This window comes from Melanotaenia boesemani, chromosome 18, assembly GCF_017639745.1.
Source record: "Melanotaenia boesemani isolate fMelBoe1 chromosome 18, fMelBoe1.pri, whole genome shotgun sequence".
NCBI lineage: Eukaryota > Metazoa > Chordata > Actinopteri > Atheriniformes > Melanotaeniidae > Melanotaenia > Melanotaenia boesemani.
Genome location: NC_055699.1, coordinates 33,086,291 through 33,230,469, shown reverse-complemented (window position 1 = coordinate 33,230,469; position 144,179 = coordinate 33,086,291). Strand labels below are relative to the sequence as shown.

General features: G+C 45.3%; 2 protein-coding genes and 1 long non-coding RNA gene across 4 annotated transcripts in view; 1 reads left to right on the top strand and 2 right to left on the bottom strand.

Annotated features, from left to right (window-relative positions):
• Positions 1 to 25,886: 25,886 nt before the first annotated feature.
• On the bottom strand, positions 25,887 to 91,672 carry tgfbr1b (transforming growth factor, beta receptor 1 b). The gene is made up of 9 exons (XM_041968381.1): positions 91,534 to 91,672; positions 69,817 to 70,068; positions 68,125 to 68,385; positions 67,066 to 67,296; positions 45,426 to 45,593; positions 37,448 to 37,604; positions 34,464 to 34,588; positions 34,194 to 34,324; positions 25,887 to 26,612 (listed from the first exon to the last, which is right to left on the bottom strand). The coding sequence occupies exons 1-9, from the start codon at positions 91,595 to 91,597 to the stop codon at positions 26,487 to 26,489; spliced, it is 1,515 nt and encodes a 504-aa protein (XP_041824315.1). The 5' UTR covers positions 91,598 to 91,672; the 3' UTR covers positions 25,887 to 26,486.
• An 8,754-nt stretch (positions 91,673 to 100,426) lies between these two features.
• reck (reversion-inducing-cysteine-rich protein with kazal motifs) overlaps positions 100,427 to 144,179 on the bottom strand; it is a 149,606-nt gene continuing 105,853 nt past the window's right edge. Inside the window, exons 11-21 of one of the 2 annotated variants that reach the window (XM_041967822.1) lie at positions 139,636 to 139,848; positions 136,569 to 136,705; positions 134,596 to 134,739; positions 134,331 to 134,519; positions 130,937 to 131,044; positions 129,424 to 129,595; positions 124,533 to 124,722; positions 115,395 to 115,605; positions 115,243 to 115,316; positions 110,115 to 110,270; positions 100,427 to 102,241 (exon numbers count right to left, since the gene is read on the bottom strand). In XM_041967822.1, coding sequence (XP_041823756.1) covers positions 102,020 to 102,241; positions 110,115 to 110,270; positions 115,243 to 115,316; positions 115,395 to 115,605; positions 124,533 to 124,722; positions 129,424 to 129,595; positions 130,937 to 131,044; positions 134,331 to 134,519; positions 134,596 to 134,739; positions 136,569 to 136,705; positions 139,636 to 139,848 — 1,816 coding nt within the window. In that variant the 3' untranslated portion in view covers positions 100,427 to 102,019. The remainder of the gene's footprint in view (positions 102,242 to 110,114; positions 110,271 to 115,242; positions 115,317 to 115,394; positions 115,606 to 124,532; positions 124,723 to 129,423; positions 129,596 to 130,936; positions 131,045 to 134,330; positions 134,520 to 134,595; positions 134,740 to 136,568; positions 136,706 to 139,635; positions 139,849 to 144,179) is intronic. The other variant, XM_041967823.1, reaches the window with a different exon arrangement.
• Positions 138,128 to 144,179, top strand: part of LOC121628660 — a 19,265-nt gene continuing 13,213 nt past the window's right edge. Inside the window, exon 1 of the long non-coding RNA XR_006008213.1 lies at positions 138,128 to 138,196. This is a non-coding gene — a long non-coding RNA (uncharacterized LOC121628660). The remainder of the gene's footprint in view (positions 138,197 to 144,179) is intronic.

Sequence of the window (144,179 nt, the reverse complement as noted above, 5' to 3'; positions counted from 1 at the left end):
AGAGCAAGCATTATGTGAGGATCTGTTTATCTCTGACCTGCCATTCATCAGCTCAACCATCAAAACACATAAGTGTTTTAAAAGCATTAATATCAGTTCCTCTTTAGTGGCTTGGTGGGATTTTCTAAAAATAACCAAATCCTCACTTTTCCATGTAAGTTTACATCCCTCTGGAACAACCCTGACATCCTGCAAAACAAAAAGCTTATCAATTTTACTCAATGGAAAAATAAAGGAATAAAACAGTTAGAACATATAATAGAAAATGGAAACTTCTTTTCATTTAATATTCTCACTTCACAATATGGAATCAGTAGCAATTTGTTTTTAGAATAATAAATAATGGATAATAGATAAGGTGTGCTCCAACTACAGGGGGATCACACTCCTCAGCCTCCCCGGTAAGGTCTATTCAGGGGTGCTGGAGAGGAGGGTCCGTCGGATAGTCGAACCTTGGATTGAGGAGGAGCAGTGTGGTTTTCGTTCCAGTCGTGGAACAGTGGACCAGCTCTACACCCTCTTCAGGGTCTTTGAGGAGACATGGGAGTTTGCCCAACCAATCTACATGTGCTTTGTGAGCTTGGAGAAGGCATTCGACTGCATCCCCTGGGGACTCCTGTAAGGGGTATTCTGGGAGTATGGAGTGCCAGACTCACTTGTACGAGCTGTCCAGTCCCTGTATGACCGGTGTCAGAATTGTTTCTGGTGAGGGTTTGGACTCCGCCAAGGCTGCCCTTTGTCACCGATTCTGTTCATAACTTTTATGGACAGAATTTCTAGGTGCAGCCGAGGTGTTGAGGGGATCCGGTTTGGTGGCCTCAGGATTGGGTCTCTGCTCTTTGCGGATGATGTGGTTCTGTTGGCATCATCGGGCCGTGACCTCGTCGTTTTGGGGGTTGATAAATGGCCGTGAGGCCACTGGTGATGCCTGGGGCGGGCTGGGTGGGGGGTTCTGGGCTCTGGTGCCTGGGGTGGTCCCCCCTCCCTCCGAGGTGGTGGGGTCCGTATGTGCCAGGGGTCTGGGCCTGCTTGGATGTGCTGCCATGGTGTGGGTTGGTGCATGCTCTGGTATCTGGTTGCCGCCCTGGGACCCAGGGTATGGCAAGGCGGGAAGGAGGGGTGTATGGGTTTGAAGGGGAGCTGAGTGGGGTTCGGGGGATTATAGGAGGAGGTGCTGGGGTGTGAGACAGGAATGTTTGTATGTTGTGTGTTTGTCTATGCTGTGGATGATGTGTGTAGGGGGGTATGTTTGTGTGTGTACATATGCATGTGCTAGGAAGAGTGGGAGTGTGCAAGATCATAGGTGAGTAGGTGGGGTGGGGTGGGGAGGGATGACATGACCCTGTGGGGGGGCCTGGGGGTGGTGCGCCATGGATCTGGGCTCTCCCGCTATTCTCGTTCCGCTCCTTTCCTTCCCCCCCGGGTGTCTGTTGGGTGGGTGTCTTCTGGGGTTGGTGGCAGCTCGTTGGCTGCAGTCGCTGCGTGGCCTATTTGTGGGGGGCGGCTGCTTCTGGCCTATCTTGCCCTGGGGGGCCTCCTGGGGAACGGGGGTGCCTAGTGCTGCTGGCAGCTCACCATCCGGAGTGAGGTTCTCTTCCCTTTGGACTTACATCCCTGGACCCCTCTTCTTCCTCACTCTTTATCTCTCTTACATACACACATAGACACACACACACACGCAGGGATTTGGGAGGGTGCACATCATGCGGGGTGTAGCCGAGGGGGCCACCCAAGTGGCTTCCTTAGCTGCACCCTGGCGCCACGATGGCGCCCTGGTTTCCGGGGTGTGCGGCTGGAACATCGGAGTGTTTGCTGGCCTACGCCGGGTGGTTGTCTGGGGGGCCTGGTCCTCCTAGGCATGGTGCCGGCCCTCTGCCTTTGGGGGGGTCGCCTCTGGGCTCCTGGGGCCCTGGGCCCTTCGCTCGGGCTGCCCTGGGTGGCCAGTCCCTGGCAGGGCCGGCGGCTGCCGATCTTGGCCCACTGGGACCTGTGCCCCAAGACCGTGGGGGGCTGTTGTTGGGGCTCTCCTCTGCTGCCCTTCGGGTGGGGCTGGAGTCGTCTTTGTGGTGGGGTAGCTTGGGTTGGTGCTCCGAGGCTGCTGCTGGGGGCTCGGGTCTCTGGGCTGTCCTGGTCTGACTCTGACCTCCGTAGAGGCGTGGTCGCATTTGATCTCACTCACCACTCTTCATCACTGATCACTCCTCTTCCTCAAGCTCTGCATGCTGACACAGTCACTGAGGTGTCCAGTGGGTTTTTGTACTAAGAGATAATTCTTCTTTTTGTTTTTCCTGTGAGTTAGTATCTGGTCGCTGTTATGTCTTTATGATTTGGTTATTATTTAAAAACTCTTAATGACTAGCAGCTCTGTTTTTTCTGTGTGTGTGTTTCTGTTTTTGTATTTGTAAAAGTTGTAGGAAACTTTCTGGTGTGTTCATGTACAGGTGTAACAGTTTGTTGTCTGGTGATGGTGTGGATTGAAGGGTCGTTTCCTTCTGTTTGTGATGTTTTTGTCTCCTTTCTTCTTTCCCTTTTGCTTCTTTTTGCTATTTTCCATCTTTTTTTGTCCCCTCGGTCAGGTCCAGCAAGATTACATAGATTCCGTGATTCAAAGTAAATAAATAAATAAATTAATCACATTATCAAGAGGAGCCTTACCCATAAGCCTCCCCTTGGCAGAGCAAATTTGTTCAGCATGATACAGCAACCAGATTATCATTTTGCTGCTATGATGCTGGACAGGACAGGTTAAAAAAAAAAAAAAAAGGAAAGGAAGAGCTGGGTGTCATCAGCATAAGTGTAAAGGTCATATTAAATTTACGGAAGATATTGCTGAGGGGAAGAAGGTAGATGATGAAGAGGAGGGGCCCCAGGACAGAGCCCTGGGGGAAACCTGAAATGACGGGGAAGGGATGGATTTGAAGGACTTGAGTTGAATGAACTGAGTTGAGTGCCCCCCAGAGACGTAAGATGGGAACCAGTCTAGAGGAGTATTGGTGATGCCAATGGAGGATACCATGTTGAGAAGGGTGGAGTGGCAGATGGTATCAAAGGCTGCACTCAGGTCAAGGAGGATGAGGATGGTGAGGAGTTCAGAATCAGCTGCCATGAGGAGGTCATTGGTGATTTTGTTGAGTGCGGTTTCAGTGCTATGGAGTGGGCGGAAACCGGACTGGAACTGTTCATACAGATTATTGTGGGATAGGTGAGAATGGAGTTAGGAGGCAATTGTTTTTTCAAAGATTTTACAGATGAAAGATAGATTGGAGGAAGATAGGTAGATTTTAAAGATTATTAATGAACTTTGATACAGCAGATCACCAGATCTACTAGACAGACTCAGAAGTCTGGTGGGCCTCTTAGGTAATGCTTTTAAATGGTTTTACTCCTATCTCACAGACTGATCATTTTTAGTAAATATGGATGCCTGCTCCTCAGCAATCTATTAAATAAAATGTGGGGTTCCCCAAGGATCAGTTCTAGGCTCATTTATTTTTAATTTGTCCATGGTGCCTCTTGGGGACGTCATCAGGAGACACAGCATTGATTCCACAGCCATGCTGATGATACGCAGCTTTACATCACCGTGTCTCCTGATGACCTGGAGCCAGTTAACAATCTTTTAAACTGGATTTTAGATATTAAATCATGCTTGGTAGAAAACTTCTTACAGGTCAATCAGGACAAAACTGAAGTTTTAATTATCGGTCCTGAAGGCAAGAGAGATCGTTTTATCAAAATTACAACATTTTAATCCTTTTTAGTGTGGGAGAAACCTGGGTGTTCTTTTCCACTCTGATCTGGATTTTATTCCACACATTAGAAACGTCTCATTAACAGGATTTTATCATCTTAAAAACATTGCAGAGTTGTCCGTTCCTCTCTTCCAGCACAGAGGTGCTGATGCTTTTATTTCTAGTGGAATAGATTACTGGGTAACACTTTATAATACGTACACACTATGAAGCATTTGTTAAGCATGAATAAATACTGAATTTATCATTTACAAAGCATATTTCTGACAAGAATACTCATTAGTATGTGATTTATAAGCACAGTTGTAGATGTTTTACTCATCATTGATAAGCACATTATGAGTTAGCAATTCCTGAATTCATCATTTAAACAGCTTGTTTATGGCTTTAACACTCATTAATAAATACTTTATAAATGTATAAATTTTTACTCTTCATTAATAAGCTCATCTACAGGGTGTTTAATGATTGTATTTTCAGGCTGTAATTTATGAATTCAGCATTTAAAAATGTAGTATTGGATCGCTTTCAAACCATTTTTTTTTATGCTTGCACTTAGTGTTTAGACATGTACTAATGGTAATTCTTTATACAAACTCAAAAATTTCTTTTCCAATTGATGTCTTAGGAGGAGTTATTAATACAGGAATTCATTATAGCAGGTAGTTACGAAACGCTTCCTACTCATTAATAAAGTATATAGTGTGAACTCATCTAAAGTGTGCACTATATGCCTTATAAAGCATTTACAAAAGAGATTTAAAGGTTGGCAATGCCTAAAAATTCAGGAAAGAGTCAGTTATTCTAACAAAGGAAAGACGCAGCACATGGGAATATCAAACAAACTTAATATTTATTGCAATTTCTCACAATGAAGAACACAGCTCAAAAAAAAAAAAAAAAACTTGCCAACACCAACAACAGATCAGAAGTACTAAATACAAAAAACTATGAAGTACAAATACAATGCTCGAGTAAAAAATATTTTTTTGTATCAAAAAGTAAAAAAAATGTCATTGTCATAATTCAAAATTCATGTTTTGAAATGATAAAACAAATAAAATAACTCAACACAATAAAAAATGAACTAAAAAAATGTATGTTCATGACACTACTAAAACAATGCCCAGTCATTACTTGCAATGTAGGTTTGGGAGTCACACACAATCAGTTTCAATCTACAATATAAAAATTTTATCAGAGTAATTATATATAGATGGTTCACTAGGCTAATCCCAGTTACCTAACGCCAACAACAATCGCACACACTACGTCACTACACACAAAGGACCAAACCAAAAGCCCTGTATTATTAATTATTGTAATTATTAAAAATCACCATCAAATAAACGTTTTCTAAAGATTTCTAAGTATAAATGCTTTTAACAACCATATTTATATGAACAAATGCATTGTCTTAAAATTTACTGGACTAATGGCCTTGTACCATACATTTTCTCCTGTTAAGCCTGCCGCACACGAGAGCTATCTACTGAGCTAAAAGTCATTTGAGACTGTTTTCTCAGCAGAGAGCTCGCCGTGTGCGCCTTATTTTCGCCGAACTTTCTACCTTGCGAGGCCTTGAGGTGAAAACCAAACACATTTGATATTTTTTGCCTCGCGAGGCAAAAAACTCACCGTCTGCGTGCTACGAAAGTTACGTGCTGAGGACAGAAATTCAAGTGACCAATCAAGACGCGCCCTCCACTCACATGATTCCAAGATGGCAGCCCCCTCTTGTCAGAAATGAATGAAACGGAGACAGAGGTGGATATGGAGGAAATATTGTTACTCCTTCTGTTGATGAGGAGCCGCTGTCGCCGGCATTCTAAAGTTAGGAGAACATGGGTGAGGTCATGGCTGCAAAGCAGGACAGGGCAAGGAGTTTATGCTAATCTTCTCCAAGAGATGCGACTCAAAGACCCAGAATCCTTCCGGCAATACCACCGCCTGAACAGAGGGTGTTGGAAATGGTGGGTCCATCGATCCGCAAAGTTGATACCACGATGCGACAGAGTATCAATCCCGGAGAGAGGCTTGCCATCACGCTCAGATTCCTGGCTACAGGTATGTTTTTTACAATGTAAATTACATTGCATGCAGAATGACTGTGGCTGGCCCTAGTTTACTATGTTTATATGTAGCTAGCTCTACCAAAAAGAATTATGTCAATTTTGTTAGAAAAAGCAAGGCCATCACAACTATAGTATGCTTGCCTCCCTTGGTATGACAATTGTGGTTTATATTGTAAAAGGTGATCTTGATTCATTGTAATTTCTGGTTAAGATTTTGATCCTGTGTCTTTGTAAAGCTCATAAGATTTTAATGTTTCTATATTTTAAGGTGAAACATTTGGAAGTCTGGCATTTCAATTCAGGATTGGAGAAAGGACAGTCTCAAATATTGTTGATGAGACATGCCAGGTGTTGTACAGCACAATGAGGGAGCAGTATATGAAGGTAATGAATTGCATTTTATTCAAACACAACAGTATGCACTACAGATGCAACAAGTTATTAAATAATGCAGTTTACAAAAATAAATGCTCTATTAGCCTAATATGTTCCAAAAATAGAACAGTAGAATCACACATAAGACATCTATGAATGAAAGAAAAATGTTTGTAAACATTCATTTCAAACAATGAACAGAATTGTGAACAATAACATGGACCTAGTCTTAATTTCTTTAGAGGTCTCAACTGTGTCACACTGTTTAGGGAGGTTGACAAAAATCAAAAGACAAACATAAAAGCTGAGATGAGGAAAATAATACATTCACACTGACTCACACACTGACACTCACTGGTGAGGAGGCTGTGAAGTGGCACTGACACACACACACACAAAAACTCAAAGTAAAAAATATAAACTTTGTATGTATACACAATATTTGCAATGAAAATATTACCATGTTTCATACACTCGGTCGTTGTCACCTGAGACATGATTTTGGTAAACAGGGTTGTGTGCTTGTTTGGGACCCACCCACTCATGTCGGGGATGAAATGGTTGTGGCTGGTGGTTAAACATTGGTGGTGGTCTTGGGCGGATGGGGTGTGTAATTTGGCCAAGTGTTCCCATTTGTGCCTAAAATAAAATATTATTAATATGGAATTGCGCCATGTTTCTAGTGTATGGATCAAACTCAGACAACGTTTGTGTGACATACTGACCAAATGCACAAACTGCATCATCTTCCACTGAATTTTTTTGTGCCTTGTTTCTCTGAGAAATTGACTTAGCCAACCCTTTTATCAACTGATAGTCTTCAGCATCTCGTTGCTGTTTCAGATGGTTTGTTCGTATGATGGGTTGTTTTGTGAATTTGGGGGTAGATGTGCTTGTACTGCTTTCTCCTTCATCAGCTTCACTTTCAAAGACAGAAGATGTATCATTGGGGTCTTCGCTTTGGCCATCATCTAGCAAGTCAATGGTGTCCTCACTGCCAGCTGTATCAGATGGTGATGGCTGAAATTATTAAATTAAAAGCAAACATTAAATATCTCTTTTTTTCAGGTCCGGACAACAACAGGTGAACAGGCCAAGGAATTCAAGGAGAGGTGGAACTATCCTTGTTGCGTCGGAGCAATTGATGGCAAACACATTGCCATCCAACAGCCTGAAAACAGTGGTTCAGAGTACTTCAGCTACAAACATTTCTTCAGTGTTGTACTCTTAGCTCTTGTAAATGCAAATTACAAGTCCACATATGTAGATGTGGGGGCAACTGGTCGTGCAGGAGATGCTGGCATTTTTGCAAACTCAGCATTAAAGAAAGCACTGAGTGAAAACTCCCTGAATTTGCCACCAGCTGAAGAGATAAATGGAATATCCAGCAGCAAAATTAACTACCACATAGTTGGTGATGACGCATTCCCACTGTCACTAACACTGATGAAACCGTACCCACACAGAAACCTGGACCAGCCAAAACAAATTTTTAATTATCGGTTATCCAGGGCTAGACGGGTGGTCGAGAATGCATGTGGCATTCTCTCCAACAGGTTCAGGGTGTTTTTGACAACAATCAATCTCAGGCCTGATAAAGTGCAACAAGTCATTTTGGCTGCCTGTTGTCTACATAACTATATGGTGGAAAACAACAAGCTTTCCTTCATCAGCATTTGTGATAGTGAAGACACTGCTAACCACATACCCTGACTGCTGGAGCATGGAGGAATGATCCCCCCTGACAGGACAGCAGCCAACTACTGATCGAAACCCCAAAGCTGATGCAAAGTTACAAAGGCAGCTCCTTCCTGACTATTTCAATTCTGACTATGGAGCTGTGCCGTGGCAGCATGACATGGTCAGTCAGTGATGGTATAAAGTAGACAGGAAATCAAAACTAAGGTAGTGTGAATTCAGTAGGATGAATCTAATGTCATTTGTCTCCAAAGAGTCCCCTATGTTTCTAGTTGGCAAAAATCAGTTCAGGCCTTTTCTCCTCCAACAAGTCCAAAAGCTGATTAGACAGACACTGTACATTTCTTATGGTGAATCTTTCCAACTGTATTTTTTATGTACACATATGTTGCAATTTTGTGATTAACAAATAATTATTGAGGAAATACTTACCGTATCCAAGTTTGTTATTGTTGGCCGAGCAGCGATGTAGGGAGCAAGAAATTGCAGTTTTTCCAAAAGCCATTTGGAACGTTTGGTCAGGTGTTTCCTGGCACTTCCACTTGTTTGAGGTTTTCTGGCCTTGGTATAGCTGTTCCGCAGCAATCTTATTTTTAGTTTCACCCACTCCAGTGAAAGAAAGTTTTTTTTTAAATGCGCTGTATTTGTTATGAATACATCTCGTATTCGAATATCTAACAGGATTAATTACATCAGGTAAAGTACATTATGCACTGGACATCTTAATTGCAAGCCACAATGGAATTGTGGTTAAAAAGTAAATTGTATACCATCCAAGACTTAACTATCAATTTACCCATCCTATCTATGCAGAATTACAATCATCACAGGAAATACAGACCATTCTATATACAAGTATAGCCTTTTTCCACAAGCAAGTATGAGTGGTCTGGATCGGATTATTGATACTTATATCATGGTCAGTGTTAATTGTAATGCCAACTGGCATGTATTTTTCGTATATATGCATGTGTAGTTCGGCAAGTCAAATTACAGTTATATAACACCGTTTACAGGATGTTTCAAGCTTCCGGCTAATACGGGGCAGTTGGAAAACCTAGCTGGTACCCATGATGTTGCACAGTTCGTACCTGTCTGGTGCAATCTTGCTGCCCTCTCCTTGAATGCCTGCTCGCGCTTGTCCCCGTTTTTAAAGTCCGACAAGGTGACGACATGTAAACAGGGATAGTCTGGCCACATTTCGACCAATTTATCTTCCAAAATGTAGTCATTAACAACTTCACTGTGGGTCGCCATCTTGGAACCATGTGAGCGAATCATGTGAGCGGAGGGCGCGTCTTGATTGGTCACTTGAATTTCTGCCCTCAGCACGTAACTTTCGTAGCACGCAGACGGTGAGTTTTTTGCCTCGCGAGGCAAAAAATATCAAACGTGTTTGGTTTTCACCTCAAGGCCTCACGAGGTAGAAAGTTCTGCGAAAATAAGGCGCACACGGCGAGCTCTCTGCTGAGAAAACAGTCTCGAATGACTTTTAGCTCAGCAGATAGTTCTCATGTGCGGCAGCATCAGGGTTCATTCAAAGTTTTGCCAGTTAGCCAGGCTTTGATGGTTATTAGCATGTTACGTTAGAGTGGCTAAGCCTTCAGCTAATAGCATGCTAGCCATCATCCAAACTGTGTTAGCAAAGAAACATATGTCCCACTGACTACAACGTATCGACCTCCATGCCGGCATTCTTTTTGCCACCTCCGCCTAAAAACTCTTGAAACTTGTTTGTACTTCTCCATAAACTCCATAAACTCCTCGTTGTACGTTGCCGCCTCCCGCTCGTAAACCGGAAGCGGATATTCGTGTGCCCCACCTTGATGACGTTTTGAAAGCGGGACTTTGGCAAGCAGCTCAAGCGGGAGTTTGTTGTGTGCAATGATGGCCAGATTCCTCCGATTGAAGAATTTTTTAATGAGGAAAACTCGACAAAGGATGTCTTGAAGCTGATAAAGTGGCTTCAGAAGAGGAAACTACCAAAAAGAAAAGTTGTTTGCGCAAAATGCCACCAGGAGATAAAACCGAAAAAGAGAATGAACAGTGCAGATATATATGCTTGGTAAGAAAAGGTGAATTTAATTAAATTTGCAATTATGTGTTAATTTGTGTGCAGGTTTAGGTTGGGTTACTTTGAGATGAAATCAGACTACAGAATACACATTAAATGTAATTAATGTACATGAAAATCTAATCTAAAATTGTCTGTATTAATTATATTATATTATATTATATTATATTATATTATCATTTACCTACAGCTGTACCATAGGCTACAGTTTTGTCATTTTAAAATTGCAATTGCAATGCCAGATTGCTTTCTAGCCGCCTTTTTGTGGTAGACTGGAATGAATGGCTTGCAAAGGAATACCGTGATGATGCATTAAGAGACTGATTCATGGCAAAAAGTATAAGTTAGTCAGTTACTGTAGCCATTGTTATAAAGTTTGTCCGTAGGAAATGGCTTTGACAAATTCCAAGTAATGACTGGGCATTGTTTTAGTAGTGTCATGAACATACATTTTTTTAGTTAATTTTTTATTGTGTTGAGTTTTTCCCTTTTTTGATACAAAAAAATATTTTTTACTCGAGCATTGTATTTGTACTTCATAGTTTTTTGTATTTAGTACTTGAAACTTCTGATCTGTTGTTGGTGTTTTTTTTTTGAGCTGTGTTCTTCATTGTGAGAAATTGCAATAAATATTAAGTTTGTTTGATATTCCCATGTGCTGCGTCTTTCCTTTGTTAGAATAACTGACACTTTCCTGAATTTTTAGGCATTGGCAACCTTTAAATCTCTTTTGTAAATGCTTTATAAGGCATATAGTGCACACTTTAAATGAGTTCACACTATATACTTTATTAATGAGTAGGACGCGTTGATGCTTTTAAAAAGAGTGCTATATAAATAAAGGTTGATTAATTGAAGAGGCTCAAGACTTTTTTTTAGCTATTAACTGAATTTTGTCTGATCTTAATTTACTTGATATAATTAGACTTTATTTTATTCTATTTTTTCCTTTTATTACATTATTTTATGAAGTCCTTTATGTGTATTAATTTATTCATTAATGTATTTATTTATTTAACTCCAGTGTTTTCCTCATGGGGATCCTTTGTGTTGGGAGCTTTGCCCGCCCAGTCTGGGGGTTGTTGTCATGGTGATCACCTTGACCGGGTGGCCTGGGGTCCTGCACTGTAGCCCTACGGCTGTGGTGTGGACTCTGGCCTGCCCTGATCTGGGTGTTTGCAATGACAGGCGTCTGTGAACATGGTTGGCTAGCTCCTGGTGTGATCGGATCCCCAAGACATCGTTTCCTCACAGCTACGTGAAGCCAGATATTTATTATCTTTCATTTTTATTATTTTTAATTTTTATTATGTTTACTATTTTTTACTTTTAACTTTAACTTTTATTATATTTATTTATTTATTTTCTAAGAGATAACTTATGTTCATGTTTGTGTAGAATGGGGAGTTAACTGCTCTGTGCATATGTGTGGTGGATGTCTGTGTGACTGCGTGTGAGAAAGATATTAAATTTGTGTAAGTGTGTGTGTGCATACGTGTGAAGGCTTGTTTTATTTAATATGCATAAATAGTTTTTATCATGTAAAGCACTTTGTGTTGCCTTTGGTAGGAAAAGTGCTTCATAAATAAAACTGATTTGATTTGGGCCAGTGCCCTGGTGGAACAAACAAACAAATAAATAAATAAGTGGGAACGGGCCAATGATATGATTTAAGTAATTATCTGAGAAGAATAGATAGCTGTGATGTTCTATTCTATTCTATTCTATTCTACAGTCATTTAGCAGACGCTTTTATCCAAAGCGACTTACATTTGAGAGAAAGAACAACACAAGCAAGAATTCAAACAAGATGGGCGTCATCATTAAGTGATAGTCAGACTGCTTTGAGTCCAGTTGGACCAGGTGCTGTCATGTAGTGCTAGAGGCAGTGCATATAAATTATAAGTCATTTTATTTAAATACAAGATCACGATTTCATCACACAATATCAACTTGGGCATAAGTGCATGATTTCATGTGTAGATCAATAGTAAATATCTATTCCTCCTATACCAACATTTATATAACTAAACTTTCCTGTAGGTAGGAACTACTTCTTCTGCCTGCCATAGGCATATGTGAAACAGGCGCAGTGCAGCTTCGCTCAGTGATCAGTCCAACACGCACTGATAAGTGGAGATATTTCAGCTCCACAAACAGCAATGATGTGCAGTTTAATGTGTGTGTGAAGCAAACAAACTTCATTATAAATCAGATAATCTACCATAACACAGAAGCAGAGGTAATGAGAAGAAAGAGGAGAGGAGGAGGACAGGTGCTGCTAGGGCAGAGACAGACGTTACTCTGAGTCGGTTGGTGCTGCAAGCAGGTTCTATCAGGTACCATCAGGTACAGTCAGAGGGATAAAATGTGGAGCTGGTGGATCCTGTATGTGTAGAAATGTCACTAGTTTTTGTCAGTGATTTGTGTCTACCTGCTGCTAGATTTAGGTTTTTGTGTTGATGTTTAAACAGGAGTCCCTGCCATCCTAAAACTAAGGCTTCCTGTGTAGTTAAGATGTGCAGTAATAAATATCTGCCACATTTCTGACAGCTGAGTTTATTTGGGATCTATCTGTTGAACCTGAAAAAAGACTTTAGTGATCAATAAATTATGCCTACAGAGACTGAGTGAAGGCTCGTTGCTAGACATAGGACTCTACAGGCCCAGGCCCCCTTTACTCAGATTATAGTTTTTATTATAAAGACCTGCTATGTTTATGAAATGAACAGTGTTATATTCCATCTGCTTCCCTTTGCTAACCTGACTGTCACTGCTGCTTCCACACAACTGCTACTGAAACTATAAATAATAATAATAATAACAATGATAATAATAATAATAATAATAATAATAATAATAATAATATGGTTGTAATAGACTTTCTGAAATAAAATCATCTTTTTTGTGAGTTGTCAAACAAAAGTGAAACATACAAATAGAAAATTTATAATCTAATCAAATGTATAAATTCATATGAATTTAAGTTGAAAAGAAACATCCAACTAAATATCAGGTTATTGTATTAAAAGCAGTCAGATGACGTAATTTTGGTCTCACATGAATTTGGAGGTTTGGTTTAAAAATCCAGCATAATAAAAGTCATATAGTCAGACTTTACTCATATTTATTTATATTTACAAACAGACATTATTATAAGTGATTGTTGGAAGCAAATATGTTTAAAAAATGTCGAAATTTATTCTCTAGTAAATGTCACTGACTAAGGTTTTGTTTTAAAGCTGCTGTCTGACTGGGAACTGTCTGGCTTGAAACTGTCTCACTGGGAACTGTCTGACTGAGAAATGCCTGACTGGGAACCGTCTCACTGAGAACTGCCTGGCTGGGAACTGCCTGACAGGGAACTTTCTGACTGGGAATTGCCTGGCTAGGAACTTTCTCACTAGAAACTGCCTGACTGGGAACTGTTTGGCTTGGAACTGTCTGACTGAGAACTGTCTGACTAGGAACTGCCTGGCTGGAAACTTTCTCACTGGAAACTGCCTGACTGGCACCTGTCTAACTAGGATCTGCCTGATTGGGAACTGTTTGGCTTGGAACTGTCTGACTTGGAACTGTCTGACTAGGAACTGTCTGGCTGGAAACTTTCTCACTGGAAACTGCCTGACTGGTAACCGTCTAACTGAGAACTGCCTGGCTGGGAACTGCCTGACTGGGAATTGTCTAACTGGGAACTGCCTGACTGGGAACTGTCTGGCTGGGAACTGTCTGGCTTGAAACTGTCTGACTGGGAACTGCCTGACTGGGAACCGTCTCACAGAGAATTGCCTGGCTGGGAACTGCCTGACTGGGAACTGTCTCACTGGTAACTGCCTGACTGGGAACTGTCTCACTGGTAACTGTCTGAATGGGAATTGTTTGACTGGGAACTGTCGGACTGGGAACTGCTTGACTGGGAACTGTCTGGCTGGGATCTACCTGACTGGGAACTGTTTGGCTTGGAACAGTCTGACTAGGAACTTTCTGACTGAGACCTGCCTAGCTGGGAATTGTCTCACTGGTAACTGCCTGACTGGGAACTGCCTGACTGGGAACTGTCGGACTGGGAATTGTTTGACTGGGAACTGTCGGACTGGGAACTGCTTGACTGGGAACTGTCTGGCTGGGATCTACCTGACTGGGAACTGTTTGGCTTGGAAATGTCTGACTAGGAATTTTCTGACTGAGACCTGCCTACCTGGGAATTGTCTCACTGGGAACTGTCTCACTGGGAACTGCCTGACTGGGAACTGTCGTACCGGGTACTGCTTGACTGGGAACTGTCTGGCTGGGATTTGCCTGACTGGGAACTGTTTGGCTGGGAACTGCCTGACTGGGAACTGTCGGACTGGGAACTGCTTGACTGGAAACCGCCTGACTGGGAACCGTCTCACAGAGAATTGCCTGGCTGGGAACTGTCTCACTGGGAACTGCCTGACTGGGAACTGTCTGACTGGGAACTGTCTGAATGGCAATTGTTTGACTGGGAACTGTCGGACTGGGAACTGCTTGACTGGGAACTGTCTAGCTGGGATCTGCCTGACTGGGAACTGTTTGGCTGGGAACTGTCGGACTGGGAACTTCTTGACTGGGAACTTTTTGGCTGGGATCTGCCTGACTGGGAACTTCCTGGCTGGGAACTTTCTCACTGGAAACTGCCTGACTGGGAACCGTCTCACTGAGAACTGTCTGGCTGGGAACTGCCTGACTGGGATCTTCTTGACTGGGAACTGTCTTACTGCGAACATTTTGGCTTGGAACTGCCTGACTGGGAACTTTATGGATAGGAACTGTTTGACTGGGAACTGTCTGTCTGTGAACTGCATGACTGGGAAAGAGATAAAATATGTACACAAAGCTGAACTGCCTTTACAGCGACGTCTCAGCATTAAGTCATTAGTTGGAACAGCTTTGATGAATTTCTGATTGTAATTATCTGTGTTGTTCTCAATACAGTGGAGTGGGATGGGTGGGGGCTGAATGGTACCATTTACCCAGGGCCACTGGAGGGTGGGGGCCTTGAAAATTTTTTTCTGTGTTCCATTTTAAAATGTGAAATTATGATAATAAAAGCCAGTTTGCCCAAATGGAGGTGCAGACAGACTGAATTTTACATTATAATAATGATGGATGTTCTTAGAGGCCCTATCACCCCTCTAGAATTGTGCCAAATGGTTCAGTCCACACCAGCAACGGTCAGTTTAGTGCAGCCAGACGCCCAGAGGAGAAAGTCACGTAACTACCAAAGAAAGTGAAGTCTGGATGCCAGAAAAGAGAGAGGAAATTAAAACATAGGTTCAGAAAATGAAGTTAATTTCTTAGAGAAGCGAGGTGTGCAGCACCTGAACTAAAACAGAGTTAGGATTCATGTGGGGACACAGAATGATTATTATAAGAAATTCATCCAAGTTGTTTCCACCTCGCAATAAAACAGTTCCACCTTATATCCATATTTTAGTCCTTTCCCTCTGATCTGTGGACCTGTCCAGGTGTACTTGCCTCTTGCCTGCTAATTGCTGGGATAGGCTCCAGCTTCCCCTCAACCCAGAACCGGACAAAGCGGTGTAGAAAATAGATGCATGGATCAGAAAGCTGTCCAGCCTGCATCTTCTAAAATCCAGAGTACAATAAGTTAACAGTCAGACAGGAGGTACGATACAAAACATGGCTCGTGTGTTTGTTGGTGTGTCCTAGCAACTGGCTTATTGCTATGGGCATTAATGTGCACACATAACAGTCTTATTCTGTGTTCCAGCAACGTATTGGATGTACTTGTACCCAGGGACAAAGTTTTGAATTCAAAGGCGGGGGGACAGAAGTATTGTTTTTAAAACTAATCTTTCAGCTCACCGTGTTTTCTAGTAGTTCTTCTAGTTTTCTGTTGCTTCTTTTAAGCTTAATGTTCCTTATTTTTGGTTTGACTGGTTGTAAAGCGTGTAGTAAAACATTATCACTCAGTTCTATATTTAACCTTGTTAGTCAACTTCACACCAACTCAGTACCACCAATCTTACCTATTTATGGAATATCATCATTTACAGAGCTCCACCCGATGGTGGGCGGGTCAAAATGACATCACAGGAGGGACGAAACAGAACAAAATGTCCATTATTCAGTGTAAATATTCAAGTATTACATTTTATTTTAAATGAGTGAAACACAGAACCATTGAAATTTTTTTCTTTTGTAAATGGAAAGTCAACAGCAAACCACAGAAGGGTCAACATGATGACCTCAATCAAGTTTCCAAACACATGTTGTCTGTGATCTTTGGCCGAAATAAATTCCTGGCAGGTTCTTCGTGTTCAAGGCGTCAACTCTTCATGTTGGTAACCAACGGCCACATTAAGGTGTTTCTGAACCATGCAGGTGTGAAGCAGGTCTTTAACCTCCTCAGTGCTGGAGCTCCTCTCAGCTTTAACAACAGCCTCACAAGGACCTCCACCCGATCAACAAGAACCTCCACCTGGTCAACAAGAACCTCCACCTGATTAACAAGGACCTCCACCTGGTCAACAAGGACCTCCACCTGGTCAACAAGAACCTCCACCTGTACAACAAGGACCTCCACCTGGTCAACAAGGACCTCCACTTGGTCAACAAGAACCTCCACCTGGTCAACAAGAACCTCCACCTGTACAACAAGGACATCCACCTGGTCAACAAGGACCTCCACCTGGTCAACAAGAACCTCCACCTGATTAACAAGGACCTCCACCTGGTCAACAAGAACCTCCACCTGGTCAACAAGAACCTCCACCTGTACAACAAGGACCTCCACCTGGTCAACAAGGACCTCCACCTGGTCAACAAGAACCTCCACCTGTACAACAAGGACATCCACCTGGTCAACAAGGACCTCCACCTGGTCAACAAGAACCTCCACCTGTACAACAAGGACCTCCACCTGGTCAACAAGAACCTCCACCTGGTCAACAAGGACCTCCACCTGGTCAACAAGAACCTCCACCTGTTCAACAAGAACCTCCACCTGGTCAACAAGGACCTCCACCTGATTAACAAGGACCTCCACCTGGTCAACAAGAACCTCCATCTGATTAACAAGGACCTCCACCTGGTCAACAAGGACCTCCACCTGGTCAACAAGAACCTCCACCTGTTCAACAAGAACCTCCACCTGGTCAACAAGGACTTCCACCTGATTAACAAGGACCTCCACCTGGTCAACAAGAACCTCCACCTGATTAACAAGGACCTCCACCTGGTCAACAAGGACCTCCACCTGGTCAACAAGAACCTCCACCTGATTAACAAGGACCTCCACCTGGTCAACAAGAACCTCCACCTGGTCAACAAGAACCTCCACCTATACAACAAGGACCTCCACCTGGTCAACAAGGACCTCCACCTGGTCAACAAGAACCTCCACCTGTACAACAAGGACATCCACCTGGTCAACAAGGACCTCCACCTGGTCAACAAGGACCTCCACCTGGTCAACAAGAACCTCCACCTGATTAACAAGGACCTCCACCTGTACAACAAGAACCTCCACCTGGTCAACAAGGACCTCCACCTGGTCAACAAGAACCTCCACCTGGTCAACAAGAACCTCCACCTGGTTAACAAGGACCTCCACCTGTACAACAAGGACCTCCACCTGGTCAACAAGGACCTCCACCTGGTCAACATAGACTTCCACCCGATCAACAAGGACCTCCACCTGGTCAACAAGGACCTCCACCTGGTTAAAAATACCTCCACCTGGTCAACAAGGACCTCCACCTGGTCAACAAGAACCTCCACCTGTACAACAAGGACCTGCACCTGGTTAAAAATACCTCCACCTGGTCAACAAGGACCTTCACCTGGTCAACATAGACCTCCACCTGTTCAACAAGGACCTCCACCTTGTTAAAAACACCTCCACCTGGTCAACAAGGATCTTCACCTGGTTAAAAATACCTCCACCTGGTCAACATAGACCTCCACCTGTTCAACAAGAACCTCCACCTTGTTAAAAACACCTCCACCTTGTTAAAAACACCTCCACCTGGTTAAAATACCTCCACCTGGTCAACAAGGACCTCCACTTGGTCAACAAGGACCTCCACCTGTTCAACAAGAATCTCCACCTGGTTAAAAACACCTCCACCTGGTCAACAAGGACCTCCACCTGATCAAAAAGACCTATGACTTCAGGCGGCATGCCTCAGGATTTCTGGTCTTTGAACATTGGAAGCTCTGATCTGGGTTATCATCACTCTAACATTTGTCACAATGCTTCATGTCATGACTAACATGTTTATTCTTTCATCCTTACCTCTGAGCCTCCAGCTTCTCCTACTCTCCCTCTTCCAGCGTTTCCTCCTGCATCTCTACTATCCGTCTCCTGACAAAAATATGTTGTTGCCGACATGAACAGTGGGACAATTTGGGGTGCAACAATCATCAACTTTGATGATACAATTATAGAGGAAAATTTTCACAATTATCATTAGTTTGGATGTATAAAAATCACATTTGTATATATTGTATTTTTCCCTTTTAAATAATAATAATAATAATACATTTTATTTATCAGCACTTTGAATAAAAGAATACACTTTGTCTTCGCAGTATGGTCACCTAGATGGCATCCAGTTCTGTGACGACGGTGTTGCTCCATGAGCACGGTGAAATCTATCTGTAACTCCTGAAAACATCGAAACCAGTTATGACGATGCTGAGGCTTCTGTTTAGGCCTTCAGGCTACAGATTCATGAGAACTTAACGTAATGATTCGTACGTAGAAAATCGAAAGATTTTAAGAAAAATAAAAATAGATATGTTATCAGCTGACTAATGATGATAAACAGGAGGGAAATGTAGGTTATCCTTATGATTTTATGTGATTTGGAAAACATTTTTGTATGTACCAAACAGAAGGAGCATGGCAGGAATCTGCCAGACCTGCTCCACAGCAGCAGTCGATGCATCACTGTCAATCTGCACAGAGCCTGTTGAGCTATTCTTACATATAAAGACACCTCAGAGACTAAAACAGCAGCACTCCCTGCAGCTCAGGACACCCAGCAACTCGGACCCCTCCCCCGGGTGTGCTCAGTGTTGCAGTGCCATGCAAACCAAATGTGAGTGAAAGCCAAAAGCAGGGAAGGCAGAGGAGCTGCTGGAGGAGAGTCAGAGCTGGGAGGGATTTACTGCTGCTGCAGTAGCACAGACTGAAAAGGGAAGCCCTCACATGTATGAAAACACCTGACCAAGCTGCAGTTTCCAGCCTCCTGGCAAATTATTCTGCCTCAGCAACACAACACACAGATCCCCCCCAGCTCCTGAGGAGTTTAGAGATGTATCGCTGCTGTGGTATTCGACTCAATTGGTCCTCAGTAGCGTTTGCACTGCAGCTTAATGATTCGCTGCATTGATTCCCTTATTTTGCAGCTCACCTTTTATCCTAGTTTAACCCCCGACATTCCTGACAACTGCCGACCTGCATACCACTCATCATATTTAGTAAAATTACTGAAAAACATTTTATGCAATTAAGGAAATTTTTGCATAAACACAATATTTTAGAAAAATATCAATCTGGTTGTAGGGCAAACTACTGCACCGAGACGTTCTTTTAAAGATTAATGACCTTAGGTGTAACTCAGACTCACAGAAACTTTCAGTCGTTGTTCTGCTGGACCTTAGTGCTGCCTTTGAAACAGTAGAGCACCAGATTTATTAAACTGACTGAGAAGTCTGGTGTGGTACTGTTTTAAAAAGGTTTTACTCCTATCTCACATCCATGAAATAAAATGTGGGGTTCCCCAAGGATCAATTTTAGGCCCATTTCTTTTTAATCTGTCCATGTTGCCTCTTGGGGATGTCATCAGGAGACACAGCATTGATAACCACAGCTATGCTGATGACACACAGCTTTATATCGCCGTGCCTCCTGATGACCTGGAGCCAGTTAACGTCCTTTTAAACTGGATTTTGCATATAAAGTCATGGATGGTAGAGAACTTCTTACAGCTCAATCAGGACAAAACTAAAGTTTTAATTATCAGTTTCTGAAGAAAAGAGAGACATCATTTTATCAAAATACAACATTTTAATCCTTTTTAGCGTGGAAGAAACCTGGGTGTTCTTTTCCACTCTGATCTGGATTTAATTCCACAAATTAGAAACGTCTCATTAACAGGATTTTATCATCTTAAAAACATTGCAGAGTTGTCCGTTCCTCTCTTCCAGCACAGAGGTGCTGATGCTTTTATTTCTAGTAGAATAGATTACTGTAACGCCCTGCTCTCTGGTCTTTCCAAAAAGTCTAGGTCCTCGTCAGAACTCTGCAGCACGAGTTCTGACGAGGACCAGAGGGCGGGAACACATTACTCCAGGTTTAAAATCACTGCATTGGCTCCCTGTGTGTTTCAGGATTGATTTTAAGCTTCTTTTACTGGTTTATAAATGTCTTAATGGTTTTGGACCTTCTTATTTAAGCTTTTAGCCCTTTAGCTTTTATTTAGCTGCTGAGGCCCTCTGGTACTGGTCTCATAGTTGTTCCCAAAGTAAGAACCAAAACCTATGACAAGACCTCTTCCACCACTACGGTCCTTGTCTGTGGACCAGCCTGCCAGGGCCGCAGAAACCGCTGATGCTTTAAAAAGAGACTCAAGACTTTTTTTTTAAACTTTTAAATTACTTCTATTTGATCTTTATCATATTTTATTTTATTCTGTTTTATTACTTTATTAGCACATTATTTTATGAGGTTCTTTATGTGTATTTATTTAACTCCAGTGTTTTCGTCATGGGGATCTTTTGCAGCATGGAGCTAGCTAGTGTTCTGCTGGGTGTCGGTCTCACAGAGCCGAGAATATAAGAGATGCCATGGACTCACAGTTGACTGCATGGTGATTGAGACATAAGTCCACTGTCCCATCACGGACAATGCCTCGAAGTTGATGGCAAAACTCATGGGACTGAGGAATGTGCCATACTTTGAGTATAGCCTAGTCAAAAAGGCACTGGAGCAAACAAAGGTTTTGATAGATATCAGGACCAAGGCCAGAAGGATAGTAACATATTTTAGATCCAGCATCAAAGACGAGCATCTGATTGAAATACAGCAACTCCAGAGGCCAACACACAAACTCATTCAAGAGGTTGACAGCCGGTGGAACTCCACCTTTTCCTGCAGCATCTTCCCGAGCAGCGTGAACTGTTGGAGCTGCGGTCTCTGGTCGCTGATGTCGCTCCCCCCCTCATCTCGAATATGAAACCATTGGTGTGAGCCTGAAGGTTCTTGGTCCTTCCAACCTGGCAACAACAGACCTTTCTTCTCCGAATGGTGCAGCATTAGCTTGATACAACATCAAGAGTACAGCAGCAATTGAACTGACACTTTTTACACACAAGTGTTATGCCAGAATTACACTGGGTACGTCACGTTACAGCTGTGCACCTGCGTGGCGGGCATTTTATACCGGGAACGTGTCCGGTGTGGCGCGCCCATGTGTGCAGTCCACCGTGAGATCACGAAATCACAGGATAAGTGGAGAATCTTGTGACTTCCACGAAAAATGTCTCGTTGTCTATGATGACAAAAAGAAACAAAAACCTGAGACCCCCTGACCGGTTAAACACGTCATGTTTTTATGGTTCAGCAGCGCACATCTGCACGGGGGCTTTTATTTTGAAAAATACCAGACGCTTTTACACTGCTCCCATGTCTGATTTCCTGTCTGCCCCTATCTGAACTGCGGAATAGACGCATTCTGGGTGCATGAAGCGTCAAAAATAGACTCGGCGCATAAATTTAGCGGAGCGCAGCGACAACGTGCTTCTGGGACGCTTCTGATGTGGTGCTGCGGCGCACCCGATATAAAACAAACCATTGACTAAAATGAACGCAAATACACACACACACATATACATATATATATATATATATATATATATACACACATATACTCTGCTACTGAAGGACCTGCAGCTCCAGTCTTTTGTCTGTTTCTGTGGTAATCAGGCTCCTACCGTTGCTTTCCTTGTTCTTCCTGGGAATATTTATTTAACTGTGCTTCTCAAGTAAAATAAAAATAAATAAATAAAAATTCCCAGGAGGAACTGTGCTTCTCCAGTTCCTCCCTGAGCCGCCACCTTACCGTGGTGGAGTTTGCGTGTCCTGACGATCCTAGTTGGCAAAGGAAACTTGCTCAGCCCAACATGGGTGTTGCTGTAGGGAAGCATCCCTGAAGGACTCCGGTCCTCAGTTGCTGATCGGTTTCATCCTCTGATGGGTTGGTGATCTGCTACTGGGGATAAAATGTGGATGGATGGGATTCTGGTTTTAATTACATGTTTAACAGCATCAGGACTTGTTGTGGTTATGAAGACAAAAGTGATACAAAACAGAGACGGAGTGTGTAGTGAAACTTTCTTTATTCACACCATTTTCTACTCCAGCTATGTTAGAACAGAAGCATCAATCCTCTACTTCCTATGTTGGTCTCTCATTCATCTGTACACGCTATATAAAAAAGTCAAGACAATATGTTTAGAAATCCAAGATGGCGGCGAGGTGAGGAGAGTCTGACGGATGCTGAGGGGCCCTCCCCCCACTTCCAGTCTCCTCCACCTCCACCTCCACCTCCAACCCTTCTTTTCTTTTTTCTCTTCATGAAAACAAACATGAGATACTGAACAAGGCATCTGTACCCGGAGAGACGGGGTTGGACTAAAGCGCTTCCACTGTACAGCTCACGTAGAACACACCTAACAGAGCAAGAGGAGGAGGAGGAGGAGGAAGAGTGCACTGCCCAGGTACAACACAAAACACATCACGTCTGACAGAAAAATACCACGAGAAGAAAGTGAAGCATTTTATAGAAACAAGAGAAACTCAAAGTAAACAGAATATTTACAGTGAGGTAAAACACATTGGTCTTTAATTGGAGGTATTTTCTTCTCATTAAGCGACTTTTTTATTATGTTAATTATTTTATTTCAGATACTTCTCAGCTTTTGGATGATAAAGCAGACACACCATCACATGCAGGCTTGTGGTTCCAGACGAAAACAAACAGGTCTGGTGGAACTGAGGCACCAAATCAAACACGATAAAGCTTTTTTCTGCTCCCCCCCACCCAGCTCTTCCTGACCGCCGCAGCTCGCTCACCGTTGGCCACCGGACGCCATTGTCACAGTGTGGGGACCCTACCAGCAAAGATAAGTTCACCGCTGTGGTCCAGTGGGACATCGTCCACCAGGACTTTGCATAAGAAGAAGAGAGAGACCCGAGCGGCTCAGAAAATCCGGCACCACCTTTTGATCCTCCATCAGACCCAAACATCAGCTGCTACCTTCTGCTGCTCATGTTGGGATGTTTGGAGCATCAGAGATGTTCCCCAGAGCAGATACGGGAGATTTAAAAAAAAAAACCGAGTTAGGCCATGCTTTGTCCACTTCAGATATTCAACTACTTTCAATGCTGTGGGAGAACTTAGAGCGTTGCTGGGGACCAGTAAAACCGGTCTAAAGACGACCTTCCAACAAGCGTTAGATAGTTTAGCCATTACGGAGCTGCGGGGCACGAGGTTGGGGGGGGGGGGCACTTCGTAGCTATTTAAGGAGATGGAATGAGTTAGAAAGGCAGAAAGATTCCCGTATAAAGACCACGAGACAAGAGAAAACCAACAGCAAATGTCTATTTTACACTTAAGTCATCTTGGTTTGGGTTTAATAAAGAAAACGTGGAAGGCTGCTGGTGACTTTAAGACAGAATGAAGCTTGTCCTGGTAGAGGCGAAGCAGAGGAGCTGCTCAGCTGCTCGTCCCCGTCCCAGAGGAGGCGGCTCACATCAGCATCCGATTTTTACTCCAGAAGATGCCACATGCATCACCGACGCTCACAACCCCAACCCTACACAGCTCTGATCTCTGTCCACTTCAACCTGTCTGGACATTTACACCCTGATGGTGGGATTGGGTGGTGGTGGCTTTGGTCCCCTCCCTGATGCCATCTGGCTTTTCATTCATCATTAGAAATAAAAAAAATAAAACATCCTCATCCAACTGTCCAAACTCGACCGATCAGCACGTCTAACGGAGAAGATCTTCACAGAACCGCTATCTGCCTTCACTCTGGCTTAAGATGAGACCAAAGTCTGGGTTGCGGAGGGAGGACGCCTGGTCTGCTGAAGCCTCCACCGCATGCTTCAGCACACGAGGATGATGATGGGTGAATCAGAGCAACTTCTGGAGATAAAACATCCTCTGGAACGGCAGGTGGACAACGTTTAGCAGCACATCACTGCATCATGTTTCCACGGAGACGAAACTGATCAATAATCCAGATCGCCATGACGCTACAGAGGAACAGAAGTACACTTATTGCTCAACAATCAAGAAAACTGGGTTTGTTTGTGCAAATCACCGTCTGGAACATCCAGTCTCTTGGATATACCTCCATTATTGATCGTTTCATCCCTTCACGAGTCCGCGTCACCTGACGGGGACTCGTCGGAGTTAATGAAGGTGAGACCGGAGCAAATAAAAACCGAACAGGTCTGGATGTTTGACAGTGGACTGAAATCAGGTGCTACATAGACCAATCCTCCATCCTCTACATAGAACACTAGCTTTATACTCTATAGATATATATTCTCATACATTATCTTTTTTCCCATAAAAACCACAAACAAACAATAATAACAATAATAATAATAATAGTAAGAGCAGATCCTGCCTCTTATGCGTTGGTCCCTTAAGGCTTGCTAAGCTGAACTCAGACGTACATTCCAGTAGAAAAAGAGTGAAAGGAAAGAAGAAGAGCCTGGAGGACCTATGGCTTCGGTTGCTGCTGACATGGATGGAGCTCAGCGTTACCCCACAGAAAAGCCCAGGGCGACATGTCGAAGCCACAGGGAGGTTAGTGGCAGCTTCAGCAGGGTGAAGATGATGATGATGATGATGGGGGGTTGGTAAAATGGCACCAGAGAGTCGGCTGCTGTCTGGGTGCTGGGACGTGGGCTGTGTCTTCCTGTTATCCGTCCCTACGTCCTGAATGTGCATAGTATGAGTGTCCCGGCAGGGTTGTCCTGACACACCGGGCTGCATCAACGCCACATCAGACGCACACGCAGCAGCCGACATGACAGGAGCACTGGCACTTTCTGGTAACGGCTGGCTTGAAGGCATGGTGGCAGCTGATTGTGGCGCAGTGTAGAAAACACTGGTCTCCTGTATATTGCATATGTTGCAGCATGAATGAGGTCACTGTGTCCTGTTTAGCAATAAAAACAGAAAAATACCCTGCCACCAGAAAGAAAACATAATAAATACAAGCGACCTGTAGCAGCTCCCTGGTGGAAACCAGGAGGGGAAACCAGAACTGGTCCAGAAGACCAGGTCTTCACTTAATGAACCCAACCCAGCAGTAGGGCTGCAAACAGCAGAGCGAAGAGAAATCCTCAGACTTCGTTTTTACCCTTAAAACTCCGCTAGATCACTGGTGTCCCTGACCCCTACCACCTCCAAACTGTGATGGAAAGCTGATCTACACGAAATTCCCAGACAGAAAGTTCTAGAAGAAAAATAAAGCTCCTCTATGGCTGGAATAAAGCCAAGAAGACGTTTCTGATGCACGGTGGCGCCACAAAGCAGCTGAGCTGGAGTTGGTTTAGTGAGGATAGCAGGTAAATAGTAGCAGGAATAACTGGAAATGAGGAAAAAGTGGAAACATGGAAATAGTTTCTGTTGTGTGTTTGTTTCAATAACAATATTTTTTCTCCTGAAAGCCAAGACTTGAGAGAACGATGAGATGAGAAAAGGTTTGGTCACTGTTGATCTGTGTGTTATTTCTACAAAGTTCTGTTAGTAATAAATTCTGCTTTCTTCTTCTGGTCGACCTTTATGCTGCTAAATCTATTCATACATTCATTTTACATCATTTTACCTCCCAGTCTGACAGCTTCTACAGACTGGTTTATACTGGGATTAAAAGCTTAAGCTTCTACAGACTGGTTTATACTGGGATTAAAAGCTTCAGCTGCTACATGTGGCTTGGGAGTTTTAAGGGTTAAAAGCGTTCAGGATGAAGAGTCTCCTGCAGCTGTAGAACTGACTAAATGAAGTGATAATAAAGCGGTTCTGACCAGGATCTTTGCAGCAGCATTGTTGGGAAGGGACGAGGTGAACGTCTCGTTCCCAAACCTGGAAGTTTCAGGTTTGTAGAACGAGGACCTGCCGTCACTTCTGACAGCTTTCTGATCACTTCCATCCAACCTGCAGCCCGACAGAAGAGCAGCTTCATAACATAGAGGAAAACAATGATGATGATGATGAAGAGGCTGTCTCTGTTGACCAGATAGGATCTGAGCTCACTGCTGGGTGGGACAATGGGGACCTCCGTCATCCTCTTCAGGCTCAGATCCATTAACGTGAACCAGTCCTCGGATTACGAATGAAATGAGACTTAAAAGGAAAAAACGAAGGAACACCCCATGTAATGAGGATGATGATGGTGTGATGATGGTGTCAGTCAGAGGTGTGTGCTTGGTGTCTACATCTTTATTCCCTCCTGTTGGCTGAGCTGAGACAACGTCTTCTTGATCCGGAGAGCGGTGAGTCGCGCCGCTCCGTTGGCGTACCAACACTCCCTCATGATCTTCGCCATCACCCGCAGGGCCTGCAGAGAGGATGACAGAGATGGGGACAACATGAGGACAAGAGGACCACTAAGACCTGCAAACAGCTGGCTTCTCAGAGCAACATCTTTACATGCTCTGAAGGGGACAAAGCCAAAAGTGTGTGTACATGGAGGTTTTAGAGCAACATCTGCTCCCATCCAGACAACGTCTCTTTCAGGGAAGACCTTGCAAAAGATCACAAAAAGAAGGAAACGACCTTCAATCCACACCATCACCATACAACAAACTGTTACACCTGTACATGAACACACCAGAAAGTTTCCTACAACTTCTACAAAAACAAAAACACACACACAGAAAAAACAGAGCTGCCAGTCATTAAGAGTTTTTAAATAATAACCAAATCAAAAAGACATAACAGCGACCAGATACTAACTCACAGGAAAAATAAATAAAAAAAAGAATTATAGCTTAGTATTAAAACCCACTGGACAACTAAGTGACTGTGTCAGCATGCAGAGGATGAGAAACAAGGAGTGATCAGTGATGAAGAGTGGTGAGTAAGATCATGCAAATGCGACCTCGCATCCAGGCCAGAGGCAGACCAGGGCAGCCCAGAGACCCAGGCCCTCAGCAGCAGACCCGGAGCACCAACCCAAGCTACCCCACCACGAAGATGACTCCAGCCCCACCCGAAGGGCGGCAGAGGAGAGCCCCAGCAAGAGCCCCCACGGTCTTGGGGCACAGGTCCAAGTGGGCCAAGATCGGCATCCGCCGGCCCTACCAGGGGCCGGCCACCCAGGGCAGCCCAAGCGAAGGGCCCAGGGCCCCAGGAGCCCAGAGGCAGCCCCCCCACCCCCGAAAGGAAGAGGGCCTGCACCATGCCTAGGAGGACCAGGCCCCCCCCAGACAACCACCCGGCGTAGGCCAGCACACACCCCGATGTTCCAGCCGCACACCCTGAGAACCAGGGCGCCATCAACCCCCACCCCCCACCTACTCCAATCTCCACTCCATATAACCCCACACTCACATCCTCCCCTGTGTCGTACCCACAAGCTCTCACCATCAAACAGTCACGTCAAACATGTTTTGGTGTCTAAGTGCAATTAAAATTGAGAGGTGAGCCGCCATGAGGTGCATCCAAGGAGACCACTGAATGGCCCAGCTTCCCAAATCCCCACGTGTGTGTGAGACAGAGACAGCGGGAAAGAAGAGGGGTCTGGGATGTTGAGTCTCTAGTGGCATTAGGCACCCCCGCTCCCTGGGAGGTCCCCCAGGGCAAGACAGGCCAGAGGCAGCCGCCCCCCCACGACTAGGCCGCGCAGCGACTGCAGCCAACGGGCCGCCACCGACCCCAGAAGACACCAGACACCCAGGGGGGAAGTAGAGGAGTGGAAGGAGAATAGTGGAAGAGCACAGATCAGTGGAGCACCACCCCCAGGCCCCCCCACAGGGTCATGTCATCCCTCCACACCCACCTACTCACCTATGATCTTGCACACTCCCACTCTTCCTAGCACATGCAAACGCAAACACACAAACATACCCCCACACACACATCATCCACAGCATAGACACACAACATACAAGCATCCCTGTCTCACACCCCAGCACCTCCTCCTATAATCCCCCGAATCCCACTCAGCTCCACCTTCAAACCCATACACCCCTCCTTCCCGCCTTGCCATACCTTGGGTCCCAGGGCGGCAACCAGATACCAGAGCATGCACCAACCCACACCATGGCAGCACATCCAAGCAGGCCCAGACCCCTGGCACATACGGACCCCACCACCTCTGGAGTGAGGGGGGACCAACCCAGGTACCAGAGCCCAGAACCCCCGTCCAGCCCGACCCAGAATAGCCCAGCCACCTGGCCAAGGGCCGACGCCCACCGACCCAGGCACCACCAGTGGCCTCACCCCCAGCCACAAGGCAACCCCAACCGCTGGCCCCCACAACCCCTGACAGGGCCGGACCCAAAGCCGCCCCCACAGCAGAGCAGCCCGGTCCCGCACCACAGCAAACCACAAAGAACCCACAACAACCAGTCACTCCCGGCCATTTACCAACCCCCAAAATGATGAGGTCACAGTCCTTCACCTACACTAAGTGATGGAGCTAAGCACAGGGGACGAGATTCAGCTAAATAGTCTTTTGAGGAGGCAGACATTGTCTCACTACTGATGTGGTCAACTAAGAGATTCCTAAACTGCTGAATACACAGATTATTTTTGGTTTTCCAGTTCACAAGGATAGTTTTCTTTGCGATGCATAATGCTGTGCGTATCATGTGTGTAGAGTTAATTACCATATTAATTTCACCCAAGTCACCTAGAAGACATAGTGCAGGGTTTACAGGAATATTACATTTAAACCATGTTGACATGTCTTTACATACCTGAAGCCAGAACCTGCAGGTGTGCAGGACCACAAGGCATGGAGGTAGTTATCTGGTGTGTTTTCATTGCAGTGTGTGCAGATGTTTGATTGTGACAGACCCATCCTGAACATCCTTTGTCCTGTATAATGAGTTCTATGCAGAATTTTGAATTGTATTAGTTGCATATTTGAATTCTTAGTCATTTTAAAGGTGTTTAAACATATTTGTGACCATTTATCTTTATTAAAGTTACTGGATAAGTCACCCTCCCATTTTGAAGTTGGAAGACAGATTGAGTCTTCTAGTTTAGATAATAGTCTATATGTTTTTGATAATAGCTTTGGGGCATTGAGATTCATGAATTCTGCCACCCTAATAGGTAGCTGTAAGTTTAATTGAATAATGGTATATTTTTTACATATAATAGATTTAAGCTGGTGATATTCTAAACATTTTTGCTACTGATTCCATATTGTGAAGTGAGAATATTAAATGAGAAGAAGTTTCCATTTTCTATTATACGTTCTGTTTTATTCCTTTATTTTTCCATTGAATGAAATTGTTAAGCTTTTTGTTTTGCAGGATGTCAGGGTTGTTCCAGAGGGGTGTAAACTTACATGGAAAAAGTGAGGATTTGGTTATTTTTAGAAAATCCCACCAAGCCGCTAAAGAGGAACTGATATTGATGCTTTTAAAACACTTATGTGTTTTGATGGCTGAGCTGATGAATGGCAGGTCAGAGATAAACAGATCCTCACACAATGCTTGCTCTACATCTAACCATGATTCATCCAGACTGCTAGGTTTAAGCCATTTGGAGATATACTGCAGCTTGTTAGCTAAGAAAACATGATTAAAGTCGGGTAGCTCCAATCCGCCTCTATCTTTAGTCTGTTGTAAAGTTTTTAGGCTGATACGTGATGGCTTATTTTTCCATAAAAATTTAGATATATGTGAGTCCAGTGACTTAAACCACCTGGAGGATGGTTTAGTGGGTATCATTGAAAACAGGTAGTTTACTTTAGATAGAACCATCATTTTAATGGTGGGAACCCTCCCCATGAGTGATATGGGTAAGCACCTCCACCGTGAGAGATCATCCTCCATTGCTTTAAGTAGCTGGACATAATTTAGCTTTGTTAGTTCTGATAACCTGGGGGAAATGTTTATGCCTAGATATTTAATGTTTCCAGACTGTATTGTAGTATTGGGTGTGTTTTGTAGGTCACAGTTGATGGGCATAATAATAGTCTTAGACCAGTTAATAGAGTAGTCAGATATTGATGATAATGTGTTAATAAGTGTGATTGTCTGGGGGAGAGATGTCGCTGAGTTCTGGAGGAAAAGTAATACGTCATCAGCATAAAGACTTATCTTGTGTTCTATATTGTTGGCATGGATTCCTTTAATCTCTTTATTTTGTCTTATGGCAGCAGCTAGGGGTTCAATAAAAATAGCAAAGAGTGATGGAGAAAGCGGGCAGCCCTGTCTGGTGCCTCTCTGCAAACAGAAGCTTGGAGAGGTTTGATCATTGGTCTTCACACATGCATTTGGGTTGTTATATAATATTTTTATCCAATCTATGAAAGATGACCCAAACCCAAATTTGTTTAACGTTGCAAATAAAAATTTCCAGTTTACTCGGTCAAATGCTTTTTCTGTGTCTAAAGAAATGACTGTGGATTCCAGATTATGTAGAGTAGAATAATCTATGATGTTAATTAATCTACGCATGTTAGTAGAGGAATGTCTACCTTTAATAAAGCCTGTTTGGTCAGGATGTATTATTAGAGGGGTTATTTTTTCTATTCTTCTGGCCAAAGCTTTGCTAATTATTAACTCAATTATTAACCTTGTGTTAACTCAAAGTTAGCCTAAGTTAGCCCAAAGTTAACCTAAGTTACCCTAAGTTAGCCCAAAGTTAACATATGTTTGCCCAAAGTTAGGCTCAGTTAGCCCCGAAGTTAATCTAAGTTAGCCCAAAGTTAACCTGAGGTAGCCCATAGTTAACCTAAGTTAGCCCAAAGTTAACTGAAGCCTGGACTCTAGCCACTAGCTAGATTTAATGTCCAGTCCAGACCAGCGTGATGAATCTAGATACTGGCTAGATTTAATGTCCAGACCAGCGTGATGAATCTAGATACTGGCTAGATTTAATGTCCAGACCAGCATGATGAATCTAGCTGCTGATTGGTTCATTGTCCAGTCCAGACCAACATGGTGAATCTAGATACTGGCAAAATGTCCAGTCCAGACCAGTTTGATGAATCTAGCTATTGGCTAGATTTAATTTCCAGTCCAGACCAACATGATGAATCTAGATACTGGCAAAACGTCCAGTCCAGACCAGTTTGATGAATCTAGATACTAGCTAGATGTAATGTCCAGTCCAAATCAGCGTGACGAATCTAACTACTGGTTGGTTAAATGTCCAGATCAGCTTGATGTATCTAGATACTGACTAGATTTAATGTCCAGTACAGACCAGCGTAATGAATTTAGCTGCTGGTTGGTTAATGGTCCTGTCCAGACCAACATGATGAATCTAGATACTAGAGAAATGTCCAGTCCAGACCAGCTTGATGAATCTGGCTTTTGGCTAGATTTAATGTCCAGTCCAGACCAGCGTGCTGAATCTAGATACTGGCTAGAATTAATGTCCAGTACAGACCAGCATGATGAATCTAGCTGCTGGTTGGTTTATTGTCCAGTCCAGACCAAAATGATGAATCTAGATACTGGCAAAACGTCCAGTCCAGGCCAGCATGATGAATCCAGCTACTGGCTAGATTTAATGTCCAGTCCAAACCAGCGTGACGAATCTAGATATTGACTAGATTTAACATCCAGTCCAGACCAGCGTGATGAATCAAGATACTGGCTATCCAGTCCAGATCAGCTTGATGAATCTAGCTCCTGGCTAGATTTAATGTCCTGTCTTGAATGATGAATCTAGATACTGGCTACATTTAATGTTCAGTACAGACCAGCATGATAAATCTAGCTACTGGCTAGATGTCTTTCATTGATCTCAGTCATTTTAATTCTGATGCTGTGCCGTCTTCCTTCTTTCTCCTGGAGATCTTTTTCCAGGGACTCCAGGTTTTATTCGCCTGAATTGAAACATGAAAGCAGGAACGTCTCCTGGAAATCTGAGCTCAGAGAGCAACTTCCTTCCAGACTACAAATATTTGCTGAAAAAGGGTTAAAGCCTCAAGACCAGTTGTTTCCTGTCTGCTGTGGCAAGGTTGTAAACAGTCTGGTATGAATGAGTCAGCATGTCTGGTGAGATGAAATCTGTTACTTTCCTGCAGCCTTCTACCCATCAGGTGCATCGGAGACGGGAAGCGAGGGCTTTCAGACATGGTCTGATGTAGATCAATGGATTAAATCCCACTGTCATTCCTCCGGCTTCCACCAGATCTGTGAGGATTCTTTCCCATGATGAGTGGAAGATGGATTTTTAATTAAATATTTCTAACAGATTTTAGGTCCTTTTACAGCCATTATAAAATAAAATAAAATAAATAGAACCTGATGTAATATTTCTGGAGTTTCATAGAAAATATAAAATTAAACAAAGTAAACTAATAAGTAAATAAATCAAAGCTTTTGCAAAATTCCAGCAACTTCAGAGCAAAAATAACATAAAATAAATATATTACTAACTGTGGATCATTCTCTTCTACACTGGTGTGGAAAAAGTAATTCTGATTTCTTATTTTCTTGCATGTTTGTCACACTTAAATGTTTCAGATCATCAAACAAATTTAAATCTTAGTCAAAGATGACACAATTGATATTATTAAGGAAGAAAATGATCCAGACCTACATGGCCCTATATGGAAAAGTAATCGCCTCCCTTGTTAAAACATAACTGTGGTTTATCACACCTGAGTTCAGTTTCTCTAGCCACAGCCAGGCCGGATTACTGCCACATCTGCTCTCAGGCCAGAAATGACTTCAACAGGACTTGCCTGACAAAGTGAAGTAGACCAAAAGTGACATCGTGTCGAGATCCAAAGAAATTCAGGAACAAATGAGAAAGAAAGACCTGAGATCTATCAGCCTGGAAAAGGTTATAAAGCCATTTTTAAAGCTGTGGGACTCCAGCAAATCACAGAGAGAGCCATAATCCACAAATGGTAATAACATGGAAGAGTGGTGAATCTGCCCAGGAGTGACCAACCAAAATCACCCCAAGAGCTCAGCGACTCAAAAGACCCCACAACAACATCCAGAGACCAGCAGGCCTCACTGGCCTCAGTTAAGGTCAGCGTTCATGATCCACCACCAGAAAGAGACTGGGCAAACATGGCCGCTAGTTCCAAGACAAAAACCACGGCTGGGCAAAAAGAATATTAAGGCTAAGGGGGGCCCAGCCAGGTTTAAGGTTAGGGGCAATAACTTGTTCACACAGGGCCATGCAGGGTTTTTTTCTTCCTTAATCACAACAACCTTCATTTAAAAGCTGCATGTTGTGTTTATATGTGTCGTCTTTGACTAAGATTTAAATTTGATTTGAAACATTTAAGTGTGACAAACATCCAAGAAAATAAGAAATCAGGAAGGGAGCAAAGACTTTTTGACACCAGCTTCTGTGTCAGAATAAATGTCCTGCTTGTAAAATACTTTGTATGTTCCACAGACATTAAGCATCATCATGTTTGTTGAGGAGCAGAAACAGAAGAGCTGGAGTCCGTCAGTCTGCAGGAACATTCATGTTGCAGCCTCCTGAACTCGTCTGTCTCGGTGTATCCCGGTATGACGTCACCGAAGTCTGACTGAGAACAGCTTTTATTAGCGAGATTCATGTCGACATTCCTTTGTTTATCTCCAGACAAAACAGAGAAATCTGATCCCAGAGGGTTTGGTGTCTGGGCGTGGTGAGGGAGCATGCACAGGGTTTAAATCAGGTCGTTTCATCAGGTTTGTGGAGTTTGAAAAAGGTTTGACCTGACAGTGTGCACAGAATAATTACACTAATTTATTTCTTACAGACTGATGATGAGGAGCACCAGCTCTCTTAATAAATACATAAAAAAGAAAAACCATGCTGCTGGTGGGATTTACTACCCACAATGTAAAAGCACCCTGGAAAGCTTTAATTGCTCTTCCAAAAACAGACTGTTGTCATTAGGGTCAGAAATAAACAGAAAGATGCCAACATGTTCGGATTTTTCTGATTTGTTGCAGTGAATATACAGTGAACGGGATGCTCAAGTCCATCCTACCTCACAACCCTGCCAGCGGTTGGGAATGTTGGGGCGAAGTTTCTGCTCGCAGACCACCTTCCTCATCTCCTCCACTGAGGGATCTGACTGAACCAGGTCATAGTAGGGCAGCTGGTAGTCCTCATGAATGCCTGACACAAAAAACAGACCCCTGATAAACTGGCCTGTAAAGTTGGCATCTTCCCTGCATCTACATAAACTGGTGCATGTATGTTTGTCCATCCATTTCTAATATCTAACATCATATTTGAATTCATTTTTGAACCTGACCTCCCATTGAGCAGCGGCTGGCGATCTCCCAGAACACCAAGCCCATGGCATAGATGTCGGCTCGCTTGAACGACTCAAAGTGTTTCATGTTGATGGAGTCATCCAGGACCTCTGGAGCCATATACCTGAAGAGAACAACATGGACTCTTATCAAACACAGCTTTTGTTTTCAGTTATGGGACCCAGTAGTCATCAGCTGATATGAATGTACAGCGTACCTGTATCCATTAGTGTGTATTCTCCAGATACAGATATTTCTGTTTAAAGTCCAGTTACAGTGTAGAGAGAGGACGCATGGGAGAGACATTCTCTAGTTTAAGCACACTCTACCTGCGGGAATTAAAGGTTTCCTTTCAAGAAAACCAAGCTTTTTCAACAAAGATGAGTAACTCCAAGAGCACTAAGCAAGCTCACAGCCTACAAACACCACCGACTCGCCGCCACATAGGAGGTAAGTAAGCTAGCATTGTTCGCAGCTACCACCAGAATCTCCATCAGGGCAAAGTACTGGGACAGCGTCCATAACACTGGATCACCTGACCACAGAATCTGCAAAACAGAGGGTCTCACTGAAGCAGGACATCCTCTCCCAAATCCAAGAAGCCTTTAAGCTGTTACAAGCCTCTCTGGACACTTTCCAGACAACAGAGAATTCTTTCAAGAAGCACCCTACCTCTGTGGAGTCTACAGCCAGATCTGGCCAGAGATAATCTCCTCGAGTGGTTCTAGTCTGCTTCTTGAAATTCCAGCAGAAAGAGGTTGGTCTGAACTGGGCCAGGAGCCATGATCTGTAGTATAACGCAGTCAGGGTTTATCAGGATCGTAGCACGGTGACGCTGAAAAGTCAGTTTTATGCTTTATTGTTCAGTTCAATCCCAACTTTAATAGTTAAGTGGGGTATAGTGGGTCTTGAGTACATCTGCGGGAGGCCTCTTGACTAGAATAGGTACGAGATGTTGTTTCACCTAAAGTTCTTTGGAATGGTGTTTAGCCTTCAGCTTGTCTCAGAGGATTAAGTATTGGCTTTTTAGTTGTTGCACATTTGGTGCTTGGGGTTTCGGAACAGGGTTTTTGGTTGGGGACTCTCCTGGACTACTGCACCTTATAAACTTATTCACCTATCAAAAAAATTACTGTCATAGCAGTAAACTATCATATCTGGTCTGTTGTTACTACTCATACTATTGTTATATGCTAATTATGGATTCAAGAACTAATGAAGGAAAAGCCAGCATGAGATTTATTGGCTTAAATGTGAGGGGGCTAAGCAGGCCTGTAGGGAGGGCGTGAATATTTAATCACCTCAAATCTTTGAAATGTGAAATTGTCTTCCCTCAAGAAACCCACTTGTAGGTAAAGGATCAGATCAGACTCATGCTTGGATGGGCCAGGTTTTCCACCCTAATTTAAATTCCAGGCTCTGACACTGGTTGTACAGGGACAGGACAGCTCGTACAAGTGAGTCCGGCACTCCATACTCCTGGAGTACCCCCCACAGGAGTCCCCGAAGGAGAGTGTAGAGCTGGTCCGCTGTTCCACGACCGGGACGAAAACCACACTGCTCCTCCTCAATCCGAGGTTCGACTATCCGACGGACCCTCCTCTCCAGCACCCCTGAATAGACCTTACCAGGGAAGCTGAGGAGTGTGATCCCCTGTAGTTGGAGCACACCCTCCGGTCCCCCTTTTTGAAGAGGGGGACCACCACCCCAGTCTGCCAGTCCAGGGGAACTGTCCCCAATGTCCATGTGATGCTGCAGAGGCATGTCAGCCAAGACAGCCCTACAGCATCCAGAGCCTTAAGGAACTCTGGGCGGACCTCATCCACCCCCGGGGCCCTGCCACCGAGGAGCTTTTTAACCACCTCAGTGACCTCAGCCCCAGAGATAGGAGAGCCAGCACCAGCTACCCCAGACTCTGCTTCCTCATCGGAAGACGTGTTGGTGGGACTGAGAAGGTCTTCGAAGTATACCCTCCACCGCCTCACAACGTCCCGAGTCGAGGTCAGCAGCCCCCCATCCCCACTGTACACAGTGTTGATGGAGCACTGCTTTCCCCTCCTGAGCCGCCCTGAGGCTTGCTGAATCTTTTAGCAGATGCCTGCAGCATCAACAATGCAGCAAGGAGGAGGAGGATGGGAGGAGGAAACCCTGCAGGATGGAAGCTGTGCTGGGATCCAGGGGATGGAGGATGACGCCAAGATCACTGTCCAGCCTGGAGGCTGGTCTACATGATGGGACAAAAGATGTCTCAATTAAGGGTCAAATCATTTTCAGCTGGGTCGGACACGTAACTATGAATATAAACGTACATAAGCTCAGTTTTATCCTCTCTGAGCGACATGTTCTGCATTACTAATAAAATATGCCATGATATTTATCCTGTGCAGCAATAACTGCAGATTCATCTTCCTCCAGTTTAATAAAAACCCCATCGAGCTTGTTGTTTGGAACCTTCAAGGAAAAAGCAATAAGTTGAAGAGTTATTCAATTTTTTTGTCCTCAGCAGCAACCAGTGCTGCAAAGTTTGAATCAATTATCCAGAAACATCATCAAAACTTTTTACATTTCTCAAAGGTCCAATTAAAATGTTCGTTCTCGAAAAACTAAAGATTTCCCAGATTCCAGAATGAGCCAAAAAAGAAAGAAAGAAGGAAGGAAGGAAGGGAGGGAGGGAGGAAGGGAGAAAAAAAGAACGTATGTGAGTAAATTAGGGTTGAATAAATCTAAAATGCAGTTGTGACGGAAGCCTGAAAACGTTCTCCTGGACCAGCCAGTACAGATTCAAAGCAACTCCACAGTTTCTCTGGACGCTGGAAAGAAGGAGGGAACGGCTTCCAGGTCCACGACGTTCCGAGTGGATGAACAGGCAGCAGCATCACATCCGGCTCAAAGTCTTTATTCCCTGAACAGAGCTCAACTGACTTTATTCTGTCTAATACAGAAAAGCAGCTGGCGAAGGTGGAAAGAACCTTCATCCACTCACCGTTTGGTTCCCACTCTGTGGTTCGGGGCGATGTCGATGGTGTCGGTGGCGGAGTCGTGGCGAACGGCCAGGCCCAGATCGGCGATGCAGCAGGTCCCGTTCTTCTTCACCAGGATGTTCTTTGACTTCAGGTCTCTGTGTGCGATGGCTGGCTTCCCTGCAGACACAGAGTCAAACCTTCAACCTGATCGTTCCATGTACGAGCGCTGACATCAGGACAGGTGTAGTTACACCACTTGTCCACAGACGGCTCTATCTTCCTGCATGTCACATGGTCGGAAAAACAAACATGTTTGTTCCATGATTCAAAGCAGTGAAAAGCTCAGAGTCTGCTTTGGAAACTGGGAACCACACTAGTGATATATTCCCATTTAAGTATTTTATTTAAGACTTAGATCTCATAAACAGGTCGTAAGACGCCCCACATGAAATGTTTCTCCCTATTCTCTTTCTTGTTGAGTCTCATCAGACACAACGCTGCTCGTCACACTCGGGTTCATACACGCCAGAAGACAACCAACACGGCCGTCCAGGTAAGCTCACCTGTTACACCACACCCTTCACTCTGACTTCTGCATGCAAAAACCTCATTGAGGGAAGAAAAGAGCAGAAAAGTCCAGGATCTGGATCCACCTTCACCCACCACATCCACCTTCACCAACCACATCCACTTTCATCCACCTTCACCAACCACATCCACCTTCACCCACCACATCCACTTTCACCCACCACACCCACCTTCACCCACCACATCCACTTTAATCCACCTTCACCAACCACATCCACCTTCACCAACCACATCCACTTTCATCCACCTTCACCCACCACATCCACGTTCATCCACCTTCACCCACCACATCCACCTTCACCCACCACATCCACTTTCATCCACCTTCACCCACCACATCCACCACATCCACCTTCATCCACCTTCACCCACCACATCCACCTTCACCCACCACATCCACTTTCATCCACCTTCACCCACCACATCCACTTTCATCCACCTTCACCAACCACATCCACCACATCCACCTTCACCCACCACATCCACTTTCATCCACCTTCACCAACCACATCCACCACATCCACCTTCACCCACCACATCCACCTTCACCCACCACATCCACTTTCATCCACCTTCACCAACCACATTCACCTTCACCCACCTTCATCCACCACATCCACCTTCACCAACCACATCCACTTTCATCCACTTTCATCCACCTTCACCAACCACATCCACCTTCACCCACCACATCCACCTTCATCCACCTTCACCCACCACATCCACTTTCATCCACCTTCACCAACCACATCCACCTTCACCCACCTTCATCCACCACATCCACTTTCATTCACCTTCACCCACCTTCATCCAGCACATCCACCTTCACCAACCACATCCACTTTCATCCACCTTCATCCACCTTCACCCACCACATCCACTTTCATTCACCTTCACCCACCACATCCACTTTCATCCACTTTCATCCACCTTCACCCACCACATCCACTTTCTTCCACCTTCACCCACCTTCACCCACCACATCCACCTTCATCCACCACATCCACTTTCATCCACCTTCACCCACCACATCCACCTTCATCCACCTTCACCCACCACATCCACCTTCACCCACCACATCCACTTTCATCCACCTTCACCCACCACATCCACTTTCATCCACCTTCACCCACCACATCCACCACATCCACTTTCATCCACCTTCACCAACCACATCCACCACATCCACCTTCACCCACCACATCCACCTTCACTCACCACATCCACTTTCATCCACCTTCACCAACCACATTCACCTTCACCCACCTTCATCCACCACATCCACCTTAACCAACCACATCCACTTTCATCCACTTTCATCCACCACATCCACCTTCACCAACCACATCCACCTTCACCCACCACATCCACCTTCACCCACCACATCCACTTTCATCCACCTTCACCAACCACATCCACCTTCACCCACCTTCATCCACCACATCCACTTTCATTCACCTTCACCCACCTTCATCCAGCACATCCACCTTCACCAACCACATCCACTTTCATCCACCTTCATCCACCACATCCACTTTCATTCACCTTCATCCACCACATCCACCTTCACCCACCTTCATCCACCACATCCACCTTCACCCACCACATACACCTTCACCCACCTTCATCCACCACCTTTACCCACCACATCCACTTTCATCCACCTTCACCAACCACATCCACCTTCACCAACCTTCACCCACCTCATCCACCTTCATCCACCACACCCACCTTCATCCACTTTCACCCACCTTCACCCACCTTCATCCACCTTCACCCGTCACATCCACTTTCATCCACCTTCACCAACCACATCCACCTTCATCCACCACATCCACCTTCACCCACCACATCCACCTTCATCCACCACATCCACCACATCCACCTTCACCCACCACATACACCTTCACCCACCACATCCACTTTCATCCACCTCATCCACCTTCACTCACCACATCCACCTTCACCCACCACATCCACCTTCACCCACCTCATCCACCTTCATCCACCACATCCACCTTCATCCACCACATCCACTTTCACCCACCTTCATCCACCACATCCACCTTCACCCACCACATCCACTTTCATCCACCTTCACCAACCACATCCACCACATCCACCTTCATCCACCACATCCACCTTCACCCACCTTCATCCAACACATACACCTTCACCCACCACATCCACTTTCACCACCTTCACTCACCTCATCCACCTTCATCCACCTTCACTCACCACATCCACCTTCACCCACCACATCCACTTTCATCCACCTTCACCAACCACATCCACCTTCACCCACCTTCATCCACCACATCCACCTTCACCCACCACATCCACTTTCATCCACCTTCACCCACCACATCAACCTTCACCCACCACATCCACCTTCACCCACCACATCCACTTTCATCCACCTTCACCAACCACATCCACCTTCACCCACCACATCCCCCTTCATCCACCACATCCACCTTCATAAACCACATCCACCTTCACCCACCACATCCACTTTCATCCACCTTCACCAACCACATCCACCTTCACCCACCACATCCACCTTCACCAACCACATCCACCTTCACCCACCACATCCACTTTCATCCACCTTCACCAACCACATCCACCTTTACCCACCTCTCATCCACCTTCACCCACCTTCACTCACCACATCCACCTTCACCCACCACAACCACCTTCACCAACCACATCCACCTTCACCCACCTTCATCCACCACATCCACCTTCACCCACCACATCCACTTTCATCCACCTTCACCCACCACATCCACCTTCACACACCACATCCACTTTCATCCACCTTCACCAACCACATCCACCTTCACCCACCACATCCACCTTCACCCACCACATCCACTTTCATCCACCTTCACCCACCACATCCACCTTCACCAACATCATCCACTTTCATCCACCTTCACCCACCACATCCACTTTCATCCACCTTCACCCACCACATCCACCTTCACCCACCTTCATCCACCACATCCACCTTCACCCACCACATCCACCACATCCACCTTCATCCACCTTCACCCACCACATCCACTTTCATCCACCTTCACCAACCACATCCACTTTCATCCACCTTCATCCACCTTCATCCACCACATCCACCTTTATCCACCTTCACCAACCACATCCACCTTCATCCACCACATCCACCTTCACCCACCTTCATCCACCACGTTCACCAACCACATCCACCACATCCACCTTCATTCACCTTCATCCACCACATCCACCTTCACCCACCTTCATCCACCACGTTCACCAACCACATCCACCACATCCACCTTCATCCACCACATCCACCTTCACCCACCACATCCACCTTCATCCACCACATCCACTTTCATCCACCCTCACCCACCTCATCCAGCTTCATCCACCACATCCACCTTCACCCACCTTCACCCACCTTCATCCACCACATCCACTTTCATCCACCTTCACCCACCTTCATCCACCACATCCACCTTCACCCACCACCTTCACCCACCACATCCACTTTCATCCACCACATCCACCTTCATCCACCACATCCACCTTCACCCACCTCATCCACCTTCATCCACCACATCCACCTTCACCCACCTTCATCCACCACATCCACCACATCCACTTTCATCCACCTTCATCCACCACATCCACCTTCACCCACCTTCATCCACCACATCCACCTTCACCCACCTTCATCCACCACCTTCACCCACCACATCCACTTTCATCCACCTTCATCCACCTTCACCCACCTTAATCCACCACATCCACCTTCACCCACTTTCATCTACCAAATCCACCTTCACCCACCACATCCACCTTCAGCCACCACATCCACCTTCATCCACCAAATCCACCTTCACCCACTTTCATCTACCAAATCCACCTTCACCCACCTTCAGCCACCACATCCACCTTCATCCACCACATCCACCTTCATCCACCACATTCACCTTCACCCACCACATCCACCTTCATCCAACTTCACCCACTTTCATTCACCACATCCACTTTCATCCACCTTCACCCACCTCATCCACCTTCACCCACCACATCAACCTTCATCCCCCACATGCACCTTCATCCACCACTTCCACCTTCACCCACCTTCATCCACCACCTTCACCCACCACATCCACTTTCATCCACCACATCCACCTTCATCCACCACATCCACCTTCACCCACCACATCCACTTTTATTCACCTTCATCCACCACATCCACCTTTACCCACCACATCCACCTTCATCCACCTTCACCCACCACATCCACTTTAATCCACCTTCACCAACCACATCCACTTTCATCCACCTTCATCCACCTTCACCAACCACATCCACCTTCATCCACCACATCCACCTTCACCCACCTTCATCCGCCACGTTCACCAACCACATCCACCACATCCACTTTCATCCACCTTCATCCACCTTCACCAACCACATCCACCTTCATCCACCACATCCACCTTCACCCACCACATCCACTTTCATCCACCTTCACCAACCACATCCACCTTCACCCACCACATCCACCTTCATCCACCCCATCCACTTTCATCCACCTTCACCCACCTTCATCCACCACATCCACCTTCACCCACCTTCATCCACCACATTCACCACATCCACTTTCATCCACCTTCATCCACCACATCCACCTTCACCCACCTCATCCACCTTCATCCACCACTTCCACCTTCACCCACCTTCATCCACCACCTTCACCCACCACATCCACTTTCATCCACCACATCCACCTTCACCCACCACATCCACTTTCATTCACCTTCATCCACCACATCCACCTTTACCCACCACATCCACCTTCATCCACCTTCACCCACCACATCCACTTTCATCCACCTTCACCAACCACATCCACTTTCATCCACCTTCATCCACCTTCACCAACCACATCCACCTTCATCCACCACATCCACCTTCACCCACCTTCATCCGCCACGTTCACCAACCACATCCACCTTCATTCACCTTCATCCACCACATCCACCTTTACCCACCTTCACCCACCACATCCACCTTCATCCACCACATCGACTTTCATCCACCTTCACCCACCTCATCCAGCTTCATCCACCACATCCACCTTCACCCACCTTCATCCACCACATCCACTTTCATCCACCTTCATCCACCACATCCACCTTCATCCACCACATCCACCTTCACCCACCACACCCACTTTCATCCACCTTCACCAACCACATCCACCACATCCACCTTCACCCACCATCATCCACCACATCCACCTTCGCCCACCACATCCACTTTCATCCACCTTCATCAACCACATCCACCACATCCACCTTCACCCACCACATCCACTTTCATCCACCTTCACCAACCACATCCACCTTCACCCACCACATCCACCTTCATCCACCCCATCCACCTTCACCCACCTTCATCCACCACATTCACCACATCCACTTTCATCCACCTTCATCCACCTTCACCCACCTTCATCCACCACATCCACCTTCACCCACCTTCATCCACCACCTTCACCCACCACATCCACTTTCATCCACCTTCACCCACCTTAATCCACCACATCCACCTTCATCCACCACATCCACCTTCACCCACTTTCATCTACCAAATCCACCTTCACCCACCACATCCACCTTCAGCCACCTTCATCCACCACATCCACCTTCACCCACCACATACACCTTCACCCACCACATCCACTTTCATCCACCTCATCCACCTTCACTCACCACATCCACCTTCACCCACCACATCCACCTTCACCCACCTCATCCACCTTCATCCAACTTCACCCACTTTCATTCACCACATCCACTTTCATCCACCTTCACCCACCTCATCCACCTTCACCCACCTCATCCACCTTCACCCACCACATCAACCTTCATCCCCCACATGCACCTTCATCCACCACATCCACCTTCACCCACCTTCATCCACCACCTTCACCCACCACATCCACTTTCATCCACCACATCCACCTTCATCCACCACATCCACCTTCACCCACCACACCCACTTTCATCCACCTTCACCAACCACATCCACCACATCCACCTTCACCCACCTTCATCCACCACATCCACCTTCGCCCACCACATCCACTTTCATCCACCTTCACCAACCACATCCACCACATCCACCTTCACCCACCACATCCACTTTCATCCACCTTCACCCACCTCATCCACCTTCATCCACCACATCCACCTTCACCCACCTTCATCCACCACATCCACCACATCCACTTTCATCCACCTTCATCCACCACATCCACCTTCACCCACCTTCATCCACCACCTTCACCCACCACATCCACTTTCATCCACCTTCACCCACCTTAATCCGCCACATCCACCTTCATCCACCACATCCACCTTCACCCACTTTCATCTACCAAATCCACCTTCACCCACCACATCCACCTTCAGCCACCACATCCACCTTCATCCACCAAATCCACCTCCACCCACTTTCATCTACCAAATCCACCTTCACCCACCTTCAGCCACCACATCCACCTTCATCCACCACATCCACCTTCACGCACCTTCATCCACCACATTCACCTTCACCCACCACATCCACCTTCATCCAACTTCACCCACTTTCATTCACCACATCCACTTTCATCCACCTTCACCCACCACATCAACCTTCATCCCCCACATGCACCTTCATCCACCACATGCACCTTCATCCATCATATCTACACCAAACACAGAAATGGGTTTGGTGTAGATCTGCATAGGAATGGAAGTGGATGATTTTTCTAATCATGGCCTTAATAGGAAGCAGATAAACCATGAAGAAGGGCCCCAGGACAGAGCCCTGGGGAACACTTCTGGTGATGGTTTGAGTTTTATAGATCTCAGTAGATACTAAACTATAAAGAAACATGTGATAATGTTCTTGTTAAGTGGATAGAGTCACTACGTTGTAAAACTAAATACTGGGTCCAGTGCTGCTAGCGTAGCTTCAGGTGGAACACTTAAAACAGTTAACGTTTTTCATGAGGCACCAGCCAATAAAACTGCTTGTCTGAAGTAATGTCTGATCTAAGGCATGCCCTGCACACTGTTCTGATCTAATTACATTTTTATTTAGAAACCACTTTTCCTACAAGTGAAGCATAAACTGTTTACACAAAAAGTATCAGCTCCACTTTTTCATGAAATCAATTAGGAGTCCTAGAGAGTTCAAAATCCCTCCAATCTTCACTGAGAAAGCAGACAGGATCCATTTATTTCTATTTGGGTAAAAAAAAAAAAAACATGTAAAAAAAAAAAAAAAAAAAAACTAATGAAAAAAATCTAAAATTAAAAGTAGTGTGTTGAGGGATGCAGTGTGTTTGTGGTGTCTCACCTTGTGTGCCTACTATCTCCATGTGGAGGTGAGCCAGGCCGCTGGCCGTGGACAGGGACAGTTTGATCATGCCCTCCACAGTGACGGTGTAGCGGTTCAGGTAGTCGAACAAGGAGCCATGTTCGTGGTAATCCGACACCAACCACAGCTGAGTCCATGTCCCGTTATCTGCACACAGACAATAAGAAGGTGGCGCTGCTTTTACCGGATCAACTACAGGTTTTTTTTTATTTATTTATTTATTTATTTATTTATTTATTTAGGACAATGCATATTAATCAACATATGAGCAAAAGCTTCACAGTAAATATGCCAGAATTAGCCACAAAAGCTAAATTGCATCTGTTGTCCTAAGGCAGGCACATTGAACAAACATTGACAAACATCTCATATTTACAATAGTTACAATAAACTTTAAACACAGTGTTAGTAATAAGAGGTAAACCGGATGTTAGTTACACATGAGTACAGGACTGGTTTGTTTTTAACCACTCTTTTAGTGTTTTCTTGAAGGTGAGATAGTTGTCACAGTTTCTAATATGAGCTGGTAGTGAGTTCCATGACTGTGTGCCTCTGATAGACACCACCATTTGGCTAAACTTAGTCCTGCGGCGCTGTATGTTACAGTCTCCTCTGGTTAATGCTCTAGTAGTGACTCTATTGTTTGTTTTCTTCTGTATGAAAACATCTAATGGTGGAGGGGCAAGCCCATTTAAAACCTTAAAAACAAAACATACATCCAGAAATATCTGATAGCTGCTCAAGTCTAAAATATTATACTTACTAAGGATATTACAGTGATGAAAATGAAGAGGTTTTCTGTCTAAAATTTTCAATGTTTTCTTAAAAAGAGACTTAATAGGCTTTAGAGTTCCTTCTGTTGTATGAGACCACGTTGTGTAACAGTAGGTGATATGAGTAAAAATCATTGTGTGCATGTATGCTTTTGCTGCATCAAGAGTAAGAAAGGGTCTGACATGATTAAAATTTGATAAGTTAAATTTGATTGTATTTATAATTTTTTTTACATGTTGCTTAAATGTCAGGTTAGAATCAAAGACCACACCCAGATACTTGAACTGGTCCACCACATCTAGACATTCATCATTAACTATGACAGATGGTTGTTGGTCGCCTACTGGCTGTCGTGAGAAAAACATACAAACTGTTTTCTTTGTATTAAGATGTAAGCAGGAGTTTTGAAGCCAGTGGGACACTGGTACCATGGCTCCTGAAAGTATTGCAGCAGCTTCTTGTTTAGTTTTTGCGTGAGTATACAACACTGTATCATCTGCATATAATTGCGTTTTGATAGTTGAACAAACATTTGGTAAATTATTGACATAAAGACTGAATAGTATTGGGCCAAGTATTGAGCCTTGTGGGACACCGGCAGAGCAAGAAAGATAAGATGATTGTGAATTTCCTATTTGTACAGCTTGTTTCCTATCTGCCAGATATGACTGCATCCAACAGAGGGCACTTCTGGATAAATTAAAATGAGACAGTTTAGCAAGAAGCATACCATGATGTATTGTGTCAAAAGCACGTTTTAGGTCCAGAAAAACAGCACCTACAAATCCACCCTGATCTAAAAGGCTTTTTTACATTCTTTTTTTTTTTTTTTTTTTTTTTTTTTTTTTTTTAAACCTGTCTTGTCCAGCATCGTTGCAAACAGAATGATTGTCTGGCTGCCGTCTGGTGCTGGGCAATTTTACTCTATCAAGCAGGGATTTATACTACATGTATAAAGTCCCTCTTGATGACATAAAAAACTTTATTAAATCAGACTCTTAATGCTGGACTCGACCGGAGGGGACAGAGAGAGAGAGAGAGAAAAGAAAGTAGAGAGAAGAGGGAGGGGAGAGAGAGGGACAGAAAGGGTGTGGGGAGTGCGGGTGGGGACTTGAAACATCATACAGAAGACCATGTAATCCATACTACTTACAACATATATGGCTAAGATCATCCTAGCCAGTAGGTCATTACACAACTAGTTGATAATAGTAACAATAATAATTAAAGCTGCAAGCAGCGTTGGAGGCCCTCGCACCTCTGGCGCCGCTTCGGCCTATTGCACCGCCCCATGACCCCGCAACCTCCCTCCAGCAACACAGCCGCTGTCGCCCACAGCCATAAACCCATTCTTCCAGAGTTTATCTACATCAAGAGGTGATTTTCCTCATGGGAGGATCAACTTGCACCTCAGCCTGTCCAGTGATGACATCTGAAGCATTCATGACCTTGTTTCTTACAAACTGTGTTGAATTCCCACAAACTGGAGCATGATTTCATCAAGAGGAAAATTCCACGTGGCCACTAGGTGGTGGTAAATTTGTTTTAATGTAGGACAAATGTTCAGGTTGGATCTCTGATGAGAACAGGAAAATATTGGCTCAATTGGTCAACTGACAGCAGGGTTAGTGCCACTTCCTGTATAATGGCAAATGATTTAAACCATCACAGAAAGCCATTTTAATCATGCTGCTGTAAGAAGTCAGTCATATTTTCAACCATGAGTTCATGAAGGATGATATAAATGAGTTAGAATTAGTTATACAGAGGATAAAGGGTTAAAATGGTGGGACTTCCTGTTCCCAGGGGGCGGGGCTATGGTGTTGAGAACTTAAAGGACATGAAGAGGCTTTTTTGTTTGTCCTGGCATGTTAAATAAATATGCCACATTTTACCATGTAGTTCAAAGCAGTGGTTGGAGCTGAAAGATGAACTATATACAGGGGGCGCTATAGAGCCATATTACCAGCATATGTGTATTTCAATCAGTTCCAGGCCTGACCACTGTCCTCCCTGCCAAGTTTGGTGGAGATCAGGAGTACATTGGGTCAGTTACAAGTACTTCCTGTTTCATGGCGGTGGACGCCATTTCCCATGTTTTGCTTGAGGAAGGAACTTGAGGTTTTTTTTCTCTTATATCATGAAAGGGTTTGACCTGATCTCAAGCACTTTTGAGTGTGTGAGGTTAATCCCTGACGAGAGGGACCCTGCTGCAGGAAAAAGGCACTTCCTGTTTCAAGTGGGCGGGGCTTAGGCCAAGACCAGAAGTAATTACATATATCTGTTAAGAAGCAGACTCTGATTAATCAGTGCAAGTGTGATGCTGATTGGATGAAAATTGAGGGATTTATACTCAATAATGATGTCATGGCGTTTTATCCAACCTTGTCATGGCGCCACGGTCTCGCCATGCAGCGTTGAGCAATGTCCAGATGACAACATCAGGACTTGTAGATGTGGTCCGCATGGAAGTGAAGAGAAACATATGCAGTTTGGTACAGAATGAGTGTTGTATTGCAGAAATAATAGATTCCGTGCTTGTGGGCGAAACATCAAAACTTGATGAGGCGCCGCCGCTGAACGCCACCTCCTATTAGAAAATTTTCAATAACTTTTGACCACGCATGCCTCTGGAGTGTTCAGACTGAGTTTGAGGTAAATACGATAAAATCTGTAGGAGGAGTTCGTTCAAATGCAAGGCAAAGAAACATGCAAAAATGACCCCAAAAATGACACTTTTTTCAAAATGGCCAACTTCCTGTTGAAGTTATCATATAGGTCCAAGAGGCTTTTTGGTACATCCTTCCAAGTTCTATCGATATACTGGATTTCAGCCATATCAGTCAATGTAGTGGGCAGATATGATCAATTAAATATTTGTAGGTGGCGCTATAGAGCCATATTGCAATTTTTCCAGCATTTGTCAATGTGGTTGAGTTCGCAGCCTGACCGCGGTCCTTCCTGCCAAGTTTGGTGGAGATCAGCAGTACAATGGGTCAGCTACAAGTACTTCCTGTTTGATGGCGTCGGACCACTATTCGCCATGGTTACGTTTGGCAAAGGAACTTGAGATTTTTATTGTGATATCATGAAAGGGTTTGACCTGTTGTGAAGCACTTTCAAGTGTGTAGGTTTTATTCCTGAGGAGATGGACCCCGGCGTCTGACAAAAAGCACTTCCTGTTGAAAATGGGCGGGGCTTAGGGCTTGTCTGGAATTGGTCATATGGATCTGTTCAGGGCCGGATCCTGATTAATCCCTGCAAGTCTGATGGGGATTGGATCAGAATTGAGGGATTTATAGTGATTTATGATGTCATGGCGTCTTATCAAAGTTCGCCATGGCGCCACGGTCTCGCCCTGCAGTGTAGAGCAATAGTTCTCACTGGATGTCATCACCAACTTGTTTTCTGCTGTCTCACCAAGTTTGGACCTGGTTGTGTCCAAAACCTCAAATAAGTGGCTCTCTGAGTAAAAACCATGATTTACTGTCGCCAGGGGGCGTGGCCAATTCATAACCCAAATATTGACATGTAGATGTGTTCAGGGTGGGACTGGCATCATACATGGCCATTTTGGTTCAGATATATTGTTTTATGTGGAAGTTATATCACTTTCGTTCTTCACGGCAAGACGTCAAACATTGAGGCCCCACCCCCTCCATGCCCTTTCTCCTATTAGAAAACTTTCAATAACTTTTAAAGACACATGCCTTCTGAACATCCTGAGCTATTTTGGTAGCGTTATGATGAAATCTCTAGGAGGAGATAGATTTTGAAAATTTCAGTAAAACGCCAAAATGGCGAATTTGACCCAAAATGGCCGACTTCCTGTTGGTTTTAGGCTGTTGCTCCAAGAGGGTTTTTTGTTCGCCCGAGCATTTAGAATACATGTAGCAATTTTTATAAAGATTGATGACGTGCAGTGGCGGGGCATCATAAATAGGTGGCGCACTCATTCAATTTTGCCCGAACAGTCCCGAGCACCCCAAAATACGTAAATTTACGCATTCCTTTGGGGGGGTATGCAAAATTAGGCGCGTTTTCACGCATGTTCAGGTCCCCTAAAATGCAATTTACTTTTAAGAAGAAGAATAATAATTAAAGCTGCAAGCAGCGTTGGAGGCCCTCGCACCTCTGGCGCCGCTTCGGCCTTTTGCACCCCCCCATCACCTAGCAGCCTCCCTCCAGCAGCGCGGCCGCTCTCGCCGACAGCCATATACCCATTCTTGCAGAGTTTATCTCCATCAGGAGGAGATTTTCGGCATGAGAGGATCAACTTGCAACTCAGCCTGTCCAGTAATGACATCTGAAGCATTCATCACCTTGTTTGTTACAAACTGTGTTGAATTCCCACAAACTGGAGCATGATTTCATCAAGAGGAAAATTCCACGTGGCCACTAGGTGGTGGTAAAGTTGTTTTAATGTAGAACCATGTTCAGGTTGGAACTCTAATGAGAACAGGAAAATATTATTCCAATTGGTCAACTGACAGCAGGGTTTTTGCCACTTCCTGTATAATGGCGAATGATTTAAACCATCACAGGAAGCCATTTTAATCATGCTGCTGTAAGAAGTCAGTGATATTTTCAACTATGAGTTCATGAAGGATAATATTAATGAGTTAGAATTAGTTATACAGAGGATAAAGGGTTAAAATGGTGGGTCTCCCTGTTCCCAGGGGGCAGGGCTATGGTGTTGAGAACATCAGAACATGAAGAGACTTTTTTGTTTGTCCTGGCATGTTATATAAATATCCCACGTTTTATCATGTCGATCAAAGCAGTGGTTTGAGCTGATCAATTAAAAATTTCATAGGGGGCGCTATAGAGCCATATTACCAGCATATGTCTATTTGAATCAGTTCCAGGCCTGACCGCTGTCCTCCCTGCCAAGTTTGGTGGAGATCAGGAGTACATTGGGTCAGTTACAAGTACTTCCTGTTTCATGGCGGTGGACGCCATTCGCCATGGTTTTGCTTGGCGAGGGAACTTCAGGTTTTGTTCTGTAGTATCATGAAAGGGTTTGACCTGATCTGAAGCACTGTAGAGTGTGTGAGATTAATCCCTGATGAGAGAGACCCCGGTGTCTGAAAAAGGCACTTCCTGTTTCAAATGGGCGGGGCTTAGCCCAAGACCAGAAGTAGTAGCATTTATCTGTTCAGTAGCAGACCCTGATTAATCACTGTAAGTGTCATATTGATTGGATGAAAATTGAGGGATTTATACTGATTAATGATGTCATGGCGTCTTATCCAAGCTTGTCATGGCGCCATGGTGTCGCCGTGCAGCGTTGAGCAATGTCCAGATGACAACATCTGGACATGTAGATGTGGTCGGCATGGAGCTGAAGTGAAACATGGGCAGTTTGGTGGAGAGTGAGTGTTGTATGTCAGAAATAACCGATTCTGTGCATGATGGCGAAACATCTAAACTTGATGAGGCGCCGCCGCTGAACGCCACCTCCTATTAGAAAATTTTCAATAACTTTTGACCACGCATGCCTCTGGAGTGTTCAGACTGAGTTTGAGGTAAATACGATAAAATCTGTAGGAGGAGTTCGTTCAAATGCAAGGCAAAGAAACATGCAAAAATGACCCCAAAAATGACACTTTTTTCAAAATGGCTGACTTCCTGTTGAAGTTATCATATAGGTCCAAGAGGCTTTTTTGTACATCCTTCCAAGTTCTATCAATATACTGGATTTCAGCCATATCAGTCAATGTAGTGGGCAGATATGATCAATTAAATATTTGTAGGTGGCGCTATAGAGCCATATTGCAATTTTTCCAGCATATGTCAATGTGGCTGAGTTCTCGGCTGGTCCGCGCTCCTCCCTGCCAGGTTTGGTGTAGATCAGCAGTACAATGGGTCAGTTACAAGTACTTCCTGTTTGATGGCGTCGGACCGCTATTCGCCATGGTTACGTTTGGCGAAGGAGCTTGAGATTTTTATTGTGGTATCATGAAAGGGTTTGACCTGTTGTGAAGTACTTTCAAGTGTGCACGTTTTATTCCTGAGGAGATGGACCCCTGCGTCTGAAAAAAAGCACTTCCTGTTGGAAGTGGGCGGGGCTTAGGGCTAGACCGGAATTGGTGATATGAATCTGTTCAGGGCCGGACCCTGATTAATCCCTGCAAGTCTGATGGGGATTGGATCAGAATTGAGGGATTTATAGTGATTTATGATGTCATGGCGTCTTATCAAAGTTCGCCATGGCGCCACGGTCTCGCCCTGCAGCATAGAGCAACAGTTTTCACTGGTTATCATCACCAACTTGTTTTCTGCTGTCTGACCCAGTTTGGACCTGGTTGTGTTCAAAACGTCAGATAAGAGGGTCTCCAAGTAAAAACCATGACTTACTGTCGCCAGGGGGCGTGGCCAATTCATAACCCAAATATTGACATGTAGATGTGTTCAGGATGGGACTGGCATCATACATGGCCATTTTGGTTCAGATACATTGTTTTATGTGGAAGCTATATCACTTTCGTTCTTCACGGCGACACATCAAAATTTGAGGCCCCACCCCCTCCATGCCCTTTCTCCTATTAGAAAACTTTCAATAACTTTTAAAGACACATGCCTTCTGGACATCCTGAGCTATTTTGGTAGCGGTACGATAAAATCTCTAGGAGGAGATAGATTTTGAAAATGTCAGTAAAACGCCAAAATGGCGACTTTGACCCAAAATGGCCGACTTCCTGTTTGTTTTAGGCTGTTGCTCCAAGAGGATTTTTTGTTCGCCCGAACATTTAGAATATTTGTAGCAATTTTCATAAAGATTGATGACGTGCAGTGGCGGGGCATCGTAAATAGGTGGCGCTCTCATTCAATTTTGCCCGAATAGTCCCAAGCACCCTAAAATATCAAATTTTTCACATTCCTTTGGGGGGGTACACAAAAATAGGCGCGTTTTCGTGCATGTTCAGGTCCCCAAAAATGCCTCCAATGTTTAAGAAGAAGAAGAAGAAGAAGAAGAAGAAGAATAAGGAAGAAACGGAGCAATTACAACAGGCCTTCGCACCGCCTTCGGTGCTCGGGCCTAATAATAAGAAGAAGAAGAAGAATAAGGAAAAAACGGAGCAATTACAACAGGCCTTCGCACCGCCTTCGGTGCTCGGGCCTAATTAAAGCTGCAAGCAGCGTTGGAGGCCCTCGCACCTCTGGCGCCGCTTCGGCCTATTGCACCGCCCCATCACCCCGCAACCTCCCTCCAGCAGCACAGCCACTATCGCCCACAGCCATATACCCATTCTTCCAGAGTTTATCTCCATCAAGAGGTGATTTTCCTCATGAGAGGATCAACTTGCACCTCAGCCTTTCCAGTGATGACATCTGAAGCATTCATGACCTTGTTTCTTACAAACTGTGTTGAATTCCCACAAACTGGAGCATGATTTTATCAAGAGGAAAATTCCACGTGGCCACTAGGTGGTGGTGAAGTTGTTTTAATGTAGGACCATGTTCAGGTTGGAACTCTAATGAGAACAGGAAAATATTAGCTTAATTGGTCAACTGACAGCAGGGTTAGTGCCACTTCCTGTATAATGGCGAATGATTTAAATCTTCACAGAAAGCCATTTTAATCATGATGCTGTAAGACGTCAGTCATATTTTCAACCATAAGTTCATGAAGGATGATATTAATGAGTTAGAATTAGTTATACAGATGATAAAGGTTAAAATGGTGGGACTTCCTTTTCCCAGGGGGCGGGGCTATGGTGTTGAGAACATAAGGACATGAAGAGGCATTTTTGTTTGTCCTGTCATGTTACATAAATATGCCACATTTTACCATGTCGTTCAAAGCAGTGGTTGGAGCTGATAGATTAAATATTTATAGGGGGCGCTATAGAGCCATATTACCAGCATATATCTATTTGAATCAGTTCCAGGCCTGACCAGTGTCCTCCCTGCCAAGTTTGGTGGAGATCAGGAGTACATTGGGTCAGTTAGAAGTACTTCCTGTTTAATGGCGGTGGATGCCATTCGCATGGTTTTGCTTGGGGAGGGAACTTGGTTTTTTTCTGTAGTATCATGAAAGGGTTTGACCTGATCTGAAGCACTTTTGAGTGTGTGAGATTCATTCCTAAAAAGAGGGACCCCGGTGTCTGAAAAAATCACTTCCTGTTTCAAGTGGGCGGGGCTTAGACCAAGACCAGAAGTAGTTGTATGTATCTGTTCAGGAGCAGACCCTGATTAATCACTGTAAGTGTGATGGTGATTGGATGAAAATTGAGGGATTTAAACTCATTAATGATGTCATGGCGTCTTATCCAAGCTCGTCATGGCGCCATCGTCTCGCCATGCAGCACTGAGCAATGTCCAGGTGACAACTTCTGGACATGTAGATGTGGTCAGCATGGAACTGAAGTGAAACATGGGCAGATTGGTGCAGACTGAGTGTTGTTTGTCAGAAATAATGGATTACATGCTTGATGGCGAAACATCAAAACTTGATGAGGCGCCACCGCTGAACGCCACCTCCTATTAGAAAATTTTCAATAACTTTTAACCACACATGCCTCTGGAGTGTTCAGACTGAGTTTGAGGTAAATACGATAAAATCTGTAGGAGGAGTTCGTTCAAATGCAAGGCAAAGAAACATGCAAAAATGACCCCAAAAATGACACTCTTTTCAAAATGGCCGACTTCCTGTTGAAGTTATCATATAGGTCCAAGAGGTTTTTTTGTACATCCTCCCAAGTTCTATCATTATACTGGATTTCAGCCATATCGGTCAATGTAGTGGGCAGTTATGATCAATTAAATATTTGTAGGGGGCGCTATAGAGCCATATTGCAATTTTTCCAGCATATGTCAATGTGGCTGAGTTCACGTCCTGACCGCGTGCCTTCCTGCCAAGTTTGGTTAAGATCAACGTTACAATGGGTCAGTCACAAGTACTTCCTGTTTGATGGCGTTGGACCACTATTCGCCATGGTTACGTTTGGCGAAGGAACTTCAGATTTTTATTGTGGTATCATGAAAGGGTTTGACCTGTTGTGAAGCACTTTCAAGTGTGTAGGTTTCATTCCTGAGGAGATGGACCCCGGCGTCTGAAAAAAAGCACTTCCTGTTGGAAGTGGGTGGGGCTTATGGCTAGACCGGAATTGTTGAAATGGATCTGTTCAGGGCCAGACCCTTATTAATCCCTGAAAGTCTGATGAGGATCGGGTGAAAATTGAGGGATTTATAGTGATTTATGATGTCATGGCGTCTTATCGAAGATCGCCATGGCGCCACAGTCTCGCCCTGCAGCGTAGAGCAATGGTTTTCACTGGATATCATCACTAACTTGTTTTCTGCTGTCTGACCCAGTTTGGACCTGGTTGTGTCCAAAACGTCAGATAAGTGTCTCTCCAAGTAAAAACCATGACTTCCTGTCACCAGGGGGCGTGGCCAATTCATAACCCAAATATTGACATGTAAATGTGTTCAGGATGGGACTGGCATCATACATGGCCATTTTGGTTCAGATACATTGTTTTATGTGGAAGTTATATCACTTTCGTTCTTCAAGGCGAGACACCAAACTTTGAGGCCCCACCCCCTCCATGCCCTTTCTCCTATTAGAAAACTTTCAATAACTTTTAAAGACACATGCCTTCTGGACATCCTGAGCTATTTTGGTAGCGGTACGATGAAATCTCTAGGAGGAGATAGATTTTGAAAATGTCAGTAAAACGCCAAAATGGCGACTTTGATCCAAAATGGCCGACTTCCTGTTGGTTGTAGGCTGTTGCTCCAAGAGGATTTTTTGTTCGCCCGAACATTTAGAATATATGTAGCGATTTTCATAAAGATTGATGACGTGCAGTGGCGGGGCATATTAAATAGGTGGCGCTCTCATTCAATTTTGCCCGAACAGTCCCAAGCACCCCAAAATATCAAATTTTTCGCATTCCTTTGGGGGGGTACACAAAAATAGGCGCGTTTTCGTGCATGTTCAGGTCCCCAAAAATGCCTCCAATGTTTAAGAAGAAGAAGAAGAAGAAGAAGAAGAAGAAGAAGAAGAAGAAGAAGAAGAATAAGGAAGAAACGGAGCAATTACAACAGGCCTTCGCACCGCCTTCGGTGCTCGGGCCTAATTAAAGCTGCAAGCAGCGTTGGAGGCCCTCGCACCTCTGGCGCCGCTTCGGCCTATTGCACCGCCCCATCACCCCGCAACCTCCCTCCAGCAGCACAGCCGCTATCGCCCACAGCCATATACCCATTCTTCCAGAGTTTATCTCCATCAAGAGGTGATTTTCCTCATGAGAGGATCAACTTGCACCTCAGCCTTTCCAGTGATGACATCTGAAGCATTCATGACCTTGTTTCTTACAAACTGTGTTGAATTCCCACAAACTGGAGCATGATTTTATCAAGAGGAAAATTCCACGTGGCCACTAGGTGGTGGTAAAGTTGTTTTAATGTAGGACCATGTTCAGGTTGGAACTCTAATGAGAACAGGAAAATATTAGCTCAATTGGTCAACTGACAGCAGGGTTAGTGCCACTTCCTGTATAATGGCGAATGATTTAAACCATCACAGAAAGCCATTTTAATCATGATGCTGTAAGACGTCAGTCATATTTTCAACCATAAGTTCATGAAGGATGATATTAATGAGTTAGAATTAGTTATACAGATGATAAAGGTTAAAATGGTGGGACTTCCTTTTCCCAGGGGGCGGGGCTATGGTGTTGAGAACATAAGGACATGAAGAGGCATTTTTGTTTGTCCTGTCATGTTACATAAATATGCCACATTTTATCATGTCGTTCAAAGCAGTGGTTGGAGCTGATAGATTAAATATTTATAGGGGGCGCTATAGAGCCATATTACCAGCATATATCTATTTGAATCAGTTCCAGGCCTGACCAGTGTCCTCCCTGCCAAGTTTGGTGGAGATCAGGAGTACATTGGGTCAGTTAGAAGTACTTCCTGTTTAATGGCGGTGGATGCCATTCGCCATGGTTTTGCTTGGCGAGGGAACTTGAGGTTTTTTTCTGTAGTATCATGAAAGGGTTTGACCTGATCTGAAGCACTTTTGAGTGTGTGAGATTCATTCCTAAAAAGAGGGACCCCGGTGTCTGAAAAAGGCACTTCCTGTTTCAAGTGGGCGGGGCTTAGGCCAAGACCAGAAGTAGTTGTATGTATCTGTTCAGGAGCAGACCCTGATTAATCACTGTAAGCGTGATGGTGATTGGATGAAAATTGAGGGATTTATACTGATTAATGGTGTCATGGCATCTTATCCAATCTTGTCATGGCGCCATCGGTCGTCGCCAGTGCAGCGTTGAGCAATGTCCAGGATGACAACATCTGGACATGTAGATGTGGTCGGCATGGAACTGAAGTGAAACATGGGCAGATTTGGTGCAGACTGAGTGTTGTATTTCAGAAATAATGGATTCCATGATTGATGGCGAAACATCAAAACTTGATGAGGCGCCGCCGCTGAACGCCACCTCCTATTAGAAAATTTTCAATAACTTTTAACCACACATGCCTCTGGAGTGTTCAGACTGAGTTTGAGGTAAATACGATAAAATCTGTAGGAGGAGTTCGTTCAAATGCAAGGCAAAGAAACATGCAAAAATGACCCCAAAAATGACACTCTTTTCAAAATGGCCGACTTCCTGTTGAAGTTATCATATAGGTCCAAGAGGCTTTTTTGTACATCCTCCCAAGTTCTATCAATATACTGGATTTCAGCCATATCGGTCAATGTAGTGGGCAGTTATGATCAATTAAATATTTGTAGGGGGCGCTATAGAGCCATATTGCAATTTTTCCAGCATATGTCAATGTGGCTGAGTTCACGTCCTGACCGCGTGCCTTCCTGCCAAGTTTGGTTAAGATCAACGTTACAATGGGTCAGTCACAAGTACTTCCTGTTTGATGGCGTTGGACCACTATTCGCCATGGTTACGTTTGGCGAAGGAACTTGAGATTTTTATTGTGGTATCATGAAAGGGTTTGACCTGTTGTGAAGCACTTTCAAGTGTGTAGGTTTCATTCCTGAGGAGATGGACCCCGGCGTCTGAAAAAAAGCACTTCCTGTTGGAAGTGGGCGGGGCTTATGGCTAGACCGGAATTGTTGAAATGGATCTGTTCAGGGCCAGACCCTTATTAATCCCTGAAAGTCTGATGAGGATCGTGTGAAAATTGAGGGATTTATAGTGATTTATGATGTCATGGCGTCTTATCGAAGTTCGCCATGGCGCCACGGTCTCGCCCTGCAGCGTAGAGCAACAGTTTTCACTGGATATCATCACCAACTTGTTTTCTGCTGTCTGACCCAGTTTGGACCTGGTTGTGTCCAAAACGTCAGATAAGTGGTCTCTCAAGTAAAAACCATGACTTCCTGTCACCAGGGGGCGTGGCCAATTCATAACCCAAATATTGACATGTAGATGTGTTCAGGATGGGACTGGCATCATACATGGCCATTTTGGTTCAGATACATTGTTTTATGTGGAAGTTATATCACTTTCGTTCTTCACGGCGAGACGTCAAACTTTGAGGCCCCACCCCCTCCATGCCCTTTCTCCTATTAGAAAACTTTCAATAACTTTTAAAGACACATGCCTTCTGGACATCCTGAGCTATTTTGGTAGCGGTACGATGAAATCTCTAGGAGGAGATAGATTTTGAAAATGTCAGTAAAACGCCAAAATGGCGACTTTGACCCAAAATGGCCGACTTCCTGTTGGTTTTAGGCTGTTACTCCAAGAGGATTTTTTGTTCGCCCAAACATTTGGAATACATGTAGCGATTTTCATAAAGATTGATGAGGTGCAGTGGCAGGGCATCATAAATAGGTGGCGCTCTCATTCAATTTTGCCCGAACAGTCCCGAGCACCACAAAATACGTAAATTTACACATTCCCTTGGGGGGGTACGCAAAATTAGGCGCGTTTTCGCGCATGTTCAGGTCCCCTAAAATGCAATTTACTTTTGACAAGAAGAAGAAGAATAAGGAAGAAACGGAGCAATTACAATAGGCCTTCGCACCGCCTTCGGTGCTCGGGCCTAATTAAAGCTGCAAGCAGCGATGAAGGCCCTCGCACCTCTGGCGCCGCTCCGGCCTATTGCACCGCCCCCTCGGCCTGCAACCTCCCTCCCCAAGCAAGCTCGCTCTGGCTGGCAGTCGTACGCTCTGTCGTCCCCATGTTTCTGCCTCGTGTGGTCATTGTCTCTCTCTGACCATCATCTCATACATCAATGGGCCTAATAATGACATCAGAAGTGGTCATGACCTTGTTCTGACCAATAGTGTGAAACAAATCCAAACACAATCATGCTTTTAAGATCTGCAGATATCAACATGGCCAGTAGGTGGAGCTATAGTGTTTGATCTTGTACTAACATGTTGAGGTTCGGACTTTAATGACAACTGCCAAGTATCACGTCATTGGGTCAACCGAGTCCAGAGTTATAGCCACTTCCTGTTTGATGGCGAGGGACAGAAACCTCACAGGCAGCCATTTTATTCATGATGGTGTAAGCAGTTTGTTATATTGTGAGTCATGTGTTCATCAAGGATAATATTGATGAGTTTGAGTAGGTGTGTAGGGTTTTCAATGGGATAAAAGGGGTACTTCCTGTTTCCAGGGGGCGGGGCTATGGCGTTGAAAACATCAGGACATGAAGAGGCTTTTTGGTTTGTACTGGCATGTTATATAAATATGCCACATTTCATGAATGTCAGTCAAAGCAGTGGTTGGAGCTGATAGAATAAATAATTATAGGGGGCGCTATAGAGCCACATAACCAGCATATGTCTATTTAAATCAGTTCCAGGCCTGACCACTGTCCTTCCTGCCGAGTTTGGTGGAGATCGGGAGTACTATGGGTCAGTTGCAAATACTTCCTGTTTCATGGCGATGAACGCCATTCGCCATGGTTTTGCTTGAGGAAGGAACTTGAGGATTGTTTTCGGTAGTATCACGAAAGAGTTTGACCTGATCTGAAGCACTTTTGAGTGTGTGGAGTTCATTCCTGAGGAGAGGGACCCCAGTGTCTGAAAAAGACACTTCCTGTTGAAAGTGGGCGGGGCTTAGACCAAGACCAGAAGTAGTTCAATGTATCTGTTCAGGAACAGACCCTGAGTAATTACTGTGAGTGTGATGGTGATTGGATGAAAATTGAGGGATTTATACTGATTAATGATGTCATGGCGTTTTATCCAAGTTTGTCATGACGCCACCGTCTGGCCATGCAGCGTTGAGCAATGTCCAGGTGACAACATCTGGACATGTAGATGTGGTCAGCATGGAAATGACATCAAACGGGGCCATTTTGGTTAAGATAGGTTGTTTTATATGTAAGTTATGTCAGTTTCGTCTCTCATGGCGAGATATCAAAGTTTGAGGCCACGCCCCCGCCATGCCCTTTCTCCTTTGAGAAAGTTTTGCATAACTTTTGATCACACATGCCTCTGGAAGCTTCAGAGTGATTTTGAGGTAAATACGATATAATCTGTAGGAGGAGTTCGTTCAAATGCAATGGCAAGAAACAGGCCAAAATGACCCTGAAAATGACACGTTTTACAAAATGGCCGACTTCCTGTTGAAATTAGCCTATAGGTCTAATGGACAGTTTTGTGCATCCTGGCATAGTAAATCAATGTGGTGAATTTCATGCATGTCGGTCCACGTAGGGGGCGGGGCTGGTTGATCAAAATATTGTAGGGGGCGCTATAGAGCCACTATGTCACTATTCCAGCATATGTCAATTTGGCTCAGTTCCACGTCTGAATACGATCCTTCCTGCCGAGTTTGGTGGAGATCGATGGTACACCGGGTGAGTTACAAGTACTTCCTGTTTGATGGCGTCGGACCAATATTCGCCATGGTTACGTTTGGCGAAGGAACTTGAGATTTTTGTTGTAGTATCATGAAAGGGTTTGACCTGTTGTGAAGCACTTTCAAGTGTCTGGGGTTCATGCCTGAGGAGAAGGACCACGACAACTGCAAAAAAGCACTTCCTGTTGAAAGTGGGCGGGGCTTAGGGCTAGACCGGAAGTGGTCATATGGGTCTGTTCGGGACCGGACCATGACTAAGCCCTGTGAGTTTGATGGTGATTGGGTGAAAAATGAGGGAGTTATAGTGATTGATGATGTCATGGCGTCTTATCGAAGTTCGCCATGGCGCCACGGTCTTGCTTTGCAGCGTAGAGCAACAGTCTTCACCGGATATCATCCCCAACTTGTTTTCAGGTGTCTGATGCAGTTTGACCCCGGTTGTGTTCAAAACGTCAGAGAAGTGGGTCTTCGAGTAAAAAACATGACTTCCTGTTGCCAGGGGGCGTGGCCTATTCATAATCCAATAATGACCACAGTAGATGTGTTGAGGATGGGACTAGTATCATACGAGGCCATTTTGGTTCAGAAAAGTTGTTTTATGTGGGAGTTATATCAATTTCGTCTTTCATGGCGAGACATCAAACTTTGAGGCCACGCCCCCTGTACGCCGTTACTCCTTTGAGAAAGTTTTGCATAACTTTTGATCACACATGCCTTCTGAACATCCTCAGCCATTTTGGTGTCAATACGATAATATCTCTAGGAGGAGTTCGTTCAAATGCGAGGTCAGTAAAACGCCAAAATGGCGACTTTGACCCAAAATGGCCGACTTCCTGTTTTATTTAGACCTATACTATAATTTCTTTTTTTGTTCCCCCCACCATGTGGAACATGTGTGCAAAGTTTCATAGAGATTGCTAACTTGCAATGGAGGGGCATCACAAATAGGTGGCGCTCTGGTTCAGTTTTGCCTGAACAGTCCCGAGCAGCCCAAATTATTAAATTTTTCGCATTCCAATGGGGGGGTAGGCAAAATTTGGTGAGTTTTCGAGCATGTTCAGGCCCCCAAAAATGCGATTCATTGTGCGAAATAAAAATAATAATAAACGCTTGCATTACAATAGGCCTTCGCACCGCCTTCGGTGCTCGGGCCTAATAATAAACGCTTGCATTACAATAGGCCTTCGCACCGCCTTCGGTGCTCGGGCCTAAAAACAAAAAAAATATGATAATAGATATAAGTCAAACTGCTGTATTCAAGAACACGCGCAGAGAAACCTGTGTGGATGTGTTGGAGAACTCGGCCACACGGCGACGCAAAGACTGTGTGGAGACGTTCAGGAAGGAGTGACCATGCAGAGTGATCATGCAGATGCCACCTCACTTGAACAGAGGCCAGAGTCAGGCCAGCGGTCCCGAGACCCAGGCCACCAGCCCCCCCGCAGGCAACAGATCCCGACCGGTCCACAGAGACGACCACTCGCCCGCCCAGGAAGGCAGCAGCAGGAGACCCCAGCAGGAGCCGCCCTGCGGACACAGGGCACCGGCCCCGGAGGGCCGAGGCCAGCAGTCCCCGACCCCCCCGGGCACCGGCCGCCCGGGACAGACGGGGCAGAGGGCCCGGGCCCGGGCCCAGGAGCGCCAAACATACACCACTCCCCCACACACACACCATCCTCCCTCCCATACACCATCTATCCTCCCGCACACACACCATCCTTCCACCATCCATCCTCCCACACACTCCCCCATCCCTGCACCATACATTCTCCCACACATACCCCATCCTCCCACACATACATCATCCCTCCACCATTCATCCTCCCACACCCACACCACCCCCCTCCCACACACCACGCATCCACCTCCACACACCCCACCCTCCCACACACCATCCCTCCACCACCCATCCCCCCACACCCACACCACTCTCCCACCCACACACCCCCCCCCCCCCCCAACACACACACACACAAACACCATCCCCCCACCACCATCCTCCCGCCACCCCACGCCACGGGGGGACAGCCCTAGCCAGGAGGCGAGGAGACATGAGCCAGGCCCTCACCCCCCCCACCCCGCCCCCGCCCCCCACTCCCCACCCCCAAAACAGCACCTTCCAGCCAAAACCCCCCGGGACAGCCCGCCTACGCCCCGGGCCAACGCGACATGCCATTTTTACATTCTCAAGAAAGTAACAGGTTGCTGTTTCTGTAGAGTGATGTTTACGGAAACCGAATTGCATTGGATGGAGAGGGGTACTACCACTGTTTAGATGTTCAATTAATTGAATAGAAACCCACTTCTCTGCTATTTTTGATACAATTGGTAAAATACTTATTGGCCGATAGTTCTCTGGTTTTGTCTTGTCCCCAGCTTTATACACTGGGGTAACCCTTGCAGTCTTCCATGTCAATGGAACTTTAGTATGGTTTATTGACAAATTTATTAAAGGTGTGATTGGACTTGCAAACACCTCCTTATGAATCTTTAAAAAACTGTTTGTGAGTCCAAATGCATCTCTTGCTTTTGAACTTTTAGAGATGAAATTATTTTCAAGACATCTGGGACAGTTATATTTTGGATATTGAAGATTGGTATTGTTTCATCCAGAGGCTTGTATTGGAGGTCTGGGCATTTAAAATCAGCTGTCAGTTCCTCAATCGATCTAATAAAAAATGTATTAAAACTATTAACAATAATATCTAAATTGTCAGTTAGTGTGCCATTTTCTTGGAGCTGCAAATCTCTAGATTGGATATGTTTATTTTGTCCTAAAAGTTTATTTAAATTTTCCCAAATCAGTTTTCCATTACCATTTGACCCTTCTATTGTCTCAATAAAAAATTTTGCTTTAGCTTTACGGATCTGTTTTACGACTTTATTTCTTAGTGATGTAAAAATCTGTCGATCACTGATAGTGCCTGTTTTTAGAGATCTTTTTAATCTTTTTAATTTCAAGCCGTAACATACAAACCTGTACCGTATCGTACCCGCCCTTACCAAACAGAGCCGTAACATACAGACCTGTAACGTATCGTACCGGCTCTTACTGAACAGAGCCGTAACACACAGACCTGTACTGTATCATACCGGCCCTTACCGAACAGAGCCGTAACATACAGACCTGTACCGTATCGTACCGGCCCTTACCGAACAGAGCCGTAACATACAGACCTGTACCGTATCGTACCGGCCCTTACCGAACAGAGCCGTAACATACAGACCTGTACCGTATCGTACCGGCCCTTACTGAACAGAGCCGTAACATACAGACCTGCACCGTATTGTACCGGCTCTTACCGAACCGAGCCGTAACATACAGACCTGTACCGTATCGTACCGGCCCTTACCGAACAGAGCCGTAACATACAGACCTGTACCGTATCGTACCGGCCCTTACTGAACAGAGCCGTAACATACAGACCTGCACCGTATTGTACCGGCTCTTACCGAACCGAGCCGTAACATACAGACCTGTACCGTATCGTACCGGCCCTTACCGAACAGAGCCGTAACACACAGACCTGTACTGTATCGTACCGGCCCTTACTGAACAGAGCCGTAACACACAGACCTGTACCGTATCGTACCGGCCCTTACCGAACAGAGCCGTAACATACAGACCTGTACCGTATCGTACCGGCCCTTACCGAACAGAGCCGTAACATACAGACCTGTACCGTATCGTACCGGCCCTTACCGAACAGAGCCGTAACATACAGACCTGTACCGTATCGTACCGGCCCTTACCGAACAGAGCCGTAACATACAGACCTGTACCGTATCGTACCGGCCCTTACTGAACAGAGCCATAACATACAGACCTGCACCGTATCGTACCGGCCCTTACCGAACAGAGCCGTAACATACAGACCTGTACCGTATCGTACCGGCTCTTACCGAACCGAGCCGTAACACACAGACCTGTACCGTATCGTACCGGCCCGTACCGAACCATGCAGAGGGACTGTGTTGGAACCATCTACCAGTCTGATGGGAGTGGTAGTCCTCCCATCCTGGCATGTAGAAAGCAGTCCGAGGTCACGTCCTCGCCATGTTGACAGCGTCTGCCTCCCCTTCAGCAGCCAGTCGGGGTTAAGCCCAACGCTTCCACACCTGCATCTTATCATGTTACACATCCCAGAAGCAAGTCTGCCTTCAGGACAATCCTCCTTCTCATTTGTTGCTACAAATCACTGGAAGTTGTTAAAAGAACAACCCGTGGTAAATGTTTTCCCACAATCCAACACTGTAATATTAGTTTTTAATGACTTCATAGTCCCTCCTCCCCTGCCTCACAAGAGTTTTCTGGCATTTGCCAACATTATATACAAGAATCTGTTTTTAATGTTTTTCCCGTTAAAGTAAATAAACGACACTTTGTGGAAATGAAAAGAATAACCGGCTCCGAGTACATGATTTAATAACGTTGCACATGGCAGCAAATGACACATTAAATGTGATCCAATATAAAATCTGATAAAAATCTATCAAATCTAATTAAATCTAATAAAATCACATAAAAAAAGTGGTTTTTACTTTACTTTAGTCGGGTTTGGTTTTTAATAAAGCGTCAACAACATGTTACACTGAAGTAATTTTTACTTTTCAAAGGTTTATGTCTACAGCAGGGCCGTCCTAAAGCATAAGCCAGCAAAGGGGCTGCTTGGGGCCTCCACGCCACCAGGGGGCCTTAAAGTGCACTTGAAACATAAAGAAATATTGATTTAAATAAAATAATTAAATATATGATTGAATAATCTACTTTAAAATGGAGAAACGCACAAACAGGTAATTTTGTAACTTAACTTTTTATTTGACCAAACTTCACTCTTCATTACAGCAACTATTTCCCACAAATGACTTTTAGGCGCTGTGTCAAAGCAACACAAGAGGAGAAGGTAAAGCTGTAGTTTTACAGGATGATCATCATGGCTGCAGGCTGCTGCCTCCGTGGGGCGGAGCATGTGCAGGTGTTTGCACCACGTAACCATCCAGAATCTCTCAGGTAACCTAAGAACGTATAAACTCGAGGACAAATTGCGGGTTTAGGTTTAAGATTTCTGAATATAAAAAAAATTTATTTCAGATCATTTTTCTAAATTTGCTTCCCCGTAATGATGAAATCCATACTGGTGTGATGCAAGCCAACTATAAATAATGAAAATACAGGGTGTGTTACATCTACAGAGTATGAAACGATTAAGCAAGAATCCTGCTGACAACAGACCGTGTCCTTTAGTTTCCCTACAGGATTCTCCACAGTCCACAGGTCCGGTACAAAATCCGCTCCGACCGCCTCGAGAGCTTTAAATAAACCGGGTACATGAGACAATTCTAGTTTCCCTGTACATCGAACAGCGTCTTCAGATTTAAAATGAGACGTAAAGTCTGACGGTGTAAATTCAGCCGGCACCACTCATTTGGAAGCAGATTTTCCTGCCAATATGGCGGCGTAAACAAAGAGTCACGTGATGTCTGGAGCTCCATATGGATGCATCTTAAGTCGAATCCTTGACAAGATATTTGTAATTGAATCTAATTGTGAGACCAGTGAAGAAGCACAGCCCTGGAGTCAGACCGACGTCCCTCCACCACAGTCTCCGATAACGCCACAAACAGTCGCTATATTTAATGCAAACTCGCTAAATAAAGCAACAAAGTCGGTCAGTCGGCTACGCTGCAAGATACCGGCTTGTTCCAAACATTCCCATCAGAAACTATATGCAAGAGCCCTGAACAACGACCCCATCCTGCTGCTCTCGTCGGGACTTCAGCAGCGATCCTGCAGACGGAGAGAAGCCGTCTGCTGTTGAAGGTCTTTCACCATGACGGCTACACCTGTCTACCCCACCTTCCTCTGCTTGGCCTCGCTGCATCTGTGTGCATGTGTCTGCTGCAGCTGTCAACCCGTGTGATGTCTTCACTCCGACACCCTCATCGTCTCTGTTCACGCCTCCACCAGCTTCGCTCATAGATGAACACATTTACAGCAGTATGGTGTAGACGTTCGCTCCCAGGAGGACCCGTCTGCTGGTTCTCACCTTTATTGTCAGCAGCGATGAAGCCCAGGATGTTCTCATGCCTCAGCATCACGGTCTGGTAGATCTCAGCCTCTCGGAACCAGGAGCGCTCCTCTCGGGAGGAGAATATCTTCACGGCCACCTCCTCACCACGCCATTTTCCCCGCCACACTTCACCGAAGCGCCCCTTCCCGATGCTCTCCTGGAGGATGATGGTTCTGGCGATGGTCCTCTGGACCAGCAGTGGCAGACCTGAAGAAAGACCACCTTAGGTGAAGCTGGGACTGAGTCTGCCAAATAACACTTCAACGCTCCAAATTATTCTCTAAATAATCAAAGACTGAATAGGCCTTTTGTAAAATACTACCTTTTATAAGAATCTGGGTTTTATTGGTGCAGCTTCTAATGATGGAAAGAGATAATTCTGTATATATAATTATATAGAAATGATGTTGTATTACGTAGTTCATTAGTCTAAAAACAAATAAAAACTAGGATTCCAGATCAGTTCCATGTTATCATGGAGACCTCCTGTGATCACCTGCACTTTTCTAATTAAAGGGCTAATGACACAATTTTGCCATGTTTTATAAACAAGGTCATTCCTGATGATCTATACAAGTTGCATGAAACTGTTCTAACTGTAGTTTTTTAATCTCAACGGATGATTTCCTGGTTAAATAAAGATTAAATAAAATAAACCATGAAACCACCGCCATTCGGGCAAGTCTGACTGGACTGTGGCGGGGCCCACCGTCTGAGGAAGAAGATGGAAATGACGTTGCCTACCAGGAAGGCCAGCAGCTTTGTAGCAGTTTCAACGTGTTTATTGGTTTTACTGACGTACAATTAACAGCTATGCCTGCATGTTGTATTGCAGGTCGACCCACTGTAGAACCAGATCAGCTGCAGGTTAACAGGCAGCTGACCGGAACAATAACCTCCAATCACTTCATATTTATCCATCTTTTCTCCTCTAACATCTGCATGCTGACATCAACATGTGAGGGATCACCTTGGCCACCTTTAGGAGAGTAAATCATTACCTAAACCATCCCTCTGCCAGACTAGAAAGCGTACCTGATCCAGATCCTGAGGTGGTCATGTCGTAGATGAGGTCCTTTAGGGTTGTTCCAACAGTAATAAAAGGGTGGTCCATAGAGGGGTCCTCTTCATTGGGCACACGGTGGTGGTGGGCTCCAGCACCCCCAGCTCCCAGTCCTCTGTGGTTGTGGCAAATATAAAAGGCCAGAACCAGCAGCAGGCAGAGCACGCATACTGGGCAAGCGATGACAGCGGCGAGGGCCACGGGGCCCAGGACAGGGGGGTTCACTGGGGTGTCTGCAGGACACAAAGCAGATGTGTTTAAAATCTACACATTTCATCTTTTACATGTTTCTGAAGAGCTGGACCAGGAAGGGTCTGGACTTTCTATGCTGCTGGTCACTAAGACTCACGTTGTCTTCACTTTTATGGAAAATATAAAACTGTACTGTAGCCACAAGATTAATGTGAGACAATGTTTCTAAAAAGAATATGTGATTTCAGTTTGGTGGCAGGCTGCTATCCATCACACCATGGACACGTGCTGCTGGAGCCTGCAGGTGGATGACGTACTCCAACCCTCAGCTCAGAGCTGCTGCGCCTTCACATCCAGAGGAGCCCGATGAGGTGGCATCTGGTTAGCCTCTCTGGACACGATGGAGGGACTACGACTCAACTGCACTGGGAACTACACAGTATTTACCCTGACATTATCTGGAAGAAGGGAGGACTGGGTTTCTTTGCTTAAAGGTCCAGTGTCCACTTTGGGCCCCTTAGTACCAACGTGGCCTGGTTTAACCAGCACAGCCTACCTGAGTATTGTTGCTGACCATGTCCATCCCTTTATGACCACAGTGGAGCATCTTCTGATGCTACTTCCAGCAGGATAATGCACCATGTCACAAAGCTCAGATCATCTCCACCTGCTTTCTAGAACATGATGATGAGTTCACTGGACTCCAACGGCCTCCACAGCCACCAGATCTCAGTCCAGTAGAGCAGCTTTGGGATGTGGTGGAACGGGAGATTCTCATCATGGATGCAGCCGACAAACCTGCAGCAACTGTGTGATGCTGTCATGTTAATATGGAGAAAACCTCTGAGGAAGGTTTCCACCACCTGCTTCATCTATCACACCAGGATTAAAAAGGTCCGACCCGGTACTAGAAGGTGGACCCGATGAAGTGAAATTTGGTTGTTTAATGGATGAAACAGGGTACTGGTTGTTCACCTTTCGCGGCCTCGCAGTTTCGCAGATTTTTTTTGTACAATGTTGTTTTTTTTACAGCGCATTGTGTTCTGCGTCCTGATTGGCTGTAGACTATTGTCAATCTACTCTGTGCCGTGTCTCCTGTACAGTACAGAAGCGTTCAGCTTGCCAGATTTACATAAATCTTGCATCGCTAGCAGTCTGACTGAAGTTAAACAAGAGAAAAGTGTAAAAATGTTAATGTCTGAGAAAAGTGTATAAAGTGTGTAGTGAGTGGTTTTACAGCCTTAAAATATCTAAAATAATTGTATAAAATAAAGATGACTATTTCACTGATTTTGCCTGTTGCGGGTTATTTTTAGAACACAACTCCTGCGATTAACGAGAGACCACTGTAATCCTTTTAAATAATTCTTCCTAATCAAATGAACAAATATCTTCAGTAGAAACGTGTGTGTGTGTGTGTGTGTGTGTAGGGGGGGGGGGGGGGGGGGGGGGGGGGGGGGGGTTATATTTACCAGGGATGGCGGTGGGGTCTACCTTCTCATTGCAAAAATCCTCTATGCAGCAGAAAGGGTGGAGGCCTTCACCAGCTTTGGTGGAAGAGGCACAGATGAAGGGCCTGTCTCGGGGGATGAGGGAACTGTCTCGTATGCACTGGCGTTGCGTGGTGATCAGCTGGTTACGGGTCTTCTGGACTACGATGATGCAGACCCCATCTGTGGTGCAGCTGGAGTTGCCTTGGCACTGGTCACAGTGACACTGGAGGGCTGGAGAAGAGCGAGAGGCGAGGGTTAGGTCTAAAACACATCATGCTCTTATTCAACATACGAGTCTGAAACAAGCAGGAACGTCAGACATTACATCATCCACACGACCCGTTTTCCAGCCAATGTCTTCCAGACGGACACAGGTGTAGTACAGATGAGAAGCCAGAACCTAGGCTCATAGATGGTTTAGCTCCTCTGTACAACAGATAGACGAGCACCACCCGGCTTGGAGATTCAAAGAGATTACAGACGGGGCGTGAATGCATCATGAAGAAAACTGGAGATGTTGAAGAGGAGGAAGATTTCAGGCTGTTCTAGTTAAGTGTCAGCAGCAGCCTGTAATCTGATTACCTTCATTCAATTTGGCTCTGAGAGCAGTGCAGATATCGGAGATGCTGATTTAATAGAATACTGATAAATGAGACGATGCTGCTGCCATGCTGATTCTGATCAAGAAGAGGAAAGATGATGGACTGCTGATGTGATTTGCTATAATTAAACAGAAACTCTTAACTAAACTGGTTTGTAACAGACTGAGTTAGTCATGATCTACACAGCAGACATTTAAACCCCCAGGAAACCGTAAAAGGACCAGACCATGTTACTACAGGCAGACCCTGCAGCCGAGTCCAGGCTCTGGAGAAAGAAAAAAAACCCTGAGAGCCAACGGCCCAAGTCTTCCTATGAAAAATGAAATAAAATACGCTGTACTGGCTCACCTGCCTTATGAACTTAACAGACCTCCATTCTTAATCAGATAAGTTCAGCATGACGGTTGCCCTCCCTCTGCAGCTCTAACAGCTTCGGCTCTTCTGGAAAGGAGTTCCACAGGTTTAGGTGTGTGTTAATAGGAATTTCTGACCATTCCTCCCGAAGAGCATGTGTGTGAGGTCAGACCCTGATGCTGGACCAGAAGACCTGGCTCTTAGCATCTGCTTTGATTCATCCTAAAGGTGTTCTATCGGGTTGAGGTTAGGACTCTATGCAGGCCGATCAGGTATATCCACACCAGACTTATCCAGGTCTTTATGGACCTGCTTTGAGCACTGGTGTACAGTCATGTTGGAATAGGGAAGGGCCATTGCCAAACTGTTCCCACAAAGTTGGGAGCATGGAATTGTCCAAAACCTCTTGGTATGCTGAAGCATTCAGAGTTCCTTTCAGTGGTACTAAGGGGCCAAACCCAGCTCCTGGAAAACAAACCAAACCATGATCCCCCCTCCACCACATTGCCCTAATGCAGTCAGGCCAGCACCTTGGTCCTGGCAACCGCCATACCCAAGCTGCTCTATTAGATCACCACATGGCGAAGCCTAATTCCTTACTCCAGAGAAAAGGTCTCCACTGATCCAGAGTCCAGTGACAGCATTCTCAAAACCACTGCATCTGATGCTTTGCATTGCTTCTGATGATGTACGGCCTGGATGCAGCTGCTGCCATGTAATTCCAATCCATGAAGCTCTCTTCAGTTCTAGAGCTGATCTGAAGTCCACATGAAGTCTGGAGGTCTGAAGCAATCCACTCTGCAGAAAGTTGCCAACCATTGCGCACTATGCGCCCCAGCATCTGCCAACCCCGCTCAACCATTGTACGATGCCTACCGACCCCGCTCAATCATTGTACGATGCCCATCGACCCCGCTCAATCATTGTACGATGCCCACCGACCCCGCTCAACCATTGTACGATGCCCACCGACCCCACTCAATCATTGTACGATGCCCACCGACCTCGCTAAATCAACGTATGAGGCCCACCGACCCCGCTCAATGTACGAGGTCCACCTACCCCGCTTAATTATTGTATGAGGCCCACCAACCCCGCTCAACCATTGTACGATGCCCACCGACCCCGCTCAATCATTGTACGAGGCCCACCGACCCCGCTCAACCATTGTACCATGCCAACCGACCCCGCTCAACCATTGTACGATGCCCACCGACCCCACTCAATTATTGTATGAGGCCCACCGACCCCGCTCAATCATTGTACGAGGCCCACCGACCCCGCTCAATTATTGTACGATGCCCACCGACCCCGCTCAACCATTGTACGAGGCCCACCGACCCCGCTCAACCATTGTACGATGCCCACCGACCCTGCTTAATTATTGTATGATGCCCACTGACCCCGCTCAATCATTGTACGAGGCCCACCGACCCCGCTCAATTATTGTATGATGCCCACCGACCCTGCTCAACCATTGTACGATGCCCACCGACCCCGCTCAATTATTGTACGATGCCCACCGACCCCGCTCAATCATTGTACGATGCCCACCGACCCCGCTCAATCATTGTACGATGCCCACCGACCCCGCTCAATCATTGTACGAGGCCCACCGACCCCGCTCAACCATTATACGAGGCCCACCGACCCCGCTCAATTATTGTATGATGCCCACTGACCCCGCTCAATCATTGTACGAGGCCCACCGACCCCGCTCAATCATTGTACGATGCCCACCGACCCCGCTCAACCATTGTACGATGCCCACCGACCCCGCTCAATTATTGTATGATGCCCACCGACCCCGCTCAACCATTGTACGATGCCCACCGACCCCGCTCAATTATTGTATGATGCCCACCGACCCCGCTCAACCATTGTACGATGCCCACCGACCCCGCTCAACCATTGTATGATGCCCACCGACCCCGCTCAATAATTGTATGATGCCCACCGACCCCGCTCAATCATTGTACGATGCCCACCGACCCCGCTCAACCATTGTACGATGCCCACCGACCCCGCTCAACCATTGTACGATGCCCACCGACCCCGCTCAATGATTGTATGAGGCCCACCGACCCCGCTCAACCATTGTACGATGCCCACCGACCCCGCTCAATCATTGTACGAGGCCCACCGACCCCACACAGTCATTTCACTGGGGCTGAGTTTTTGCGGCTACGTTGCTGTCGTTCCTAATTGCTTCCACTTCATTATGATCCCACTGACAGCTGACACACCTCTGGCCATGGAAGTGATTGGATCACCTGGGTTCAGGTACATTTACAGCGGCACATTTACAGCACACGTGACGCTACCTGTGGACGACTAACCTCATACACAGCACACATGACGCTACCTGTAGATGGCATACCTCATACACAGCAGCTACCTGTGGATGGCTAACCTCATACACATGAAGCTGCTACACTTGTTATTACACCAATGAGGTCAGGGCATCTTTGACCACCTGCAGCCAGCATGTCAGGGATATGTTTCATGTGAGGATTTCTACTTAACCATCCGTCTGGAGGTGTTATGGCACTATGAATAAAACAGGCCTGGCCACGTCACCCCAGCACAGGGCACTCAGACAGAAGACTCTCTAGTATTATTATTCAGGTCAGAAACACATCACGTGGAGCTGGTCAGGTCAAAGCAACATAGCAGACCTCCCAAGATAAGACCTCTGAATTATTGAGAGTTCAGGAGCAGCAGCAGTGAAGGTCTGAGCATAACAAACAGGAGAGGAAATGCACAGCCGAGCAGTCCTTTCCTTATGTTATGTAAAGAATTAAAGTATGAATAATGAAGAAAATCCCATCAGGAGTGTCCTATTCCTCGGCAGAGACAGTAAAAAGTGAAGCAGCAGACTACCCGAGGGAGGTTGGAGAATGAAAGCAGCCACCGTCTGGGTGTGTTGGTATGATAAGACCAAACAAGCACGGAGCAGACATAGCTAAATTAAAACCAGCTGACACAAGTCTACTCTGACTCAGACTCACTGGACCATTCACATTAGCTTCTGTTTGTGGGCCAAACACACACATACACACTTGTTTTTAACCCGCCATGTGTCACATGTCCAGGAAAATAAATGAGGCGGTGCTTGATCCGGACATCCGCTGGAGTTAAATAAAAAGGTGATGTTTTGCTTTTTATTCTGGGAACAGGGGAAATGTTGGCTGCTGCTCCAATAGAGAAACTAGTTTAGTCATTTAAAGCCCCACTCCGGTGAAAATAATGTTTTTCATGGTGTTCATGTCCACGTGGCATTTATCTAACATTAGAGGACATGTATGTGGAAAATTTGATCAAAATGGCTTTTCTGAGTATTTCTGCATTTAAATCATGACGATCCAGTGGCGGGCAGGAAAAGGCGAGCTCAGACAGACATGCATTTATAACCCCACAATGCGGGGCCACAAGCTCCTGCCCAGCACCCTCCAACTCTGAGGACGAGGAGATGGCGGATTGACACGTATGTGCAGTAGCAGGTTGCTAATCACGTTAGCTTATTTACAGAAAAACTTTGCTGTGAGAGCGATGGATTAGGTTTCTCAGTCATCACAATATAACAAACCACACGCTGGTTTGCAGTCAGCTCGTGGAAGCAGATGTTACACACTCGATTGGTCGGGGCGCTAGCATACAGAGGGGGTGGGGAATGTTGGTTAACGGGGGAAGGGCACTGAGCAGCACTGACTCCACCCACAACTCAGAAGCAAATTGCTAATGAGCTACTGGGTCTCTGCAGAAGCAGAGTCCTGGAAAAGGGCACAGGTTTAGTTATTTTTGCCAAAAATGTCATGATCACAATTTAAAGACCACCTACATTTTAAATAGTTCCATTGAAGTAGGTCTTTAACACTTTACCGACACACCGACCAACCCACCGAACAACCGACTGACCGACCCACGGCCAACCCACCGAACAACCGACTGACCGACCCACGACCAACCCACCGAACAACTGACCGACCGAGCCACCCATCGAACCACCGACTGACCGACCCACGACCAACCCACTGAACAACCGACTGACCGACCCACGACCAACCCACCGAACAACCGACCGACCGAGCCACCCATCGAACCACCGACTGACCGACCCACGACCAACCCACTGAACAACCGACTGACCGACCCACAACCAACCCACCGAACAACCGACTGACCGACCCACGACCAACCCACCGAACAACCGACTGACCGACCCACGACCAACCAACCGATAAAAATTCACATTAAAGTGAATAATGAATAGATGAATGAATCAAGATCTCAATTCAATAATGGAGATTATTATTTTTGCCATGATTGAGCAGCCCTACTACAGCGTCAGTGTCACCCACCTTTACCTCAACCGTCCCTCTACTCAGCCACGGATACCCTCCCTAACCAGAACCTGATTCGTGTTTCCTGATTCGCGCATTCGTGAAGAAATGCTCTCCCCTCTTTGTTTATAAGCCTGACAGAAGCACATGCAGGTTGTAGCAGCTGATGAGTCACAGAGTGGTGAAACAGGAAGTGGTTGATTCATGCACGATGCTTCTGAGAAAGATGGCAGTCAAAAGAGCATGGAGCAACAGTCAGACCAGCAGGAGCTGCTCTGGTTCAGCATACAGCTGTTAACACATTTTATTTCTTTTTGTTCTACTTTATTCATCCCAGCTGGAAAATTCCTTCTCTGTATTTTAACCAATCCGAGTTAAACCAGGAGCAGAGACCTGCCAGACCAGATTCTGGCACCTGGAGAGCAGTTGGGGGTTAGGGGCCTTGCTCAGGGACCCATGGTGCTTCACCTCAGTTGCCACCCCGGGGACTTGAAGCCAAGTCCTCCAGATCCAGCAACCACTAGGACCACCAGAGTCTGGTTCTGCTGCATGTGCAGGGTTGGTCGACACACATCCTGAAAACCACACAAGTGTTAGGAACATGCTCGTTTTTAATGATCAATAACTGCTTAGAATCGCTGCTCAGGACAGCGCCACCGTGAACACCGTGAGGAAGAGGAAGGAGGAGACAAAGGACAAGACAAATAAAGACAAAACAAAGGAGGAGAAAGAAGGTGAGAAAGAAGAACTAGAAAAAAGGGGATAATAGAAGAAGGTGGAAAGAAGAAAAATGACAAAGGAAATGAGGATGGAGGAGGATGACAACAATGAAGAGCTGGGGGGGCAGAAGAAAATAAACCCTCTGTAAAATCCAGAGCTCTCATTTCTAAAACACTGCATAGGATCTCAACTAAAAGTGCACGTATGCCCAAAAGCTGAAAATGGTGCAGGTGCAAAACAATGCAGACATAAAACTGTGCACACGCACACCTGCACACAGTTCCTCCTTTTACATCACAGACTACCTGGAAACACTGACCCGGCCTCATATCCGGCCCTGAACAGGCCGAGACCCGCTATACGTGGTCCATGCAAAGCAGGACACGGAGGTCGATGCAGGTGAAGAAGCTGCTGATGAAACAGGAAACCATGGCAACAGACGGAAATGACAGTTTCTACACAGAAACTGAGGCGCTCATCAGTAAAGAAATGTGGTGGCCACAGCGGCGGCATCACACCTAAAAGAAAAGCCGTGATGCAGAGTGCTGATGTGGTGCAGACTCAGGACCTGGACTGGTGCAGAAATGAAGCAGATCTGCACCAAGACTTCGTCCTTTACTCCAGTGATTGTGGGTGTTATACAGTTAGAAGATGTGAAGGCAAAATGATCCCGTCTCCTCGTAGTAACGAATCCTTTGAAACACTCTTGGATCCAGACGCTGAACCGGGTCACCCCCAACATCTAAGCTAATGTTCCTTTATTCCATGTCTGACGTTTCCTGATAACCAAACCACAGACAGACGACCCCAAACACGACCTGGTGGAGCTGATTAAAACTCCAGGGGCCTCATGTCTAAACCTGAACGTAGCCAAGCACGTGAGGGAGCGCCTTGCCCCGCCCACATGGTGGCTATAAAAGGTCAGGTGGCCGCCTGTAATACATATTCATCACATCATTTCCATGATGGCTCGGGAGGGAAAAGAGGGAACAAGTAGATATTTTTGGAATGTGAGACTGAGATCCTGATGGCTCATGTTTTAAAACTAGAACAGGTTTTATCTGGTGGGGACGGCGTGGTCATCACCAGGTCAGAAAGGCGGAGATGCTGTCAACGCCGTGTCAGAGGGAAGCCAGCATGTCTGGGCTGGAGGGGAGGGTTCCTCTGTTTAACCGGATTATCTGTACCACCACGTCCATTACAGGTCTAACCCAGCATTTATCAGGTGAGAGGCAGGGCAACATAGAAAGAGAAAAACAACCATTCTCACACACACACACACACACACACACACACACACACTGACTCCTAGGGAGTATTTAGAGACCAGTTAACATAACACCATGTCTTTGGACGGTTGGAGGAAGCCGGAGAACCCGAAGAGAACCCACGTATACACAGAGAGAATATGCAAACTCCACACAGAAAGGCCACCGCCCCCAAGTTCAAACCCAACCCCAGCCGAGATTCGGACCAGCAACCTTCTTGCTGTGAGGCACCTATGCTAACCACCACACCGCTGTGCAACCATCAAAATGCAAAACAACCAATAAGTTAGCTTAAGGCTAACGTCTATGGAAAATTTCATTGGCAAGCTAGCAGTTAGCATGCACAAAGAGACTAAAGGCAGTAAAAGAACTTTGTCTATCAGCAAACGTTAAACCTCAGCAATATTCTCTGTGTTCAGTCACAAATGGACCACAATACTTCCAGGCAAATGTTTTCTGGCCATGAAGGAGAACATGAAAAACATCTTAACTTCCACATTCTGTCTGACTACGGAAAGACTGAAGGGACAAACACAAATCTAGCCACTAGAGGGCTGCTTAGCCAAAGCATCACATTTCCGGGTTTCCCAGCAACGGAACAATAAAGTTCAGAAATGAAGTAGAAAATAACATCACTGTTTACATGTTTATGTTTGTCAACATCAGGACATTCAGACTGATTCTATATAATAATTAAAAACAGAGTTCATGATTATCTGCTGGCAGTTAGAAAAGCTGAGGATGCAGCACACAGAGCTCTGGGAGGTGACGTCACAGTCCCAGCATGCAACAGTCTAAATCAAAACGCCGCCATTTTGGCATATTATTACCAGGTGCCTCGCTGCTCACAGCTAAACTGGTAAATGACATCGTGGATAGCTGGTGAGCACCTGAGGACGAGCAAAGCGATGCATCGTTGAACCAATCTGAATCCTAATCGAATCGAACTGAGACCAGCGAAGATGCACGGCCCCGGAGCTTCCTGTGGGAACTAAGGAAACTCAGTAGAACTGAGTAAAAAGAAGCTCTAATTCATTAATGTGTCTCCTGGATACAACAACATCATCAGGTAATGCCTCCAGGATTTATTTCTGATTTTTAAAGCTGATTGGCATTTTAGGCTGGCTGGTGCACAATTAGATGGCTTGTAATTATGCAAACATATGCCAGAGCTAATAATCATTTCATTGTAAAAGCTTTTCTGTCTCAACATGTCGCGACTGGAAAACAAAAAGCTGATGGTTGTAAAGGGGTTTGTTTTGTGGGCATCTGTGGGGCAGCTTTAACCTTCTCCCGACGCTCACCTGCTGCAACAAGCTCCCTGTAAACCAGCAAATATACAGGAAGCATCACTTCTGCTGCAGAGAAAACCTCCTGGATGGAAACACCCTGAGGATGAAGGTTCCTCTCTTGGATTCACAGGCTGGTGCAGAAACCAGCTCAGTGTCTGCTGCTCACACCACGCCTGAAGCCTGACTCAAGCTTTGTCCACATGGTACCGAAGCCCGGTTCAGGTGTGAAAACGGTGGAGAAACAAGGAGAAAGGCATCAACATCCCCACTGCTGTAGTATATACTACAGGCTGAGGGGGCGCTAAAGAGTAACAGTTCAAAGCTGGAGCAGGACAACGCATGCACAGATAAAGACACTGCATGTTGCAGGAAGTTCACATCGGAAGCAGAGACGAGAAGATGGCCGAGGATTCACTGCGAAGAAAAAGAGAAACATGTCTTTGGACTAATGAAGAAGTTGAGCTTCTTTAAAAAAACTCTGGACTCAGTGCGTGTTCGTCACATTGACGTCATATCCTGGAGTTGTGCAGCTTCGCTGTCCACACGGTACGGCAGACGGTAGAGGACTCAAACCGATCCACCTTGGTTCCTGCTTCAGACCTGGTCGGTTTCATGGAGGCTCATCCCTGCTTCGTGGACATGAAACGGTGGTTTACTGAAATACTTTTGCAGTTGTACTGCAATCTGGCGTCATGGGACGGGCCCTCGCTCTGAACTAACCAGCATGTCTTGGATGGAGAAGAGGCTTCCTCTGAATGAAACAGAAGCCTTTCTGGATAACCTGATTAGAGCCCAACGGGTCGCTCACTTAATACTGGTTGGAAAAGACGAGAGGCTGAAAGACTGAAGGAAAAGAGCTCTGGCTCTGGCAGGAGGTCCTGGGAGACAGCTCAAATGAAATGATGCTATAATCTAATACAGCCCCTCACCACAGAGGGCTGGACACACACACAGCTGTAAATGTGGTATAACTGTCCTGGTACATGGTGTCAGACGGAGGCTCATCATGCAGCTCCGTGTCATTAGCACCCTAATCTGTGCCCCCACTAAATTCCTAGCCATCACACTACCAGCCCAGTGGTTACGTCCACTATAAAGTCCTGGAGGCAGTTTAGGAGTTGAAGCTTTCCTCTGCTTCACTGCTGATGACTGTTAGCAACAGCCGGCTACTCCTACCCTCTTCAGTGGACTCAGCAGGGCTTGTCTTGCTTTAAACCAACTTTTTAAGCACGGGACCTTGGCCTCATACGATAATCTCAAATCCACATTCAACCTCCCACCATCTAATTTTTTTAGGTAAAAAATTAAACCGCCCTTAATTTTCCTTTTTTACCTTCTAGACTCTGTTTGAAACTATCCTGTCCTCCCTCTGGATCACAAACTCATTTACACGGCGAGTATGACTGCTCTCATCTGCGCTGGGTACCAACATGTAAACCAGTGGTGGAGGGTCTACATGTAAACCAGTGGTGAGGGTCTACATGTAAAACCAGTGGTGGAGGGTCTACATGTAAACCAGTGGTGGAGGGTTCTACATGGTAAACCAGTGGTGGAGGGTCTTGGGAGGACTAGTGCTGCCTTCCCTGTGCCGGCCCTAACACTGATACAGTTTAAGGTTGTTCTCAGAGTCCCACTTATCCAGAGCTGGGCTTAACCACGAGGACCCTAACATAGAGAAACATGCTGTGATAGGTGCTTCCTCTGTGAAACAATACAATGTTTCTCTCCTGTCCAATGTTGTTTTCTTTTTGGGCGTCCTTATATAATGGACTATCTAGAGCTCTCCAACTCACCTCTGACTCCCAGCCTCGCCATTTTGATCTCTGGTGTTCAGTTCTAGGACGATCTACATACCGTCAGGACAACATGCCTGGATCGAACTCAGACCTCCCCTTTCATCATAGAGATGACTCTGGTGCTGGAAAGAGCTTCTCTTAACTTATTCTATTTTCCTCAAAAACCCCTAGGTCCAAGTTTGTTGCTGACACTGCCTTCATGCTGTCTTTGTTCTGTTAGTTGGTTGTTTGATTTTGTGATTGCCTCTACAGCAAGCTGAAGAGAGGGAAGACGTGTTATTAACCAGGCTAATGAGTATACATTATCTCCTTCCTTGTCTGAGGTCTTTTTATGTGTGACCCCTGTTTGTAGAAAAGATTGTTTCTATTGTCTCAATAAAAGTATAAAAACAAAAATGTGTTAAATAATGCTGTTATCATGGATCATTGTGGATTTACCAGATAGAGTCTCTGAATAAAACTACATTTAGTGGCTGGATTGTAAACCTCCTGGACCGGATAGAAATGCCTGGAAAACTTCAGTAGATCAGCTAAAGGGTAAATTATCCATCACATTTACCCCACAGAGCTACACACCACCGCTCCTGGTGGTGGAGGAGGTGGACCTCAGAGATCTGATGGAGGTTTAAGGGTGAAAATGAGAAGTCTGTCTCAGTTTAGGGAGATCTGCATGTGGCATGTGTGGTCATGTGACTGTCAGTGAGGACCATGGTGGAGATGGATGAGTCACAAGATGAAGCTCGGTGGTGATATTTTGACCTTCAGATTAATTGGGTTATGCTTGCACAGCTGTACCATGGAAATACTGGCATACATCAACAGTGGAAGTTGTGATAAGCACTTAAGGACACTAAGTCGTTGCCACCACGCAACAGATGAGACCTTACCCTGCACAAGATTCCCTTTGTTCCCAAAGCAGATGCAGCTTGAGTGAAAGGCAGAACCAATGTCAGAGATACTTTGAAGGAATCACTCCTTTGCTATTGGCTAAATTTATGAATTTATCTGTGTATTCTCACATCATAATAACGTCCTGTCTGCCAGAACAGCTGGGTTTAATGCACCAGCTGGAAAATGTCCTCTTAAATACCCACACTACCAGAGATATAACAGCCATGTTGGTTGTTCAGATGCTGAAAGGAACAGATCATTTTAATGGACTAACATGCACTTTTTCGTCATCACACCCACACCAGGATAAACAGAATCCACCGTCCTGCAAAGGGTCACTTTGAAGCATGGAGGTGAGTTTCACATTACTGACCTCTTGGAGGACAAATAGTCCAAAACTTGAGCAACAGCTGCCCGACTTAGCAGAGAACTGTTTCTGGAGCGCACCACAACATAAGAAACAGGCCAGGACCTGACATCTGGCAGCAGGAGCTCATATTAATAATGCTAACATCCAGAACCAGAAATAAACCTGGAGCCATTTCTAGGCTACTGGCTCCAGGCAGGTTCCAACATCCTTACCTCAAAACTTCAGTGCATTGAGAAGAAACACTATTAGTTTCATCCCTGCATCCAAAAACACTGTAAAATTAAAACAAAGGATGATGCAGTAATCTGAAAAACCAGTGTTCTGTTCCCAAAAGTACAGGCAATCTGACCAATTGTCATGGAAAACATGAGCTGATAGTGAATTAGAAAGGTCTGGAAGGCCTGTGAAGCCATGCTGTTGTGATGGATGCACATCTTTCTCCCTGAGCAGCCACCTTACCACGGTGGAGTCTGAAAATGATTATGAACAATTATGGGAAGGAGCCTGAGATTGGTGCGCTGAGGTTGAGCCGTTCTGGACTAGATATAGTTGGACTCACCTCGACACACGGCTTGGGGCTCTGGAACCACTGTCCTTGAGAGGGGCTGGACCCTCTATCCGTTCTAGAGTAGAGTAAGAGGAGCCAAGCAGGTGTGGGCAATGCTCATTGCCCCCCGAATTGGCGCTGTACGTTGGGATTTATCCCGGTGGACGAAAGGGTAGCCTCCCTCCGCCTTTGGGTGGGGTGGGACGGGTCCTGACTTCTGTTTGTGTTCATGCACCAAACAGCAGTTCAGAAGTACCACCCTTTTTTTGGACTCCTGGGGGGGGGGGGGCACTCCTTCCAAGGACTCCCTCGTTCTGCTGGGGGACTTCAATGACTCACCTCCCTTACGAGGCATTGACAGCTGAGACCTGGAGGGGCGTGATTGAGGAGGAACGGCCCCCCTCTGATCTGAATCCGAGTGGTGTTTTGTTCCTGGACTTCTTGTGCTCGTCATGGACTGTCCATACCGCAACACCTTGTTCAGGCATAAGAGTCGTCACATGTGCACTTGGCAACAGGACACCCTCTAGACCGCAGTTCAATGATAGACTTTGTAGTCGTATCGTCGGACTTGCTAGCTGCATGTTCTGTGGTATCGGTCAACATGGACCTCACTCCAGGGGTCCAGCACCAGAGGCCAAGAGGGACAATGTGTTCCCAGGGGGATGGGCTATATAAGGATGTGTCCTGAGACTGGACTTCAGTTCTAACATTGTCGCCGGTGTCTGTGTTAACTTGTCTTATGGTTGTGTTTAAACTCCTGTGCATGGTAGTAAACAGCTGTGTCTATATCACCCATCAGTGTCTGTTCGTTCATGTGAGGAATTTTCACTAACAGATGAAGACGATGCCGGAATTAACCGTCCAAGTTTGCAATGTAATTTTTTCCAATATTGTGCAGCCCTAATTATACAAAGATAAAACAACACAACATTGTGAACGTTGCCCCACACCACTTGTCCGAGCCGGTATTAACATGTGGCCCTTACATACATAAAGCTCTTGTTGATGAGGCAGATATTTTCGGAACAGCAGCCAGCCCACCATCTTGCTGCTATGATGCTGGACCCTTACCCTGCCCCCCACTCCAGTTCTAAGGCTGTTTTATTTGTGTGTGTGAGAGCAAGTTAATTTACCCTGCTGCTACCTTTCAGCCCCCCATCATTTCCATAGGTCATGACCTTCCCCTCCCCCAGACCATCCTCCCAGTCATGCCCTTTATGGCCAACCCTTTGTCCACAACAGATGTGATGTGTGTGCGTGTGCTGAGAAACACTACCTTCCCCCTCCTGTAGGGGCTGCAGGTCGGGCTGAAAACAAAGCTCAGCATCGTCAGTCCAGCTCAGACCAGCTCCCATCCTCAGTCCTACACTCCCAAACTGGAGCTCAACCATATGTTTGCATGGGAACTCTTACTGGGAGGCAGAAGCTGAAGAGGACCGTACAGCAACAACCCACATTATCTCTGGGCTTTCAGAGAAAAAGGACCCAGCCTATTGAATATCTGCCAAATTCTATGTCATGATAACATAAAACTATTTGTTGATGCATCCATGGCGGCTTCTTCCTCCCACACAGCAGAGGAAGGCATGAATGGCCAGACAGACTGAGGAGGAGGAGGAGGCCGGGCTTCATCTGTCTGCTCTGATAAATATGTAGTAGCTGCATCTAAAGGACAGACTGCCAGCTGCTTGGGCTCAAACACACTTTACATCCACAGCTCAAACAAGAGCCGTGGAGCATAGACTCACCATCATCTATTTCTAAATGTGCTTTTTACAGTTTAGACTCCACAGGGGAGTGTACTGCTGTGGAAAGATCCTCCACATTCAGCTCATATGATACCAGCAGAGTTGGAAGCATCCTTATAAATCTATACATGCAATAACAAAACTCTGCTCACCTCAGACAACCAAGAACCCCTCATTTAATCCGACTCCTTGGTTTTCAGGTTTGTTTCGTTCTATAACTAGAGAGAGATTTTTCATCTGACCAGAGCAGCCAGTCCTCTCAGCTGTCTGGAAGCTGGGATCTCTGGCAGATTCATCATACATTCCTGGTACTTTACGGAAACTCAACGGGAAGTTAAGTTGGGGAGTTTATGGGAAATAACTGGAACATGTAGGACTTGCCAGTCATTAGTCTTGCCAAATATTATGCATACAGATGGGCTTTATAAAGGGTAGATCTTCTCCAGGGCTGGCCCTGTCAGGGTTTGGTTTTTGGCCCTGGTTTTAAGAGGTGGATTAAAATTTTCTATAGCAGTCCTAAAGCAGCATAAATAAATTGCCTCACCTTTTTTCTCTTACCTGAGGAACATGGTAGGGATGTCCGCTGTCCTGAGCTGTGGCTATAAGAGCAAACCCTGCTATTAGGAGTGGATGGTTGTGGCAGTGAACATAAATTAATGCTTTATGCTGATGACATTCTTTTTCCTGACTAGCAACACTAAAATTCTTACCTCCACTGATGGATATCATTGACACTATCTGGCTATGGAATTAACTGGACCCAGTCTGAGGCAATGCCAATATCCAAACACTGTTAACCACCAACACAAAATCGTTTTAGATGGATTCCTGAAGGAATGACTTATCTTGGTATTGAGTGCAGAATTAAGAGAGATGGTGACACTGAACTTTCAGCCCCTTCTTCAAAAGAATAAGACACGCTTTGGGAAAAGGGGAAAGTTAGATAAGAGCCTTTGGGGGAAGATAAACACAATCAAAATGGTAACAGGTCTGATACATGATAATATGTGCTGGAAATAAAAGAAAGAGATGGGTACCTATGGACGGGTTCATATGGAAATGCCCCATGGTAGGACTGCTCGATTATGGGAAAAATGATAATCACGATTATTTTGATTGAAACTGAGATCTCGATTATTTAACAGGATTATAGATAAGAGGTTTGGGGGGTGGCATTTGAAGTGTTTACTGTGGTAATACAGACTAGTTTCTTTCCACCAGGTCCCTGTAGCTATTGTTTGTCTCAGACCAGCAGCTCTGTTCCGCCTGGTGTGATCTGGAAAAAAATAGTCTGGAGACATTTCGTTTTCACGTTGAAATCCGCGTCAATAAAATGTAGCGCGACATTTCTATACGGCTCTGGTGCGGCTTTACCACAGGTCCGTAGCGGTGGCGAAACATCGGACTGTCGCCACGTCTTTCACACACCCTCACTACACTCATCATACAGGGAAGAAAGAGACAGTCCACTAACATGGTGGTGAGATGGCAGTGATACCGTTTGTCCAAAGTGTTGATGAGTTTCTTAAATCCCGGATTGTTCACTGTGTTAATTGAGAAAAAAGTTCTGTTCGTTTATAACGTTTGTCTCTCCGTGACTCTGGGAGCTGGTGGATTATTTAGTTGCGACTCACAAAAATTGAAATTTTTCTATTTTTTTGTGTTGCGTCGCAAGCCCCCGTGTGCACGTCTGTGTGCAGGGAACGCAACATTTTACATGCACGACTGTCGCCTGTCGCTTGGCTGGAGGAGGGCATGCGATTTTCTCGCTTCCTCGCGCAAGTTTACATAGAAAATGATGGAGAAAGGATGCGACTCCGCCTCCCGTGTGTCCAGGTGTCTGCAACTCGTTCTGAATGAAACTAAAGTGCTCTGGGCTGTGGGAGGGGAGTCTGCAGCAGTGGGAGGAGTCTGCAGCAAAGCGCTGCAGTGACAGCTGCTCTCGATTTGAAAACAGCACAAAATCGAAGGACAAAAAATAATCAGACCATTTCATTTTTATGATCGTCAAACCCAGATCGTAATTGCGATTAAAATTCGATTAATTGCCCAGCCATACCCAATGGATGAGCCTTTTGGCATAACGTACTAAAAGTTTTGGAGACATGGGGCAGGAATAGCTTTGCCGCATTCGCCAGTTTTTGTCCTAACCCTATGAAAGGAAAATACTTACAGTTGGAACAGACAGAGTTACATTAAGACACTGGAAATCACCCACAAATCCAACACTCCAAGCATGAGATCATGCTGGCCAGAATAAGGGGTGAAGGACCTGCAGAACTGGGATCATTTTATGATCCATCTCACCTCTAATTACTAGCAGGATTGTGAGAATCTAGCAGGATGATGGTGGTAATGTATTTCTACCGTACTCTTGTCATTCTTTATTGTGCTGCTCACCTAGCTTGTACATGTTTGAGCTCTGGATGTGTCCCCTCAGCGGAGCTCCTGACACAGGACTACTTAAGACTTCTAATGACGTGTCCACTGGATGCTCACCTTCCTTTTACTTTCATGAATAATGTACCACATGAGCTGCTCTTCTTTGGATTTTACAATGTACAAATAAAAATTTTAATAAAAAAACAAACATGTAGTTCTGTCATAGGCAGACATCCATACCAGAAGTCATAAAAACACTTGTAAGTAAAATCTTCATCTAGTGAGGTTTTTATATTTAGTTTTCTCCCTCAGTCGTCTCCATGCACGTAGACCTGCACATCTCACGTATTTAGTCTTTTTACCTCCACACTGTAGAACAGCAACAACGTCACTCTTCCCGTCCACATCAGCAGCCCAGCTTTTATACACGTGCATGTACACGTGTTGATGTAGCAGTAGTCTGATTACTTCAAGTTTTCCGATGGTCATGTAAACTATCCTTGTCTGAGGATGCCCCAGTCCGGCTCAAAGAGCTACCAGTTTTTCACTTCCACTCAGAGTGCTGAAGATCGAGGGATCTGGAGGACAGATGGAGGCTACAGGGTGCAGAAGCTCATTACAGTCCCCTGCAATAAACACAGTGACATCTAGCAGCCGAATTTCACTTCACACACAGCATCATACACTCCACCACGCCAGCAACATGCTAACACGCAGATATAAACACCCTGGCCATTTTCTAAAGCACATCATGGCTGACTGATTCAGCAAAGACACTTAAGGAGACCTTGGAGGAAGAGAGCAAAAATAGAGGCGAGTCAAGACCAGACTGTCTTTTACTGGCTGAAGAGAGCTCAGGTGGGATGACGCTGGGTTAGCCGTCGTTCCCCAGAGCAAAACCAAACAACAAACAGCTCCACTAGCTTGGTTGGTTAGATTTAACTGCAGCTGGACCTCAACCACACGTCTTCCAGACCCAGCTCAGCTTCAGATTGGTTGGAGAGCAAAGCTGTGCTCATCTCACGCCGTTGCTAGGTCTAGCCTCTGGAGATCCGGCACGGTGCTGGAATACTTTAATTCCTGAAATTAAACATCCGTTCCAGAAGCTGCTGCGTTGGTTAAAGTGCGATGGCGCCACCTTGTGGAGCTTTTCCACACATGCTGCTCGGTTCTCCAGCTTCTCCGAACTTTACCTGCGCAGGTTTTCCACGCAGACGCTGAAGATGGCCAAGGAGGCAAAAATGCTCCAGATGGCGGATTCTTTGAAGTCGTGAACCTCCGCGTGGCGCGGCGTTAGCGCATGGCGTCACTCAGAGCAAACAGCATAGAATTACACTGCATAGATATGCACCTATGGATCGGGCCTTTGTCACGATACCCGATCTAGAAATTTCTTCGTTATCGGTATTGATTTGGATCTGTGCATCCTTAAAAGGGAAAAATTAATGAGAGCCATACACGTTCCTATTTTACCTGCATAATTACACAGCCGCTCATGGTTAGCACTCAGTTTCCCTCCAGGTGGCCACGTTGCTGTGAAGTGCTGCTTGTTTGCTGTCAGGTTGGTTTACCAGAGCCCTCAGAGGCAAGAGTCAGCTTCTAGAGGTGAAGTTTCCCTGGCCGATCTAGGACTGAACGGAGCAGGGTTAATACCCTGAACCCAGCGCTCACTGGTGTAGCTCCAGTTAGTTATAGCTCCTTGCACCGGGACACCAGACGTCCAGGGTCACCTGCATGCCTGGCATTCTTCCACCTCTAGTACAGGCAGACCTACACCAGGCAACCGATGCAAACACAAGGAGGGAAAAGGCTCTAGTTTCAGCGGAAGTAGAGCTTCCTCTGTGGCCTTAATGAAAAATCACATGACTTTTTCCTTATGAAGAAATATCCACTTCCTCCTGGTTGCTTATCGCCAGAGTTTGCTTTTAGTTAGTAAACCCTCAGCGTGTCCTCTAAAGCATGTTAGAGAATGTAGAAACTAAAGGCTCAGCATTAAGTTTGTCCCGTGTGTAACTCCGGCGACCTGCAGCATCTCTGGACGCTTGTCCTGAGAAACCATAACTCAGATCACTACTGCTTTCCTGCTGGCAGAGTTCAAGCGTTGCATCCTGGTATGGTAATTTAACCGGGAACGAATCAGACAGGGAAACACAGACCATTACAAACCTGCCAGAGACTCTCAGGTCGAGAAAAAAACATCATAAATGCCTCCAGAAAATGTTTTTCTAGCTTAATGCTAAATATTCTGATTTGAACTATTTAGAACTAGTTTAAAAGTTGGGCGTGTGGTGGTCTGAGGTGGACTACCTAGGGTCCAGTACTGCTCATCGGGGCCTTGGCGCTCCCATTCATGCTCCATGACATGGACGGAGACCGATCTGCTGATCCAATAATGGACTGGTAAACGTAGACAGCCACCATATTTCAGTGGTGCATGCAGACACCTCATATCAGATCACTACAGTAATCTGATTACTCCCAGATATCTGATTTTGATGGTCATGTAAATGGTCTCTGTGTTTCATCTGAATGTCTCCCACGTGTCTGTTGCATCAGCGTAAAGGGGGCGTGGGAGGAAGTGGGCTGCGAGGTTTCCATGGAGAACGTTTGATCCGAGCAAACGTCCAATCAGAACAAAAATCCATCGTGTAAACATGTAGCTGAGGAGGATTTACTCTTATCCAGGTAACTTACCCAGGTTAACTCTGGGTTAAATCACCATAGTAATTTATGCTGGATTATGCTACCCTGCTCTGGAGCAGGTTCAGTTCCGGATCAGAGACCAAAGAGTACAAAAGCTCCACCTCCTGACCAATCAGATCTCTCGGACAATGTCCCCCCATTCTGTCCATGTTCTGGACCTGTTCCCGTTTAGCTCCACCAGGATTGATCTGAGATCTTTAGCTTAATAATAAAGCTCACACTTGGCAGAACTGCAGAACCGGGGGCGGAGCCTCTAAAGACCTGGATGGAGACTAAAAGGAAAGGAAGGAACTGAGGAAGCTCCACCCCAAACGTCTGGGCTGTAATAATCAGTCATGTCCATTTATATCGTCCCATCAATTAAATCCTAGAATCTCACCAATTTAGCATTTACAGAGCCAGCGCTCCTTCCTGGCTGTTGCTATGGCAACAGTACTGATTCTGGCCTGGTTGATGTGTTTAATTCTTCAGACTCGTCTACGGTGACGTAGCTGCTCTGCAGGGTTTCTCCATGTCTGTGATTGGTCAGACGCTGCAGACTCCGCCCCTTTCACGTGAGCGTGCTCTGACCTAGATGGAAAACTCTGGTTGAGTTACAGAGCTGATTACCAGCTTCGTAGTCGCGTTGGTCCAGATCCTGAGTGTCGGGGTAAGTCCAGGTAAAGGAGATATCCGGGTACGTTACTCCTGCTTCCTGGTCCAGGTCTCTGGACAGGCTGGTTTCAGTGGGGTAGAGCATTTTTACTTGCGTGTAGGGAGCATAAATGTGGCTTCAGCCTGCATCTGATCCTTGAAGGGGGGCGCGGGTGGATTTCCATGATCAGACTAATCGCTGAAGTAATTCCTCACATCTACACATTCACTCACGTTTATAGTCGCTGACGTCCTGCAGCAGCTGCTGGTTCTTCTCCCTGTAGGTGCTCCTCATCATTGTCTGCTGGTTTTCTGACTGTGGGCTGTTTTCTCTTTTTACAGCTGTTGTTTTTCATGTTTTATCTCTTCTTTTGTTCCTCCATCAGGTCCAGTATTTATAGATAACTCTGCATTAACCAAACCATTAACCATGTTTCACCTCCTGCAGCAGAACCAGCAGCTTGCAGCAGGAAGGGAAACGTTCAGTAACAGGTAGAGGTGCAGGTAGAGATCCAGGTAGAGGTCCTTTCATCTGGTTTCTCTGAGTTAATAGGTAGGATTTATTTATTCTGCACACAGCAGAGATTTAGATGGAATTACTTTGTTTCTAGAGTATTTTGTTATGTTGGCCTTTTAAAACCTGAAACAGGTAAAACTTAAAGCCCTGCGAGGAACCTATGTAGTGGAGAAAATACAGTCATCTGGGCAGATCCCACCCTGGTGGAGGGACGGGTAGCCGAGCCACCACCTCGCCCAGCCGGTGCTGAGCCGTGTGGGGTGCTGCTGAGGCTGCAGGGTGTGGTGCTGACATGTAGAAGATGCTTCTTTCCGAGCTGAAAAATCTGACTAACTACAGCTGAAATGTGGAAGCACTGACTCTTCCTTTGTCCGGCTACGGGTGAGATTATCTGCATCTAGATTATTGGATTCCTTTCTGATGTAAATGATCCGGCTCCGAGCACGGACCCCTGCAATGACAATCCCATTGCTGGACAAAGGAAGCGGAATTCCCGCCCTTCATGTGTGTCCCTGAGCCAACATATCAATTTAATATCCAGCGAGGACAAGCAGGGGGTATACGAGGACAGCATGCTCTGGGGAAGAATGGGATGGATGGGGGGCTCTAATCAGATCTTTAGGCATGCTGTTTGAAAAGCATGCTCCTCCACTCCCGTCAGGCTCTCTCTCTCTCTCTCTCTTTCTACACACACAAAGGAATGTCACACAAAGAAAACGCGTGAGTCTGCAAATCAGGAGGAAAACACGATATCTGCTGTTTGCAGATACATGGAGACCCGCCTGCATAAAGGTGGAAACTAAACTAGTAATGGCTAATAACTGGATGCCTCCGCTAATGAGGAGCAATAAATTCAGCCCATTAAACACAACTGCTGCATGTGGCTGCACCAGTGTCTCCAGATGCTTTTCACAGGACTTACACCGACATACAATCAGGTTTTAGTCTCTTCCAAATGTGCAAAGAAAGTGTCATGGCAAAGGTTGGCCTAGCCGAAATAAAGAAGTTAAACTAGTTAAACTGCCCGTTAAACGCGGTTAAATCTGTTATATAAAAGCTAAACGTAGATAACAGACAGAAGACAACACAATTCACCGAGCACTTGAACGCATCTTCCCCAAAACAAAGTCCCATCACAGCATTTCTAGCAACCCGAGCCGTCCCGGACCAGGCGTCCCCCGGTCCGAACTGGGACCAGTGAAACGTGCCGTCCCAGACAGACCTCCGTCCCCTGGCTCCGAAAAGCTTGGACTCAAACCTGCTGTGGTCCTGGGCGCACAAAAAGACGCATTTTCACTCCTAAACGTTGCTTAAAGCTCGCAGCTGACTTTAGTTTGAAGCCAGACAATAAACATTCCTCAGACAGGCAGCAGCGGGCTGGCCGCGGACCCCGCGCCATCTTAGCTACACACGGGCTGCTTCAACAAAGAGCTTCCTAACCAGCCCCGCGGACCGGGGACCGGGACTTCCGACTCACAGCCACCCAGAACACACGCGCCTTAACATCCTACAGAGGACGAGACTCACCGGTGTTTTCTTGTACCCATGTCCCAAGCAAGAGGACGAGCAAAAGGATTGGTATCGCATCCATCGTGGTTACGGACCAGACTGGCACCAGACTGCTAACTTCTCACAGCGCAAAGACAGCTAGACGCTGATTGGCTGACAGCACATCAAGTCCCGCCTACCCAGCGGTTTTCTAGAAATATCCGACGCTGATTGGTGGATGGACGTGCCACACTCCGCCCCGCTCGAGCAGTTCACCACCCTAGTAAACAAACACTTGTCCTTCACTGAAATGACAATAACAAAAACTTCATTATCTTATTATATTCTTATTTTACAAAAGTATACGACTGTATTACAATACAATGCAATTGCTGTAGTAATTATACATGTTTAATTAGCAAATGCTGCTGCTGGAAACAGTCTTTTTTCATGTAAAAGCAACATGTATGGAATATGAACCATTTTTATAAACCATATCTGGCACAACTTAGGCTGTAACTTAAACCTTCACTAATACAACAACCCTGACTGGGATAAACAAAGAGGATACAATGACTGAAGAAATTATTCAGAAAAAGCACATCACAGGGACCACAGGACAACAGAAACATCCAAAGCTGCTGGACAGGCCCCCCTTACAGCATAAATCCATCCTGTAGCTGGATCCATGCCTTACCCCAGTTTTTCCTCAAACACACACACACACACGCTATAAACAACCCAAAAAAGTTGGTGCACTGTGTAAAATGTAAATAAAACCAGAATATAATGATTTATAAATCCCATCCATCTTTTACCCCCAGAAGAAGATAAACACAGACATTTAGACGTTTCACCATGAGATGAAAATATGAGCTGATAGTGAATCTGATGCAGCAACACATCTGGAAAAAGGTGGAACAGGAGCAACAAAAGGCTGGAAAAGTACCTGGTAGAACCAAAAAAAACCCGGAGGAGCATTGGACAGCTAACCAGGTTACCTGGCAACAGGTCAGTAACATGACTGGTATAAAAGGAGCATTTCAGAGAGGCAGAGTCTCTCAGATGGAAAGATGGACAGAGCTTCACCAATCTGAGACAAACTAAAACGTGGAACAACTTCAGAAAAATGTTGCCAAAGAGAGGGAGCATCCAGCTTGTTATCAGTGGACAGGTGAAAAGCTGCATCTCTGATGGGATGGGGCTGCATTAGTGCCTATGGCGTGGGCAGCTTCCACATCTGTGAAGCTCCATCAATGCTGAAAAGTACATGGAGGTTTTAGAGCAACATCCAGACAACGTCTCTTTCAGGGAAGGCCTTGCAGATTTCAGCAAGACGATGCTGAACCACATCCTGCATCCATCACAGCAGCATGGCTTCACAGGAGAAGAGTCTGGCTGCTGAACTGGCCTGCCTGCAGTCCAGACCTTTCCTCTTCCGCTCATGTTTCCATCCGATGGGAAAATGATGTGTTGTTAATGTTGTACTGGGAATAAAAAATGACCTGATGAGGTTTATAATCATTATATTCTGGTTTTATTTTACTGGTGTTGGGGTTGCACTGAAACAGCTTCTGATGTAAAAGGTTGTAGGTTAGTAAGAGAAGATGACGTCATTTGTTTGTCGGTGTTTGAAAAGCGTCGGGTGTGAGTCTAAAATAAAAGCAGAGGAGTAGGATGACTGGCTGAGCTCCACCTACACCACCAGACACCAGGGTGGAGTCCAGAAATGATCCCTGCTCAGGGCACAGCCTGTTCCCTCAGGTCAGCTCTACATGGAGAGACATGAGACACAGACATCAGCTGATAGCGGTCTATCATTCGTTTACACAAGAAGTCAATGTCTGCTAAACCATCTGGACCTGATGTCTGACAGAAAACAAATGCAAGATTTCAGATTCTGGGAATGTGAGAAGGCCTGCAGGACTGATTCCTAATCAGATCTGAGCCATCCTCATTTCCAGGTCAGAGGCTCACACGGGGGCGGAGCTTATTTCAGAGCATCTGAAGCGATGATGGACAGAAAACATAAACAAATATAAACATTCCTGACCAGTCAGGGAGCCAGGTTTTGGTCAGGGGTCGTTTTTGGGAATATATTGTCCCCTAGCGAGCAGTTGTTGTAACTGCATGACATCGTCCAGGTGGTCTGGTCCGCTTGCAGTCTGAAAGTAAAGCAAACCAAAGGACAGTGTGACATCTGTCAGCGTTCCCCAGTCAACCCAACACATGGTAACTGCAAGTAGCAGACTGGCGCCAATTCCAGTCTTCAGGGTTCCCACCATCCTCCTCTGCAGGTCTGGCTTGCATCTCTGCTGGCATCACATGATGAAGCCGGAAGGAGGACGGTGTCCTGTCAACATAAACAACATCAGTCAATGTAAATTCTTCAACCTATGTCATTGTGGTGGTCCTCTTCCTGGGCCGGAGCACCTCTGACTGCTGGGGACCATCCGGGTATGAACAGTGAGCTCTGGGTGGGGCCTCCAGAGACTCAGCTCGTTCCAGTTTAATAAGACCTTTCTGTCCAAGTCTGTCCTAAGAATTGGGTGGTCTTGTGTAATACTTCCCCAGACAGCGACCAGCTCCTGAACCACATAGACTTCAGGCTGGGCACTAACACCTTATTATGGCTCACCATTAATTCCCTGGCAGAGAGCATGCCGATCAGATCGTATTCCTCCTGCGCTGCCGGAGCTGATACCGATCCATGGAATCATCTTCCATGTTTCTTCCCAGGAGTCACACCCTCGCTTGTAGGTGGAAGCTGTAAATTCCCTGGAGCCCATTGGCTGATGAAAACTCTGCTAAACAGCCCACTGAGGATTCCTCGTGGAGGTTTTAGAGACAGCTGAAGCTGTCAGCTGATGAGTGTGTTTACAGGAGCAGATGCATCCAGTTAAAGTGTGATTCACTAAGTGGAAGTTAAACACGAGACTTTCACTTTTATAGACCGAGGGAAAGAAATTTAATCACTCTGTATGTTTGGAGAAGGTCCACCTTCTACTACCGGGTCCTCCTCTTCATCAGGTCCACCTTCTACTACCGGGTCCTCCTCTTCATCAGGTCCACCTTCTACTACCGGGTCCTCCTCTTCATCAGGTCCACCTTCTAGTACCGGGTCGTCCTCTTCATCAGGTCCACCTTCTACTACCGGGTCCTCCTCTTCATCAGGTCCACCTTCTACTACCGGGTCCTCCTCTTCATCAGGTCCACCTTCTAGTACCGGGTCCTCCTCTTCATCAGGTCCACCTTCTACTACCGGGTCCTCCTCTTCATCAGGTCCACCTTCTACTACCGGGTCCTCCTCTTCATCGGGTCCTCCTTCTAGTACCGGGTCATCCTCTTCATCGGGTCCTCCTTCTAGTACCGGGTCCTCCTCTTCATCGGGTCCGCCTTCTAGTACCGGGTCCTCCTCTTCATCGGGTCCGCCTTCTAGTACCGGGTCCTCCTCTTCATCGGGTCCGCCTTCTAGTACCGGGTCCTCCTCTTCATCAGGAACCGCCTTCTAGTACCGGGTCCTTCTCTTCATCGGGTCCTCCTTCTAGTACCGGGTCCTTCTCTTCAGCGGGTCCTCCTTCTAGTACCGGGTCGTCCTCTTCATCGGGTCCGCCTTCTAGTACCGGGTCCTCCTCTTCATCGGGTCCGCCTTCTAGTACAGGGTCATCCTCTTCATCGGGTCCGCCTTCTAGTACCGGGTCCTCCTCTTCATCAGGAACCGCCTTCTAGTACCGGGTCCTTCTCTTCATCGGGTCCTCCTTCTAGTACCGGGTCCTTCTCTTCAGCGGGTCCTCCTTCTAGTACCGGGTCGTCCTCTTCATCGGGTCCACCTTCTAGTATCGGGTCCTCCTCTTCATCGGGTCCGCCTTCTAGTACAGGGTCATCCTCTTCATCGGGTCCGCCTTCTAGTACCTGGTCCTCCTCTTCATCGGGTCCACCTTCTACTACCGGGTCGTCCTCTTCATCAGGTCCACCTTCTAGTATCGGGTCCTCCTCTTCATCGGGTCCGCCTTCTAGTACCGGGCCCTCCTCTTCATCGGGTCTGCCTTCTAGTACCGGGTCATCCTCTTCATCGGGTCCGCCTTCTAGTACCGGGTCGTCCTCTTCATCAGGTCCACCTTCTACTACCGGGTCCTCCTCTTCATCAGGTCCACCTTCTACTACCGGGTCCTCCTCTTCATCAGGTCCACCTTCTACTACTGGGTCCTCCTCTTCATCGGGTCCGCCTTCTAGTACCGGGTCATCCTCTTCATCAGGGTCCGCCTTCTAGTACCGGGTCCTCCTCTTCATCAGGTCCACCTTCTACTACCGGGTCCTCCTCTTCATCAGGTCCACCTTCTACTACCGGGTCCTCCTCTTCATCGGGTCCGCCTTCTAGTACCGGGTCCTCCTCTTCATCGGGTCCTCCTTCTAGTACCGGGTCCTTCTCTTCAGCGGGTCCTCCTTCTAGTACCGGGTCGTCCTCTTCATCGGGTCCACCTTCTAGTATCGGGTCCTCCTCTTCATCGGGTCCGCCTTCTAGTACAGGGTCATCCTCTTCATCAGGTCCACCTTCTACTACTGGGTCCTCCTCTTCATCGGGTCCGCCTTCTAGTACCGGGTCATCCTCTTCATCAGGGTCCGCCTTCTAGTACCGGGTCCTCCTCTTCATCAGGTCCACCTTCTACTACCGGGTCCTCCTCTTCATCAGGTCCACCTTCTACTACCGGGTCCTCCTCTTCATCGGGTCCGCCTTCTAGTACCTGGTCCTCCTCTTCATCGGGTCCGCCTTCTAGTACCGGGTCCTCCTCTTCATCGGGTCCGCCTTCTAGTACCGGGTCCTTCTCTTCATCGGGTCCTCCTTCTAGTACCGGGTCCTTCTCTTCAGCGGGTCCTCCTTCTAGTACCGGGTCGTCCTCTTCATCGGGTCCACCTTCTAGTACCGGGTCCTCCTCTTCATCGGGTCCTCCTTCTAGTACCGGGTCGTCCTCTTCATCGGGTCCTCCTTCTAGTACCGGGTCCTTCTCTTCATCGGGTCCTCCTTCTAGTACCGGGTCCTTCTCTTCATCGGGTCCGCCTTCTAGTACCGGGTCCTTCTCTTCATCGGGTCCTCCTTCTAGTACCGGGTCCTTCTCTTCATCGGGTCCTCCTTCTAGTCGTAGTTCTAGTTCAGCTGGTTAACGTACGGTCCAAAGAAAATATTTTTCATGCCAGTATTTTATATTTATGTGTAAAACTATTTGAAGTGACAAGTTTCTATTTAATTCGTGAGCTTGGTGTTTGGGACAGTAGAAACGATGATATTTGTTCTCCTTTTCTCTCTCCTGGACACACTAGCTAGGTAACTGGATATGATGTAAACTGCTATCAAGAACCAGGAAAACTTTTCTTTTGTTGTCTCCCAGAATTGCTTCAGCAGTTTTTCTTATTAGAGTTTTTGAACAAGAACAATGTTATAATTAAATAATTTAAAACACAATCTAGAAGAAAAATATTCAGGGATAGTCACACTTTTCCGGGTTACACTGCAGTGTGTAAAAAAATGTATCTTTTAGTTAGAGAAAGTTTTTACTTCTTTTAGTCTAATTATAAGTTTCCCAGGCTTTAACATGTTGCTCCAATTCTTCCTCTGGAAAAACCACATGGATGGAGCCATGAGACTGAGTCCTGGTCACCGTTTCCTGGCCTGCCTGTGGGGCCTCCTGCAGAGCAGCTGCAGACATGTTTGCAACGGCGACTGCTGTCATCTGCAGGATCGTCCACCACGTTGTGGAGAAAATGATGACCATCCTCCACAGAGTCCTTCCTCTTCCCAGGCAGGAGGAGGGAGATGGGGCAGGATCTGCAGGCCTTGCTGGCCATGAGGGGATCCGCCGTGCTGCTGGTGCCACTGATGGATGTCACATCCGAAAAGTTTAAATCTAGACCTAAACAGATAATTTAAGCACTGATGTCCATTTTACAGCCAGAGGAGCAGACTTTGTCACTAAATACTGAAAAATCTCTGCATGCAGGTTATCTCTGCAAACATGGACTGTGATCTGTTTGCACTGCTGAAGTCTTTTCTAAGTCCTCAAATCTTATGTTTGGAAATTTGACATTTGATTCTTTAACCTACAAAGAAACCAAACATTGCACATGGCAGTTTTATTTATTTACTTATTTTCCGGAAAAAGCCAACCATCCACATGTTGTCGTTTTCATGACTATCCTGTGTTCACAGCTTGAATGGATGAACTTAGGTCATATTTTTGTACACTGGGCTATAATTCCTCTCGGTTAAATCTTGACCGTTGAGTTATGGAAATGTAATCACCAAACAGATTAAAACAAAACTCAAAGAGTTCAAAAATCCAAAATCCAGGTTTTATATAAGGAGTCAAACATGAGCTGCAACCAAAACGGCCGGTGTGGGGCTTGAACAAGCCAGGCTTAAAAAGGAAGAGCAAACAAACGTCCAGCCGTCAGATAACACACCTCCCTCCAGGTTTCTGTGTTCTTTTAACTTGATGCTATGATTTATGGACATGAGCTGTGGGTAGTGACCGAAAGAACAAGATCGCGAGTACAAGCGGCTGAAATGAGTTTTCTCTGCAGGGTGGTCGGGCTCTCGCTTAGAGATAGGATGAGAAGCTCAGTGATCCAGGAGGAGCTCAGAGTAGAGTCGCTGCTCCTCCACATCGAGAGGAGCCAGATGAGGTGGCTTGGGCATCTGGTTAGGATGCCTCCTGGACGCCTCCCTGGTGAGGTGTCCCGGGCATGTCTCACTGTAAAATGGTGAAATATGTGATGTTAAAATAAACGAGTTCAATTTTAAAATGGATCAAATTATTACGTAGTAGTTTTAGTTATAAAGTGGTAGTTTTAGTGTGAAAACATGGAACATTTTTACAACCATGATAGCTTTTACATTTTTAATGTCCCGCTCTCTGACCCTGGCGTCGGTCCTGCTGCTACGGGAGGAAAATATTTCAACGTGAAGTTCTGAATGAATCCGACTGGCGGAGCCCAGAATACTCAGACTGTGTTCAGCTGCAGATTACTGATTATTCTGACAGACAAGGAGCAGTATGTGTGTCTTTCATTTTATTTAATTATTTATTTTGTTGATATAACACATACAAAACCTTGAAATATAATCAAAATCCACATCTGCTCCAGAGAATATACAAACAACAGAAACTATATTCACAATAATAATAATAATAATAATAATAGGTGGAAAGCCGTTCCCTGCTACAGAGCTGCCTGGCACAGTAATACTGTTGGAGACGGGGACAATGTCCTGTTCAGGCAGAAAGACACTTTTGGACATCCTGGAATAAAAACACTTAATAACTGCTATCATGCAATAAAGATAAACATCTGTTTAAAAACCACAAAACAAAAACATTGCAAAAAGGTGATTGTTATCTTCATTATTAGCTTTTTATCAAATATAGAGACATTTCTTAAACAGAAAGTTATTGCTTTTCATTAATACTTCATATATGACAGTAAATGCAGGCAGAACGTCCTGGACTGGACTGCAGGTAGTCGTTATCTGATTGTCTTTGTTGGCTAATGGCTGCTAGCTTGTGGGAACAGAAAGGATGGTCCCTGGTTTTGAAGCTACTGGCTTCCTATGAAGGCCGTCAGGTTCAAGGTTTTTGTTCTTCTCTTTGTCCTCATGGACCAGGAGTTATCTTTGTAGCGCTTCACTGGAAGTGGTGCTCATAGAAATGTCGTCTTTCTGTGCCTCATTTACACTCAGATCACAGGATTAGCTTGTATTATTATTTTACTTCAAGATGCCTGAAGAGGCAAAACTGCCGTTATTTCACCGTTAATGTGAAAGAATCAGAAAAAACATCTCTCCCCACTCTTTGGCCACATTTAGCCCTAAAATAAACTCCCTCACAATGTTTTCTGAAAATAATCTGATATGTGACTTGCAGCAGGAAAACCAGAACAAGTCCAGAAAACCAAAAACTCATTAATTACAACCTTCTGTCTTTCTAGGGACCACCTGGAATCTACCCAAGGGTCCCAGACTTCCTTTAGACAGCCATTTAGGTGGGTGTTTTATGCTAAGTAATGCAAGTGTGGACAGCTTTGGTTACCGCCCCACACCTGGCTCCCCAGGTAGGTTGATCCTTAAAACATTTGGGGCCTGAACTCTCACTAAACTAGTTTGGGGGATTCAGATGGTCACATCCTCAAATGTTTTTGGGTTTCCATGTGTTTGACATCGTTGGACAGCTTAGAAACTACAAGAATCTGTAAAACTTGTTCCTGGTTTTTCCACAGCTGGACACGTGAAAACGTCGGAAATGCTTTGGAAAACAAACGGCAGCTATATAAAGTAAAGGATTTCATTACTGTGAGATTGTTTTCTTACATCCATGACCACTACGCTCTGTGCAATGGGTAAATAAAACCAGAATATAATGATTTATAAATCCCATCCATCTTTTACCCCAGAAGAAGATAAACACAGACATTTAGACGTTTCACCATGAGATGAAAATATGAGCTGATAGTGAATCTGATGCAGCAACACATCTGGAAAAAGGTGGAACAGGAGCAACAAAAGGCTGGAAAAGTACCTGGTAGAACCAAAAAAACCCAGAGGAGCATTGGACAACTAACCAGGTTACCTGGTAACAGGTCAGTAACATGACTGGTATAAAAGGAGCATTTCAGAGAGGCAGAGTCTCTCAGATGGAAAGATGGACAGAGCTTCACCAATCTGAGACAAACTAAAACGTGGAACAACTTCAGAAAAATGTTGCCAAAGAGAGGGAGCATCCAGCTTGTTATCAGTGGACAGGTGAAAAGCTGCATCTCTGATGGGATGGGGCTGCATTAGTGCCTATGGCGTGGGCAGCTTCCACATCTGTGAAGCTCCATCAATGCTGAAAAGTACATGGAGGTTTTAGAGCAACATCTGCTCCCATCCAGACAACGTCTCTTTCAGGGAAGGCCAGATTTCAGCAAGACGATGCTGAACCACATCCTGCATCCATCACAGCAGCATGGCTTCACAGGAGAAGAGTCCGGCTGCTGAACTGGCCTGCCTGCAGTCCAGACCTTTCCTCTTCCGCTCATGTTTCCATCCGATGGGAAAATGATGTGTTGTTAATGTTGTACTGGGAATAAAATATGGATGGATGAGACCATCATTGCATTTTGGTTATATTTACATTTTACGCAGCGTCCTAACTTATTTTGAGTTGAGGTTTGAATAATGTTGTAATTCTCCTCATAAAGTGGAGATTTATCACATTACTGAGGCTATATGAGCGCCACCTCCGATGAAATGTTACTACGTTTGTTTTCTGAGGTCTCAGTTTAATTTTGTGACCTGCTGTGTGAACCAAACCAGAACCCGATCCTTTCTGTCTGGAGAGCTGGCTCAGAGCATGGCACTAACACTGTTGAGGTCTTCAGTCCACACGCCGCGGCAGACCCTCATCTTCATGGCCCAGAGGCTAAATGAGTTGAGAACTGTCTGTGTATACGAACATTTAAAGACACAGAAAGCCTGGGCAGCAGAGGGAACGGGTCATCTGATCCACATTCCCACCTCACAGCTTGCAGAGAAGAAAAACACTGCTGGTTTGAAGCCAATGCTTCGTCAAAGTCAAACACACACATACACGCTCTCATGGGCTGGACACACGGGACGCGACAGCAGCAGCAACACGCTATACGATCGCTTGTCTCCAAGAAATATAATTGTTTGTGATACTGAAGGGAATTTTGACATTTTCAAAGCGGTAGGTGACAGACGAGGCCTGAAGGATGAAGAGATTTTGCTCGAGTTGACACAAATCTGCTGCTGACTCTACTGAACCAAAGAGAAAGACAGCCCTGGGTTCATCCTGTTTTACTAACTAGGAACCAACATGGTTACATCATCATCTGATGGACCTCCAGGCTGATCCAGATCAATCTAGGACCTACATTTGGATAAATTCACCCAGGCACCACATGGCTGCCTTTTATTTACTTCTTTATAATCTTTGCGTGAAGTCTGGAAAAGTCTGGGAAAGTCAGAGAGCTAGAATGAACTGATCCTCCATGTTGGAAGGGTTTGCAGACAGCGCCGTCTAGCCTGCTCTCATTGGTCAGTCAGTGAAACCCTCGCTGTAGTGCCAGGCGACAGCTCTACAAAAATGGAACATTTTTCTATTTTCTTGTGTCGCGTCACATGCCCCGTGTGCATGTCTACGTGAACGAGCGCAACATTTCATGTGGCCTGTCACTTGGCTGGAGGAGGGCAGCCATTGTCACCTCATCATGCAGGTCCACAGGAAATAAATGGAGAACGAACGATGGCGTCCCGTGTGTCCAGCCCATCACAGTCAGCAACTCTTCACTGAATAACACTGTTTTCATTATAAAAGCTTTTCCACCAGCTTGATTGTTTGAAACGCAGGTGAGTGAACAAGAATGATTGTCATCATCGCTGCCTCCTCCGGCTCCACGGCAGCCCTCCCAGGATGGGGGTTGAGGTACTTTGGAGCACTCTGGATAAGTGAGGGGTGGGGACAGAGGGCACTTAAAGCTGGTGGAGATGAGGAGCTGCTATAAGGAGGAGAGCCAGGAGGAGGCACAGGCCGGGGGGCAGAGGTGAGGCTGGTGAGCCCCCAGAGGAGTGGATGGAGGAGGTTGTGATCTCAGAGATGAGGAAGGCGGAGAGGGGCACGTGGGAGACCAGGGTGGGGCTGGCATAGTTGATAAGGACATCAATTTTCTCTGCTTCCTTGCTGCAGGCTTCGATCTGGAAAAAAACGAGAGAAGACGAAAACTTTTAGTCTAATTTTAAAGGAGCTTGGTCCAAATTCTCCACCAGTACCCGCTGCCTGTTTTTAGCCCTGGTATAAACCTCTATCTGTCAGCAGGTGGGCATGGTGGCAAATCTGTTTACTAAGGATGCACGGTGAGATGGATTTTAACCGTGAAGCAGATGATATGAAACTGATAAAGTTCTTCCTGACGAGGCCTTTTTGTTCTGCCGACTGTCTGTCTGAAATAACATACTCAGAAAAAATTCTGAAAAAAGTATATCTTCACAAATACAGGGGCTGTATGTACTGTAGAATCCGGGTATCTACACAAAGCTCAGATGTTAGATTACTGCAAAAGTGTTAGATTAAAGATATGAGTTATTGTGTAAGAGTAAATTCACCTGAAACATGGTAGAAAATGTAAATTGTTATCTCCTCCTGAAAGAAAACCACATTACTTTCAGTGGAAACCAGAGACTAGCAGCCTAGTTCATCTAGGAAAGAGTAGTCCTAAGAATGAGGAACGTAGTCCAAGGAAGGAGTAAAGTATTTCTAAGAATGAGTAAAGTAGTCCTAGAAATGAGTAAAGTAATCCTAAGAATGAGTAACGTAGTCGTAGGAATGAGTAAAGTAGTCCTAAGAATGAGTAAAGTATTTTTAGGAATGAGTAACGTGTCCTAGGGATGAGTAAAGTATTTCTAGGAATGAGTAACGTGTCCTACGAATGAGTAAAGTATTTCTAGGAATGAGTAATGTGTCCTAGGAATGAGTAACATGTCCTACGAATGAGTAAAGTATTTCTAGGAATGAGTAACGTGTCCTAGGGATGAGTAAAGTATTTCTAGGAATGAGTAACATGTCCTACGAATGAGTAAAGTATTTCTAAGAATGAGTAACGTGTCCTAGGAATGAGTAACGTGTCCTAGGAATGAGTAAAGTATTTCTAAGAATGAGTAACGTGTCCTAGGAATGAGTAACGTGTCCTAGGAATGAGTAAAGCAGTCCTAGGAATGAGTAAAGTATTTCTAGGAATGAGTAACGTGTCCTAGGAATGAGTAAAGTATTTCTAGGAATGAGCAACATGTCCTACGAATGAGTAAAGTATTTCTAGGAATGAGTAAAGCAGTCCTAGGAATGAATAAAGTATTTCTAGGAATGAGTAACGTGTCCTAGGAATGAGTAAAGTATTTCTAAGAATGAGTGAAGCGTCCTAGGAATGAGTAAAGTAGTCCTAGGAACAAGTAAAGTATTTCTAGGAAGGAGTAAAGTAGTCCAAGGAATGAGTTCATTATCTCGAATGTAAAACAAAGGGAGATCAAGGTGGCTCTGGAGCCATTTGAGAACAAGATCGCTTCACATGGTGAGATGACTGCAGACTTTGAGCACTCTGCTAACACCCATGAACGTGAGCTAGATGACCTTTGAGCTAATGTTAACAAGCTAACCACCACGGTCGACTTCCGATCTAAGAAATGTTAAGACCTTGTGGATCGTTGACATGGAACAATGTTTTTCTGGTGGGTTTGCCAGAAGGCTATGAGTGTCCTTGTCCTACCGAGTTCATTGTCCAGCTCCTACAAAAAATGCTTGGACTTGATGACAAGCTTAAGCTGGACCAGGCCCAATGCACCCTACATGCTGGGCTCAAGGATGATCAACCCCTGTGGCCATTAGTCGTTTGGGTTAACCTATTTCAGGTCCAGAATCAAATTCTGCGCCAGGCACGAGAAGCCCCTCCCCCCTCCTACATGGGCAGAAAGACCTCAATTTTCAAAGACTTCACGCCGGTGGTGGCTAAAAAAGCAGGTTGTAGGGCTGGGCGATATGAACCAAATCTTATATCCGATATTTTTTACCTGAATCACGATATACGATATATATCTTGATATACTTTTTTTTGTCAAGTAACCAAACAGTTCTAATTTACAGCCTTCAGTGTTAAATATACTTTTATTAAGGATCAGCAGCACATGTGCATTAAAACAGCAGACTGAAATTAAAGTACCTTTATATTAAATTAAATGCTCCTAAAACAAAATAAATTAAAAATAATTTTCAATGACCATAACAAAAAATATAGCTGTGCAAAATGCAAAAGAAAAGATGCTTTTAACTCAAAACAAACTATCTCTATATAAACGATATTCCTTCCTTTTATATTGCGTCTGATAAAGTCTCGATATATTGCCCAGCCCTACTTTGATCCTCCCGGGGTGAGGCTGGATATGAAAACAAATTCTACCAATCCAGTGACTTGTACTGCTTTGGTGCACTCCCTTATTCACCCCTGCACTGCCCCTTATATTAGCAATGTAATTGTTAAAACTTCCCTTATCGTCACGGTGAGGCCGAGGTGAGGAAGTGGACCCAAATGCAGGACTCAGGGGCAGGCAGAATGCAGGAAGAAAGGTTTTAATCCAAAATTGCGAAAACAGGAGACATGACAGGGAAACACGATGGATAACTTGACAAAGGAAAACTGAAACCAAGGGGTATAAATACACAGAGGAACTAACAGGGAACAGCTGAAGTGAATTTACTAATTAAGCCAGGTGAGCTGATGAACAAGAAGCAAAACAGAACACAATAGACAAGGGAAAACGAACCACAGCATAAAAACAGGGAACCAGACAAGACAATGAAACCATAGGATAGTAAAACTAAACTGAAAACACACAGACCATGACACTTAGGATTTGTAAATAAGAATTAGATAGAATCTTTATTTGTCCACAGCAAGGAAATTCCAATGGAACAGCAGCAAATGTGGAAGGATAAGAATTCAAACTACAAAAATTAGAAAATAAAACAAAACTTTAGCAATATAAATGTAAAAGAGAAGTAAAAAAAAATCTAAATAAAAATGTGTTAATTTTTTCCACTATTTACAATAATAATTTCTATTGTGTGTTGTTTTTGTCTACTGGGAGCAGTGATTGTTAGACAGTCTGCTGCAGGAACGTTACAGAGAACTGATGGTAGTTTTTTCCATGTTTGACTGAACACTGTGTAATAGCTGCAGGCACTGTGTTCAAATGACTTAACTACCCATTATTAGTTTAAAAGCACATGACTCATACAGGTAGAAAAACAAAGAGAAGAGATGTGAAGGTGGTATAGGGAAAAAATTAATGAGACAGTGAATGAGTGGAAATGGCTGTTCCTCTGCTTTGACGTCATGGAGGAAAATATTTTCTGATTAACATCTTTAAAAATGGCTGTTTTGCTTTAAAATTCTTTCTCCTCCCTGAGTCGCCACCATACTGCGGTGGAGGAATTTGCGCGTCCTGATGATCCGAGGGGCTATGTTGTCAGGGGTTTTATGCCCTTCGTAGGGTCACCCATGGCAAACAGGTCTCTAGGGGAGGGACCAGACAAAACATGACTCAATAGACCCCTATGATGAGTAAAAATGATGGATCCATGTTTCCCTTGCCCGGATGTGGGTCACCAGGTCCCCCCTCTGGAGGGGCACAGAGGCAAGCTGATCCTCGTCTGCATAAGCTAGCTCTAGGGACATGGAATGTCACCTCTCTGGTGGGGAAGGAGCCTGAGCTGGTGCGCGAGGTTGAGCGGTTCTGGCTAGATATAGTTGGACTTACCTCAATGCATGGCCTGGGCCCTGGAACCACTGTCCTTGAGAGGGGCTGGAACCTCTTCCATTCTGGAGTTGCTCCTGGTGAGAGGCGCCAAGCAGGTGTGGGCATGCTCATTGCCCCCTGCCTTGGCACCTGTCCATTGGGGTTTACACCGGTGGGTCAGAGGGGGTAGCCTCCCTCCACCTTCAGGTGGGGGGATGGGTCCGGACTCCTGTTTGTGCTTATGCACAAAAGAGCAGTTCAAAGTACCCACCCTTTTTGGAGTCCTTGGAGGGGGTGTTGGAGAGCACTCCTTCCAGGGACTCCCTAGTTCTGCTGGGGGACTTCAAGGCTCACGCGGGCAATGACAGCAAGACTTGGAGGGGCGTGATTGGGAGGAACGGCCCCCCTGATCTGAATCCGAGTGGTGTTTTGTCGCTGGACTTCTGTGCTCGTCATGGACTGTCCATAACGAACACCATGTTGAAGAATAAGAGTGTCCACATGTGCACTTGGCACCAGGACACTCTAGGCCGCAGTTCAATGATGGACTTTGTAGTCGTATCATCAGACTTGGGGTTGAATGTCCTGGACACTCGGGTGAAGAGAGGGGTGGAGCTGTCAACTGATCACACCCTTGTGGTGAGTTGGCTCAGATGGTGGGGAGGATGCCGGTCAGCCCTGGCAGATGCAAACGTGTTGTGAGGGTCTGCTGGGAACATCTGGCGAAGTCCCCTGTCAAAAAGTTTCAACTCCCATCTCCGGCAGAGTTTCAATCATGGCCCGGGTGAGGCGGGGGACATTGTGTCCGAGTGGGCTGTATTCTATTGTTGAGGCAGCCAGTCAGAGCTGTGGCTGTAAGGTCGTCGGTGCCTGTCGTGGCGGTAACCTCCGAACTTGTTGGTGGACACCATCAGTAAGGGATGCTGTCAAGCTGAAGAAGGAGTCCTATCGCACCTTTTTGGCCTGTGGGACTCCAGAGGCAGCTGATAGGTATCGGCGGGCTAAGAGGAGCGCAGCTTCGGTGGGTCGCTAAGACAAAAACTCGGGCATGGGAGGAGTTTGGAGAGGCCATGGAGAATGACTTCCGGACGGCTTCAATAAGATTCTGGTCCACCATCCAGCGGCTCAGGAGGGGAAAGCAGCGCTCTGTCAACACTGTTCATAGTGGGGATGGGGGGCTGCTGACCTCGGCTTGGGTTGTTCTGGGGCGGTGGAGGGAATACTTCGAAGACCTCCTCAGTCCCACCAACATGTCTTCGATGAGGAAGCAGAGTCTGGGGACACTGTGCTGGCTCTCCCATCTCTGGGGCTGAGGTTGCTGAGGTGGTTAATAAGCTCCTCGTGACAGGGCCCCGGGGGTGGATGAGGTCCGCCCAGAGTTCCTTAAGGCTCTGGATGCTGTAGGGCTGTCTTGGCTGACACGCCTCTGCAGCATCGCATGGACATCGGGGACAGTTCCCCTGGACTGGCAGACTGGGGTGGTGGTCCCCCTCTTCAAAAAGGGGGACCGGAGGGTGTGCTCCAACTACAGGGGGATAACACTCCTCAGCCTCCCTGGTAAGGTCTATTCAGGGGTGCTGGAGAGGAGGGTCCATCGGATAGTCGAACCTCGGATTGAGGAGGAGCAGTGTGGTTTTCGTTCCAGTCGTGGAACAGTGGACCAGCTCTACACCCTCTTCAGGGTCTTTAGGCTCTTTCCGACTGTAGGAACCTTTTGCAGTTCCTATAACCTTTTCAGGAACCAGGCCGTTTTTTTTCGCGCATTCCGACATATAGGAACTAGGGATCAAAGCCCTCAGTTCCTATAACCATTTTAGCTCCTGCTCCGAGGCAGGGTCTAAACGGGGTTTATTGAATATGAGTCCATCTGTCCGACAGCTGAAGCTGGAACCTTCTCATGCATTAGGACAAAGATCCCAACACAGCAGCAGGTCTGCACCAGAACGGCCGGAAAAGTTTACTTTTCCAGTCACCAAAATGTTGATACAAAGAATAAATATCTAAAAGAAGTGGACAAAAAAAGATAAGAATGAATAGTGAGGTAGGATTAAAACCAAGCAGGATAAGTTGCTGAGCCGTGTTTCAAAGCCAGCCAACATCAACACGTTTCCACAGCATTTTAAAAGGTCGCGGGTCTGATCCACACCGTGATCAGCGCCAACTTTTAACCCGGATTCAGGAACATTTGGCTTCTGACAACCTGCTTCACAACAAGCATTACTGAGAACAGACATATGCATTCTCCCCTCAGGTTACCACGACAACCGCTAACATCACCAAAATTCATGTCCACACTGGCAGGTGTGTATTCAAAACGCCATTACAGTTTTTCTCAAATGCTAAAACACATTTCACAAATGTTTCCTCCATGTTCCCCAATGCCTAAACACAACACCCTTTTCTAAAGCTACATAAACACAACCACACCTTTGAACTTCAAAGCTCAAACTTCCACACCAAAAGAGCAGCTCGAAGCTTTCAAACATGTAAACACTATACACATCATTACACACTACAGCAAAACAGTTGAAAACACAATGCTCAATTTGTGAGACGGGTCTTTGTTTCATAACTGCCAATGCATATTTTTAGAAACTTTACAATAACAGATCTTAGATCTCTGCAGAAGATTAGGCATTTAGATTTGTGAGTTTCATATGAAGAGTATAAATCTATAGAAAATACTGCATGTACACGACTGTAACACAACTCATGGCAGAATCTATTGCACACAACAGTACTCTTGAAAACATGATCAGGGTGTGAAGTTTTTTTATTGACTTTATTCACACCACACACACCCCACAATCACGGTGCGGCATCATGTCGCTGTGCTGCATCGGGCCACATCACCTCATCCACGTCGTAGGCTATATTGTCTCTTGCCAGGCACCGCGGGAAAAACGCCCTGGAATGGCGAATCCATCCTTGGAAGGCCTCCACTGGGATGTCATCACAAGCCAGCTCCATTGCCCTTAGGAGGTTCTCTCTAGTGTATGGTTGTCTGTCATAAACCTTCCATCTCCACGATGACAAGAACTCCTCTATAGGGTTCAGGAAAGGGGAGTAGTGTGGCAGACAGACGTTTAAAAACTGGTTACTGTTGGTGGTGAACCACTCTGATTTGGTTTGTTCTGTGGAAGCTGACATTGTCCCAAATGATCACATAAATGTGATGTGTGGGCCCAGGAATGTGTTCGCGGAGCAGGAGGATGTCTCTTAGCTCCTCTAGAAAGTCCAGAAGTAATGTAGGCCACTGAGCAACACAGTATGTCCACTAACTGTACTGTGAACATGGATGTATACCTACTTGCACATACTCGTAACGTAGAACTTTGTGTCGCGCAGAGTTGCGCTCAAAGGGAACCCTATAGACCTGTTTCATCCGCATCTGTTGGCGCCGGAGAACTCGGTCTATTGTGGCCAAGCTGACGTCATCAATGCTCTCAAAGTTGAAATTATCGGCAATGACTTTGTTTCTGATCTCCCGGAGTCTGATGAGATTGTTCTCACGAACCATATCCGCAATGAAGGTTTCTTGTGCAATGACATGGTCAATGACTGTTGCTCGCATCTCGTCCGTAATGATGGTGCGAGGTTGTTCTGCTCTCCGTCCTGGACCTCCTCCTCTCCCTCCTGCATCTTCTCCTCTCCCTCGTTGGCCTCCTCCTCTTCCTCCTCTGATTTGAACTCCTCTTCGTCGTTGGCCTGCTCCTCTTCTTCCATGGCCAGCTCGTCTTCCTCCTCTGACTCGAATTCCTCTTCCCCTGACTCTGCCTTCATCCATTTTGTTTGTTTGGAATCTTCAGCAAATGGTGCACTCTGAACTTGCTTTTATACATGTGGTCACAGCATTACCAACAGGTGTCTTCAACTTTGAGTCGTTGTGTGTAATGAATGACGCCAGGTGTGTTCATGGTGTTCAAATATTGCTGACTGTGGCAAGCATTTTGCATCACATGAGCTTTCATTTGAGAATATGAGCAGAGTTCTTTTGCAACTTGTGTTTTAGCAAGGAAAAATGTGTTTAGATTTATGAGAACGGAGGATTGTGTTTTGTGAATTGTGTCTTCATGTGAAATTTGTTTATGATATTGGAAAGTGATGGCTAGATTTAGTAAATGTGTTTAGACAACTGGTCATTTGGTTTAGGGGATTGGCTTTTGTGTTTTAGCATTTGAGAAAAACTGTAATTGTAAAGAAAACAGCTTCCTGTGAGAATTTCTAGAGAAAAGCCACCATTCTCAGACCCAACTGAGTTTATTTTTACTTCAGAGCGTGTTACCTGCAGCGGTGTGGGCTGGTGGTCCACCGGGGCGATGAGGACCACTACCTGGTGGTCAATACTTAGGTAGCCAAAGACGTCGCACTGCGGCACGGAGACATGAAGCCGGAGGATCTGGAGGACGTTGTGGATGGTCACTGGCTGGTTCTTATTCAGCTGCAAGACAGAAAGCATTGCATGAATGCTGGCGTCTACTTCCATCTAATCATGTCAACCTGAGCTCTGAAGGTCAATCACATTTTAAAAACAACGCTTCAAAATCATTCACCAGCCACCAGGTTTTAGCTGAAAGCCACTTTAATGTGTACAACCTCCAAGAGTTGGGGCTCAGCCTAAAATATAAACACAAGCGGAATTGAATGATTTCTAAATCTCATCCAGCCATATGGAGAGCGCCGAGCTTCTCTAAGCTACAGTAGCTTGTTGCTGCACCCACATATCCTGGCATCAGGTGAAATAAACGGCCTGTATCTGGTTTTAAAGGCTGAATGAGGCTGACGATGATGTGCTGAGGATTCCAGCTGAGCTATCAGCGGGACAGAAGGACTGACACAATGCCGTTCATCAGGAGGAACCACGTCCACAAATCTGTGTTTTAGCAAAGACAATTATTTAACCCAATTCCATATTTCATTCACCAAAAAAATCAAATGTTTGAAACTACTTTTTACTACTTTAGAAAAACATGAGCTCATTTTTGATATGATGTCATGAAGATTTTAAAAAAATGTTGGGATGTAGAGGCAACAAGGGGCTGGAAAAGAAAGAAACAGCTGTTCCTACAGATGTTTAATCAAGTTATAAAAGCAGCAGGTCAGTAACATGACTGGTATAAAAGGAGCATTTCAGAGAGGCAGAGTCTCTCAGATGGAAAGATGGACAGAGGTTCACCAACCTGAGACAAACTGGATCTAAAACTTTAGAAAAATGTTCATTTGAATTGTTACTTTGAAGATCCACCATCTACAGTGTAGAATATCATCAGAAGATTCAGAGAATCAGGAGGAATCTCTGTATGCAGGGACAAGGCTGGATCAAGCAGCAACCTCCGGTGGTAAAATGTGAAGTCTACGCGGAAATACAACAAATTGCAGTTCACCCCTCATCCACTAGGGGCTGGCTCCAAAACCGAGTCAATCAAGAGGGGGTGCTACACAGGTGGAAACGTGAAACGTTTTTTAAATGTGATTTATGAGATTTGCAAATTATTGCAGTTTGGATTTATTCACATTTTTTCCTGGAACTCGTTGGTTGTGCGGAGAAATCTCAAACTCCAGAACTCAGACTCATTTTAAAACTCTTTGGTCAGTATTGTTTAAAAACCAAAATAAAGTTGATTTTTAATAACTACAAGACAATTCAAAATGCTTTACAAAAAAACATTAAAAGCATCACAGCGAGGTGCAGGAAGCAATAAGTGCATTAAAAATAAATAAAAGAAATTAAATAAAAACAGAAAAAAAGTTAAAATAAAATAGAATAAATGCTGGAAATAAAAGTTCCAGTGTAAAGTATGAACAGTTGCTTTTATAAAAGGCCGCAAATTGAAAATAGTTGGAAAAAATAATTCATTTATAGATAAAATTCCTGCATTACATGGAAAAATACAGATGTACTGTGAGAGACCTGGATCAGCAACAGCTGATGATTCGATCACACTTTTCAACCACAGAACCTCCAGATTAAATACTTGGTGTTTGCGCCCCCATCTGCAACAGCTGACTGGTTATTGTGTCGTCCTGCAGCATCCTCGACATGCAAGGCTGGAAAACTGTCGGCGTTGGCCCATATGCCAGAATTCAGCTTCCCTCAGAGCCGATGTTTTACATGAGCAATAACTTTACGCATTATGTGCTAAAAAATGAACAAGCTCATTTTACAGACTCACCTCTTTGCATTAACTAGTTTGACAGCCCGAATAAAAATCCCAAATTTACTTGAGAAATGTGAGCTTTTACTTTTTTTGGCGACACCCTGAAACGACCTTGGGACCCCCAGTTTGAGAACCTCTAAAAACATTTTGCTAGAATATTAATAATAACGCACAATGTGTGATGTAAACAGCTGCTGTTGATCTGGTTTGCTTCCATCCGGCTGCAGACGTCTAACCATGCACTGCCCTCGGAGGCTTTAATCGAAGGTCCAATTCTCTTTATCATGTAATTAATTTAAAAGGTTCTGTCATCACATCTGAGCTGGACCGCTGTCATGTCCCGTGTTGGTCAGCCCTCCCTGGCTGCAGCTAACGCCCTCCACAAGCTCCCTGTAGCTTCAGGATTCATCTCAAGCCTTTACTGGTGACTTATGAGGCTTTTAAAAGCCGTTCTCCTTTACGTGCCTTTCTAGACTCTTCATGAATCAGGTATGTTAGCACAGGGACAAGCGTAAAAAATGATCCTCCAATACTTTTCGATTCATAAAATTTAGTATCTAGTTAGATATTAATTAAAAAACAGCTGCCTCCACACATTTTAAAGAGGCAGGCAGTGGGTCCACGTCTCCAGCGTCGCCTCCAGCTCCACGGTCCACGTCTCCAGCGTCGCCTCCAGCTCCACGGTCCACGTCTCCAGCGTCGCCTCCAGCTCCACTTCTCCAGCGTCGCCTCCAGCTCCACGGTCCACGTCTCCAGCGTCGCCTCCAGCTCCACGGTCCACGTCTCCAGCGTCGCCTCCAGCTCCACGGTCCACGTCTCCAGCGTCGCCTCCAGCTCCACTTCTCCAGCGTCGCCTCCAGCTCCACGGTCCACGTCTCCAGCGTCGCCTCCCGCTCCACGGTCCACTTCTCCAGCGTCGCCTCCAGCTCCATGGTCCACTTCTGCAGCGTCGCCTCCCGCTCCACGGTCCACGTCTCCAGCGTCGCCTCCAACTCCACGGTCCACGTCTCCAGCGTCGCCTCCCGCTCCACGGTCCACTTCTCCAGCGTCGCCTCCAGCTCCATGGTCCACTTCTCCAGCGTCGCCTCCCGCTCCACGGTCCACGTCTCCAGCGTCGCCTCCAACTCCACGGTCCACGTCTCCAGCATCGCCTCCAGCTCCACGCTCCACGTCTCCAGCATCGCCTCCAGCTCCACGTCTCCAGCGTCGCCTCCAACTCCACGGTCCACGTCTCCAGCGTCGCCTCCCGCTCCACGGTCCACGTCTCCAGCATCGCCTCCCGCTCCACGGTCCACGTCTCCAGCGTCGCCTCCAACTCCACGGTCCACGTCTCCAGCGTCGCCTCCAGCTCCACGGTCCACGTCTCCAGCGTCGCCTCCAACTCCACGGTCCACGTCTCCAGCGTCGCCTCCAGCTCCACGGTCCACGTCTCCAGCGTCGCCTCCAGCTCCACGGTCCACATCTCCAGTGTCTGACACTGTCGCCCTGGTCCACGATGTCTCCCGAAGGGGTCCTAGGTTGCGATGCTCCTACATCTCCTATAGTACATGTTTCCAGGGAGGTCGCTCCTTCTCTGCCTCTGGTTCCTGTGCCCGAGGGGGGACACCCCTCCTTTACCTTCAACACAAGGTCCTGCTGGACTCAACAGGGATCCAGCCCCTGCTGTCCCGGCCGTCCTCCTGAGCCAAGTCTCTTGTTAACGCGGCCTCCCGGCCGCCCTCCAGAGCTTAGTCTTCTGTTGATACTGATCCAGAAAAACAGCTCTAAATTCCCAACAAATAATGTCTCATTGTGTGAAAAAGACTGAGATCTTTATTTTGTGCAAGGCAACATCAGATTTGACGTTTTCCCTTTCTTAATTTTTAAAAACAGATATAAATGTACCGAGTTATTTATTTAACAACAGTGCACCTGCACAGCAATCTTAAATTCACTGTAACAACCTTAAATCAGCTTCACAAGCTTGGTCAAAAATGAAAATAAAAAAAAGACTGATCAGACTGTCTTTTACTGGCTGAAGAGAGCTCAGGTGGGATGACGCTGGGTTAGCCGTCGTTCCCCAGAGCAAAACCAAACAACAAACAGCTCCACTAGCTTGGTTGGTTAGATTTAACTGCAGCTGGACCTCAACCACACACTTCCAGACCCAGCTCAGCTTCTGATTGGTTGGAGAGCAAAGCTGTGCTCATCTCACGCCGTTGCTAGGTCTAGCCTCTGGAGATCCGGCACAGTGCTGGAATACTTTAATTCCTGAAATTAAACATCCGTTCCAGAAGCTGCGTTGGTTAAAGTCCGATGGCGCCACCTTGTGGAGCTTTTCCACACATGCTGCTCGGTTCTCCAGCTTCTCCGAACTTTACCTGCGCAGGTTTTCCACGCAGACGCTGAAGATGGCCAAGGAGGCAAAAATGCTCCAGATGGCGGATTCTTTGAAGACGTGAACCTCCGCGTGGCGCGGCGTTAGCGCATGGCGTCACTCAGAGCAAACAGCATAGAATAACACTGCATAGATCTGCGCCTATGGATCGGGCCTTTGTCACGATACCCGATCTAGAAATTTCTTCGTTATCAGTAGAGATACAGATACCAATATCGGATCTGTGCATCGCACTGAGCCAGAAGACTGAGCCATAACCTCTTGTAAATATTGATGTATCTGTTAATGTCTTTGTTATATAATTTATATTTTCTATTCTTTTATTTATCTTATTGTTTCATTTAATTTGAGTTTTTATTTACTTTTAATTCAGCACCTTGTTGTAATTTCACTTGGACTCATGTCTACATTTTATACTATGTTCTATATCTTCTCTCACTGTGTGTTGTTGTTTTAGGGAGCACTGCAATGCATCAGTTTCCCTCTGGATTTCTGATCCTTTCCAGTCTCTTGACACAATGAGACTTTTAGCAGAAGTTGATGAAAGCTTGAATATTTTAATCCAGGTTAGAATGAAAGTAAAGAGTGAAAGATATTAGCATTGTTGCCTGGTAGAGTCCTGCTTTACTACTCAGTAAGCTGCTAAATTCTGTGCTGCTGTGGCTCTTCTACATGCAGGATAATGGAAGGAGCTTTCAGGATTTCTAGCTCCCTCAAGTGGTCAACTCTCGTAATTACACCAGCCACACCAGCAGCCTTCTGACTCCAGAATCCAGCAGGATCCAGTCTGGACTGGGCATGTTTTTCTAATGAAACATTTCCACAACTGGAACTAAAACCTGCAGTGTTTGGGATTTTCAGCAGATATCTTTTCATACCTTTGAGAAAGTGTCCATCTGATTTTTGCTCCAGAGGATCTGCAGCATGCTGGCACATATGGGACAACAGGCTCCTGAGAATGGGTCAGAGGTCAGAGTTTATTCCAGTGTACCTAAAACCCTTCGGACCACTGTGGCACAGCTTCACTTACCAGGTGGTGTGATGGGGTGGCAGCCTAGAGTGGATAATATTGGACAGGTGACCAAACTGCACGCTGATTCGGGGGCCATGTTGGACACAGCCCCTACGGCTCGGCAGGGGCCCTCGTAGTCAACAGCTACGCGGTCGGCGAAGGCGTCACACACCGTGTTGTAGGTCTCACCATTATGGCCACAAACTTTCTGTTTCTTCCTGCAGGAGTCCTGAGGACAGAGTTTCATTTGGTGTTACTGGGATCTTAGAGCATCTCCCACCAGCTCATGTTCACCCCAAATGGGAAGGAAAAGCAGGATCACTCAAAATACTCAAAAAAAGACTTCATAATTCCCTCCTAAATGTTTTAATTTTCTACAGATAAAGTGGTGCAGGAAAAGTGGAAAGTGAGAAGTCAGATGAAATAATGTCTCTAGAAACTAAAAGGAAGGATCTAGTCGGGACATCACGATAAAAACATCTTGCAGGTTTATTTCCACCGAGTGGTCGGGCTCAGGACAAGACTCCAGACTAACTTTTTTTACGAGGAGCACGGCAGCCCCTAACTTAAATTTTTAGGGTGCAAGCAGAAAATTTAGGGGCGCACACTGAAATCGCTTTGCATAGCAAATATTCACATTTCCTCTCATTTTCACTGTATTAGTTATAAAAACTTAACAATAAATTCAGAAATTACAATGTTTACAATTGACTTTTCTTTTGCAGTTGAAAAAAAAACATCTTACTGGCCGCACGAATACAGAACAAGTAGACATAGAACTTGTCAAATCAAACTGATTTGATTTGATTTTCACTTTGTAGTCGAAGCAGAACGACAACTTTGTCCCCATCATCCCCCACAGGACATGGTATGACTGGTCCATGTAGTTCCTGGTAATAAACAGCTTCAGGGACTGATGCTCCTCCAGCCGCTGTTCCCACTCCTCAGTAAGAACAGCAGGTATTGGCTGTCCTAGAAGTCGCTAATTAGCATCATCAGCCTGGTACATGTAGTTGTAATGGATGCTGTTATAAAGAGGGATGTCGTAGGAAAGACAAAAATTGATAAAAAATAGACAACCTAAAAATGATTAGAACAGCAAAATAAAAAAAAAAATAATTGTCAATATTTTCTTTATTTTTTAGTTCTGTTTTTTATTAAGTGTATTTTGTTTTTTAATTAGAAGTCTGGAACATGTCACAACACTTTAAACTTTTTAAATATTTCCTCCACACTCTTCATTAACAGATGTTACTGTGACGGTAAACCAGCAGGATCCTCCAGCAGCAGCTTTTACGTTTCATTTCCTGCCTGGTCATGAAACAGAGGTGAACGTCGTCTGAATGCAGCTGCTGCTGCTGCGAGAAGACCAAGCCTCGTATGAGAGGGTCTGCACAGCACCGCTCCTCGTTGGGAAGATAAACTCCCTTCATTCACCTTCGTCTCCAAAAGTCTCCAATAACACCAGAAAAACTTGCTAGATTTAGAAAAGAATAGAATAGAAATACTTTGTTAATCCCTTTCGAGAGTCCTCAGGGAAATTTGGGATTTGTCGTTAGTCGTTTAAAAAAAAAAAAAAAGTCGCTAGATTTGTCGATAGTTGCTTTTTAAAAAAAAATGTCGCTAGAGGGGTCTGAAAATTTGCTAAATATAGCAAGAAAGTTGCTAAGTTGGTAATAAATTCCCCCAAGACCCGCCTCTTTCCACACATCAGCCAATCACAGTGCTCGTTTGTCACCGCTCACACACACATTGGCCGTCGTCGTCTTCATTGGCGTTCGTCTCCTTTTCACGTGTTGAAGTTAGTTTGAGTCGACAAACCAGCAGCTAATTTGTTATTACTGTGAACTACTGGGCTGAAGAGGTGAGCAGAAGTTTGTTAGAGAGTAAATAAATTCAGTTATAAATCCTACAAGAAAAAGACCCACAAATGTATCGTCACTGTTGTAGAGTAGATGAAAAATTCACTTCACCGTCTCACATTTTAGTTGCAAAATGCAACCGTTTGGTCGCAGTTTAGAGCCCTGCAGGAGCTGATTTCTGTTTCGTTTCCACAGCAACAGTACCCTTACCTGGTAGGAGGGGTATCAACCAGATAGCCATGATGCATTAGCTACATAATAGTGTGATTTCATAGCAGCGCGACAACTTCCTTGAATTCTAAGGAAAAAGGTGACCCAGAACCAAAAGGGAAGAAAAAACTTCAGGTATTAGACCCCTATCTGTGGAACCAGCTCCCAGACCCCCTCTCTACCTTCATCATCTTCAAAATAGCAGGTCTGGCTTGGTGAACCTGATCCATCCTTTAGTCCTGCTGCTACAGGCCGAGGCTGCCAGGGGATGACCCATGATGCATCAGGCTCATCTCTGCTCTTTTAATTCTCCATGTAGAAATATCTGACATTGCTGTTTATTCATTCATGTTTTTTTTCTTCTACATCTTCTGGTTCTGGTCCTGATGGAGGTTGTCCTTAGCTAGGTCATCCAACTGCTTTATATGAACATAGTAATAAGTCGGACTGACGTGGATCATATAATGAAATGTTTTAATTGGATTATAAGTGGACTCTAATAAAGTGGACTATGTAAAATAAACAGAGCTGGTGTATTTATGATGGCCTTCAGCCTCTAACTGAGTGTTGTAGACCTTGGTGGAGGTCTGTGTCCTCTTTACCTCTAATGATGGTCTGGCGGAGGCTGAATCTGGTGTAGTTTCTGGGTTAGTGTGGTACAGATACATAAAGCCATTAAAGCAGCAGCGGTGAGGTGGTGAGACATCTGCCTGTCAGAGTCAGGGTCAGAGTCAGGGTCAGGATCAGAGTCAGGATCAGGGTTAGGGTTAGAGTCAGGGTCAGAGTCAGAGTCAGGGTCAGGGTTAGAGTCAGGGTCAGGATCAGAGTCAGGATCAGGGTTAGGGTTAGAGTCAGGGTCAGGGTCAGGGTCAGAGTCAGGATCAGGGTTAGGGTTAGAGTCAGGGTCAGGGTCAGGGTCAGAGTCAGGATCAGGGTTAGGGATGAAAGAAAAATCCCTTCTCCCGAAGGAGAAGGAGTGTGCACGGTCCATCCCCCTTTCAGGGACCCTTTCCCCCAAACGGTTGCGGTTACGGCGTCGGCCGTACCGCACTTCTGTCCAGCCCTCCATGGCAGACAGGATTTTAAATGTAAATGAAATAAGTTTTCTTGATTTGTTTTTGTTAATTTGTTTTTTCTAAAAAAATTAAATGAGTTTTTTAAAAAAATAATAATAGAGCTTAAACAACAAAGGTAGGTGTGCCAAAAAACAAACTAAAATCAAAAAGCGACGACGTTTCGACTAAAATATGTCTTCGTCAGGTCGAAAGAAAAAAGAAAAAAGAAAAAAGAAAAGGCACACAAATAACTGTGAAGGCTGGCTACAGGCTAAAGGCTCTGTGATGCAGCAGCAAGGTCTGAGTGATGTGCTCACCACGAGAGCTGAGCACAGAATGAGCTCTCTCGCTGCTGCTGCTGCTTTTATACCCTCTGCTGTAGTTCGTGTTATCGGGTTTTTTTTTTTTTTTTATGATGCTCCCCTAAAATGAATTAACCTCCTACCCACTGGTTTTTAACAATTTTTAACCCCATTTTTCAGTGTTCGTAGTCCAATGAACTGTTATAAATGATAAAATTATGAATTTGCAATTAAGAATTTTTAACCCTTTTTATTCCGAATATTTTTTAAATGTATAATTTAGGTATGAAATGAAAAGAAGACATTGGGTTTAAACAAATGAAATTATTGGGGTTAACGACATTAAGGTTAGGGTTAGGTCAAAGGTCAAGGGTAGGGCTAAGGGATTTGTGAGGTTAGGGTTAGGATTAAGGGATTGTTGAGGTTAGGATTAGGGTTAAGATTCACGGGTAGGGTAAAAAACAAAAACCTCCAATTTAGGATTAGGTATTAAGGTTAGGGTTAGGCAACAAAAACAATAATCTTAGGATTAGGATTAGAATAGAGGGTAAGGTTCGGGGCCAGGGTTAGGATTAGACGTGAGGGCAAGGAATAGAATTAGGATTGCAAACAATAAAATGTTTTGAACAAAAGCCCGGACAAAACAAAACTGGGATTGGGGTGGGGAAGGATAAATGAAATGACAAAGAATTTAGTTCCATTTCATATTGAGTCCCCATGGTTCTTTTGTTCCTAAGAAATAAACCCACCTCCTCTCGATTTTTTTACGTTCCCCATCTGTCCAAATTTCCATCCTCTGTAACCCCGCCATTTTTAAAGAAGCCAAGCCATGTATTAAAAAATGTTTAACTAAAAGCGTGTCCATCTCTTTCCTATTATTAATGTTGTATCTGTGTTGATACAATCTAGTGGACAGTTTGTTCCTTGTCTCTCCTACATATTTGAGACCACATTTCGAACAGAAAATGACGTAAACACAATTTTTTGATTGCAAACTAAAATTTTGGTTGATTTGGAAAATCTTCCTCTCGCGTGTACTTCTGATGAAGTTTAATTTTTGAAAATGGATTTCCAGCTGTGTTTGTTTTCGTTGTCTCAATTTCGGAAATTGGGCTCTAATTAAATAGTCTGATAAATTACGATTTCTGCGATATGCTGAGATGATTTTATAATTTGGAATAATATTAGTCTGGCCTAGAATGGTGTCAAAATTCTTCCTCAAATGGGTGTTAAGATATGTACTGTTTGATGAAAAATTAGTTATGAGCGGGATAAACTCTCCTTTAACTTTTGGCCCTTCTTCTTGAAAGGTTCTAAAACATTTTCTCAGAAAAGTTCGGGAGTAACCTCTCTTGCGCAAAACTTTAAATAAAGTCTGGACTGCTTCCATGAAATCCTCCCGTCTAGTGCAGATACGTTTAAACCTGAGAAGTTGTGACTTGACAATCCCCCGAAAAGTATGTTTTGGGTGGAAACTGTTCTTATGTAACACCGAATGTGTATCTGTGGCTTTGAAAAATACCTTAATGTCGAGTTTGTGATTTTGATGAAATTGGGGTCCTTTAAAAACTGTTGTATCCAAAAAATCAATTTTGTCTTTATTTATTTCAAATTTCAATTGGATTGATGGATCATGAGAGTTCAAAGTGTGAACAAATTCTAGGAACTCAGGTTCAGTCCCCGTCCAAATTCCCCAAATATCGTCAAGGTATCTGAAGTAGTGGGCCGGTTTCTTCTGACATTTCCTCAAGACTTCGTCCTCCCAAAAGGACATAAAAATATTGGCGTAGGCCGGCGCGAATTTTTTGCCCATAGCGGTGCCTTTAACTTGTAAATAAAATTGTTCATCAAACACAAAGTCATTCCTTGTCAGATTAATTTGTAACAATTCCAACAGTTCTTTATCGGGTCGACTGGGATCAGGAAACTTTTCAAATATGTCTTTAACTCTAGCAATACCCGCCCTTATCGGGATATTCGTGTACAAATTATCCACATCCATAGAAAAGAGGTAAAAGTCCTCCTGAATATTCAGACTTTTAATGATTTCTATAAAATGATACGTGTCTTTAAGATAAGCCGGGTGTCTTGTCAATAATGGATTCAAATAAAAGTCCAAGAACTCCGCTGTGCGGTAAGTTTCACTGTCACAGTCGGAAACTATCGGTCTCCCTGGTGGGACCTGGAAAGGGATGGTCCACTTATCAGGATCTTTATGTATCTTGGGAAGAATATAGAACCTTCGTTCTCTAGGTTGTTTATCTCCCAACAAGTAATTGTATTGTTTTGCATTTATGAATTTTTTCTCTTTTAATCTCTGAATTATGCTTTTTACCATTGGAATTGTATCGAGATAAATAGGCTTGTCTAATTTTTTATAATATGTAGTGTCTTGTAATTGTCTTTTAACCTCCAATAAATATTGTTCCCGGCTTAAAATTACTACTCCCGATCCTTTGTCTGCCGGTTTTAGAACTATATGCTTTGCATTTTTTAATTCTTTAAGGGCTCTTACTTCAGCTAATGAGATGTTAAATTTTTCCGAGATTGGTTTGTAACTGTTTTTAAACTTTTTAACGTCTTCATTGATTAACGTAGCAACTTCCTGTGGAAGTTGCCCCAAGGAGGGTGTCCAATTCGATGGTGCTGTAAATGGTAATTTCTCTGTCTTTTGTGCACTCCTGTAATATATAGCTTATTTGATTCTACGATGATAATTTTGTATATCACACTCCAATGTTTTGTTTTGGTTTTTCCAAATATTAATCGTTGGAATAAAGTATAGGCCTTTACTCAAAAGATCTTGTTGTGGCCTTGTAAGAGTAAAATTATTAGCTAGAACAACTACCTCCTGGGCTTGTTGAGGTATGACCTGCTCTCCCCCATGCAGGCTCAGGCTCTGGGGGGGATCTAGTTTAAAAAGGCCATCCAATACTCAAACATAGACCTCCCAGTGCGTTTGGTCCAGTGGACATTGTCCCTCTCTGTGAAAAACAGACCGTCCGGTAAGAGAGGAATGTAGGGCCTATTTTTCTGGATGTAGTCATTCAAAACTTGCAAATTGACCCTTTCCTCATGTGGGAGGTTCTCTGAATAATTGACAAGGGGGATCCATATCTGTGCCAATGGGAACTGGGCCCTCGCTGCCCTGGTTGCTGCTTGCAAGTTCCTAATTGTGGTTTCCTTAGGCTTATTAGGCCTACTGTTAATCCCAAAAGAGAGAACCAATTTCTCAACCACCAGATTTGGTGGTGGAACTGCCTTTCTCAAGAGTGCCTCAGCATGGCGAAAGTCTGCCCCCGGAAAACACTCAATCTGGAGATTTCTGTTTGAGAAATCTGGAAGATTCCCCAGATTTGAATCCCCCAAGATGATCCATTTGCGACTTGGAGTCCAAGTCCACTCAACCATTTTCCTTGAGGTGTTTGGGTGTCGATTCACTTTGTATCGTGGTTCCTCAAGATCCTCCCCCTCCTCTGAATGGTCTGGAAAGAGGTCAAAACTACCTTCTCCCAACTGGTCCTCCTGACGTGTTTGGGACCTATTAACAGGCAGAGAAGTGGGGGACCGAATGTGTCCCTCTTGTTCCTCCGCAATCTGTCCCTCTCTTTCCGCAATTTGTGCTCTTTCTTCCTCTGCCTGTAACTCATCAAACAGAGCCTCCAGTTGCAGCTCTGAATCTGTGCGGACCGGGGCTCGCAAGACCTCCTCCTCCATCTGAGGAAGCTCACTCTCCTCCATTACCTCATCATCCTGAGGGGGAGGAGGACTCGTGTCATGAAAGTCAATCTCTTCCAAGAACTGCACCTCCCCCGGGTGCTCCTCCAACTCTTGGCCGAGGTCTGAATCTTGAGCCAGGACCACTCCCCTTGCTCGTCGTCCTGCTATGCGGGCCTCTCTAGCCTCCAGAGGGTCAGGCATCCAGTCTGGAATGTCAGGACTTGTAGGTGGTGTCCACGCTGGTGGAAGCGGGTCCGTCATGGTAGCAGCTGTGACCATAGTCCTTTTGCCACGGTCAGTGCACTGTTGTTTCTCAACAGACCTGGTCTGGGGTCTTGAGACCGTAATGTCCTCTTGGGCCCTATGCACTTGAATCGGACCTCCCTCCAACCTATCAAGAATGAGAGCCTCCGCATGGTCCAGGACACTCTGGGTGATTCTACGGAGGTTCCTACGTGCCCAACGTGTTGCAACCTGAAAGGCTTTCCGCCATTGCTGCGTGTCCCTGTTCTCCAAATCAGCCAGAAAATTCTCCAAGGCCTCCTCATAATGTTGCAGTAATATCTGCAACGTGACCTGGCCCCAGTTTTTGGCATTACCGACAATCTGGTCTGTGGTATGCCGCGTTGGAAAAGCCGGCTTAATCATTCCCGCTAGAATGTCCACCATCTTGGTGATCATTCTCGGCTCAGGCTTGCCAGGTTTGAGAGCCACATTCTGCAAGTGATGCACGGTCTTAATCACCCCATAGACCCTACGAATGAGTTGGCCAAACTCAGGAGTTGCTGCTTCTCTTGCAACCCCATCATCTCTGGGTCTTGGGTGATCCCATCTCCTGTTTTGTTGAAAATACCCCTGTTGCACTACTCCAGCATAGGAGCGATTGGGGTCTCTGAAATTGGGGTACCGGGGAACCCTGTGGGGAGGCACTGGCTGGTTAGGGATGAAAGAAAAATCCCTTCTCCCGAAGGAGAAGGAGTGTGCACGGTCCATCCCCCTTTCAGGGACCCTTTCCCCCAAACGGTTGCGGTTACGGCGTCGGCCGTACCGCACTTCTGTCCAGCCCTCCATGGCAGACAGGATTTTAAATGTAAATGAAATAAGTTTTCTTGATTTGTTTTTGTTAATTTGTTTTTTCTAAAAAAATTAAATGAGTTTTATAAAAAAATAATAATAGAGCTTAAACAACAAAGGTAGGTGTGCCAAAAAACAAACTAAAATCAAAAAGCGACGACGTTTCGACTAAAATATGTCTTCGTCAGGTCGAAAGAAAAAAGAAAAAAGAAAAAAGAAAAGGCACACAAATAACTGTGAAGGCTGGCTACAGGCTAAAGGCTCTGTGATGCAGCAGCAAGGTCTGAGTGATGTGCTCACCACGAGAGCTGAGCACAGAATGAGCTCTCTCGCTGCTGCTGCTTTTATACCCTCTGCTGTAGTTCGTGTTATCTGGTTTTTTTTTTTTTTTTATGATGCTCCCCTAAAATGAATTAACCTCCTACCCACTGGTTTTTAACAATTTTTAACCCCATTTTTCAGTGTTCGTAGTCCAATGAACTGTTATAAATGATAAAATTATGAATTTGCAATTAAGAATTTTTAACCCTTTTTATTCCGAATATTTTTTAAATGTATAATTTAGGTATGAAATGAAAAGAAGACATTGGGTTTAAAGAAATGAAATTATTGGGGTTAACGACATTAAGGTTAGGGTTAGGTCAAAGGTCAAGGGTAGGGCTAAGGGATTTGTGAGGTTAGGGTTAGGATTAAGGGATTGTTGAGGTTAGGATTAGGGTTAAGATTCACGGGTAGGGTAAAAAACAAAAACCTCCAATTTAGGATTAGGTATTAAGGTTAGGGTTAGGCAACAAAGACAATAATCTTAGGATTAGGATTAGAATAGAGGGTTAGGTGTTAGGGCTAGGGTAAGGTTCAGGGCCAGGGTTAGGGTTAGGGTCAGGGGCAGAGTCAGGATCAGGTCAGAGTCAGGATTAGGGTCAGAGTTCCTACCTGGCAGTGACCCATGTAGGCCAGCGTCTTCCCAGCCTGCTGCAGGTGGCACAGACTGAGGTGGACCAAGCCGTCGGTATCGCAAGCCGGCTCCAAGCTGTTCCTGTTGCAGGTCGCCGGCCGGCTGACGCACTGGTACTGTGGACAATCCGATGAGTTGCTCAGACACACGCGATGCTTTGGGACGCACCTGAAAACACAAAAACCTGTCATCCATATGTGTGTTCTCTGTTTCCTTATGAAACTGGGCCAGATGATGTATAGACATGGTGATGAGAGAGCAACTGCAGAAAGCTTCCTCCCTTCAAAAACAGCCCTGTCACCATAGCAACCACCAACGCTGGCCATCAGTCAGGTGATGAGCACCTCTGCGGTGGATTCACTGGATGTTTACCTCGGAGTTAAGCCAAGGACATTAAAACGGTGCGTGTGCAAAAACCATCTACTGCTGGGTTTCACTCATGTGACCTGGGTGACACGAGAAATTCAGATGAGGGGCAGGAAGTGTTTTGTACGGTGGCCCGAAAGTGTCACAGCAATACAAAGTCACAACACTTCACAATCAGCACAACAAATAACATAAAAGCTGCAATGGAAGTTTTTTACACAGCGCGAGTGGGACGGACATTACGCCACAGGAAGGAACAACTTTAAGTCCTAATGGATGAAACAGTGAGATTCGTGGGAATTTACCAGCCCTCTAACTCAGAGCTACGGATGAGTCTACCTTAATGAACTAGACAAAGTTCATGTTTTGGACTTATAGCTTTGATGGCTTGGGGGGAAAGCTGTAAGGAGTTTTAGATCTGGGTGTCTGGGATCTAGCACAGCTAGAAAATACAGAAACCTAAATGCAAACTGACAAATGAACTAGAGAAAAAGAACATTTTCACCTTGTTGGTGTTGCATGGAAAGCATGACGATACAAATGCTGGAAGCTCACTCCAGTTCTGGGTTTTTTGTGTTAGTGTGTTTTTGGATTAATTTATTACGTTATTGCTCTTTTTCACCAAACCAGATCTGGTCCCTTTATATTAATATCTCATAAATATTTTTCTGAGCAACAGCCTAATAATACTTCTAGGGATGCAAGATATATCGGCATTAATATCGGTATCGGCCGATGTTAGTCATTTTTTAAAATATCGGTATCGGTCTGATAAGCAAAACTGGGCCGATATTAATAGCCGATATTTATTTTCGTATAATTGCTGATTGTGTACGTGTGTCGGAAGGTTTGGCCATGCAGCCATGTTTGGACATGTGACAGCGATGCAGCACTACATTGTGGGATGTAACTGAAGCAAAAAGCAATTTCAGCTGTGTGGTAATTTTTCACGGTGTAAAAAGAAGGTACTCGAAAAGCAGTATGCGATATCTGCAAAGTCGAAGTAATGCGAGGAGGATGCCGTGTGAATTCGTTCAGCACCACAAATTTGATATGTCATCTGAAAAACTGCCATCCAGAACATCACAAACAATGGTGGGAAGCTAACACCCCTAATGTTTGCCTTATTTTCACTTTGTACAGAATTTGATCATCTTAAACCTTTTAAAACAAAATATATATATTGACATCGGTAAATATTGGTTATCGGCCATAACAACAATATTAATATCGGATATCGGTATCGGCCAAAATTTTCATATCGGTGCATCCCTAAATATTTCCTTTGTTTTTATTACAGAGGACAATGTGTGGCCCTTTCTGAGGATTCAGCCTAGACTCACTAACTCCATTTTGCAGTTCATGTAGCAAGGACCTGAAATTTTGATGATCAGACATCTGAAGGTAGAGTTTAAAAACCTCTCGTTTTTAGACTGGAGTGAGACTGTACGTGCAATTTTAAATCTGAAAACATGATGTCTGAACAAAAAGGTTATCAGAGATTAACATACTGGCTCCATTCTGAATCAGGTAGCAAAGTGTGCAGTGGAATCATTCCAAGTTTGAAAGAGTAGAGGCATTCATAGCTTAAAAAGCAACAAAGACGCCTGAAAGAGCAGCGTGAAGGCAAGCTTTGATCGTGTTAAGCTAACGACTTGCTGTTGTCTGTTGCATTGAGTCAATAAACGTAATTACAGTGTCCGTAGAATGGGTTTCCTTATAGATTTCTGTTGCTCTTATGAAGCTGAAAGATGGAGAACTGAAACCTATTAGAGTAGCAGGCCGACCACTAGCGAATCCAGAGCAAAAAATGAAGGACTTAAACAGCAATTTGCAAGGTGGCCCCTACTTACTGCTTTATCCTGGTACAAGGAAATTACCATACCAGGAATAGAAACACCATTTAACTGAAACACAGGAATGCAGTGGGAAAGGCAGACCAGTGCATCACAGTGGACATTGGTTCGACTTAAGATCTAACTGAACAAAGCCACCGAAATTTCACTGTAACCCAGTGCAGCTTTTCAGTAACAGGAGGCATTTTAAATGGCAAAAGACTACTTAGATATAATGTTGTGCTGCAGAGACATTACATCACTCTGACATTAACTATAATAAACATTACACTAAAAATCCTTCTCCAAAGTTCTGTCAGTCAAACCCAGTGAAGTGTACTGCACGTGTGTCTCTAGCTATGGGATGCTGCCTTGAACAGTGGCTGTAATGATGCTGAAGAATCGCACGTTGACTCTGAAGTGGTCATATGTGGCTCACTGTCTATTCCATCATAATTTGTTCTGCAATTTGCTCAACGTCTCACAATGACTTTGACATACACATCATCTGTCTTTACTTGACAAGTGCATTTAGGTCTAGAGGTGGAGGATGGAATGTGAGGTCTACAGGTGGAGGACCAAACATGAGGTCTACAGGTGGAGGACGGAACATGAGGTCTACAGATGGAGGACAGAACATGAGGTCTACAGGTGGAGGACGGAACATGAGGTCTACATGTGAGGGACAGAACATGAGGTCTACAGTTGGAGGACGGAATGTGAGGTCTACAGGTGGAGGACGGAACATGAGGTCTACAGGTGGAGGACGGAACATGAGGTCTACAGGTGGAGGACGGAACATGAGGTCTACAGGTGGAGGACGGAACATGCGGTCTACAGGTGGGGGACAGAACATGAGGTCTACAGTTGGAGGATGGAACGTGAGGTCTACAGGTGGAGGATGGAACATGAGGTCTACAGTTGGAGGATGGAACGTGAGGTCTACAGTTGGAGGATGGAACGTGAGGTCTACAGGTGGAGGATGGAACATGAGGTCTACAGTTGGAGGATGGAACGTGAGGTCTACAGGTGGAGGACGGAACATGAGGTCTACAGATGGAGTACGGAACATGAGGTCTACAGGTGGAGGACGGAACATGCGGTCTACAGGTGGGGGACAGAACATGAGGTCTACAGTTGGAGGATGGAACGTGAGGTCTACAGGTGGAGGACCAAACATGAGGTCTACAGGTGGAGGACGGAACATGAGGTCTACAGATGGAGTACGGAACATGAGGTCTACAGGTGGAGGACAGAACATGCGGTCTACAGGTGGGGGACGGAACATGAGGTCTACAGTTGGAGGATGGAACGTGAGGTCTACAGGTGAAGGATGGAACATGAGGTCTACAGTTGGAGGATGAAACGTGAGGTCTACAGATAAAAAATGGAACATAAGATATAAGGTGAAAGACGGAACATGAGGTCTACAAGTGGAGGACAGAACTTGAGGACTACAAGTGGAGGACCAAACGTGAGGTCTACAAGTGGAGGACCAAACGTAAAGTCTACAGGTGGAGGACAGAACTTGAGATCTACAGTTGTAGGATGTAGTGGGAGGTCTACAGGTGGAGGACAAAACACGAGGTCTACAAGTGGAGGACAGAACTTGAGATCTACAGTTGTAGGATGTAGTGGGAGGTCTACAGGTGGAGGACAAAACATGAGGTCTACAGTTGGAGGATCGAACATGAGGTCTACTGGTGGAGGACAGAACGTAAGGACTACAGGTGGAGGACAGAACGTAAGGACTACAGGTGGAGGACAGAACTTGAGGTCTACAAGTGGAGGACCAAACATGAGGTCTACAGGTGGAGGACAGAACGTGAGGTCTACAGGTGGAGGACAGAACGTAAGGACTACAGGTGGAGGATGGAACGTGAGATCTACAGGTGGAGAAAAGTTTCCTTGTCCGGGTGGAGCTGCCATGTGAGGGATGCCTTCAAGGCTCGAGACTTCGACCTCGGCTTTGATCACCATATTTTCTTCATCTTGGTTCAGTTTATGGGAAGTTTGGCATCGCATTTTATTTTTATGCTGGTAGATTTATTCAAGTTTTCAGCTACTGTTTTATTTATTTATGTATGTATTTGTTCATTTATCACTTATACAAATGGTTTCATATTTATTTATTTTTCTAAAGCTTTTTTATAATAAAAGAATGCGGTTGTGTTGTTTGGGCCTAGTTACACCATCAACATTGACCTGGAAGATGGAAGTCTGGGCTTCTCTGCATGCATGAGTGATCCATGTGTCTCAGTCTCATCAACTGACTGGTCTCACACATGCAAAGTTTTCTGTTGTTGACAGGAAAAAACACCAGAAGGAATCTAGTGCACATGCGTCTTTTGGATCTAGAGTTTACCTGAACATAGTATGTAGAATAAATGGGTTTGTATTCAATGAACCTTCCAGGAAAAGCTGGGCCTGTTTTTAATGTAAACATGTTTCAGTTTCTCAGTAGATGAAACACATGCCATCTGTGTCCTTTTAGAGTGAGGAGGTAGAGTAGGAGATGGGATGAAGATCTTTGGCTGAAATGGGATCACGAGGCCTGCTCAGCAAAACTAAAACCTGCTGAAACAACAATGTGGCTGTCAGTCAGGAGAGGTGGAGGTGGGGGTGGTGCTCTCCATGAGATGAATGAGTGTTAGCAGCAGCTGCTCACCTCTGGTTCTTTGGGCAGGTCTTGTTGGTGCAGGGATTACTGAGGTGGCACTGGCCAAAGACGTACTGGTGGTCTTTGAATCCCATACAGCGAGCCACGCAGCCACTGGGATAGGTACGGCCGTTAGAGGCACACACTGGGATGAAGTGGTCTGGACAATCACAGGGAAGACCTGAGAGAGGAAGGAGATCAACATACGGAGGAGGAATACATTTATTTCTTTATTTGTGTGGGAGACGAACAGTAAACTGATGTCAGAGAGGCTATGAATCACAAACTTAAGCTTCCTTGGAAAACAACCTGCTGGGCCTTTGTATTCCCATACCGACTCCCAACGGTCACAGAAGCAGTAAAATAGACGAAAACCATTATTGAAATAAATGATCCATATTATGCTGTATTTTGTCACATGTACAGAATGGCATGCACACGTCTGCTGCTTCTGAGGGTGAATCGGGACAACTCCTCGAAGGAGACCCTCCACCATTGCTGAAGACCACTCAGTGACTCTGTTGCTGTATTTTGCATATTCAGACTCCTTCAGCAAAACAAAAAGTGACCAGAGACGTTTTCTGGAGTCATCGGAGACTGGCATGAAATCATAAGTTGTTCTAAAGCTGACCAATAAGCAGCAGTGCTGCCAAAGGACCCTCCCCCGTCCCAAAGCACAAATTATCCTGATTTCAATATTAACCCAAATAATCATGATGAGGATTGTTTCCATCTTCCAGCAGCCCCAGTTTTTTCCTCAGTAACACTCTGTTTCTGGCTGGTTTAACCCCATTTGAGAATGTTTGTAAATGTCTCTGGAAGAAGAATTTGGTCAAAAACTGAGTGAAAACCTGAGCAGAACCATGAAAAAACAGTTATCAGAAGTCATCATTTAACTGTTTTAACTTTGTATTTTCGTGGTTCAGTTTGTCTCAGTTTTCATCCATTATCGTCTTCATCCCGTCTCTTCTCTGAAATCTCTCCAGCCAGTAAAAGTCGGGCTGATGAAGTGTGGTTTCTCAGCCTCAGGAAGCTGAAGGTCAACAATGGCTTTGGGAATGTAAATCATGAATGTCTGTGTTTCATCAGAACAAACCAGAAACAGAGTTTTAAGCTTGGAAACTTATGTAGTACTACTTTGTAGGAGTGCACTGAAATATGTGAGCATATAGCGGTAACCTGGTAAGACCAGGTGTGCCCAGCCGAGACACACTGACCCATAGCCATGGCTGGGCTGGACTGGTTTCACACTACCAACCTAAGACACTCAGACCAGTGCATCATTACTCAGACAAACAGCAAGGATGTAGATTTTAAGTTTGTGTTTTTTTCAAACCGTACAATCGTTAGTGGTCCAGGCTCAATGTTTCTGGGCTTCTTTATAGTTGAAGCTCAGAAATACTGGGTAAAATGTCAGAGCTTTAGACTATGTTCTTCAACTTGGTGTGAATACACTGTACCTAAAACATGACTCTGAAAAGCTGACTATTGCCAGACCATTTAAAACATTGAAGAGACACACCAGTAAAGTGTGGATGGTCGTCATCTGAACATTTCCTGGTAGAGCAGATAGTTTCTCCAGCGAAGCAGGAACAGGTGTTGCAGTCTGTCCTGAACGATGTGCCATGGCCTGGTAGAAACAATACATGACAAACATGTTGAAGGATGTCAGAGAGCATGAACAACTATCCATACCTGAGTCACTCAGTTCATTACTGTCACATTAAGAGTGTTTCAGCTGCTTCAAAGTCCAATTATCTCCAGTATTTTCCATACTGCAGAGGCTACTGATCATATATAATCCCCCAATGTCAAAACAGTCAGTTTGAGTAAAATAAAACCAGAATATAATGATTATAAACCTCATCAACTCATCTTTCATTCTCAGTAGAAGATCAGTAGATGATGGAACAAACATTTCACCATGTGATAGAAAATATGAGCTGACAGTGAATCTGATGCAGCAACACGTCTGGAAAAAGTAGTTCCAGGGTGATGTTCCGCATGGTGTAAAAAGTAGTTCCAGGGTGATGTTCCGCATGGTGTAAAAAGTAGTTCCAGGGTGATGTTCCGCATGGTGTAAAAAGTAGTTCCAGGGTGATGTTCCGCATGGTGTAAAAAGTAGTTCCAGGGCGATGTTCGGCACGGTGTAAAGAGTAGTTCCAGGGTGATGTTCGGCACGGTGTAAAAAGTAGTTCCAGGGTGATGTTCGGCACGGTGTAAAGAGTAGTTCCAGGGTGATGTTCCGCATGGTGTAAAAAGTAGTTCCAGGGTGATGTTCCGCATGGTGTAAAAAGTAGTTCCATGATGATGTTCAGCATGGTGTAAAAAGTAGTTCCAAGGTGATGTTCGGCACGGTGTAAAAAGTAGTTCCAGGGCGATGTTCGGCACGGTGTAAAGAGTAGTTCCAGGGTGATGTTCGGCATGGTGTAAAAAATAGTTCCAGGGTGATGTTCGGCACGGTGTAAAGAGTAGTTCCAGGGTGATGTTCGGCACGGTGTAAAAAGTAGTTCCAGGGTGATGTTCGGCACGGTGTAAAGAGTAGTTCCAGGGTGATGTTCGGCACGGTGTAAAAAGTAGTTCCAGGGTGATGTTCGGCACGGTGTAAAGAGTAGTTCCAGGGTGACGTTCGGCACGTCTGTAAAAAGTAGTTCCAGGGTGATGTTCGGCACGTCTGTAAAAAGTAGTTCCAGGGTGATGTTCGGCACGTCTGTAAAAAGTAGTTCCAGGGTGATGTTCGGCACGTCTGTAAAAAGTAGTTCCAGGGTGATGTTCGACACGGTGTAAAAAGTAGTTCCAGGGTGATGTTCCGCATGGTGTAAAAAGTAGTTCCAGGGTGATGTTCGGCACGGTGTAAAAAGTAGTTCCAGGGTGATGTTCGGCACGGTGTAAAAAGTAGTTCCAGGGTGGTGTTCATTGTGTAAAAAGTAGTTCCAGGGTGGTGTTCAGCACGGTGTAAAAAGTAGTTCCAGGGTGATGTTCAGCATGGTGTAGCATCTCTTCTTCTAACATGTCTGGAAACGTCTGGGAAGTGAGGAGACCAGTTGCTGGAGTTTTAGGAGAGGAATGTTGTCCCATTCTGGTCCTGAAAGAGACGTTGTCTGGATGGAGCAGATGTTGCTCTAAAACCTCAATGTACTTTTCAGCATTGATGGAGCTTCACAGATGTGGAAGCTGCCGACGCTATAGGCACTAATGCAGCCCCATCCCATCAGAGATGCAGCTTTTCAACTGTCCACTGATAACAAGCTGAATGCTCCCTCTCTTTGGAATGTTTTTCTGAAATTGTTCCATGTTTTGGTTACAGTTTGTCTCTGATTGGTGAACCTCTTTTCCAGCATTTTGTTGCTCCTGTTCCAACTTTTTCCTGACGTGTTGCTGCGTCAGGATCAGCTAATATTTTCATCTCATGGTGAAACGTCTTCGTTTCATCATCTGAGATGTTGCTGATCTGCTACTGGGGATAAAGGTGGATGGATGGGATTCTGGCTTTATCGAAACTTTACACAGTGTCATGACTTTTTTGGAATTGGGGTTATACCTCAATCAGCTTCATGGATTTGTTTTTTTTACCAGTGAGTCTATATGTGGTGGCACCATACAGAATGAAACAAAGGGATTAAATACGTCAAAATGTGTCTCAGCTCATTGTCTTCTAACTCTGTTTGACACAACAGAGATCTAGATCAATCATAAAGCTCTAATGTTTGATGGCGAGCAGACGATCCATGCTGTCAGTCAGTCAGTCAGTCAGTCAGTCAGTCAGTTAATCAATCAATCAATCACTCAATCAATCCATCCCTTTCCCCACTGGGGCAACATTGGGAGCAACGGCATCAGTCAATCAAATCACATATATATAATAAAGTATATACTGAAGCAGGAAAGGGTAGAAATGATAAAAGCTGCAGGATAGCCAAACAAACTCAGCTAACAGTTCTCCTGCTGTCCAGCTCTCTAACAGTTCGCCTGCTGTCCAGCTCTCTAACAGTTCTCCTGCTATCCAGCTCTCTAACAGCTCTCCTGCTGTCCAGCTCTCTAACAGCTCTCCTGCTGTCCAGCTCTCTAACAGTTCTCCTGCTGTCCAGCTCTCCAACAGTTCTCCTGCTGTCCAGCTCTCTAACAGTTCTCCTGCTATCCAGCTCTCTAACAGCTCTCCTGCTGTCCAGCTCTCTAACAGCTCTCCTGCTGTCCAGCTCTCTAACAGCTCTCCTGCTGTCCAGCTCTCTAACAGTTCTCCTGCTGTCCAGCTCTCTAACAGTTCTCCTGCTGTCCAGCTCTCTAACAGCTCTCCTGCTGTCCAGCTCTCCAACAGTTCTCCTGCTGCCCAGCTCTCTAACAGCTCTCCTGCTGTCCAGCTCTCCAACAGTTCTCCTGCTGTCCAGCTCTCTAACATTTCTCCTACTGTCCAGCTCTCTAACAGTTCTCCTGCTGTCCAGCTGTCTAACAGTTCTCTGCTCCTGGAGTAGGGCGATATCAGAAGGTTTTCATACCAGTTTACATACAACACCTGGAACTAGGCAGGTATTGGAACTGAAACAAACCATTTCTATCCAACTCAATTACCTGATGTGCTATAGAACATAACAGATTGGCTTTGTGGGATGAGGCTAGGCTAACTTGATTGATTAATTGATTGGCTGATAACATTGATAACAGTGTGTCACATGGTTTGTCATTTCCCACAACCTCCAATGTTTTCATGAAATAAAGCTGAATGAAGAGAACAGTGTCCCACTGCTTTAATCAAGCAGAAGAAGACAAATTACACAAAAATTCATTCTCTTGTCAGGGTTGAGTCGTTTGGTGGTGGCTTAACGTTTCCCACAATCCACACATACCAGGAGATGTAGTTCCAGATTTGAACCACCTGGTGGTGCTAAAACAGAGAAGACCTGAGGGAAGACACAACTTACTCCTCATCTGCCCCTCTATGATGCAGGGCTTGTCGGTGTCCACACAAGGCATCTCCACACAGTTCTCTAGGCGGCCACTGGGACCACAGCTGCAGACCTCATAGCAACCAGAAGGCCTGTCGCGACTCGGTACCTGGATACGAGAGTCCTGCTGCACCAGGAACTCTGAAGCCTCGCCCAGTTTGCAACCTGAAAACACACTAACAGCTCTGGGATCCTGGAGGAAAACCTGTAAAGCTGCTGAATGAGCAGTGGTTGGTCCTACCTGGTACACAGAGGTATGGCTGACAGCTCAAGTCATCCAGGCAGCCTTTTCTGTTCACCTGGCACAGGTGGTTGCTGGGACATGGGTTGGGGTTGCATGGATGGATGACCTCCTCCATAATGCTGTTGCCTAGGGAACTGGGCACTGGAAGGTGTGTGTCAGGGGAAGGAAACCATTGAGTTCATCAGACTTAAAATTATTCTGTTATGCTCTTTTTATACTGTTCATTAACAGCTGCTAACGATGCTTTATCATCCTGCAGTCGTCCAGCTCAGCATCAGTGAAATCAACTCCCTGCCTGGGTGTACTCCTTCCTGCTAACGTTCAACAAGGACGCTACAAGACTGGGCACAGCTGGCAGCTCAGTCAGCTAGGGATGTCACCATTTCCATTTTTCATTATAAAACACCATGATTAATTAATCCTAAAGATCCATCAGTAGGTCCTTTCCACAACCACAGCATCAGCTTAGGAAGGTAAACAACACACGTGTTCCTGCTTCCGTGTTTCCAAAAAGTCCGTCAGAGGAAGAGTGGTGGGTTGAAACATCTGGCAGGTGTGATGGTGGAGGACGTCTCCACAGCCTGGAATCCATCTACCATGTTTCCCCTCCTGCAGCTTGTAGCAGGAAGGGAAACGTTGAGTAACTGGTAGCACCGACTGGGCATGAGGTCTCTTACTGGTCAGGGTTTGATGGTCTGCAGCAGAAAGTGTACTAATTCCAGATATGTTGTCAAGATTCTTTATTTACACTGGTCTAGTACAATTAATCCCCTTTTAATCAGCCTCTTCACATTGTCATGGTTACTGCCTGTCTGGGAGGGGGTTATGAATAAGAAAGTGCCTCAATTTTAAATGTCGGTTTGAACTCACCCCTCAGTGTAAACAACTAATTACTGACAACGCGAACGAGTGGCTTCTACTGACCAGGAGCAGGACCAGACCACAGGAACTCTTATCAGACCTTTAGTAGGTCCTAAACCTACTGACAAAGTTCCCTTAACACACTGCACAGTAACTGCTCCTACTTCAAGTGACCAGCTTTTCATGAGAAGCAGTGATTGGTTGAAATGACATATGAATTGGCAGATTCATGCAGCATCTGCAAGGATGCAGGATGGAAGGAAGGATGGTGGATGGATGGATGGATGGATGGATAGATGGATGGGTGGTAGAACATATTGGCCCAACTAGAACCAGCCCATGCGGACATGCCATCTCCTGTGGACCGTCAGACCAGTCATGGACAGACATGAACAGACATGAACAGTCATGAACACTCATGAACAGACATGAACAGTCATGAACACTCATGAACAGACATGAACAGTCATGAACAGACATGACATGAACAGTCATGAACAGTCATGAACAGACATGAACAGACATGAACAGTCATGAACAGACATGAACAGACATGAACAGTCATGAACAGACATGAACAGACATGAACAGTCATGAACAGACATGAACAGTCATGAACAGTCATGAACAGACATGAACAGTCATGAACAGACATGAACAGTCATGAACAGACATGACATGAACAGTCATGAACAGTCATGAACAGACATGAACAGTCATGAACAGACATGAACAGACATGAACAGTCATGAACAGTCATGAACAGACATGAACAGTCATGAACAGACATGAACAGACATGAACAGACATGACATGAACAGTCATGAACAGTCATGAACAGACATGAACAGTCATGAACAGACATGAGCCTTTCTATGACTGGGGAAAAGTTCTGTCTGTGTGTATAGTAAGTCTCTACAATCTGAATCCAGCCTGAACCAGATTCGTGCACATTATCCTTCTGAGCAGCAGATAAGTGTTTCTGCAAGCTAATGCAATTAAAGCCACTACGTGAATAGATATCCATTAGGCTCTGTGGTCATCTGCCCTCTAGTGGCTACACTGTCAATATTTTAATCAAAGCCCAAGCTCCTCTAGACATTACTCACCAAGATATCTGTGGAGGGGGATGCAGCGTTCAGGGTCGTCAACGGGCGACAGCAGCTCACAGATCCTCTCTGGTGTTTGTCCTTCATGAAAACGCTTCATGTCCCCACACTGGGTCAGGATGTCCACACAGTCTGACCTGAGCACAGGTAAACATGGTACCAACACTGAACAGGGAACTAGTGATAAAGAGCTTTGGGAGCTGGGTGAGAGCCTGGAAGCTGGAGAGGTAACTGAGATGGAGTAAAGTCACTCAGGACCATTGTCAGTTTATCTGACAAATGATTGAAGAAGTATAGTCTGAAGGGAGACATTATGCAGTACACACATCTTTCTAGAGTTGTGAGGACACTGTATCATTGAAAACAGTTTTATTCTGACACGGGAAGAAGAAAAGGAAGGCAGAGAAAAGACTGCATTCGGTATGGAGGTAACCAGATCATGTATGAGTAAGAGCCATTACAACAACAGCATGTACAGTCCACCCACAAAGTCTTTACACACCTCACTCGTTCCGCATCTTATGTTACAGCTTTATTCCAAATACAACACCAGACACAACACTCCACCAGCATGCTTCATTAGAGGGATGGTCGAGTCATTAGCCTGGTTTCCTCCTGACATGATGCTGCCACCACCGTGCTTTTCTACCATACAGGCCTGACCGGCAGAGAGCTGCAGAGATGGTCATCTTCTAGGAGGGTTCTCCTCTCTCAACAAAGAAACGTTGTAGCTCTGACAAAGTGACCATCAGGTACTTGGTCCCATCCATGACTAAGGCCCTTTTCCTGCCAGCTCTATGAAGAGTCCTGGTGGTTCTTCTATTTACTGATAATGGAGCTCATTGGGACCTTCAAAGCTGCAGAAATTATTCTGTACCTACCCCCAGATTTGTGGCTCCATACAATCCTGTCTCAGAGGTCTGTGAATACCTTGGATTTCATGGCTTGGTTTGGTAAATAGCCAAACGCTTCTTCCTACAGGTGTTTCTGTTTCAAAATCCAACCAACTGAGGTTGTCTGCAGTCAAGATGTATTAACATCTCAAGGATGAACGAGTGGAAACAGGATGAAACTGAGCTCAGTGTTAACCTTTTAAAACCTGAACTCTCCTAGATGGGGGACACCGAGAAGCGATAGTGCCAAAATGTCCATTTCAGAAACGTCTCCTAAGCTGTCTGTACTATAATCTCTCTAAATGTTGTCTGCTTTACTTTTCCAGAGGTGGCCGTGGCAGAAAAAATATTCACATATTGGTCTGATGGAGGTTTAGAGCATTATTCCACAGAAATATTCATAACTATCCTGAAAGTGCTGTTGTCTTGTTTTTAGGCAGGTTTGAAACTTTTTCATTTGTGTTGTCTTCATTTAATCTCCACCAGTAACTAATATACTGATATTTAGAGCCCGACTGATTGATCAGCAGGCTGATTAAATCAGCCCATTATAGCACTTTTTTAAAATAATCAAAATTGGTCAGAGTTTTGCCAAATAAACACTATAACAATATATTCTTAATTTCTAAGAAAACAGTAAAAGCTGTTAAGTGAGTTGGAGTCGTGCAGAATGTTGTTGGGCCATTTGTCCACTAGATGGAGCTCTGACTCATTTAATCCTCAGTCCTCATCACTGTCAGTAACTACAGCAGAAGCTACAGCCAGGTAGCACTACAGGGGTGGGCGGAGCTTGACGACAGGTACGTTTATAACGACGTTGTGAAATTAAGAATGACTCAGCATGTCTCCAGTTTCAGTTTAACTCTGCCATGTGTCATGATAGCGACCTGTCACCTTGTGTCGGTCATGCTTTTCATTTATGTTGCATTGCTAAAGCTCCGCTAACCTAGCTTAAGGTACTTCCTGTCTGTTTATGTTAGCGTTAAGATTGCTGTAGTTATTCTAACCTAGCATAGCGTTAGCTAGCAGCTTAAAGCCAGTAAGTAACTGCAGAAATAAGAAAAGTGTAGAAAATATCTGAGAGTCAAGAACGAGCTTCATCCCTCCATCAGCTGCGTGGTGAAACGCATTTCAGGAGGATGGATGTGAAGCAGAGAGGAGGGAATTTAAAATGATGAGCATTGCTCTCTGTCTGCAGCTACGTCAGGACGTCCCTCATCATAGTTTTACTGGTCAGAAGATGCTAGAACGGGACTCGCTGTGGTGTTGTGGAGGAACATGAGTTCCAGACTCTCTGGGACCATCATATGTTTAAAATGTAGCTCTACTAAAAATGGCATGTTTCAATATCTGGTTTTTATTTTGGTTCATATGAGTCACGACTTCATGGCAAAGAAAATAACGGATTAGCCATCATAAGGGGCGATCTCAGAGAAGAGACGTGTGAAGAAGATGCTGGATTAGTCATCATCGGGTGGGTGGGGGGTGCTCAGTGAGAAAACAATGGTGGGGTTGTAACTTGTTTGTATGATCGATTAGATTAGACTTAGAGACGTAGTGTCACAGCAAAGGGTGTGAATACTTCTGTTGGTTGGTAAACACAACCAAAGCATACTCGAGTGCAGGACAATAGGCGGCGGGACGGGAGAAATGTCTGGCGGTCGGACGTGGAATAACTCGGTAAAAGCTCAGATAGAAATCTGATCAACCCAAGGCCGCTAGCATCGGATGCAGCTCCATGTTTAGCTGTCACGTTCTATAAACCAAAGTCATCCTGCATTAACAAACAGAGGAACCCGTTTTATTCTTCGCTGATTGTCTTCTTAAGTAATTCTTGGTGCAGCGCCACCTCTGGTGGAGAGAGGAACAGGTTATTTAAAAGATCCGTTTTGTTTGAGAAGTGCAGCATGAACGCAGTCTGGGTCGGGAAGGATGTTGCACTCCCCCAACGGAACAAAGTCCCCAATCGGACCAAGTGTAGCAGACTATCCTGGTATAATCCATTATCTTGACCGCTTACTCCATTACGGGTCGCGGGTGAGCTGGAGCCTATCCCAGCATTTTAACAGGTGAGAGGCAGGTACACCATGGACAGGTCCCCAGTCTGTCGCAGACTGGTGATCCTGGTATAAATGCAGCCTAAAATGTTGATTAATGGTGGCGGTATGGCCTACTTGCATATGACGCTCCCTCTGGACTTGCTGTGACACGGTTTGATTTGCAGGGAACAGGCCACGGCCTTCCACGTGTCTGGCAGACACTTCCGTATGTCCATGACAGGAATGTTCATGAAGGGCATCTTGATGGTCCCGTTGGCCCACAGCTTGATGTCGTTCATGGCTCCTTGGTCCGACTGGACGTTACAGCTGCGGAACAACTCTGTAGGCCTGCAAACACAAAAAACAGAGTAATATGTGCTTCCCTCTGGATGAAGCAAGCTATTTTCCTTCTCTGATGTGTGATTGGCGGGTTTGGTCTCCAGAGAGTCAGCTAATTAGTGGTTTATAACGGAGGAGGCTCTGGGTGTGGCTCCATCATTCCATTTGTGCCTGATAAGGGGCTTCTTTGTTTGTCTTGTGGTAAATGTGGAATCCCGGATGCTTAGCTATCATCAACCCCACAGTGCGAGGTAGTGGTTGCTATCACAACTAAACCTGGAAATCAGGTGATTCTTATTAGGACAGACTCATCAGAAGCTTTTCCTGTGACTGGCGTAGAGAATATCAATTTAACCAGCAAAGTCTGAGTCATGGACCTGGAGAAATAATCTGCTCCTTTCCAAAGCTCTATCACATCTGTTTCCCCTGAGGCAGCAGCTTACGCCCATCCACTGCCGACCTGGCACAATAATAAACTTGTTGGAAGTTCATTTGTTTGATAGTGATAATCATAATTCTGTTGGCAAATGAACTGTAAACCTCAGTACTGAGTTAGGGTTGGCAGGCAGCCTACAGCCTTCACTAAACTACTGTTTACCGTAGACCATACCCTTCATAAAGCAGGTGAAATTTAAGATTTCAGAATAGATTAAAATGCATCTAAACCATCTGACTTTGTGAAAGAGAAAATATGAGCACAATTACGAAAAATTTACAGTCAAATTTAAACTCTTTAACAACATAGACAACTTTAGAGGTCTTTTTTTTATCTACCAAAAAAGTTGAAATGGTCTGTAAAATGTAAATAAATTCAAAATCTCATTTATATTTATCACATTTTATTCCCAGTAGAAGATCACCAACACATCAGAGGATGAAACGGAGACGTTTCACCATGAGATGAAAATATTAGCTGATAGTGAATCTGATGCAGCAACACGTCTGGAAAAAGTTGGAACAGAAGCAACAAAAGGCTGGAAAAGTACCTGGTACAAACCAGAAACACCTGAAGGAGCATTGGACAACTAACCAGGTTACCTGGTAACAGGTCAGTAACATGACTGGGTATAAAAGGAGCATTTCAGAGAGGCAGAGTCTCTCAGATGGAAAGACAGAGGTTAACCAATCTGAGACAAATTGGATCTAAAACTGTGGAACAATCATCAGAAGATTCAGAGAATCAGGGGGACTCTCTGTGTGCATGGGACAAGGCTGGATGCTGGTGATCTTCTGCATTAAAAGCAGACATGATTCTCTACTGGAAACCACTGCATGGACTCAGGAAGACTTCCAGAATCCACTGTCTGTGGACACAGTTCACCCTGAAACCCACTAATGCAGGTTAAAGCTCCATCATGCAGAGAAGAAGCCAGATGTAAACAGGATCCAGAACCAGCTTCTTCCATCTTCTCTGGACCAAAGCTCATTTAAAAGGGTCTGAGGCAAAGGTCTTGAACAGGGGTGTCAAACTCAGGTCCTAAAGGGCCAGTATCCTACAAGTTTTGATTGTTTCTCTGATCTAATACACCTGACTGAAATTAATGGGTTATTGTGAAGATATTGACAAGATCCATTTGGATCCATTTGATTTTATTCAGGTAGTTGGAGCAAGGAAATAATTAAAACCTGCAGGATAGCCGCCCTTGAGGATTGCAATTTGACACCCCTGGTCTAGAGGTTTAGAGCAACATCTGCTCCCATCCAGACAACGTCTCTTTCAGGGAAGGCCTTGCAGATTTCAGCAAGACGATGCTGAACCACATCCTGCATCCATCACAGCAGCATGGCTTCACAGGAACTACTGGAACTACTTTTTACATCGTGCTGAACATCACCCTGGAACTACTTTTTACACCATGCTGAACATCACCCTGGAACTACTTTTTACACCATGATGAACACCACCCTGGAACTACTTTTTACACCGTGCTGAACGTCACCCTGGAACTACTTTTACACCATGCTGGAACTACTTCTTACACCGTGCCGAACATCACCCTGGAACTACTTTTTACACCATGCTGGAACTGGCGGCAGTGGCTCAGGCGGTAGAGCAGGTCGTCCAATGATCGGAAGGTCGGTGTGTCCTTGGGCAAGACACTTAACCCTCCTTGCCTCCAGTGTTGGCATTGCTGGTGTATGAATGAGTGGATGAACGTTCGGTGATGGTCAGAGAGGCCGTAGGCGCAGACTGGCAGCCACGTTTCCGTCAGCTTGCCCCAGGGCAGCTGTGGCTACACGTAGCTTACCATCACCAGGTATGAGTGAGGAGTGGATGAATAATGGATTCACAATTAGAGTGCTTTGGGTGCCTTGAAAAGCGCTATATAAATCTAATCCATTATTATTATTATTATTATTACACCGTGCCGAACATCACCCTGGAACTACTTCTTACACTGTGCTGAACATCACCCTGGAACTACTTTTTACACCGTGCCGAACATCCCCCTGGAACTACTTTTTACACCATGCTGGAACTACTTTTTACACCATGCCGAACATCACCCTGGAACTTCTTTTTACACCATGCTGGAACTACTTTTTACACCATGCCGAACATCACCCTGGAACTACTTTTTACAGACTTGTTGCTGCATCAGATTCACTGTCAGCTCAGATTTTCCATCAGATGGTGAAATGTCTCAGTTCCATCTTTGGATGTGAATGATATCTTGATTATCTTCTATTTGGGGTAAAATATGACCTGATGAGATTTATAATAATTATATTTTTGTTTTATGTACATTTCATTAGCATCCAAAGCTCTTTTGCTTTGGGGTTCATTAGTTCATGGTGTCTTGGTCCATGTTTAGGGCTGAAATCTTCATGCAGGTTTGTCTAACAGAAATCAATAAATGTGTGAGGAACTGAAGGAATTAGGGAGGGTTTTAGCTTTCCTAAATTCCCTTCTATTCTCTTTTTCCAAGACTTTTCCCGACTAAAGCCTCATATTTATAATTAGGCCCGAGCACCGAAGGCGGTGCGAAGGCCTATTGTAATGCAAGCGTTTATTCTTCTTCTTATTATTATTCGTCCGTCAAATGAATTGCATTTTTGGGGGTCTCAACATACCCCAAAACTCACCAAATTTTGCGTACCCCCCCATTCGAATGTGAAAAATTTCATATTTTGGGGTGCTCGGGACTATTTGGGCAAAATTGAACAAGAGCGCCACCTATTTATGGTGCCCCGCCAGTGCATGTCGTCAATCTTCATGAAAATCAGTGCACTTGTTCCAAATGCTCGGGCAAACAAAAAATCCTCTTGGAGTAGTGCTCTAAAAAAAACAGGAAGTCGGCCATTTTGGGTCAAAGTCGCCATTTTGGCGTTTTACTGACCTCGCATTTGAACGAACTCCTCCTAGAGATATTATCGTATTGACACCAAAATGGCTGAGGATGTTCAGAAGGCATGTGTGATCAAAAGTTATGCAAAACTCTCTCAAAGGAGTAACGGCGTACAGGGGGCGTGGCCTCAAAGTTTGATGTCTCGCCATGAAACACGATATTGAAATAACTCCCACATAAAACAACATTTCTGAACCAAAACGGCCACGTATCATACTAGTCCCATCCTCAAGACATCTACATGGTCATTATTGGATTATGAATAGGCCACGCCCCCTGGTGACAGGAAGTCATGTTTTTTACTCGAAGACCCACTTCTCTGACATTTTCAACACAACTGAGGTCAAACTGGATCAGACACCTCTAAACAAGTTGGTGATGATATCCGGTAAAGACTGTTGCTCTACGCTGCAAGGCGAGACCGTGGCGCCATGGCGAACTTTGATAAGACGCCATGACATCATAAACAAGTATAACTCCCTCATTTTTCACCCAATCACCATCAAACTCGCAGGGAATACTCATGGTCTGGTCCCGAACAAACCCATATCCCCACTTCCGGTCTAGCCCTAAGCCCCGCCCACTTTCAACAGGAAGTGCTTTTTTGCAGATGCCGGGGTCCTACTCCTCAGGCATGAACCCCAGACACTTGAAAGTGCTTCACAACAGGTCAAACCCTTTCATGATACTACAACAAAAATCTCAAGTCCCTTAGCCGAACGTAACCATGGCGAATATTGGTCCGACGCCACCAAACAGGAAGTACTTGTAACTCACCCGGTGTATCATCGATCTCCACCAAACTCGGCAGGAAGGATCGTATTCAGACGTGGAACTGAGCCAAATTGAGATATGCTGGAATAGTGACATAGTGGCTCTATAGCGCCCCCTACAATATTTTGATCAACCAGCCTCGCCCCCTACGTGGACCGACATGCATGAAATTCACCACATTGATTTACTATGCCAGGATGCACAAAACTGTCCATT

Excerpts from the sequence above, each read along its gene's own strand:
- tgfbr1b (XM_041968381.1), bottom strand. The coding sequence starts at position 91,597 with ATGGATGCGATACCAATCCTTTTGCTCGTCCTCTTGCTTGGGACATGG. Across the intron at positions 67,297-68,124 it reads CACCTCAGGATCTGGATCAG|GTCTGCCACTGCTGGTCCAG; the intron begins GTACGCTTTCTA and ends GTCTTTCTTCAG. Across the intron at positions 34,325-34,463 it reads CAGCCGCTGCTCAATGGGAG|GCATTCATGAGGACTACCAG; the intron begins GTCAGGTTCAAA and ends TTTTTGTGTCAG.